The sequence below is a fragment of the Physella acuta genome, unplaced genomic scaffold, assembly GCF_028476545.2.
Source record: "Physella acuta isolate Inbredline_101_S28 unplaced genomic scaffold, ASM2847654v3 ptg000224l, whole genome shotgun sequence".
NCBI classification, from domain to species: domain Eukaryota; kingdom Metazoa; phylum Mollusca; class Gastropoda; family Physidae; genus Physella; species Physella acuta.
Window position 1 is genome coordinate 65,216 of NW_026731743.1, and position 144,179 is coordinate 209,394.

Below are 144,179 nucleotides of genomic sequence, written 5' to 3' on the forward strand. Positions count from 1 at the left end.
ACTGTAGAGATTAAAAAAAAGAAGTAATTAGTTATCAGAAATTCTAATAAAGCAATTAATTTTTCTACTTTACTAAGTGAAAAAGGTTTAAATGTGACTAGAGTCTTTATGTGTGATGGTGTAGTAGAGCAGATGACTAATAACTTGCAGAGTTTGTATTCAATTTCAGACATTCTTCTTCTTCTTTTTCATTAGTAATTGTAATGCTAGACTGAATTTCCTTCAACACAGTTCAGAATTACGTGTGAACATTATCTGTCATTTAGTCTGCTTTTCTGTTTACATTTGCTTCAACAGCTTTTATCTATGCAAAAACAAACTACAAGGCATCAGTTGTTTCAGAGTTTTCTCACCTGGGTGAATTGCAGTCTCCAGCTATTAAGCCTCATGTGCCTTGGGCTTTTCGGTTTAGCCACCATTAGATTTACCTGCCTGACCACACCATCCCCTCAGACATTCTAAAGACAAGACAGCTCTAAGAAAACTCCAAAATCAAACAACTGCTGCCTTGTAGTTTGTTCTTGGATGGACAAAGGCTTTGAAAGCAAATCCAAATAGAAAAGCAGGCTGAAATAGGAATCAATGGCCTATACGGTGTATAACTGATTTACACGCATACTTAAACCTATTTTTTACTTAAGGAAAGATGATGGCAGTAAAAAACTAACAAATAATTGAAAGTGTTTTGGTAAGCCTGATATAGGCAACAAAAAAATGACAATATTTTATAGTTTTTCAAGGCATTTTAACCATAATAATCTAGGACTATAAAGGTTCAAGAACAATAACTGAGCTGTGGTTCACACCAAATGTTTACAATTGTAGAGCTGGGTCAAATTAGTGACGTTTGCTTTCACGGGGGCAGGGGAAGGGAAGGGAGGATAATCGTCCTTCATGAGCTACTGATAGTGTTTTAAAGCAAAATATTGTCAAATTAACAAATTACGAATTACTGAAAATTAGAAAAATAAAAAAAATAAATAATGGCATATGCTACGTTTCAAGTCGGCTTGTAGGTTTTTAATTACTTTTCAGCACTTGCCTATACGGTTTTTTCCATGCATTTTGGCTCTGTTGATAAGCGAATGTTCACAATGAACATATTAGTTTAGTCATCTAATTTCAAATTTTTATCTGAAATTTTTAAATTATATTCTAAACATTTTCTTTTCCCCAAAAATGAGGTAAAAAATCTGGGTTAAAAAGAATCATAAATGAGAAAAATTATCAGTTAATCTCTGTTTAATAAACTTAACTACAAATACTTATAATAATAGTATTATGCAATATTTTTTTTTTACTTTTGATGGGTTACTTACAATTTTACCAAAATTTGTTTTAATTATTAAATGTAATTAAACCAAAATAATAACTAACCATAAACTGTGGGTAACTGTTTCATACAAGTAGCTTTAGCATTTGTTAAATTGTTTACCCACTGCCCCTGAATTTCATAATCCCTCAGCGCTAAAGTTTCTGTCACATTTATGACATAACTATCAACATCACCAGCTTTACAATCACAATAATCTACTTTTTAAAGATAAACTGTACCCAATGGTTTTAATATTTATATCACATGACTTAACTTACTTGACTTAGTCCTCTTTGCACCTCGTGGAACATAGGGCCTTGACCATACCCTTCCCAGCTATTAATTTTGTAATCTCCCACTACATCCTTGCTGACACCAGTTCTTTAAAAAGACTCCACCTCCAGGTCTGTCTTGGGCACCCTCTTGTCCACTTTCCCTGAATGTTCAACTCCAGTGCCAGCAATGTCACATTAGAGTGAACTTTCACAGGGTGTGTCCCATCCAGCGCCACTTCCTCCTTCTTATTGTGCACTATCATAGGCTCCTACCTTGTCCTTTTCCAAAATTCTATGTTCGTCACTTTGTCCTGCCTCCTTATAATCAACATTTATTCATGAAGGTCTGTATCTTCTCTGTGCTTGCCTTGGAGACTCTCTCGGCTTATACAGCAAAACTGCCTTGACATTTGAATTCAATATTTTAAATTTTGGTTGTGTATATCACATAGCTGAAAATAAAAAATACATTGAAAATTTAAAAGTACCCAACAGTGAGATATCACTGAAGAAACTACTACATTATACTCATGATACATACATTTTTAAGCTAAGAAGACATATCTCAGGTTTATACAATGTGGTAAACAAACCTTAGCAGAACTATAAATAAAATATCACCTTGTAACAAAAACAAAGATGAGTGGCCAATCACTTGGATCTGTGCCAGTAGCATCTATTTGTCCTGTCAGTATGAAGCTATCATTGACAGCCAAACCCTCTATGCATGACATTATTGATTTAGATTGATCATTGTTGTCAGGTGTTCTTCTTGCTGAGAGAATCTGCAAAACAAATGACAGTTTAAGTCATGTATGTTAAACCACTTATATCATCGTAGGACCTTTTACAATCCTACTATTTTCATGTCCTCACTGCAGCTATCATTTTTATAAGAACAATGACCATATTTTTAAAATTGTGAAATACAAATATTACATTAGTGAAGTGTTGCTATAATTAATTTGATACCTATAACTCAAAGTGATCTCCTTTAAATTAAAAATCAAGTAATGTGTAAGCTTTGTCAAATGACATTATCCTTTACATTAATAAATATCTGCAATAAGTATCTTCATCCATCTTACTTATTTAATCCTCATCACTCCCTGTGGAGCATAGGGCAGCAACAAATCTCCGCCATTCCACCCTGTCCTGGGCGAGCCACTTTAGTTCATGCCAGGTCTTGCCAGTAGCCTGTACTTCTTCTTCCATCTCTCTCCTCCATGTTCCCAGTGGTCTTCCTCCCTTTCTCTTTCGGGTGGGTTCCACTTTAGCACCATGTTGGGGAGTCTTTATATATCTTCATCCATCACAAATGATTAAAATTATTTTTCTCTAAAAAACAGCTTATAATACAAAATCTAACATCTAGTGTAAAACTGCTGATTGTGTTAAAAGCTAATACTGAACACTATACAGTTTATGAATGTGTGTTAGCCCACTTTACCTTTGAAATAAATCTGTGAGATGATCAGGAAAAATTTGATGTTTCATGCCGTAAGGAGCAGGTAAAAAGTAAAGAATCCTCTTTAGACCTAGCGATCCATTGGGTTGATGAAGCTGAGCTCATATGTATCTTGACCTCTGCACATGAAGGGAAGGTGTGGTCAGCACTTTGGTCAGCAGCAAGCAGTGTTTCTTCCAGACTTTTTTCTCCGGGGGGGCACTTGAAATCTTTGGGGGGGCGGTAAACTTTCTTCGGGGGGGGGGGGGGGGGGGGGGGGCGGACACTGTTAAAAGTATATATTTTCTATATAAATTTCATTTTGTTCGGGGGGGCGGTAAAAAATTTTCGGGGGCCCCGAAGAGATGCCTGGAAGAAACTCTGGCAGCAAGAAGGTATACATCTGTAAATTATTAACATTTATAGTTGTGTGAACCAAAAGTCTATATGTGGGGTCCAGGGTTTTTAACAAAACATAAATATAGTATGAAACACAACCACTAGTAGTGAGGTCTACATATTGGATATTGATTATTAATTCTGCAAGCAGAATTTTTCCTTTCAGAGATTGTGCATAGATGTATATTTGTAATTAAAATATTTTTTTTTTTACCCCCTCCCCTATTTGTAACTAGGCCTAAGTATAATATGCCCAGAGACCATCCACCTGATAAGACATTAGTTAAGTCATCTCTTCTCTATATGGAGCATATGGCCCTAACCATAATCTTCTGCTTTGTGATAAGACATTAGTAGTAAGAAAGTGTTGTTAGATGAAATTTTATTAATTATCTTCTACTGTCAAAAGCTGTTATCAAATGTTCATTACTGGGATGAAACTGTAAAAGTAAATCACACATTACAATGCATAGGTACTGAAACAAAATTAGATCTTTAATCAGAATTTTAGTAGTGTTAGGGTTATATTTTAATGTGTTAATTAGTTAAGTACTAACTTATGGTATTTTATATTGCTCCTGTAAATTTTTATATAAAAGTACAAAATGTCTGAGTGGTAGAGAATGTCTTCTTATCTCTACTAGGGTAGATGGCAAGCAATATTTTGAGCATGCACACTGACCTCGTGCATGTCTGCCACAATAGACTCTAATCTTCTTTGAATTTATATACACATTTGAAGATTAAACCTTTGGTTGAGCAGTTTGACTTTGGGAGATTCATTTATAGGTGTGATTTCAACTGTAGTTGGAAACTTTTTACATTTTAAACTTTTAAAATCAAAATGTGTTTTAGTAATTGGTTTTTCATTTCTCAATTACATAGGCAAGTATTAATAATTGTTATTAATGTATGTATTATGTAAGTCTAATAGTTCTAAAAAAAAGTTCTTCAAAGATTAACCATGAGTTGTTTAATTATTATACTTAGATAGTCTGTAAGTAAGTGTAACACAAACCGTGGTTACCAGTCAGGGGGGATAATTTATAATTTATTTGTTTGCGGCTCCTGAGGGACCGCAACTATTGATGTATTTTTTTATGCTCTTCTGTGAGCAATATTCCCAGTGTTCCCATGTCATGTGACCTCTGGGACTCTGGGTATTTGTATCGGTGTCTGTGTCATTCAATCCCAAGGCTGATGTTGACACGTACGGTGCAGTTGATTAGGTTAACTTGGTTATGTATACCTAATGAAGGTATTGTACATTATATTTTATATTACTGTTTTTTTATCATACTAGTGCTACATGTTGCGGACTAGGTATATAATGTATCTTACTTAGATTACTTTTCTGTATTATTCCTACTAGTGACGCATGTTGCGGACTAGTTAGGTGAAGTATTTATAATTATAATACTTGTCGGCAGTATTGTACACTGGCCGTACCCTATTGTATGACAGCCTTGTGTTTATGTTAGCCTACAAGTGGTAGTGTATTTAACAATGAACCTATTGTTGTTTACATTTGTTTTAGGGCTATGGCTTTTGTTATGATGTATGTTTTGACTAGACAAATTGGTGCGCATGAATGCTGGTGCGAAGCGATAATATTGAACAAGTGAAAGTGTGACGCGGTACGCAAGAAAGTGACGTTTTAGTGTGAGTTCGTTGTTGCCGGGGAAGAAGTTGGAATTAGTCTTGTTCGTGTTATGTTAGGGTTAGGTTGTCCAGTCTTAGTATCGTTTGTTCAAGTTGCCCGATGTCTACTTCTTATGGTGCAATAAATAGAATTAGTAAACAATGTTATTCTGTCAAATCATTTGTAAGCGTTGAAGTCGTCGTGTCTCAAGATGCACTATTGCACGCGAGACATAATCAAATGGTAGTGGTATTGAAATATAATATCGGATCAAGTAGTTCTACCCTCTCACTGCATAGCTGCAGGACACATATAGAACCACAGTTATAACATGGTGGGGCAGCATAACAACGTGAAGCAGCTGGAACAGCCTTAAGCAGTATAACAAGGTGAAGTAGCTTGAAAGCACTTAGAAGCTAGTCGGCGGATAAAACATCTAGTCAGAAAACGATATCACTGTTTAATCAGTCTGTAATATAGTGAGACTTGTGAAGTCAAGGGAACTCACTCTTCTTGTATTAGTATTATATTCATACTGTTATCTTGAGTGATGTCCCTTACATGTATATATATCTTTGTCTCTCGTCACTTCCATCCTCTCTCGTTACCATCATGTAGTTGAAGGCCAATAAACGTTTTATATACAACCACATGCTTCTATCGTCAATCCATTACATCTGGCGACGAGGATAAATAATCCACTAGAAAGAGCACCTACTTACTCAAAAAGAGGTTTGCTAGAGCATATTGGCTAAGTATTTCTAGGATAATGGCGCTATATGGCCAAATAAAAGAATTTGATTCGAATGATGAAACCATTCATGATTATCTAGATAGGTTAAGCTTTTACCTTGAAGCTAACGACGTGACGATAGAAGCCAAAAAGAGAGCTGTTTTGTTAACAGTCATAGGGCCTCAACAATTTAGGCTACTAAAGGACTTATGCGCACCAGCTAGTCTAACTACCAAGAGCTTTAACGAGCTGAGCAAATTGCTAACAGACCACCATGCGCCTACCCCATCAAAGTTTCTATGTAGAGCCAGATTTGACGGTAGGACTCGTCAACCAAACGAGTCAATATCAGAATACGTTGCTGCTTTACGTCATTTAAGTGAATTTTGTGAATTCGGAAACACGCTGTCTGACAGACTATGTGAAAAGTTTGTGACAGGTGTAAACAGCCCTGATATTCAAAGAAAGTTGCTTCTCGAGTCAGATCTAACATTAGAAAAAGCAATACAACTAGCAACTTCATTCCAGCAGTCATCCGATGCGGCGAGATCTCTAGCACCTTCAGAGATCCATGCAGTAAACAGCAGGTTAGTCAACAAACACCAACCCCATCAGAGCATTCCAACTTATGCTAAACAGCCTGCACGTTCAAAGCCTAGATCTAAATCTAGTAATAATTATCAAAAATGTCATCGATGCAAAGGTCCCCATGCATCTCATCGATGCAAGTTCAAGTTAGCAACTTGTTACAAATGCAGTAAGCAAGGTCACATTGCCAAGGTCTGCTTTGCAAAGTCTTCGTCTGTTGCTAAATCTAGCCAGTCAAGACAGTACCGCAACCAAAGGCAGCACTATGTTAACTCTCACCAAGACTACCTAACCCAACCAATGAACCACTCTACCTGTGAAAATGCTCAAACTGATTCGCAGCCGGATTTCAACCTGTTCTCTGTGAAATCAATAAGTCATGCTCCCATCAATGTACTAGTTTATATCAACGGTAAGAGCATCAGCTTCCAACTTGACACTGGAGCATCTCTAACAGTCATCACAAAGAAGGACTTTGACGCTGTCACAGGAGGATCAGTGCCTTTACAACCATGTCACAAGTGTCTAACAACATACACTGGTGACAATGTTCCGGTAATAGGAGAGTGTATGGTTCATGTAAGTTATAATGGTCAAAGTGTTAAACTTCCTCTTCTTGTGGTTGAAGGAAATGGACCACCATTACTAGGTAGGAACTGGTTAGTTGATCTTAAGTTAGATTGGAAGAGTATATTTTCAGTGATCAATGCAAGAGAATCTAGTCTTACTTCAATAGATAAAGTTATATCTGAAAATAAAGGTGTTTTTGGTAATTCAGGATTACTAAATGATAGAACAGTGAAGATAAGCATTAAAGACACAAATCCAAGATACTGCAAAGCTAGAGTTCCACCTTATGCAATGAGGAATAAAATTGAAAATGAGCTAAGTAGATTGGAATCTAATGGCATTATAAAGAAGGTAGACTATTCCGATTGGGCAACGCCCATTGTGCCAGTGTTAAAGAAGGATGGTTCTGTAAGAATTTGTGGAGACTATAAAGCTACACTGAATAAGCAAATAGAGCTAAATAGGTTCCCTATTCCTAACATTGAGGAAATTTCTTTGAATTTGGCAGGAGGAGACAAATTCACTGAATTAGACTTTAGTCATGCTTACACTCAACTAGAACTGCATCCAGATTCAAAAGTCTATACGACAATAAACACTCATAAAGGACTCTACCAATATGAAAGACTATGTTTTGGCATATCATCCAGCCCTGGAATTTTCCAAGCTGTCATGGACAGTATTTTTAAGGATATTCCAAATGTTTGTGTTTACTTTGACAATGTGTACATAACTGGTAAGAATGACACTGAACATCTTAAAACACTTGATAAAGTCTTGAAAATAGTTGGTGAAAAAGGTTTAAAGATAAACAAAGATAAATGTCAATTCATGCTGACAGAAATTAGTTTTCTTGGATATATATTAAGCAAGCAAGGTATCAGACCTCAACCTGAGAAAACAAAAGCCATTAAAGAAGCACCCAAACCTGAAAATACCCAACAACTAAGAGCTTTTTTGGGCTTGATAAATTACTATGCAAAGTTCATAGGGAATCTGTCTGGTAAACTATCACCACTGTACAAGCTGCTACAGAAAAATGCAACTTGGCACTGGGGTGAACAACAAGAAGCTGCTTTTAATACAGCAAAAGAAGCTTTGTCTTCTGACACCTTACTAACTCACTATGACCCAGGGAAAAGACTTATCTTAACATGTGATGCTTCACCAGATGGTGTAGGAGCAGTCTTGTCCCACATGGATGAAAAGGGTGACAGACCCATTGCTTTTGCCAGTAGATCTTTGAACCAGGCTGAGAAAAATTATTCTCAGTTAGATAGGGAAGGCTTAGGCATCATTTTTGGTGTTAAGAAATTTCATAAGTTTCTGTTTGGTAAAGAATTCACCATCTTTACAGATCATAAACCATTGCTAGGTTTATTTGGAGAAAACAAAACCCTACCTGAGCATGCCTCACCAAGAATTCAAAGATGGGCTATCACACTAACTGCATACAATTATGAATTGAGATACAAACCTGGATCTGAGAATAGTGCAGATAGTCTTAGTAGATTACCTTTAAAAAACCAAAGCCTAAGCTATGTACCAGAAGATGTATTTGTTCTCTTCACTATCATGGATAACTTCAATATAAATGTGAATGATATTAAAAGAGAAACACAAAAAGATGAGTGCTTAATAAAAGTATATGAGTACTGTAAGAATGGTTGGCCTGAAGAGTCTGTGAATGATGACTTAAGGCCATATAAAATAAGAAATAAAAACCTTTGTGAAGATAATATAAAAGATGGAGAAGATGCAGTCCATTATCAGTCAGAGTTGCCTAAACAAAGTATTTGTAACTTAATAAATGATTATGGTGATATGGCAATTTCAAATGTTTTAAAGAAAATACATTAGTAAGAAGGAATGTGATCATCAAACAACCTTGCTAACATCATTAGCACTTACAGAAACTAAAAGGGTAACATCAAAAGAAGAAAAAGATTTTTGCCATTTAATACACCCACTTCAAATACTGGATCACAGTTGCAAAGTGATATGGTCCAGGATATTACTTTTAAACAGTATTTTTGGGTTACCAGGAAAGCACTATCAGATTACCTGAGAAAATTGATCAATCAAAGAAATCTATGTCAGTCAAGGATCTGAATAACAGCATAATACTTCCAGATGCCAATTCAAAAATAGTTCCATTAAATCATGACAAAACATGCATTGAAAGAGAATTTGGTGTTAATGAGAATGTGTATCTGAGAAATTATGGGAGAAAGGAAAAATGGATACCAGGTCAAATTGTTCAATGTACAGGACCTGTGTCTTATAAAGTAAAAACAAATGATGGACTTATTGTCCGTAGACATGCAGACCAGTTAAAAATAACTTGTGCAGATAATAAGTGTGAATCTGTCAATCCCACCAAATCTGAACAGTTCACACCGACTCAGTTTGTTCCACAACCAAGTTCTGTTGATATGAGTGAACCAAGTAGTCTGGAGTCAGAAAATGTAAATTCTGGAATTAATTATTTAAATCCTAGACTTCCTGAGATAGAGAATCCATATGGTCAGAATATTGAGTCACCAAATCAAAAGCCACTGAGAAGGTCAAGCAGGACAATCAAAGTCCCAAATAAGTTAGACCTATGATTTTAAAGGTCAAAAGGACTTTGACATCATTGTTTTGTATTTCAATTATGTTGTAACATATTGTGCATTGTTTGTAAGGATGTAATCTACCATAGTGTTCATGTTACAATATAATTGGTGATTTTAGGATACTGCAAATTGTTCTATTGAGAGATGTGTTGTGTTTACTAAGGGTAAAGGGATGTAATATAGTGAGACTTGTGAAGTCAAGGGAACTCACTCTTCTTGTATTAGTATTATATTCATACTGTTATCTTGAGTGATGTCCCTTACATGTATATATATCTTTGTCTCTCGTCACTTCCATCCTCTCTCGTTACCATCATGTAGTTGAAGGCCAATAAACGTTTTATATACAACCACATGCTTCTATCGTCAATCCATTACACAGTCAAGTTTCATCAATATAATTTTCGTATGGACTATGTCTCTGTGATATATGGACTGTTATTGTGAAAACCGTGTGTGAAGATCCCAGCGTGAAAACCTGTGTTGAAGACTCGTGTGTGAAGACCCGTGCTCAGAAGACCCGTGCTCAGAAGACCCGTGCTGAGAAGACTCATGTGTGAAGACCCGTGCTAAGAAGACCCGTGTTTGAAGACAAGACCAGTTCTAAGAAAACCCGTGCTCTGATGACCTATGCCGTTATGACCTGTGCTGTGAGAAACCGTGTTGGGAGGACCCATGCCATGAAGAAACGTGTGGGGAGAACATGTGATGACCATGCTGTGAGGACATTGACGTGAAGACCGTGCTGGGAGGACCTGTGTTGTGAAGGACAAGGGGACCTGTGTGGGAAGTGTGTTGTGTGATGAAGCTGATGATGATGCCCAAGTTCTACAAATTAGATGAGTAGTACCTCTTCATATATTTTTAAGTAGATCTAGTAGGCATAGGCATGTACATGAAATTTTTTTTTCTATTACGTCTTAGTGGAACAAAAATTGTAGTGATTAAGCAGGGGCTGTAGATATTATGAGCCCATTGCTGTGTTATGCTGATGAGGGTTGTTGTATGATAAGTAAGACATCAATATTAGAGATAATTGATATTGTTATAGTTCATGTGGACACGCCGGTTTGAGGGCGGTGTTATATTGTTGACAAGATGATGTCACTATGATCTGGATTTGATTAGTTATAACGATATGATTTTCAATTTATGATATGTGATGATATGTTATCCTATGAGGTTTGTTTTCTTAGCGTAAGGAACCAAGTAGATTAGGATAATGCTGTTTTATGGTAATTTGGTGTCGTCACCCGGCCAGCAGGGGGATAGTTCGTTGGTGGGTTGCTTCATCGGTAGTTAGTTGATTTTAAGACTGATGATGCAGTCAGATTTTTTTGTGGGTAGCTCGAGGATGTCCGAGTACCTGGTCATGGATTTAAGGGTTCTAGGGAAAATATTCCTCTATGTGATATCGTATTTGGTTATTGAAGATGTTAAGAATTATTATTGGTACATGTCATTGTAACATGAGATGAATATATGCAGGTGATATAGTGAGTTATGAAATTTGATGTGGTTAATTAATTACTTAGTACTAAATTAACAAGTGAGATGTGATTTATTGTATAAATAATGTAGCGTAATTAAAAGAAGAGGTACTACATTAGATTAAGTCTAATACATTAGGTTAGAGAGACTATGTTAGATAATGATAACCGATTAGTAGTGACATGTTGTTTTCCCCTAGAAATAATTTCTTTTCAGTGGAACTGATGTGATGTTTAAGGTCTCTGATGTAATCAACATTGTATGAAATCCTGGCCTTTACGTGAAGTGTGATTGTAAGATGTATACCCAACTGGTGATCTGAGATGCATACTTTGCAGAATCGGCAAAATATGGTTGTGCGCGCGGAGACATGAACTAAACAGAAACTTCAAGAAATTGTGAAAATTGTTTAGCCTTTAAGGTCTATGTGTGAATGCTACCATAGTTGCTATTGTTAGGTAAAACAGAATGTTGTATTATTGATGTAATTAATAAAGCTAATGTGATTAGCTTGAAGGGAAAGGGGGGTAATGTTATGATGTATGTTTGACTGGATAAATTGATGCGCATGAATGCTGTTGCGAAGCGATAATATTGAACGAGTGAAAGTGTGACGTTTTAGTGTTAGTTCGTTGTTGCCGGGGAAGAAGTTGGAATTAGTCTTGTTCGTGTTATGTTAGGGTTAGGTTGTCCAGTCTTAGTATCGTTTGTTCAAGTTGCCCGATGTCTACTTCTTATAGTGCAATAAATAGAATTAGTAAACAATGTTATTCTGTCAAATCATTTGTAAGCGTTGAAGTCGTCGTGTCTCAAGATGCACTATTGCACGCGAGACATAATCAAATGGTAGTGGTATTGAAATATAATATCGGATCAAGTAGTTCTACCCTCTCACTGCATAGCTGCGGGACACCTATAGAACCCAGTTATAACAGCTTTGATGTTCATGAACTAGCCATATACAGATTGGCAATAATGCCAGGATCTAACAACATAAGCATCATTTCGTCATGTTATATCTCAGGGTCAGCCCATTTAAACACTACACCTCAGTGGGTGATATCATTCCCATTGAGGCAGTGTTACATAAGTATAGTAGGACCTATAATATTTTTAACCCAATGGAATAAGCCAGCTGGTTTGTTGAGGCCATGCAGGGGGTTTGTTCTGCCAGGAATTTAAAAGGTTGATTCTAAATATTATCTTTATTAATTTTATTATCTAAACTAGTCTATTATTAGTTTAATGGTAAGATTAAGCTTATAGAATCTACTATAGATACATTAGTAATCATTAGTACATTAGTAATCAGGCCCTATATTAAAATAATTTTCATATTTCACTACAGTATAGTTAAGTAGAGGATACGTAATTGGAGTAGGAAAATATTATTGTAGTCAACTTTGGCAATCTCACATTACAGCTTAGGTAATTATTCCAGAATGTATTAGCAGTAAAAACACTAAAACAATGTTTGTCAAACCATTCCGGGATCCACATGACATAGGCCAACTGAAAACAATATTTTATTTGATACCATATTTATTTTAATACAGGACATTAAAAAATTTAGATAGATTGATTTTAGTTGCATTTTTAAATACTGTTTTGCTAATCAACTATTTCTGCTGCTAAAAATTGTTCTAGTCTTTTTTACTATTTAGTAGATCTACGGCTTAATAATTTTAATTTTTACCAGGAATACCCCTAGAATATAGATATAGTTATTGCTATTCTTCTGCAAATTGCAAGTTTTTATAATATTTCTGTTTTCCTTTAAAAAAAGATAAGCCATTAATTACTACACTTGACTTTATTATTTAATAATATTTAAAGGCATAATTGCAAGTATTTAGCATTTTGTTATTCAGATCTAGATCTACAAATAACTAGATCTAAATGTTGCTATTTTTCAGTCATTTAAATTTAAAATTAAGATAAAACATGAATTTAGTAACTGCAAAATTACTGTATATTTTGACAGAAAAAACAAAAAACACTACAGAATAATTTTTGGTATTGCTCGCTAACCAAGAGGCAGGACCAGTTGCTAACAACAATATGGCATCCACACCAAACGCATGACTTTCAATGATTTTTCCTCTTAGTTCCAGTGACCTTCTTAGAATTGGCATGTTTTTTGCAATATAAAAACATAGTATATGTTGCAGGGCTATATAGAATCTGTGCCAGAATAGCATTTTAAATGGAGGCGACCAAGTTAACGAGAATCCTTCCATCATATTGTTGACATGGATTAAAAACTTGCTTTTTAGACTTTGCAATCAAAGCAACTAAAAAAAAAAAAAATTCCATCTTGCTATTGAAAATGCTTACTTTTTACATATCTATTACATCCGGTGTGGTTGAGTCAACAGTGAACCAGCTGTAGACTGTAGCTCATACTATTTTTTTTTCATATTGAAAATATGACATAGACTATGACTAGTTTTTTTTTTTAAATAAAATTTCCAAACATTGTCACTGGCATGATTGCTTGCTTGCCTTACGTTTACTATCCAGTGAGTGGAAAATCCCACCACGGCCTATGGTCGTAAAGCATACGACATAGAATGAACACAAGTTCACGAGATCGTCTGTCTTCACTTCTCTCTTCCTTCCCCCTCCCCCCTCAAGCAAATTGAAATTTTTTTTAAGTTCACATAGGATAAATAATATAGACTTAGATCTATTATCACGCATGCTAGACAGCTAGGCCTTAAGGTTAAAGGACAGTTTGATTTAGCTAGATCTAGATTGCTGCTAGATCTAGGACTATCATCTGACCCACTGATTGACACTACACTCAGTACATTGTACTGTTTTTTTTTACAAGTACTAGACTCTTAAGTGTTGAAATAATATATTAAATACACTTAAACTTGATCTAGATCTATGTCAACACTAAATTGTTACCACGAAAAAAAAATACTGGGCAGTCCTGATATCTGTTTTTGTAGATCGTGTTCCACCTAGGGTAAAGTTTAAGCGTAACGAGGAGCGAACCCCGCAAAGGCGGCCTTTAATTAATTGGTAATCTATTGTTTTAGGTACGTAAAATCGCCGCAACTAGTAATGTGAAAAACAGGTGACTCCTTAAATTTTAATAATTATTTCACATTTTGAGGAGGATTTATGTTTTGAAAAATCCAAAAATGTTTCCTTGTTTCATTTATGTATATGTTTTTAAACAACTGAGTTAAAACTTTTCAGTAATAAATGAAGACTAGCTATGTTTCCAACAGATGCAACCATGCTCATTTACTATAGCAGCCATCTTGTTTATTTTTTTTATTGTTAACTTATAGCGCAGGATTTTGGGGAAGCTACTCTAACTTACAGATGGCCGCTTTTTATACAGCAAAGCCTACTCGCAAACACTGCTGTTTAAAGTTAATTTCTTGCCTATATACTATGACTATATAATTAATATACTATATTGATATATTTAGTTATAGTTATTTTACTATTTAGCCATTGATTTAGGTTTATTATTCATTTATCTATAATATTTGACACAAATATATCACAACTTTTTCGTACATTACTAGTCGCAGGCGATTTTACGTACCTAAAAAAACGATAGATTACCAATTAATTTTACTGAAACTGAAACATTCCTGAGGATGATTTCCAACGCCACTAGACTCTAGACTAGAGTCTATATAGATCTACTATATATAGGCCTAACTATATAACTTTTTTAGTTAGTTAATATTAATAATAATAGGGCCTATTATATAAATAAAAAATTATATTAGATTAGGCCCACTTAGGGCCTTAGGGGGCCTACATATCGTGAAATTAGCCAATATTTTGCTTTAAGCTAGATCTAAATAATAAAGGCCAAGGCTATACCCAGCCGGTTGGGAATAGCTGTATTGGGGCTATTCCCAGCCGACTGTGAATAGCCCCAATACGGGTATTCACAGTCGGCTGTCATTTCATGCAAGATACGACTGTGAATAATATCTTAAAATAATAAAAGCATTTATTGTGACTGGGGAATGAGGTATAGATTAAGAGAGCAGTGCTATTTTTATTTTGTTATAAAAAATTATTACAATTAAAGTTTAGTTTAGCTTTTAGGCTCATATCAGACATATCTGCTACAGGCTACGTAGGTCATAGATGATCAATTATTAGTTAATCTCCTTACCAAAACCGGAAGTCAGAGCCTGACCCTGAAACGTCATGCTCTTTTGGTTTTCGCATTTTAAGTGTTTTTGGGGGGGTCCTATATACAAAAATGAAAAAACTGCTAATCTAGCAATATCTCATCATTATTTTAATGCAAAATGCTAAGGAAATGGACACTATGGCTTAAATGCCAGAAAAATTTGCGAGATATGTAGTTATAATTAATACAAGCATTGCTTGTTGAGCACTCTCAGGAGAAATTACCATGATTAATTACATTGATGATGTTTCCCCTTTCCAAAATCTAATTCACCATAGAAATACCATGCCTCTGCTATTTTTAGTAACGTTACGTCATTGTTACGCTAGTTGTCAGATAGAAACAACTAATTTTTGTTTTTTGCGGAATGCACTGTTAAGTCTAGTATTTTAATTATAATTCAGTTGTAGCGTGTGTAGAAATTGTGGACATTATTATTGTATTAAAGTATTAGTAATTTTATAAGTATATTGATTTTTTTTCTTCACTGCAAGCCAAGTAGGCCGACTGCACTGTTAGTTTTATTGAACATAAATCGTGACCGGTCGTTAACCTTGTAAATACTAGATCTAAATACTTCGTGGCCTACCCGACTGCATAATTTATATGAAATTATATGTGGTTTTTAATTAGGCCTTAGTATTGTATTTTAAACAATGCTCATTCCGAGCCTTTTTACTTTCTCGTATATACGAAGTATAGAGAAAGTCTTGTTGCTAAGGAAATGGATATATGGCTTAAATGCCAGAAAAATTTGCGGGATATGTAGTTATAATTAATACAAGCATTGCTTGTTGAGCACTCTCAGGAGAAATTACCATGATTAATTACATTGATGATGTTTCCCCTTTCCAAAATCTAATTCACCATAGAAATACCTTTTTACTTTCTCGTATATACGAAGTATAGAGAAAGTCTTGTAATCGTGCAAAAAAAAAAAATCGAGATTTTTGCAAATCTCGACGTTTTACACCTCACTGATACGGAAAAACATAATTTTGCAATCTTTTCCGTATGTCTGTGTGTCTGTCTGTCTGTGTGTAAACACGATAACTTGAGTACCGTTACAGCTAGGTTGATGAAATTTCATATATAAGTATTTTATCAAAATCGTAGATCCGTATCAACTTTTTAGCGATTTTCGATAACCGGAAGTGGTACTTTTTCTACTTTGAATTTTTCAAAAGCCTATAACTTGAGTACTATTTCAGATAGATAAATGAAATTTCACATGTAAGTAATAGATCTAATTCTCTACCTTCTATCAAATTTTGAGTAATTTTCGTTGACCGGAAGTACTAATTTACGCTATTTCCGATTTCTCAAAAAACGCAAGTAAATTTATAAAGTACTAATAATATTGCGCACTATTATGCACATTTTGTTTCGGCGTTTGTTTGGTGTGCAATGTTTTTTCTATGAGATTCTATTCTATTTTTAAAAGTTTAAGTAATTAAAAATCATGTCTACATTCCAAGTTATATAAGAATATTCGAGAAAGTTTAGGGGAGATCACTCCCGGTTTATTTGTGATAAATCTTATTAGGCCTACTGGCAATTTTTTTTTATTTTTAGACTTGGTCAACCTCGTTAATGCTGTTGTGTTAGTTAAACATATAGGAATTGTGTGTAAAATTTACGCAGTTACTCAGTTACTACGTAGTACGATATCAATAAATAAAGTAGTATTTATTTCCTTTTAGCAATCTTTTGATACAAAATGTCTAATATTTTATTTTCCAATACATCGTGGTGTGTGGCAGAGTAAACAGAACGGTGCGGTAGGTGACCTAGAATCTCCGAGTTCGAATCCGAAGTAAATCAGTTGTGCTTTATTTTATTGTTTCACATAGGAAATGCCAAGAGCGGCTTTATTTTCTTTCTTTTTTAAAAATATTTTTTTGATCGAAATAATATTTTATAAAATAATTATTCAAGATTTTCCAAACATCGTCGCTCGCATCGCTCGCGAGATCGACTGCTTACATTTTCTTGTCTGCGGGAGAAAAATTTTGACACGGTCGAGGGTTCACAGTGAGTTCAGCAGGCCTACCATACATACGTCACAGCATTAACGATTGCTGTTAGAGATCGTCGGTGGGCAATCCCACCCCTCCCCTCATAAACCAAGCAAATTGTAAAACAACTTAGGGTCATTTTAAGTTCATGCAAGCTTACAGGACTATAGATTTACTACGCATAGCTGGTTTAAAAAAAAAAAAAACTTCGCCTAACCTAATGCTACTACAGAAGAGAAAAATAATTATAGAGCATTTATTTTAAAGTTTTAAAAAAAGTTGATTTATCATCTTACCTAATACTGTATTGTCTTTACAGTTAGAATGCATAGATCTAGATTTCTGTCAGATCTATTTTTAGTTTTGGATATTAATTTTATTATCATCTTCATGGGTATTGATTGTTCAATTCCTCATGGAAGGCCTAATGTCTTAAATTGTACATTATACATAGAATTTATAATAAATATGTCTGATATTTCTTTAATAAACATAATGGATATAAAGTTTTATTTCCAACAAAATGTTTTGGTTTTTTTTTGGTAACTAAAATACCCAATGTTGTCGTAATTGCTATGACATCATGCTACGAATGGAAAACACAAACCAACGTAACTTTTTGAGCTTTTTTGATGGCAAAAAAGAGTTTCGCATTTTAAGAAGTTAATTGGTCATTTTGTTTTTGTTTGTTTTCTTTGCCCCTAATTAAGCTAGACCATTAAATTTGGTCTCAAATTAACCAGTAAGTGATATAGTTTGTAATGATATATCATAAGTGACAGACAATTTTAATTAAAGAATTTAATAAGAAAACCTATCAATTATGCTAGGGATTTTGGTAAAAAAACACTAATCATAATATAAAAATAAAAATTACATATTCTTGTAGAGCTCAACTATATGAATACAAAACAAAAAAGATTTTCTGTCTAGCTCAAATAGTTTTTTTTTAGCGAATTTTTTTGTGAGGGGTGGAATCCCCTTGCTTTTGCATTGGCCAATTGTGACAAGTGATGGTATACCTGAATAAATTGAGAATAGTTATTTTACTTGCAGTTGTATTTTGTTCATATTTGCAGAGTTTAACTAGAATGATATATAGAACTTGTAAATGCTATTGAAATGAATAAAAATAATAGGAACTTATATTTTTGTGTTGGCTTCCTCCCATAACCCCAAAAAACTGTGTGCTGCGCAAATATGAAAATGTTTCTAAAGCCATATTTTATATAAATACAGCAAATGAAAGAACTACAAAGTTAGAAATCTAAAGTAATTTACTTGAACACTGTTATGTGCATATAATTGCCTCATTATTTTGGGCAGGTGAAGTAGAGTCCATCTTTAAGCCCTTTTGTTATAAAACTGCTGCGCAAATATGAAAATGTTTCTAAAGCCATATTTTATATAAATACAGCAAATGAAAGAACTACAAAGTTAGAAATCTAAAGTAAATGACTTGAACACTGTTATGTGCATATAATTGCCTCATTATTTTGGGCAGGTGAAGTAGAGTCCATATAAAAGCCATTTTGTAATAAAATTTGAAGTTATCAGATCAATGTTTTTATGTGTGAATTGTGTATGGATTCTTATTTTCAGCATATAACTATATCTAAGGGTAAGTAGAACTTGAATACTTAAAATTACAGTTAGCACAATGCCAGTGTATAGCAACATAAAATATGGCTTTAGAAACATGTTCATATTTGCGCAGCACACAGTTTTTTGGGGTTATGGGAGGAAGCCAACACAAAAATATAAGTTCTGTATTATTTTTATTCATTTCAACAACATTTACAAATTCTATATATCATTCTAGCTAAACTCTGCAAATATGAACAAAATACAACTGCAATTAAAATAACTATGCTCAATTTATTCAGGTATACCATGACTTGTCACAATTGGCCAATGCAAAAACAAGGGGATTCCACCCCTCACAAAAAAATTCGCAAAAATAAAACTATTTGAGCTAGACAGAAAATCTTTTTTGTTTTGTTTTCATTTTGTTGAGCTCTACAAGAATATGTAATTTTTATTTTTATATGAAGATTAGTGCTTTTTTACCAAAATCCCTATTAAATCTATCAAAAACGGTCACGTGAATACGAATAGCCAATATCATAATATGCCGAATATGGCAATGAATACGGCTATTCACAGTCGACTGTGAATAGACACTTCGATTAATAAAAGTCTAACATTAATATATCTAGATCTAGATCTGATATCTTTAGATTCTAGATCTAGAAATCTATATAAAATTCTAGATTTAAGTGACCTACTTACTTTCAAGCTTACTTTATCTGATTAAAAATTAAACTCATGTAGCTAAGCAAACCAAAAATCAAAACAAAGATATAATCTAGATCTAGTTCTAGCAGTTTGCTTTCTGACAAATATGTAAAATGTGGGGTAAAATGCAGGAAGCGAAATTAATGTCGAGGCTATTTTGCAAGAAGAAAATGCGGAATTACGTAATAAAGCGAGACATTTTTTTTTGTGTGCGCGACTTGGTTGAAAAAAGTATTTTTGTGATATGAACAATGAGTGTTTTATTTCTTACTTTTTAACCGTCTTTGAATATCTGAAAAGATACATATCTTGACCTCATTAGAACCTAATGTACTTAATGTAGGATATTATTGTTATGATTTTGTATATAAAATTAGAGAGCTGCATTAGATTTGAGTTTTAATAAGCTTAATAATTTATCACTTTCTAAAAATAATTTTGATAACATAAATATATAAACTAAAAGAAAGTCTTTGTGGAGCGTACTGTTTTTAAGATGTGTTTAGAGAAACACAATATCTAGTATTTCTTCAGAAAAAACAACCAATTAATTTATTTTTGGAGTGCCTGCTTTTTAGGTAATGACACATTATTATTGGGGGTCGAGGCATAAATCAGCGCTTAATATCATATGTAAAAGTTAACAAAATAAACATTTAAGCACTATGTTTTATTAAGAACTAGACCTAAAGCTGTAGGTATAGTTCTCAACCCTCAACACAGCTTAATTTAGCAAGGTATTTAAAAAAATTGATCCTTTTTAGGTTAATAAGTTATCACAAAAAACTCCACTTTGTCTCACTCCCGATAGCAACTAATTTCATAACTTCTAGACACAATATAGATCTAGAAGTTGAAATAGTTTGGAAAAAAAATAATCGCAAACAATTACTTAAACAAACATTTGTATCAAAAAGTTTCCTGATGTTTTAATGTATGCATTTTATAGACTACTATATGATTAGTTTATTATTAGTATACATATTTTGGAGACTGACAGAAGAGTGAGGAGGAAGAAATCAACCCTGGACCGAGTGGACGGACGTTTGACGGCACTTGTTTGCGGCCGATGTCCTAGTTGTCCGGCAGCTATCAGAAATATTGTGCGCAAAATTACTGGTAATGCTCTTACAATAGAACCAAAACTATATCCGTGCATCATACTATCTGGAATCTGGACTATTGTGGTAGGACATGTTAGAATAGTCTAGAAGTATGTGAATTTAGTATAAACCCGTGTGTTTATGAATGGTACACCAAGATCTTATGCGTGTATAAAAGCGGTGTGAACGATTGTGAGGGAGTTTTTGTTTTTTTTTTGTTTTTTTTTCGCGTTAGACAACATGTAGTCTGTTACTTGTGGTAAACGTGAATTTAAATAAAACGACTTAAAAACTGTTTACAATTGTGTCGAATTGAATGAAAGCGAGTCTTAACAAAAGGTCCGTTTATATTAATGGTCTTCTTAATTGTATTTGCTTTTCTTAAGGGTAAATGCAATTTCAAAATACATTTTGAGACGAAAACATAAAAATATCGACAACGTAGATTTTAATACCCGGGTCAGCTTGCACATACGATCAGATAAATAACTTAATAACCCCCACAAAGTAGCACATTATTTTATATAAATAACGTTTTCCTAGTAAAGTAACGATATGTCAAAGTGTGTCGAAATCATATCATAATAGGATGGAACCTCATACAAACTTTAAATATGGACCTATATTTAATTATAACGGTGCTAACAATTTTTTAAAACTAGATAATGTAACTATTAGAATTTGTTTTTTTGTTTTTGTTTTAAATAACATAAAATATTAGACTTCTATTCATATTTGTAAACTTTTATTTGTGTTGCATATTATACTTCAATTTTAGAGATATGGGGGAGGGGAGAATTATTTTTTTAGATATTTGTTATATTGTTTGTGATCAATGTAGCTAACTCTAGTAAACTGGGTGTCAGAAAATTACGCAAGAAACACCCTTTCAACAATTAGTGCATTTCAACACACAGCCGCACTACACACATCAGTCACAACTAAACCAGACTTGGGTCTCTTTACTAATAACCCTACACATCTCGACCCACACTTAAATTTGTTACCTGGATTTTTTTTAAAATGTTGGTTTAGCAGCTGCCGTTTCAAACTTCTTAGAGGGCTGACATTTTTATGTAGTTTATTGTGACATTAGCCAATTTGACGAAATTAAATACTTCCTCATTTATTTAATGACTGCCACAAAATATAGTAAACTATAGCATGATATTAATGGTTCTTACATATTTTGTTCTACATTTTCCTTAAATAAATCAAACCATTGGTTGTATGACCAAATTTAAATGGTTTAAGCTGGATCTTACAGATAAAAAGACCAACTGTGCTGTTGTTTTGTTCATTGCATATTAAAGGGGTGTAGGACAAAAGGCCGACATCCAAAAGGCCGACATGGACAAAAGGCCGACAGCCAAAAGGCCGACAGGACATAAGGCCGACAGCCATAGGGCCGGTAGACCATAAGGCTAAAAACCAAAAAGTAAGCTGTGCCTTACATTGAAGAAAAAATTAATAAGAACTTTAGAAAAAAAAAACATTCAACATACTTTATTATAAATGCAACGTTAACAGTCCTGCCAACGCAAAAATGGAAAATAAATTATCTGAATAAGAGATTCTAAAATCATACGCAATCATTGAATTTGAAAATTGATATCGCCAACATTCCAATGAAATGTAAATCAGGGGTGCGTTGACTATTGCGCAAATGTCACCTTTCGTTAACCGGGATGTGATTACACAACAGCGGTGGGGACTTTAGAAATCAAACAGCACAGGAGAACATACAAGTAAAGATATTTTGTTGCTACTTAGTTCAAATGGAGGTTTTAATATTTTTTATTTGTAAGTATAAACTTTTTCAAACGCTTTATTGCGATCTTAGACATTAATTTTTTGCCAATATCAGTTATTAATTCAACCAAACGAACTGCTCTGTTGCATACACAGACATAGATACACAGAATCACACACAATGTGTTTACCAGACTTCCCCCCCCCCACCCGGGGAGGGATCACTTAAAATTTTCGGAGGGTGTGAAGGAACACTGGTAAAAGTATATATTTTCTATATAAGTTCGATTTCGTTCGGGGTGGGGGGGGGGGGGGCGGGGGGCGGTAGACGTATTTCGGAGGAGCCCTTTCCCCCCCCCCATAGATTCCTGGAAGATACTTTGCACACACATATATCTGTGGGTGTCTGTGTATGTAGAGGAGAAGCATGTATGACATATTTTTCTATCTAGTGCCTCGTCAGATTTCTCTTATCTTACAATCGCCTTGTCAAACTCTTATCTTCACCATATGACCTGGTCCTCAGTCAATCTGACATCTGAGGTAAAATGAGTAGGAACGTATCTAATATTTTCCATAAGCCGTCTATTTCTCTATATGTCTGTCAAGAACGCTTTGCTATCACAAAAAAAAAACAACAAAAAACAACCTCATACAATAGGAGAAAATCTCATCAAATACTGCATGTTGATGATGGTGAAAATATTTTTTTGGGGATTCCAGTATAATAAAGATATATGCTTGGATCAGAATCGGGCTTTCAGAAAAAAGTAAAAGATTTAGCTCTACAATCTAGGGAATCCATCGATATGCCCTCGCCAGCTAGACTCTTCCGACTCCTTTGCTTAAGACACTTAATTCGATAATAAAAATCGCAAATTATATTAAATCTGGAGCCCTAAACACCCGTCTGTTTAAAGAACTGTGCAAGACATGAATTCTGATCACGAGGTTCTCCTTTTCTACACTACATTATGCTGGCTGTCAAAAGGAAATGTGAATACAAACCAATCATCAAGGCAAAAAATGCTCGAAAATAAAATTTAAAAAATATTAATTATGGTCGGCTGTGGGACCCCTAAAAAGCCAAGCAAATCGAAAAGATTGTCCCCGGGCGCCGGGAAGGGTCGGTAGGCCTCTGCTTTGTGCTGCGTAATAAAACAAAATTTCTTTGCAATAATACATGTTTGTGGCGGCAGGCGGCCTCGGTGTTACATACAAAAGAAATAAGTTGAACTATCGTCTGCTGTATTATAGGTGGTTTTGAGCAAGGTGGTATTTTAAGTTGACACAAAAGATAGTGAAGTTTACAGATCATCAGAATGTCTGGTGATGGAAAAATCGGAAGTTTTAACAATGCAAAAATCTTTGAAGTCTGCATTAAATATCACTGTTAATCGGTTGCGGTCAAATTTTCGCAGACAGCGTAAGTATCGGGTAGTGGTAAAATGCGAGGCAATAATGTCACATGACCGATAATTTTTTGCGCAATTCTCGCAGTTTACCGCTTTGACATTTTGCAATTTCCCGACACCCTTGTCTTAAAAATAATCTGAGTAGGCCCTAATAAATATCTAATACTAATGAATGACTGAATGACTAAAAAAATAAAATAAAAATATTAGGCCTAATGTCTAATATTAATATTAATTAATCCAACGCTATGACGTGAGATTACCAAATATAATTAATATAATACTTAATTAATTCTTTAACTTTATATTTATAGGTCTAGATTCGCTATTTACCTGAAGATTTGGTAATCTATCGTTTTAGGTACGTAAAATCGCCCGCGGCTAGTAATGTACGAAAAAGTTACCTCATTGTCAAGGCTTTAATAGAAGTAGGGCCTTATGTGATATATTTGTGTCAATTATTATAGATAAATGAGTAATAAACCTAAATCAATGGCTATTTAATAAATATATCAATATAGGCAAGAAATTAACTTTAAACAGTAGTGTTTGCGAGCAGGATTTGCATTTTTTTTTTATTAAAAAGCGTCCATCTGTAAGTTAGAGTGGCTTCTCCTGAATCTTGCGATATAAATTTACAATAAAACAAAATAAACAAGATGGCTGCTATAGTAAATGAGCATGGTTGCATCTGTTGGAAACATCGCTAGTGTCTATTTAATACTGAAAAGTTTTAATTCAGTTGTTTAAAAACAAGTACATAAATGAAACAAGGAAACTTTTTTGTATTTTCTCAAAACAAATCATGAAATCCTCCTCCAAATGTGAAATAATTTTTAAAATTTAAGAGTCACCTGTTTTTCACTTTACTAGTCGTGGGCGATTTTACGTACCTAAAACGATAGAATACCGAAGATTTACCTGAAGATTTAGATTTTTACAAAATCTCCATTTCTTTCATTCTAGTAGTTGAAGCAAACAAAATAAACCGGGTAAACTAGGCATTGCCAAAATCTAAATATAGCCTAATTCTAGCAGTCTGCTTTCTAACAATATTTTATTTGCGTTATTTCCCTTATCTAATCGTGTTTATTTTAAAACGGCCAATTTGAAATAATTATCATTAATTTTTAAAAAAAAAACCCCACGTTTTCTGATAAGCCAGAAGAGGGAAAGTACCGAACTTTGTTTTTATCAAATTACATTTACTAGGTTATGTCCCTTTTTGTACAAATCAATAGGAGTCTAAAATGATCAATAAAATTTTTCCATGGATCAATTTAGTAATAATAATAATAGACTATTGTATTGTCATTGGAAACAAAGCTTCCCTGAAAATTTCAGCGCGCTAGCTAACTGGGAAGTGCCCGAAATTTCGATCGCAAGATTTGATGGAAAGACAAACAAACAGACGCGAAAGCAAGTTAAAGAAAACGTAGGTAAAAAAGGCCTCCGTGCCCAGAGTCTCGTCCAGGCATCTCTTCGGGGGGGGGGGGGGGAGGGGGGGCTTCGTCTTACCCCCCCCTGTATAATACACATGTGGGCGATCTATTTATAGACTTAGGTAACATGGAAGGTAACCTTCAGATCGTAAGACCATTGGTTGAGGTGGTCATCTGGTCTGAAACAATCAATCATCTCTCGATGGAAAATTTCTGAGTCTAAGATTCTCTAGTAAGACAGCGGAAAAAAACCGGTTGTTGCACCACCAACCATATATGGTATTATAACAAAACTAAAAATAAAACATTACTAGACCTAAGTAGGTCACAGTGTTATAATAATTGTTTTAAAATAAAAAAGGATGATTTAGTCATTTATCATTTGACCAATTTAAGACATTAACAATGTTTTTTTAAAGACAAATAAAAAAAAAATCTCAGTCAGTTGTTATAACTAATGTAAAGTAAAGTAAGTAAAAATCTCTTGCACACTTGATGGTCTACGGGGCAAGTGAAGTAGAGTTCACTTGTTTCTGTGACCTAGGCATATGAAGAGATATTATGGTCAGCACTTTTCCAGCAGCATTTACTTACTCTAAAGTGAGTTAGGTACCCATCAGAGTTGGGTGGACTCAGCGACGGTCTACTGAGACTTACGGGTTAGCAGTCCAGCTCTCTACCGCTAGGCCACTTCATCACATTTATAATTAATGTATTATGAATTAATTGAAAAAAAAAGACCAACATCAAAACACAACTATCTAACATCACACCATACCACGTAAATATCCACATTAAGTGAATGTCATTATTGCTAAAACGGGGCAGCAGTCGCTATTTTAGCTAAAGTGACATAAGAAGTGTAGAACTAGAACGTGTATATATATATATATATATATATATATATATATATATATATATATATATATATATATATGTATATATGTGTGTACATAAGGTAGCCGAAGCGGTAAGGCGTGTGTGTGTAATGTGCTATTCAGTAAATACACTTCCTAGGATAAAATCGGTGCACGTTGGAGATACCCGTCTACCTTTATCAAGGAACAGGTGATTATAGTTTCGCACGGTAAGCAGTTTAAAATACTTTTTATTTACACAGACAGAACATTTAGTAAAATCGTAAGTTATAATTAAATCATAAAGCTCTCGTTTTACCTTCAGAAAGAATGGTATTATGTTCTATTACAGCTAACATTCCATTTGTTTATCCATTAAAATCCAATGCTGTGTATAATGATGTGTTACGGATATCCATTATAAACTTGCCTACAGCGATAAAGGACTCAGTTTTCTGCTACACTGTATGAATACAGTTCAAGATTGTATCAAACAAACAATGCTTCCTTTAAATACGGCTGTGTTCCCTAAATAATGAAAACATGTTTAAAAGCCTATTGATTACTGTATTGGGTAAGATTTAACAGCTTGAAGTTAATTAATACATTTGTTTTTTATTGTAAATTATGAAACTTTTCTTTCTAAAAGGATTTAAGGAGAAAGAAAACTCATTACTTATGTTAATATGGAATACAAATACCTTTCAAATCTGTTTAACTACAAAAAAATGAATCACCGAATGTAGCCTAGTCAGTTTATTAGGTCGCTCTATGAGTGAGAACTGTTCGGATATCAGGATGCTATATTATATAATCCTGCATAACACATTCATAAATTTCGTTTGATTAGAACTCGAATAATTTTACAATTCTTATATATTAGTAGGTAGCGTGGGGAGGGGGAGGGGTGCAATTAAAATTAAAACAAATAAAGCCAGAACCTTCGCGTGAATATATCGAAATGTAGCCAGTTGAGAAATGGTAGAGTAATGTATAAAATATAAACAGACACACATACGTTCATGCATGTCTATACACATAGGTAAGCATTTGACTTTCTCGTTGTATAACAGAACACTAGTGTGTAGATACTAGCTATCTCTTGCGCTGGTAATACTAGCTAGGGGAATCCCCATTAATAGGTGTACTTCCTAGTTTTTTTACTAAGATAAAATTCATTTGAGTTGAAGCTTATCATTATTATTTCCTTATATGAACCTCAGTCGGGAGGTTATTATCGAGGGGGGGGGGGTGAGGTATGTCACGGGTGTTTCTTTCTCAGGGGGTTGGGTTAATTTCGAGTTGGGGGGATTATGTCCAGGGATTTTTTTTTTTACCGCAGCCCTCCCCACACACTACTTAAAGTGCTCACAAGTAATGTTAAATACTTCAAAGTTATTTTAATTGGGCATTTACTGGAGTTTAGTTTTCTTTTTACAAGAAATGTAACATTTCACTTTCGTTGCAGCATTTTCGTGTGCAATTTCCTTGGATGTGACTGGAACATTTTCTCCATCTACCAGTGTGGTTAAAGACACCAATGTCAGCTTACAGTGTAGTTGGAGGCCTGGGTCCGGAGAAGTAGCTTTAAGCCTAACAGTTAATTTCAACTCTGGATCGGGTTTGAAAGCTTTTTACTCCTATGTAATTAATAGAAATGTTTCAGAACTCGCTGATCGTCACAGTCGCCTATCTGAAGACACATCTGCACGTACTTCCATACGTTTTACTATGCTAATTCAAAATACGCAATGTATGGATGAAGGAAGCTATTTCTGCAGCATTTCATATCTAAATATTGACACAGGCTCTACGAGTGCTAAAACTAATTCTCCAGTTTTGTACATCAAAGGTAACCTTTTCGCTAGATAAATATGTTACTATTGTTATACAAATTTAGTTAATACATGTGAATCTCATAGGGTACATATTTTTTTTTTGCTCAAAATTTTTTTTTTAAAGAACTGAGGTAAAGAGGCTGACCTTTATATTTACCTCATTCTTCATGAATCTTTAATGTTAATTTGCCGAACTTCGGAAAACAAAATTAGTTTTTAATGTTTATTTATTTTTAATTATAATTTTCTGCATTTTACAGTTAATAAATAAAGTAAATTTTGAACGATAATTAAAACTGGATTAATGTTTTAAACAGAATAATATAGAAATCCAGCCAGGCATAAAAAGGGATAGTAACTACGTTTCTTTCACACAAAGTAATAAGACTTGCAAATGTTTTTTTTAATCGTAAAAAATGATAATGATAGACTACAAGATGTAGGCTAGCTTAAAGAAAAGCATAGCCTACGGGATATTGTTTTTTTTTTCAAAGAAGCAAACAGTTTGTTATTAGTTATTCGAATCTGTAGCAATTTGTCCTAAACGTAGTTACAATATTATAATATAATATTATTAATAGCAGAAATACTACTACATTTAAAAAAAAAATCTATTTAAAATTTTATATTCAGAAAAGCTTCTTGCAAATACATTAGTTCCCAACCGTATTGTTTTATTTAAGGAACTCTTGGTGATTTTATTACCTCGAAGTGAGGCCTAGAAAAAAAAAGCCATGTTTTTTTTAAAAATGGGGATCATGATTCCCATAATTAATTTGGCTCGGAAATGTATATCCCTTACTGGCTTTCGAGATTTCGAATTTTACTTGCGGAGACTGAGACTTACAAGACCTGTACCAATGGTAATTACTGTCTCGTATATACAGAGTATAGAGAAAGTTTTGTAATCGTGCAGAAATAAAAATCGAGATTTTGGCAAATCTCGACGTTTTACACCTTCCTGAGTCGGAAAAGCATACTTTTGCAATCTTGTCCGTATGTCTGTGTGTGTGTGTGTGTGTGTATATGTGTGTGTATGTATGTGTGTCTGTAAACACGATAACTTGAGTACCGTTACAGCTAGGTTGATGAAATTTCATATATAAGTATTATAACAAATTTGTAGATCAGTATTAACCTTACAGCGATTTTCGATAACTGTGGAACTTTTTCTACTTTCAATTTATTTTTAAAAGCCTATAACTTGAGAACTATTTCAGATAGATAAATGAAATTTCACATATATGTAAAAGATATAATGTTATGCCTTCTAACAAATTTTGAGTAATTTCCGTTGATCAGAAGTAGTAATTTACGCTATTTTCGATTTCTCAAAAAAAAAAACGCATGTGAATTTATAAAGTACAAATAATAGTCCGCACTATTATGCACATTTTGTTTGGTGTTCACTTGGTGTGCAATTCTTTTTTCTACGAGATTCTGTTCTATTATAAAAACTTGCAGTAATAAAAAATGGATTTAAAATATTGTCTATATCCCAAGTTGCCATCCCCCGTAGTGTTATAAAAGAATATTGAAGAAAGTTTAGGAGAGATCACTCCCCATTTATTTTTTATAGCATCACATTTGTATAATTTTTAATCTAATTTGAGCACGTATCACTTGTAAGAGTTACTTATTATATTATTACCGTACGATCTCCTAAAACATGTTATAAGATTAGGTAGTTAAAATACTGTTTGTTCTTTATTTCTTTTAATCGATCAAAGTCATTTTTGATATCATCAAATTATAAACTTTGTAGTTTTTCACTTTCAAAAACATATGGTACACAGGAAACATAATTTATCTTGGATAATTTGTTCCAAACTCATTTTTTTTGGTCCTCTTCAGTTGACAAAACAAGTTCTTTCACCAAATCAATTAGCAACCATCTTTTTGAGAAATAATCTCAATATGGCTTCTAGGTTAAGGAATTATATTCGGAGAACAAGATAGTTAAAGATTCCCCATAACCTAAAGTTTCAGGCTAACGTGTTCAGCTAAAAAATAGTATTGGCTAGTTCTAACACATAGATGAAAATGCTTGACTTATAAATATTTCATGTCCACATCTTCAAGGCATTTTGGAATAAAGCACCAACACCTTAACAAATGTTCTCTTTGGAGCTTCCAATTTAGTTATGAACGAAAACATTTTTATATCGAGACCATAGGGAACAATAGTGGACCCATCGCAAATATATATATATATGTATATATATATATATATATATATATATATATATATATATATATATATATATATATATATATATATATATATATATTTTTTTTTTTTTTTTTCTTGGTTCTTAATTTTTAATATTGGAAGGAATTCCCTCCAACACAAATTTGTTACGCAACATGGGCCGTTGACTCTGAATTCACCCTGCTTTTCTTTTTGGATGTGCTTCCATAGTTTTGTCAAGCCCATAACAAACTACAAGGCAGCAGTTGTTTGATTTTGGAGTTGTCTCTCCTAGAAGAGTTGCTATCACATCCAACCGAGTCTCATCTGCCCGGGGATTCGAACTCACGACGTTTCGGTTTAGCAACCATGAGCTTCACCGACTCGATCACGATAAATGTTTTGATTTTGAAAATGTCTTTTGGCTCAAAGTTCTTTAAAAGCACCTTCTTTATCATTAATATGCCTCCTTCTTTTCTGATTTTTTATTGCTAACTGTTTAGAGCGCAAAACGTAACAAAATAGGTATGGTTATTTATAAAGGATTTGGGAACTTCTTTTTCAATATGAAGGTGATTGTGGTCTATACAAATGTAATGTAAGTTGTTTAAATGTCACGTTTATTTTGCTAATGTGTACATTAAAAATTACACACGCATGCACACACAACACTTATATAGGTATAGCATATGTGTGTGTGTGTGTGTGTTTATGTGTATCATTTTTTAAAACTCGCCATTTCTGTCTCTTAGATAGTTATTAGACTTGACGATATAACTATCACAACTATTACAAACTGTATGACAAGACTAAAATATATAAGTTCAAGGTTGATGTGCAATTTATGTACTGATATGGTACCAAACTAAACGTATTGTATACAAAACTTAAATCATTTTAACGATTATATTACAATAAATAAAGCAATAATTAAATGCTAAAACAAATATTAAAAAAAACAACTGTATAATAAAAAAAAAAAATATACCTGCACAGAAAAAAAATAAAACATAAACAAACCTGCTTTGTTTTGAAAAAGCATCAGCTGCTAATATAGTATCGTACACACTTAACCGCTAAAAGTTTTTGTCTAATTAAAAGCAAGTTAGCCTTTCCATTTTCAGTGCATTTGAAATCTTACGATTATAAAACAAACTGCTTTTATCTTCTGCTTTTTTGTTATAACGAAATACATTTAAATAGTAAGTCGACATTTAAAGTTTTATAAGCAATTATTACTTTAATTTAAAAATAATTAAAATTTCGTTTATTTTTATTGAAATACGTATATGACCAATTTGTGTGTGTGTGTGCGCGCGCGTCGGTTGTGTGTGTGCGCGTGTGTCTGTGTGTATGTGTGTGTGTGTGTTTGCGTGTGTGTGTGTGTATGTGTATGTGAGTGTGTGTGTGTGTGTTTGCGAGTGTGTGTGTGTGTGTTTGTGTGTGTGTGTTTGTGTGTGTTTAAAACGCTGATCAGTAGCTACGATCCGTTCTTCTTCGTCGGCTTTCAGGTTAAAAAATAATGTCTAAATATTCTAAATATCTATCACGAACCGACCACGGCGTAACATACGCCGCTATTTAGTTGTTTTATTTTCTACTTTTCAGTAATTCATAATTTGTGAATTCGACAGTATTAATGCTGCCACTAAAATTATTTGCTTAAAACACTATCAGTTAGTCGTTAAGGACGATAACCCCCCCACCCTCTTTCCCCCAACCCCTAACCCCCCCCCCGTGAAAGCAGCTTCCTCTTAGCTACCTCCCCTAAGTTTAAAATCGTTTTAAACTAAATTATCTGCCCCTAATAGCCGTCACTGAATCCGGCTCTACGATTGTAAACATTTAGCGTGAACCACAGCTTACCAGACTTCCTAGAGAGGAAGAGAGGGGAATGCAAGGCGCGCTTACAGCTTGTTTTCTAACGTCTCCAATAAGAGAATTATATATATATATATATATATATATATATATATATATATATATATATATATATATATATATATATATATATATATATATATATATGTATATATATAGATGCTGTCTCTACATCTCTCCCCACCCCACCACTCCACCATTCTTACTACCCCACTGGTAACCGTACACCCCTGGATATTGAGTCCAGTACTGTTGCGCTGACCTGGCTCCGATCTCGGACTGCGGTTATGAAGGCGGAGTCAGTCATGTGACCTGTAGGGTATGGATACAGCTATCCCTTCACTCTACCTTCTATTCTCTCTGGAAGTACTCGCTTTTTGGTGCTACGGCATATTCCAAAAAAATATAAGCAAACATATTCTTGTGCTACTTCACTTATTCCCCACGGAGAAAGCTATTGTTATAACTTTGCACCGTATGTAGAGATAAGGACTGTGTGGCTTCCTTGTGAAGGTATTTGAAATCTTTTTTATTTAATTGTACAGTTAAATGATAATGTCTACTTTAGTATGGCAAATGTATTATAATTGTAATAGTATAATAAAAAATATTTATTATATGCAGTAAATGTATAATATAACTGTAGCATTGTATGTGTCTGAATGAATGTGTCATATCACTCAGATCTGAGGAAGTTTGTGAATTGTATTTTACAGCCGACCAGCCTGTGGATAAATAAAACAACTAGATAAGATAACGTTGCGATTTCGTAAGTTCTTAATGGAACACGCCAGGCCAAGGGGCCACATTGTGGACCCAGTATCATTACGGGCAGCTGTAATAATTATTGCTATTAAAAATATCTTTTTAACTATCCATTGCATTCGTTTAATGATGCATAAAGTCAGTTATTACAAAAAAACGAACACAATATTAAGGGACCTTGTGTCTTACGAGACATACCAAAAACCATAAATTCTGTAGCTACAACTACATAAATGTGCTGCTTGACTCAAAGAGCATTTTTGCCACACAAAAAAGTGTACCTTAATGCACGCTTCAGCTGTGTATTCGATCAAGTCCCATGTCCTAGCACAAATCAACAGTCTTTTCTAAATAAGCATTCAATATACAACACAAAATCCAGGACACTCTTTCTTTTTTTTCTTATAGTACCACCTAAGTCTCCAGCCTTTACAAGTGTAATGCCACAGAATGGAATCGTTGAAGGATCTTCTATAAATGTCACTTGCAATGCTAATTTGGGACGGCCAGGGAAAGGTTCCATACAATGGAAGTATTACAGTAATGGAGTTGATATCACCACAGCCATTAACCAACAAGTTACTACTAAATCGCGTAAGATATTTAATATGGATAGTCACTTACCATTAGGTGCTTAATTTTATTTTGCTATTAATGAAATATTTTAGAAATCGAATTCTTGTTGAATTTATTTGTTTTCTTTTCGTTAAACTTAAGTAACACTGCATACAATAGACCAATGTAAAAGGTAATAATATATTTTTTTAATAGAAGCGCTTTGTTTGATATAATATTTAATAAATGTGTGAGTGGTTATTAATTTATTTCATCCTTATTTACTTGTTTAGTCTGATCTATCCATGTTTATTTTAATTTTAGTCTAGTAAAATGTGTTTATATTTCATTGTTTTGTCTAGTTAACTTTTAATTGTTTCAATAACTTCCTTTGTCTAGTAGCCCTCCAGCCAGGAGATGACTCCTGTACAGAACGCTGGGAGAGTAGAACAAGTCTAGTGGCCGACAGAACCTTCCAGAACCTAAGCCTGGCCTGCTATGTAGTAAACACAGACTTCCCAGTGTCACAAACTGAATGTTCAAGTCTTAACTTGTGTAGTCAGACTGATACTATCTCCATACTGTGTAAGAATGTTTGTAATCAGAAAAGTATTGTCGACATACTAAACATGAATGCAATCAGATACCTAACTTTTTGTTTAATGAATACTGTCATAACGCTACTAAATGGTAAGCACTGCGTTTGTGGGTTCTTTGTAGAAACATTACAGAAAATCTTTCTCGTTGATCTTTTAATTTCCTTTACAATTATATATGCAAAAATTAATTATCGAGGATGAAACAATTAATAAAACATCCATTATTGAAAAAAGTACCAAAAAAAAAACCGGAATACCGGTGTTTGTGTAAATTTGTTGTTTGTTCACAACGCGGATCAAACCTTTTTTTACAAGCTTTTTACTTGTTTCCTGTCTAGATCGAAACGTCGGAGCGAACATTCGGACACTTCTAACTGACATATACGGTTCGTAATTGGTACGTGGGTCAAGACATGAAGACAATGCATTATGACCTTAAATTTGACTTAATTGGATGCCTAATTAATTTTTTATGAATTAGTCAAAATTTGGACCAAATTAGTATGCAGATCTATCCACACGCGTCATAATGGTCATGTTGGGCGTGCAGCGAGGGAGGGCTCTACGTCACAAGCGCGTCATCATATAATCATAATCAAATAATGAATACGTTGTCAAATATGGACACGCCTTTACGGGTAATCCAGTGCGACGGGCAAAACATAAAAAACACACTAAAAGGTTAATAAAACAAAAGATCGTTACAACAGTAAATACCAAAAGGTTAATGCCAATCTACACTATCAATACAACCCCAGTCTATTCTAAACAAATAACATAGAAGTAAAACATAAATGTTATACTATAGAACGTTCTATATATTAATATAATCCGAAAGTCATATTTCAACGCCAAGGTTAGACAAAGGTACAGAATATTGTCCGAGTGAAGACAGAGCTGTTTTAACCAGTTTCTTCCAGGCATCTCTTCGGCGGGGGAGAGGGATTTATATAGAATATATATACTTTTAACAGTGTTCGCCCCCCTTCCCCCCGAAAATTTTACTCCGCCCCCCCCCCCCCAACACTTCAAGGCCCCCCCCCCCCCCCCCGGAGAAAGAAATCTGGAAGAAACACTGGTTTTAACCAGAATATAGTTCAAGTAAAGACATGCTTATTATACACAGAACCAAACTACACTTAACTGAAGAATGGACGTACTAAACTGACGCCCCGATCCACGCTGTCACTCATATTTATACAAAAACAAGTACAAACCGTAAAGAGATAACGTCACGACACAGCTCAAACCACGAAGAGTAAACATTAGAACTCGGGACAGGTTACTGCGTTAAAACAACATTCATCCATTCAGCCAATCACTTCTTCGCTCTAGAGTATGTAATATTATAGTTCATTGTTAATATCGCATTTCCCCCTAATTACCCCTTCTTCTTCTTCTTCTCTGATTATCTTACATTTTTTGACTTTGTAATTTAAATAGCAGAAATCTCTATATTGTTCAATAACAGAAACATTTTTAGCGCAATTTCCATACTGGACAATTGCGATTATTAACTCGTCATTTCTGGATCTATGAATGAATGGATGGATGTGTGTCCGCAGCTTTAAGTCGTATCTCCTCCTCAACGAAGCAATATCGAGGACTAGTTCCAAAGCAAATATGTTAAGCAAGTTCCGAGGATGATTGTGGGCCAAAAAAAAAAATCCCGGAATTCCTTCGTGGATTTCCCGGAAAAGCCAAAAAACCTCGAAAAAAAGGCAGTTTTTGGCTCATATCTCGGCAACCAGACCACTTAGCGACTTGAAACATTTACCAATCGATTCCTGCCATAATTTAGAGCAATATTGCCGAAGAAAGTTTTCAAAAATATCATTTCGTTCGGTCACAAAAAATATTTACTACTTTTTTAAACTGAGCATCGTGTAGGCATAGGAAGAACATTTAAACTTAGCATCGTATAGGCCTAGGATGAGGTGCGCGGACCTTTGACCACAGGTGCTTTGACCATAGGGGCTTTGATCATAGGGGGTTTGACCACAGGTGTTTTCTCAGCAGAGGGTCTTTGATCACAGGTGGTCTATCAACGGGTCTTTGATCACAAGCGCTGTGTCCGGCTTTGATCATAAGTGTTTTGTCCACATAGGGTCTTTGATCTCAGGTGTTTTGTCCAGTGCTGTCCATATGTTGTAAGGATCATTTTAAAAGTTGCTAAATTATATTTTAAATTTCGACATGATGTAATAATATGGTCAAACAGATGTACTGACATATTTGCGTACTATAGCACATCTGTCATTTAGTTAACCATTTTATGTATTACATCTTTGACTATATTGTTGGCAAGTCTTGTATCATTTTTTATCCTTTATATATGCTATGTATTTTCAAGTACTTCTACATTATTTATTTGTGAAACTTGTTATATGTCGCATTATTTGTGTTTCATTTATATTTAAAATAAATCTATGAGGTCTAGCACCAGCCTTTATGTGGAGACTAAAATATAGTTCTTGGCTTTTTTAAATACATGTTAATTTCTATTAACGTACTCTCAAGAAACATGTATAAAATCGTGTTAAATGTATCACACCTATGATCAAAGCCGGACACAGCGCTTGTGATCAAACACCCGTTGATAGACCACCTGTGATCAAAGAACCTCTGCTGAGAAAACACCTGTGGTCAAACCCCCTATGGTCAAACCCCCTATGCTCAAACCCCCTATGGTCAAAGCACCGCTATGGTCAAAGGCCCGCTGTGGTCAAACCCCCTATGGTCAAACCCCCTATGGTCAAAGCTCCGCTGTGGTCAAACTCCCTATGGTCAAAGCTCCTATGGTCAAAGCACCTGTGTTAAAGGTCCTAGGACCTAGGATGCTATTTACTACTTTTTTTAACTGAGCATCGTGTAGGCCTTCTCGTTAAAATAAAACTATTTCCGTTGATATAGGTTAATATAGTTGTCTTTTTTTTTAACGCAAAAAAATATCCTTTCGTTCGGTCACAAAAAATTTAAAATTGTTATGGATAACATAAGGAAATTGCGCTTAAATTGTCACTTAACTTTTTATTAACTTGTTTTAAAAAGCGTGCTGACAATTAAGTTTCTTCAAATTCATTTTAATTTTACAGACGGTGTGTCTGGTATTACAGTCAACAGTGTACCCCAGTCTATGAACTATGAAGGTGGTACAACAACACTCACCTGTTATGCTGATGGTAATCCTAAACCCAGCTACACCTGGACTAAAGAGGATGACGTCAACAGGACATTAACTGGCATACAGGATGGAGATGTCTCTAAAATTGTTCTGGCTAATCTCAGACTTGACCTGGATGATGGCACATACAAGTAAGTTAAGTAAATTTTCTTTCCAGATGATAAGTCCAAAGAGAAAATAGTATTTTTTTCTCTATCGTACAGTATGACTTCGTATAAAGGCATCGTTAAAAAACGTTTTATTTTTTTTTACTGTCGTGTTGAGTTATTTAGTTTAATCGAACTCCCTCCCTCAAACAACTACCTACATAATTATTTTATTCCTTAGCTGCACAGCTTCGAATGTTGTATTGGGTGTATTATACACAATAAGCAGAGAAGTTAATGTGAATGTTGGTAAGTGTGAATATATGTACATTGATTGCTTTAAAAATTAACAAAAAGCAATAAATTTACTATTTGATTGCTGTTTTCGTTCCGCAATTTCTATTCCTCCGCAAGTCATGTTGGTACATGTATTAGTAAATACGTACATAATAATATAATTAAAATCATAGTCACACTTGGTTGTTTTTTTTTTAATTTGTCTAGTGGCTACGACTACAACTTATCGTACAACAAAAACATCAACAACCTCATGTTTTTCCACCAATGTGACCAAAGCTGTGATAGCTGATACCAGTCAAACAAGTGAGTACATTTCTGTATTATTAGAAGCACTAAAAGTTTTTGTAGTTTAGGAAACAGTGATTGCAATATGCCAAGGAAAGTTTAAGCTTGTTTTGTAGAATATTACAAACGGAACAAGAATTTCAGACAGACCTATACGTCAAGTTTAAATATATGTGGTTTATATAACCATTTATACTAAATCATTTCTAGATTGAAAGCTTGTATTTTAAAATTTGCTATCATTAAAATATTGGATGTTGAGTTTTTTTTATTCGCTGTTGGTAATAGCTAAGCATAATTTTAAAGGTAATTATATTTCTCCAGAGTTCTAAAAATGCATACAAATTTTCAAGAAGATATTTTTTTCCTTTAAATATATAGAGTACTAATGTATATGTACTAATATATATGTACTACTTTTTTAATATTTAAAACTAAACGTGGGCATTGAGAACATTTACTCGAATTTAAGAAGCGGCGCATGTTTTTAATTTAAGTTATTTAAAAAGTAGTTCATTATTATATATTTAAGGAAAAATCATTTATTTTCTTCTTTTTAGTGGATTATTACATAAAGGCATGTTATTAAAACGTTTTTTATGCATTTTTTAACTACTTCAAAATTGTTAATACAATATAATTATGGGACTAAAAAAACAAATGCCCACTTAATGTTAGGTGGGGGACAGACAACTCCAAAATCAAACAACTGCTGCCTTGAAGTTTTTATTAGTTGGACAAATCCAAAAAAAAAAAGCGAGCTGAAATCGAAGTCAGTGGCGCTTAAACAGTTGGCACGTGTTGGAGGGGATCACTTCCAACACTATGAACGAAGAAGAAGAACTCAGACTGCATTGTCATCTGGTCTTGATCCACGTGCCACGTTTGAAACGAATAGGTCAAATAGAAATGGTTGAAATTTTGCTCAGCACTTTCGATCGATAACAAAGCTCTAAGCACAACAGATAGAGGAAGAGAGTTGAATAAAACTTGTAAAAAGCAAAGAAGATGAATTAGGGAGCATTAGCTTTAAAGTGCAGATATCAAAACTGTCCAAGGTGATTCTTTAATAAAAACGTTTTGAATATTATTTTTTGACTTAGGTGATGTACAAATCGGCATCATCATTGCTGGCACTATAGCTGTTGTATTAGTGATTGTTTTAGTCTCAGTTATTTCTTGGTACTGCTTTAAAAAGAAAGGTTAGTAACTAGCTACAAGATGTGTCTTTTTTCAAATATGAGCACTCTTGAATATACACCAACGAAAACTGTATCCATGTCATTTTTGTTGTGCAAATGTCTGTCTACTTCTAAATATAGGATTAATTAAGGTGTACATTATTCCAATTAATTTAACAGTAGGCTAATCGTCCACCAAATAAAGAAAAAAATATATTTGATAAATCATGCTCAGAAGGACCTGGTTGGCTCCCTATGTCCTTGTTAGCCGGCGTTTATTATATGTAGTGTGAGAGGCTAGTAGCAGGGCTATATTTAGGATGTAAGCTATTTGAGATATGGGACCTCACTATGAGCCCAAACAGTATATACGTTACCAAAGCAGTATATTTAACTATGTCATATATATTGCTAATTAGTAAAATAAATTAGGAAACGCTATAGTTTATTTAGCTTATACGTAAATCAAGCACTGACAGGGGGTTCTAGTTCTTTTACAAATATGTACGTTTAACACCATACTGAGTCGAAAAAATCCAATTATTTTAACAATCTTGTCAATATAAAAAATCTGTGTGCGTGTGTGTGTGTGTCTGTCTGTAAAAAAACGAAAACGTGAATACTGTTTCAGTTAGATGTAGGAAATTCCATAATTATTTATTATTTGCAATTTCTAGTTTTTTAGAACAAGTTATCGATTTACTGTAATCGGTTGTGGTACTTACTCTATTTCCGGTTTCTCATAAGCTGATTACTTGAGCAGTGCTCAATTACTTGGACGAAATGGCGTTAGCCGCGGCCTAATTATGTATTAACTCCAAATTTAGATTTATTTTTAACTTTTTTACTTTTGATTTTTTAAATCCTTTTTTCGGGTGGGGGTGGTGGGGTGGGGGTGAGGGTTGTGGCTCCAGTGTATTTTATTATTGTATTATGTATTTTTTATTTGTGTTTCAGGTAAATGCGTTATCAGAATATATTTCATACCAAGACAACCAAAAAGAGACAACGCAGTTTTAAATACCCCAAGACCACCACAAAGCAACAACGCAGTTTTAAACTCCCAGGTGGGTTTGAACTATGCGGTCGAGGACCATTACGACTATCCGGAAATAAACTCAACCTACGATCAGATAGAGATCCCAACAAATGAGACATCCACGTACAACGGAACATTTTATATCGAATGACATGACTAAACTTCATTCTAATGTCATTTACCGTTTTGTATTATTTAATTGTAGTAACTATTACGTTGTAAATAAATAATTTGAACACCTACTGTTTCACTTCCTTTATTCAAATTTTCTTTTAGGCATACCTTTGTCCGGGGTGACGGTGGATGGGGAGAATGGCATAGCTCCACCCCCTCCCCAAACAAAAACAATTGATTTAGACATTTTATACATAAAACAGCCCCGCCCCCCCACACACACTCGAAATATATGTACGCCCACCCCGATAAAAAGAAAAACTTCTTTCATCACAAACTGAGAAGCCGAGAGAGAATACAACCTTGTACAGCACAAAAACGTTGTTTTGTTTCTCTTTACATTATTTAACGATAAAACACATACCAGCAGAAACTGATATGTTAAAATTAGACGCAGTTTTGAATGGAAAATCTAATACACGCATAATTTAATGTATGAACGACCTCGAACTTTTCTTGTAAGACAGAATCACTAATGTTAAATTAAGTTAGTATTGGTGTCTCTATATTTAGTCCCTGTAAACTCTGCTACTCTGTATAACGATGTGTGATATTGCTGTTGGATTATAAATATAAAAATCTTGATAGTTAGTCTAGTACTTGCCATAATTGCTCTTATACTCAAAAGAGGATAATAGGTTTCAAGAAAAAGTAAGCAGAGGTAGATTAGGTGCATAAAAATATACTTTCTTTCAGGCATCTCTTCGGGGGGGGGGGGGGGCAGAGCCTACCGCCCTCCCCCATCCCCCCCCCTCCCGAACAAGATGGAATTTATATAGTAAACATATACTTTTACTAGTGTCCGCCCCACCGGAAAATGTTGACCGCCCCCCCCCCCCCCCGAAAATATTAAGTGCCCCCCCGGAGAAAAAAGTCTGAAAGAAACACTGTTTACAAAGAACACGAGTGAGTCAAATCAGTTAATAAATGTATATTTTAGACATTGTAATGGTATTATGTTGGTTGGGAGACCGGTTTTTCCCCTGAAGACACTTGCCAATGCCGTTTGCCCGAAGGTTGTTTTCCCAAATGGACACTTGCCCGTCACTTCCTACTCGGTTATACTTAGGTAAAGTGAGATCTTACTGAGTATTTACAGCAAATAGAGTGGAAAGTCGGGGATAGTTTAAGAAAACATCATCAAGCATATATATGTGTATTTATTCGAACAAAAATAAATCCATTTTCTGTAGCGATTAACTCTTTTTAATAAAACTAGTGAACGTGGGCTAAGGGATAAGCCTGCTTAAATTGTTTGACTGTATTTATAAACATTCCCAAAATACCCATATATATCTAAATATTCAAAACTGGAGCCTTAGTTCCCAGCGTACGAGAGATATGTCTAAATTTAATAGGGTGTTTGGTAGAAAAACACATAGATATACAGTACATTGTTTAACCTAAGAGAAACTGAACGTACAACTTCTTCAACTTACAAAAATTGAAATATTTTCAACTTAAATTGAATATTAAAATATAGTTTATCAAACCAACATCGTGGATTATATGAACACTAGGCATGCTGCCCAGCTTCGCTTAGGCTTTCGAAAACATTGAGAATTTGCATGCTTAATTAATTCGCCCGAGGGTCGGTCTACGACCTCAAGAGTTATGAAGAGGTTCCTCCGTGGACATTTTTTTTCGATTTATAGCTCATATAAGGTACCGGTCAGTCGAGGTCAGTTTTGACCCCCTCATCGTAGACTTTTCGGCCAACCGGCCCCCGTGTTCTGTCGCCCCAAGGCAAGATCCTGCCAAATTTGAAGCGCCTGCGGCGCCGGGAAGTGCCCTATCGGACACCCGACAATCTAGATCTAGATTCCTAAAAGAATTTTTTTTTTTAAGTTTAGCCCGAGCATAATAAAAAAAAATATATGAACCAAGTTGACTTGGTGTGTCTCGAACCCGCACAACCTGCGTGGTTTATAGTACACTAACATCTCCGCTATTTAGGCACCTTATAAATTACGGAGAATGAAACACGTATTTTAAAATCTTAACTTACGCGAATGTGCCTATTCTTTCAAATTAAATTTTTTATCCCAAATTAGCCAGTTCCAAACAAAGATTTTGTATAAAATAAATAAGTCTTGAAATAGTTTAGTCCTAATATAGAAATTTATTTTTGGAATTGATTTTAGAGAAGTTAGAGTCTAAATCTAGATCTTAGCGTCTACGTCTAGATCTAGTTATTGCGTAGATTTAGATTTAGATTTAGTCTAGATCTAGAATCTCTAGATCTAGAATCCAAATACGTAAAATAAATTTTATGAGTTTAGGCCGGAAAAATTGTATTGTATACATTTCATAGTGTACGTAGATCTAAATCAAATTTGAATGAAATAGTTCATTTCTTTTTATTCAAAACACGGCAGATGACGTCATTAGTTAATGTATAAGCAATAGTGACGTCACAGTTTTATGCGTTCTTTTTCACATTTATTAATGCTTTTCCGGTTGCATAAATAATACTGTTTCTCTACATTCGAATACGCCTTTAATTTTTATTTTTCTTCTTTAACTAAAATTGTGGTTATACATTTAAAACATCTAACATATTATTTTCAACAAAAGTCCGTAAAAAGTTCTCCATATATCGCTGCCGATTCTGACGTGATGTCCGGCGAAAATTTTTTGCGGACAGAGAAAGAGAGAGAGATAGAGATGTGCGAACGTGGGGATTTATATATTAGGATGTTTCTGTAATACAATTTTCCATTTTTTTTTAAAAATTCTAACCTGATATTAATGGCCACAATAAGCGTTTGTTCTGATTCGTTTATGTAATAGCCATTTAACTATTTCATTTGTATTTCTTTATATAAAAAATGTTCAAATAAAATACAATACTCAAACCTTTTAATGTAAAGTACTCAGCTTGCATTACCGTGTAAGGTAGAGGTGGGAAATCCGTACTGGTTTGAAATTCGTGCCATCCTCATTTCGCTAAACTAGACCAATAAAAAATCGCGGAAACACGTTAATTTTATTTTTGATGATGAATTGCATGCGCTAACAAAAACAATAAAAATATTGTGGAATTAATCATAAAAGAGTCAATTGTAGTGTTTTGTCACTGTTCGATGTAAGGTTATAATACCTTCTAACTGTGCTATGCTGTGGAAGATCCGAGCATTTTGTTTTAAATACCTTAAGGTGCTGAAGAAATCACTCTCTTTAAATAATAGATCTACGTTTTGTATGGTAAACTTCATCCATTACATTATTTATTTGTTTTATTTTCCACTTTTCAGTAATTCATAATTTGTGAATTCGACAGTAACAAGGCTGCATCTGAAAATATTTGCCTTAAAACACGATCAGTAGCTCGTTAAGGACGATAACCCCCCCCCCCTCTTTTCCCGCAACCCCCTACCCTACATCCCCCCCCCCCCCGTGAAAGCAGCCTCCTCTTAGTTACCTCCTCTAAGTTTAAAATAGTTTCAAACTAAATTATCTGCCCCTAGTAGCCGTCAATAAACCCGGCTCTACGACTGTAAACATTTAGCGTGAACCACAGCTCACCAGACCATTTGGGAGTGGGGGTGGTAGGGATATGCCTAGAGAGGAAGAGAGAGAGGGCTGCTAGGAGCGCTTACAGCTTGGTGTTTATTACGGTCTCCATGAAGAGAAATATATATATAGATAGAGTGTTTACTTTTAAAAATAGTATTTTATAATTATTTATCGTATATTTTGTTCTCATGCTGATCCGCTGAAACACTTAAAAAATATTAAAAAAAAAAAAATTCAAATCTCAATTATTGCTTTAACAAATCGGATAAATTCATCGTTTGTGAAAATTTGAAAAAAAAATACAATTTCATTAATAACGAGCTGTTTATTTTTATTTGTTTTCGAACGTTAATGAAGTTTATTAACGAGGATATAGAATAAAAACTAGGCAGCTCTGTCAAACATAGGTGTCGCTGCACTATAAGTGCATTAAATAAGACAATCAATAAAATAACGTAAGGAATGTAATGAAGGTATTGGTAAACTTATTTTTCTTTTTAATTACAACAAGAATAATATATTGTTTAATCCGGCTCTTACTTCAGTAAATGATAATAAAAAAAAAAATTCTTCGTTAGACATTGTGACCCCACTAAACGTTGCACAAGTTGGGTAGGTAACTTTAGACTATTTATTTTTTGTCCAAATTGCAGCGACTTTGAGCAATATTCTGGCACATTTTACACCACCTACATTAAAGTTTCACAAGTTTTTATAATATTCACTCAGATATTATGTGGTTTTAAAATTAAACATTTTAGAGATCATCCGAATTTATAAAAAAAAATAATACACCTTTCCTGCAATTCCAATGACACATATGTGCCCTAAATTAATTCATTTCTATACATGTTAACAATATAACCATATGATCAACTAGATGTACATAAGGTAATTGAGCCAGCGATTAAAAAGAGCATATTACACAAGAAATCAGTTTTGTAAATTTATAGATACATATCTTTAAAAGCAATATTTTAATGTATACATTTTTCTTTACGATCTACATGTAAAAGTCATTCATTCTAAGGCAAAAAAAAAAAAAACGTTAAACATTAATAGTCTAGGCTTGCTGCTATCTTAAGTTGTCATTATGAACATGTTTTTTGGAGGCTATGTATTCAAATCCGATTCAGAAACGTTCCCCTATAAACAGATGTCTTGTTTGACTTTCTATCTTGTCACGTTTTGTTCTTTAAAGGATAATAGTAATAATCCTTAATCGTTAACGGTTTTTGTGTGTTCTTGGTTGGAAATTATTCTTTTATTCTATTACCTAAAATATAAAACAAAGGTAAGAAAATAAGTAAATTAAAAATGGAAGTGTGTTTCTCTAAATCAAAAGTTGGCATAAATCGAAGTCAAAGTTATTTAAGAACTTTACGTCCACCGAAATGAAATGATGCAAAAGTTATCGGAAATAGAGTCTTTGAAAAAAAATTATTAGTGGCGTATATGTGTAAAAGCAATTGAAATATCTTTTAGCCAGCTACCTACCTTTCTTTTTTAATGCAATACCACACAGTAAATAAGACTAAAACAATCACAAAAAGTGCCGCTATAGTGCCTATTATTATGCCGATTTCTTCATCACCTGAGACAAATATAATGTTCAAAAAGTTTAATAAAAGATTCACATTTAACAATTTTTTATCAACACTTTTAAACCAAAATACACTAACTAATCTCCATTCCTTTTTAGAGCGGTCGTTAGTTTATTTTTAAGATATGCGTATTTATCAAACCACAAACACCATAGAATAACTTTAAAATTTACAAGACATTATACATTAATTAAAATCGATATTTTTATGATAAAACATTTTTCTATGTTTTACTCTTAACAAAGCTAAACAATCTAATAGTGTTATTTTCATATTGCAGTCAATGTTTCCTAAACTACCAAAACATTTAGTAACACTAACAATACAGAAAAGTACTCACTGATTTGACTGATATCAGTATCAGCTATCACATATGAGGTGACATTAGTTGAGTTCCCTGAGGCTGTAGTCGTAGCCACTAGAAAAGTTATAAAAACACAACCACGTATTACTAGAAATTTAACGTTTAATATTATGTAAGTGTTTACTATAACATGTAGGCCTACCAACATGACTCAAAAAACTTTTAGTACTTCTAACAATACAGAAATGTACTCGCTTGTTTGACTGGTATCAGCTATCACAGCTTTGGTCACATTGGTGGAAAAACCTGAGGTTGTTGATGTTTTTGTTGTACGATAAGTTGTAGTCGTAGCCACTAGACAAATTAAAAAAAAACCAAGTGTGACTATGATTTTAATTATATTATTATGTAAGTATTTACTAATGCATGTACAAACACGACTTGCGGCAGAATAGAAATGGTGGAACGAAAACAACAATCACATTGAAAATTCATTGCGTTTTGCTAATTTTTAAAGCAATCAATGTAAATATATTCATGCTTACCAACATTCACATTAACCTCCCGGCTTATTGTGTATAGTGTACCCACTACAACATTCGAAGCTGTGCAGCTAATGAATAGAATATGTAGATATTAGGTTGAGGGAGGGAGTTAGATTAAACTAAATAATTCAACTTGACAATAAAAAATATAACTGTTGATCTTGCCTTAATACAAGGTCATGCTGCACCATACAATAAAATAATTACTATTTTCTTTTTGGACTTACCATATGGAAGAAAATTTACTTAACTTACTTGTATGTGCCATCATCCAGGTCACTTCTAAAATTAGCCAGAACAATTTTAGAGACATCTCCATCCTGTATGCCAGTTAATGTCCTGTTGACGTCATCCTCTTTAGTCCAGGTGTAGCTGGGTTTAGGATTACCATCAGCATAACAGGTGAGTGTTGTTGTACCACCTTCAGAGTTCATAGACTGGGGAGCACTGTTGACTGTAATGCCAGACACACCGTCTGTACAATTAAAATAAATTACAGGAGAGAAGATAGCCATTTTAATGTTTGAGCCAAATAGTGATATTTGTAGTTTAAAGTTTAAATTAACAAAAGGATGTAATCAATTCTTTTTTTAGAAAAATTCTTTTTATTTCAAAATCGATTTTGAACTAAATAGAAATGCCTGCTACTTCAACTTGAAAAAAAAAATCAGTTTTATTCGCTAAAATAAAAGATGTGATATTGACAACAATAAACAGCAATAAACTGCCGTTTACTGACTTATTTTTAACGAACACAACAGTGGCAACAGATTTATAATTTATACAAATACAAATTCTTCAAGAAACTCCCATCAGACTTCGAGTAGTCGTGTTAGGCATTGCGGAAACATCGACATGCCAGCGGCTGACTTAGAAAAAAGTACACGTTTAATCAACTTTGTGAACAAACGACTTTATACAATCATGGCAGTTTCAAGATAAAGGGAGGTATTGTTGTAGTAAGAGGTTTGTTTTACTTAAGGTACTTAGCAAATGACCTCATCCCAGTCGGAAAATGTTTTGTAGTATATTTTCTCACCAAGTTGTGTAAACTGGCAGCACAAGATCGTCTTACGTTAGCAATTATATATATATATATATATATATATATATATATATATATATATATATATATATATATATATATATATATTAAATTGTGTGAATACAAACTCACAGTAATCGAGCAATTATAGGTGGATTCACTTAAAACTTATTAAGTCAGAACGAGTTGTTATAAGGGTCATAACTTGAATGCAGTGTTTCTTCCAGACTTTTTTCTCCGGGGGGGGGGGGGGGGCACTTGAAATCTTCGGGGGGGGGGGGCGGTAAACTTTCTTCGGGGGGGGTCGGACACTGTTTGAAGTATATATTTTCTATATAAATTATATAAATTTCATTTTGCTCGGGGGGGGGGGGGGCGGTAAAAATTTTTCGGGGGGGGGGGGGCTTCGTCCCCCCGAAGAGATGCCTGGAAGAAACTCTGCTTGAATGCATTTAATATGTGCTCATCACATCACCCAGCGCATCGGCGCACGTGGCATCAACTAGTAATCGCCATTACATCGTTTCTCAGTTTAAACTCAGCCTGTTAGAACATAAGCCACGCCCTTTTACCTATAATAGTTACTTGTAATCCATACCGTTACATGATTGTATTGTGTTTGTATTTATTCGTCTGGTTACACATTTCCTCAAATAGTTTTAGCATGGTATCTGATTACACAAAGTCTTACATATTATATTGATGAAATTGTTTGTTAAAAAAATTCTTACACAATATGGAGATGGGACCTGTCTCAATACACAAGTTATCACTGTTACATCCAGGTTGTGTCACGGGGAAGTCTGTGTTCACTACATAGCAGGCCAGGCTTAGGTTCTGGAAGGTTCTGTCGGCCTCTAGACTTATTCTACTGTCCCAGCGTTCTGTACAGGGGTCATCACCTGACACCAGGGTCGCTAGACAAAAAAGGGATGATTTGGCAAATCAAACACATCAACATGGTTAATTATACCAAATAAGTTAATTAAAAAAGTCTAGTGACATTTGTGCGCAATTTCCTTATGTTATCTAAAAATAGCTCTGACGTATAATGTTGGGGTGCATTCAAGCTAGAAGAACGATCGGTTTGTAGGTGTTTATGTAATTTTAAAATTTGTGACCGAACGAGAGGATATTTTTGAAAACTTTCTTCGGCAATATTGTTCTAAATTATGACAGGAATCGATTCGTACATGTTTCAAGTCGCTAAGTAGTCTGGTTGCCGAGATATGGGCCAAAAACTGATTTTTTTCTAGTTTTTTTTGGCTTTTCCGGGAAATCCGTGAAAGAAACCCGGATTTTTTTTGGCCTATGCTCATTCTCGTACCTTGTTTAACATAATTGCTTTTGGAACTAGTCATCGATATTGCTTCGTTGAGGAGGAGATACGACTTAAAGCCCGGACACACATTCATCCATACATTCATTCATCCATCCATTCCCAGAAATGACGAGTTAATAAACGCAATTCTCCAGAATGGAAATTGCGCTAAAAAATATGGCTGAATCAAAATAAGCAATTAAACAAGTAAATATGGATGCAATCGATCTTTAACCAAGTACTTATCTATTAGAGATTGTATACAACGAAGCAAATATATTCAGAAGATATAAATTATCTCTTTAAACACGCATCAGTGTTTGCAATGTTACTAAAGTTAACGAAAAAAATACATTTAACGAGTTTTCTACTTCTGAAAGCTTTCATCAAAACCAAAATAAAACCATACACTAAATGTTAAGCAACAATTAGTATTCAAGTATAACATACACTGAGTATCTGTAACTTGTGCATTTACGATTGTGGTAGTCTCAGCTCCATTACTGTAATACCTCCACTGTATCGAACCCTTGCCTGGCCGACCAACATTAGCATTGCACTTGACATTTATAAAAGATCCTTCAGGGAATTCATTCTGTGGTACTGTAGTAAAGGCTGGAGACCTTGGTGGAACTATAAAGAAAATATAATAATGTGTCCTGATTATAATGTGTTCTGTATTGAATGTTGATGTGTCAGGACATTTGCTTTGTTCTGTAACATCGTTCGTTGGTGAAATATCGAGGCTTGTACGAGAAGATGTTTGGGAATAAACAGGTGAAGCCATCTGAACTGTTGAGAAATTATTTGCGAGCCTGAAAGCCGACGAAGAACTGCAAGATGGGACAGGTCGTACAGTATAGACCAGTGTTTTAAACAAATATTTTAGAAGAACATGGTGTTGTGTTAATAAGAATAAAGAAATATTTTTAAAACATTGTACTAATAGTTTTAAAACAAATTATAATTTAAATTTTTTAAACACTAAAATGCATATATATATATATATATATATATATATATATATATATATATATATATATATATATACAATTATACATACATATATATATATATATATATATATATATATATATATATATATATATATATAAATATATATATATATATATATATATATATATGTGTGTGTGTGTGTGTATGTGTGTGTGTGTATATATTATAGACCTAGCCTTCGACTCGGATGCGAACTCGAATAACTTTTTAAAAAACCGACCATTTAATTATTTATTTTTATCATTTAAATTATATATTTTTTAGTCTCAAAAATGACTCTTACGTGTGATACCTTAGTTATTGATATGCCTTGCATTTCTTTACAAGTGCTACCCAAATTATATTTAATAAAATTTACGGCAGGGATCCTATAGGAAAAAATTCCAAGGTGTTGGAAAAAATCAAAGCATACGTTTGGGAGAAGAATATTAGTGCGAAAGTGGATTTTTTTTTATGCCAGGCTGGATTTCGGTATTACACTGTTTAAATTATTTTTCATAACCCATATATTTTATTTAGAAACAGTGAAATAAAGATAATATTATTTAAAAGTGAAAATGTATTTAAAACAAATTTTTGTTTTTTTAACATTTGTAAAATTAACATTAAACACGTAAGCTGATTGATGCAAACATAAGGTCAGCTCTTTCGATCCATTTCTTGTTCATGACCTTTTTTAAGGAAAATAAATTGTTACATATATGATCCACCTACATTGAACAAGAGCTAAATAAAATCAATAGAAGTTACCTTTAATGTAGAGAACTTGAGCATTATCTTTAGCACTCCTCATGCTTGTGTCAGTATTGAGGTAAACAATTTTGCAGCCATAGTTTCCCTCATCCATACACTGTGTATTGTGAATAATCATCGTCATACTAGTTAAATTACGTGCAGATGTGTCTTCTGATATACGGCTGTGTAGACCAGGAAGTAAATACATATCGCCGTTTATTAAGGAGTAGGAGTACAAAGACTTATAACCCAATCCAGAATTAAAATCAATTACTAGCGTTGAAGCTATTTCCATGGCACCAGCCCTACAACTACACTGTAAGCTGACATTACTGTCTTTAACCACACTGGCAGATGGAGAGAATGTTGCAAACACATCCAAAGCAATTACACGCGAAACAGCTGCAACATATTTAAACGTAAATCAGAAAGAAAGAGAAGACATTAAGATGCAACAATAATCAAAATGTAAATGAAGCGATCTTACATTATATAAAATAAATTTCTGTCGCTTTTAGTGTTTGTGAGGAGTGCTAGTGTAATAAATTCTTATACTAAAATAGTGAATATATTGACCAGATAGAGAAAATAGGTGTGGTGAATGTACACATTATATCAGCTTTACTTTAGTATATACGTGTACAAAGCTTACATACAAGGCTACAAAATGATAGTGATTGTTAAAGTAAAAGAACGGTGTCTGTCGAAATATTCCCCAAAGCACCTAGAAGCAACATTTCTAGCTTTATTAACTTAGGTAAGCATGCACATAATTTGTTCAATGAGATAAAAATTATCCCAAATAAATGTTGTCATAGTGAAACAAAAATCAATTGGGAAGTAATCAGCAGTTCACAGAGATTACCTAGTTTTACCCATGAAAGGGCTCAATACGTATCTTCTTTCTTCTTCTTTGTTCTTAATTAAGTATATGGTGGAGATACCCATGTTTTCGATAAAAGTTTAATTTTGCTCCCCAAAATTTTTATTTCTTAATTCGGTACTAATACCTTTTATCTATCTAACCCGAACATTTCGGACTTCTACAGCTTACGGTTATCCGTTTATTGCGATGTGAAACACGGTACCCCCCGGCAAGTTTTCACACTACTACGCGGACAGCGGCTATCTTCGAGCGGGTATTACATCATTTATTGCCCGCGAGGCACCATAAACTTTACAGCAATCTAAGGGCCAAGCACTCGTGTACCCGCTGGTGTAGTGACCTTTTCTTTTGTTCTAAAAATAAGTGGGATAGAAGTTGTTTTCTACAAAGTAAAATTTTATATCAAACTCCATATAAGGGCATGCGCGTAAAAATTATGAATGGGAAGAGATTCATTGATACGCTTGACCAATCATATTATAGTACTTAAAATAAAAATAATTCACGATAGGCTGCAACTAACCACGTGTGCTAGGCAGCCATCTTGTTTCTATATAAACAAAACAATCGCCTGTCTTAGTTTGTTTACTTTATTTGCATATACTCTTCTATTTGTTGTTTTAAAGTTATACAACAACATTAAGTTTAATAAGTGAAACTTTGCCTAGAAATGTGCTGTTGATTATCACTGGAACAATATCAAACACTCTTTCGTACGTTTTATACTAAGTTGAAACAATGCGTCATGGACATGACTATTAGTTTGATGAAGAATGTGCTGTCCATCCCCCTTATCCCCCTCATTCCCTTCTCGCCATTCAACCAACGGCCGGTTTATAATCTTGTTACAGCATGCTGTGATATGCTTGAACGCGTTCATCAGGTTTTACACCGGACTGTATACGACACGTGTGTTAATGTGTATGCCTATCTCTCCGTATAGGGTTTGCTAGCAACGAATGTAAATACTAGATATGATAGCTGAGAAGCTTTCACTTAGGGCCTGTACTTGACCCAATCTACACAGATTCGCGGTTGAATGAACATTGGTAATCTATGGCTCATCGGTTCCTCACGCACTATCCAGCGGTGGGGTGGGGTGGAGGGGCGTGTCTAGCCTCAAGCGTTGTACCCAGTGTTGTGTTGTAGGCTATTATCATAAGGCAATAAACTTGTGTAAGCTACAATTTGAGTAGAGAAAGACATTGTTTTGAAGTGAGAAGACCGGCTAACAATCAAAACTTGATCTGGTTTGATGATAGCTGTTCTGAGAATACCGCTCGATTGATAGGATGTGTAATACTTTATAGTCATAAATTCATTACCTGTTGTATACATATTTTCTGCTTACATAGAAAAAAATGTGTCTAAAACTTACAACATAAATCAAAGCGTATTTTATTAGACAAATGGTTCTCCCACATATAACAAGACGTTTTTTTCTGTTTTCTATAAGAGAAAACGTACCGTGCCATTTCCCGCTCTTCTTTTCACGTTTTCTCAACTTTGCATTTTTACTCAAAATTCAACATTGAAATCGCTAAGGCTTTGGAACCCTTTGTCATACAAGAATAAAACATTCCACGTGCATTCAGCATTATACCAACTACAAAACTACGTTTGTACATTAAGTTTACTACAATACTTTAGGAAATATTGATATTTATGTAACACCACCCCCTAATTTTTGCACATAAATTTACGTAAAAATTTGTATTAAAAATTGAGTACAAGCTATCGCAATGAGTAAACGGAGAAATGTATAGTTTGGTTTGAGAAATCTAAATCTTTCATCCGCTTTTTAAAATCTCTTATGGGAACAAAGCCTTAGCGATTTGAAAAGGTGTTAGTTTTCACACCTTTTCGCGTTTTCCATGGCAACAAGTACTGCTATTGACGGCTATATATTATTTTTGTCTATAGATTAACAACTATAATTATATGAACTTATTAAACAACCAGAAATGTGTTAAATAAATTTTTTTTTATCCGTGGTGCCTATCCTTAAACAACAATACGTATCTATCTACACACTAATTTTAAATTTTACAACAAGGGAGTGAATGCTTACTTATTTTTATAGACTTCTTCTTCTTCTTCTTCGTTCTTAATTATTAGTCTTGAAGGGGATCGAGATTTATCTGCCAGTGGGTTTGAACTCGAGACTTTGTTCGAATTTATCAACCATGAGCTTTTTGCCGACTCGACCACGCCTCCAACACAATTAAGCGGTACGTGTCAACTGGTTATGCGCCATTGAGGCCATTGACTCCGATTTCAGCCTGCTTTTCTTTTTGGATTTGCTTCCATAGCCTTTGTCCAACCAAGAACAAACTACAAGGCAGCAGTTATTTAATTTTGGAGTTGTCTCTCCTAGATGAGTGGCTGTCCCCAGCTAACGAGCCTCATCTGCCCGAAGGTTCGAACTCGAGACTTTTCGGTTTAGCAACCATGAGCTTTACCGACTCGACCACGCCGGACCCTATTTTTATAGACAAAAATGAATGTCTATGTGTCTGTTTACCATATACACAATTTATTCAATCGCAATTAAAATTCAGCAAATTTACGCAAATGTTTCTGGCACATTAAAATAAAAAAATATTGGTGAGTATGGCCCTTACAGCGTGTTTGGTTGGATTCACCAGCTGCCAATATCTAAGATCCAAGAAAATAATTTAGTACCGACATTGTTTACATTTAATCGAGTTCTAATCAACCAAAAATTCTAAATTTAGTATCTATGAATAGCCAAAAGCGCAATCAGATTCTTTGAACAGGCACTGGCTCATACTTACGGTGTGACGCGAAGGTAATCTATCGTTTTATGTACGTAAAATCGCCCGCGGCTAGTAATGTACGAAAACGTTACCTCATTGTCAAGGCTTTAATAGAAGTATAGTGTGACATATTTGTGTCAAATATTATAGATAACTGAATAATAAACCAAAATCAATGGCTAAATATATCAATATAGGCAGGAAATTAACTTTCAACAGCAGTGTTTGCGAGCTAGATTTGCTATATAAACATCAGCCATTTGTAAAATAGAGTGGTTTCGCCTGAACCTTCCGCTATAACTTTAACAAAATAAAACTTCAACAAGATGGCTGCTATAGTAAATGAGCTTGGTTGCATCTGATGAAAACATCGCTAGTCTTCATTTATTACTGAAAAGTTTTTATTCAGTTGTTTAAAAATAGATTCATAAATGAAACAAGGAAACGTTTTTGTATTTTTCAAAACTTTAATCCTCCTCAAAATGTGAAATAATTATTAAAATTTAAGGAGTCACCGGTTTTTCACATTACCAGTCGCGGGTGATTTTACGTACCTAAAACGATAGATTATCCTACCTTTAAATCATTTATGAGTTATCTTTTTTGTCCTATCGTAGCAACAAGCAACAAGTAAGCTAGTTAATTTTCTAACATTCTACTGTTATTTTATTTGAAACAAAATTGTAATAACTTACAATATAAAAACAAATGCTTTGATTAGTTTTAATTTATAAAACCTTACCCAATAATGTAACTAATAGGCTTGCAACCGTTTTCGCCATATTTAGAAAACACAATGTTTCCGTGATACAATCTTAAACATCATACATAAGAAAACTGCATCGTAGAGAAGTTAATAATAGCTTTCTTGGTGCGCAATTATTTTTTCTGCGAAATTTCATTCTATTTTAAAAAATTTAAGTAATTAAAAATCATGTCTATATCCTGAGTTGCTATCTAAGAATATTCGAGAAAGTTTAGGGGAGATCACTCACGATTTATTTTGGTCGGAGCTGAGCCCCTAAACGTCCTGCTTTTCTCCCCCCCCCCCCCACCCCTTCCCCGTATTGAGGGGTCTGCCGCATGGTAGTTCCGTTCCGGTAAAGCATACATTTTTAAAACAATTTTTTAAAAGAGGAAAGTTAAATTTGGTTAGACACATATGTGTTTTTATAAAAAAAAGTGGAATTCATGACGACTACAGAGGGAAGACTGACTTAGAGCAGTTATCTTGGTTTTGAAGTCTTGTTGATTTGTCATTGAAACCTTTAAACGCCTTGTATTTGTCGTATGCATTCATTCGTTAGTTAACACTTACAATAGTTATGGACACATCTGGTTTTAAGTCAGTATACAATATACAACAAGGTTGGCTTTTAATCTTTAAAGAAAAAAAATATTGTTCTAAGGCTTCAATACTCTGGGCCAATATGAGGTGGTTAAGCATTGACGATGAAAAAAAGAACAATATGCATTTTTTAAGGACAAAAGATATAATTTTTTTTTTTTTTTTTTGAAAAGGCATTTGAGAATGTATACTACATTTTTCAAGAAAAAGCTTACAATAAGAAGTTTTCAAAAGCATATCGTCCCTATCTCACCAGTTTTTTTATTTAATATTAAAATATGCACGACACGCAATGGTAAGCAATGCTGTTTTCTACGAGTTTCTTTTCTATGTAAAAAATGTTTAAGTAATTAAAAATTTAAAAAATCATGTCTATATCTCGAGTTGCCACCCCGTAGTATTACATAAGAATATTCAAGAAAGTTTAGGGAAAATCAATGCCACTTTATTTTTTAATTTGAGATAGAAGTTTTGCTTTTATGCGATCGAAATTTATAGACTTTCTAAAGGAACTAGAACATTGAAAAAATATTATCTTTTCTGATGTTGGAAATTCTACAATTAAACTACTCGTCTAAACGATGTATTCTTTAATCTAATAGATCGAGATCTATAATAGATGACATATTTTTAATTTGAATGCGTATTATTAATTTGATATTTATCTTTTTTCCTTTTTTAATTTCTACTTGATATATCTGCTTGATGAACTCTATATATATATAGCACTGTGCTTTTAGAAGAAATAAAAGCATTAAACTTTGATTTTTTGAATGTTTAAAACCAGATGTGTCTACTCATTTTAAGAATACATTTTATATTAGCCATTTTCTATTTTTCCTTTGACAATAAATATTGATCTGTTAATACATTTTAATGAAAAAAAGCCTATATTTTGCACAACTTCTTTTTCACTATATTTGATTATAACTTGCATTAACTAAATTTCATTAAACATTTAACACCGTTTTTTTCAAGAGTTAGGATCAGCTACAAATGAACTCGAAACTAGTGAGACGACTGCTGTCAATGTTGGATTAGATCTTCGGGTCCTTGTTCTACGTATTCTAATTATTGTAATTGTTAGCAGTATTATGTATACATATTGTCATGAACCAATTGTGTAATAAACCGGGAGTGATCTCCCCTAAACTTTCTCGGATATTCTAATATAAAACAACGAGGGATGGCAACTCAGGACATGGACAATATTTGTAATCAATTTTTAATTACTAACACTTTTTATAATAGAATGGAATCTCGTAAAAAAAAAAGAATTGCACACTAAGTGAACGCCTAATAAAATGTGCATAATAGTGCGCGATATTATTAGTACTTTATAAATTTACGTGCGTTTTTTGAGAAATCGGAAATAGCGTAAATTAGTACTTCCGGTCAACGGAAATTACTCAAAATTTGACAGAAGGTAGATAATTAGATCTTTTACTTACATGTGAAATTTCGTTTATCTATCTTAAATATTACTCAAGTTATAGGCTTTTGAAAAATTCAAAGTAGAAAAAGTACCACTTTCGGTTATCGGAAATCGCTCAAAAGTTGATACGGATCTACGATTTTGATAACATACTTATATATGAAATTTCATCAACTTAGCTGTAACGGTACTCAAGTAATCGTGTTTACACACAGACACACACACAGACACACAGACATACAGACAAGATTGCAAAATTATGTTTTTTCGTATCAGTGAGGTGTAAAACGTCGAGATTTGTAAAAATCTCGATTTTTTTTGCACGATTACAATACTTTCTCTATACTTCGTATATACGAGAAAGAAAATAGCGCTGCAGAACAGCGTAAAATAATTTGTATTACATCAAATATAAAATCAATACTTTTAGGAGAGAAAAAACGAACATCCAACAGTAGTTTTACTGCAAATTTAATTCTGCAAATGAAACACTACTATATTTGTTTGAATCAGTATTACGTTTTTGTTCAATGTATCTTCCAGACTTGGGGGGGGGGGGGGGAGACACTTGATAATTTTTTTTGGGGGTGGGGGTGGACCAAATTTTCCGGGGAGGGGGGGGACACAGATAAAAGTATATAATTTCTATATAAATTTCCATTTCCATCCGAAATTGTGCCTGGAAGAAACGCTGATATATATATATATATATATATATATATATATATATATATATATATATATATATATATATATATATATATATATATATATATATATGTGTGTGTGTGTGTGTGTGTGTGTTTATGTGTGTATATAGGCCTACACATTTTCAGGCTTAGAGGGGTAGAAACAGAAATCCAGATACTCAAAACAGACAGCTACAAAATGAGTCGCTTCTTAATAACAATATTTGAATTACTACATTCATATTTTTGTTTTTAATTGGTATAATTTTGGAAAATAATTATTTTTAAGGAAACTAAATTTGCTCATATCAAGATAAATTTTTTAAATCTTGATTTTTCGTTTTGTGTATATGTGACTGTATTAACAATTGCACATATTTTAAACTAAACTAATCTGATACTTGAAGTATATTCTGGAATTTTATTAAAATATATAAATGCAGAATACCTCTTTTACAGCATATAAATTTAAGTCACATATTGTTGTCCAGAATCGGAATTTTGCTTATATATATATATATATATATATATATATATATATATATATATATATATATATATATATATATATATGTATATATATATATATATTTATATATATATAATTTATTAATACATAGATCTATACGTTCCTATTTATTGTACATCGTATAGAAGTATCGCAAATATAAAGCCATGTTAATGCATCGTTAGCAGGTGCACATTTTCAGCCTTGATCAAACCTACACAAAATAGAAAATGAACAGTATGAATTGGTTAGACACAAAACATCATTAATGCTGACACATCTACTTCCTATTTACAATTGTAAACCTGCTAAAAATGAATGTTAAGTGTAGTTCATGTCAAATGATGATCTTAGCTGTAAACAAAAAAAATGTTTTGTCAGATTTATAGTGCCCAAATACTAAGTACAGCATAATCTCAGTCAGCAGATGATTGTAAAACTAATGATTTATTTACATCTAGCACGAGGAAGAAAATCGAAATGTCTACATTTTTCCGTTGGCCTGGAATCCCCAGGGAAAAAGGAGGGTGGACCGGCCAAGGAAGACATGGAGAAGAACGGTTGAAGAAGAGGCGAAAAAAGCTGGGCTCACATGGGCACAGATTAGAGGAGCAGCCCAAAACCGTGTCCGATGGAGATGTGTGGTTGCAGCCCTTTGCTTCCCAGGGGCCACACAGGAATGATGATGACATTTTTCCGTACATTGACCCACACCTACTGATTGTTCGCAAACTGTCCAAATACGGCTAATATTAATCGATTATTCACATACGGGCATTTGCCGCATTAGAGCAAGTGTCCACTCAGAAAACGGCCTTCTGGCACGTGTCTTACGGTAAACAGTCAGATTCCCCTAATCAGTGTTTCTTCCAGACTTTTTTCTCGGGGGGGGGGGGGCACTTGAAATTTTCGGGGGGGGGGGGGGGTAGACTTTCTTCGGGGGAAAGGGGGGCGGACACTGTTAAAAGTATATATTTTCTATTTAAAATATATAAATTTCATTTCGGGGAGGAGGGGGTAGAATTTTTTCCGGGGGGGTGGGGGGGGGGGAGTGGGGGCTAAGCCCCCAGAAGAGATGCCTGGAAGAAACTCTGCCCTTAATTTCACAAGGCGTCGTGTAGGTATTTATGTTTGCTAAAAAGCGATGATAAAATTTAGTACTAGTAGTTGTCAAGGAGGGGTAGTTGCAAACGCTTGTCTGTTTAGACCGGGGGGGGGGGTGCAAATCGAAAGTCTGAGAGGGGGGTGCAAATCGAAAATTTTGTCCCAGGGTGACGGGAGGGTCGCTACGCCTCTGGAAGGAGTTTGTCGATTTAAAATAGGTGGTGCCCGCCACCCTACCGATATTTTAGAATGTGCTCTAGAGTAAAAAAAAACGTTGGGAACCCCTGGTTTAGACAAATAGACCTACGCTGGGTTGAATTAATCCAGAGTTTCTTCCAGGCATCTCTTTGTTGGGGGGGGGGGGTTAGTTTGACACAAGTTGTAAAGGGCTGTTGTTCGCCGTTGTGAAGGGTTTGTGGTGCCATGTTGGTGTATAAAGGTGTGTCAGTGGTGTATGTCATAGTCATTTATCATGGTGGGTTATGTCGTGTCATTGTCTGTGTCATAGAGGTGTATGTGTGTGTGTCATAGTGTTGTTGCGTAATGGTGATATTATGGTGTCATAAAAGTGTGTGTAGGTGTCTTGTTTATCTGTGTCATGTTGGCATATAACGTGCCAATATTTCAAGGTAGTTTGTGTGTGTCATAATACCAAATTCTGTTGATTTTAAGAATAAGGGGTCTGTTTTAATATAAAATAACGTTTCAATGGCGCAATAATATAAAGGACATTTCTTGTTCTCACCTGTTCTGGTCTGTGACTTTATGTTCTATATTTAGTCAATTTTAAGATAACATTTATAACGTGTATTATCCCAAGCAATCACTCTAAGCATAAACGTTTACATATTAAAATATGATGCATGACCCAGTACTAATACAGACGGTATTGATTCACAAATATCTTACAGGTCTAACATAGCCCACCATGTCTAATTACGAGACTGTAATATATTAGCAATTTAATCGGATTATAAAACACAACTGGTCTCATAAGAAGGGGATTACATTACATTACCCCAGTTAACAACCATCTCGTGGAACAAAATTTCCGGAAAACGCCGCGAGTTTGCGAAATGGCTCTTAAAAAAGAACACGTTTAATAGAACAACCCGCTCATTGGAGCGTAATAAAACATAAAGATGAGGGTGATGATGAAACTATATGGAAAACGTGGGGAAAAACATGGCCAATAACTGTTTATTTAGATTACCATACAGCTATATTTTTAAAACTTTTTGAAAATGATTTGAGGAAAAGACGCGTTGTTTGAACATAATGCAATGCAAAATAAATGTCATCCCAGTTTTATCAAGGCTAGCTTATTTAAGGCCAGCTTATCCAACTTTGACTAACCGAACAATGCTTATATACAGTGTGCCGATCTCCAATTCGTAACAACAAAATCTCATTAACTCATTAGCTTGATTTTAAATGCCGTATATCAGTCAGTAATATTGTCTCACATACCTAGCAGTGCACTGACTTTTTCCTTTCCGATTTTGTGACATTTATTACGTGGTGTCATTAGCAATTATTCGATGTCCCATATGTGTGTAAGAACTCGTGCTGCGTCTCGTTAATATACGTGTATTGGCTTGCCGCCCTCTGAAATGTGTGGACCTACGAAGCTGCGTAGTTTTAACGCGTCAGGCTACGCTGTATAGTGTATTTAGCCTTATGCATATCCCACTCAAGTTTACACTGGAAAAAATGTCTTACTGCTCATGCGCCAATCGACATCTCTAGCCAGTTTGAACTGACGACAGTTGGTCTAACATTTGTAGAAGTGTTAATACATACAATTATGGAAGATCCTTATAGATGGAACTCGGTGAGAATGTTTACTTATATTAATACTAGGCATACTGCCTAGCTTCGATTAGGTTTTCAAAAAACATTTGAGAGTTTGAATGCTAAATGATTTAGTGATTGGCTGATATGGAGAGCCTAAGATTAAACAGTAACAGTAATTTTATAGAAATGCTGGAATGTTCGCAATTTTTTACTTGAAACGTAATTAGAACTACAAACGCTCTCAGAATAGTATAACTCATAAGTTATATTATATTGACTTTTAAAATTAACTACATCAAGCTAATTAGGATAAATACTTGAATACGTAACACAAATTATACTCAAATGAATGCTATACTTCGTCATTGTCTGCTGTGTTTAAAATAGTATAACATTATTTGAAAATATTTATTTTAAAAAGTTACCTCCCTTGTAAATTGACCGAATGACGTAGTCTTTCTTTACTTTCTTTTCACAAACAGTTGCTATACTTATATAAGAAAATACGGCAACTGGACAAATTTAACGACCGTAATGGTTTTGTCCGATTAATTCAAATTTAATGTCAATGTTGCATTGTCTTCATGTCTTGACCCACGTACCAACTACGAACGTATCTCTTAGTTAGAAGTGTCCGTAATTTCGTTGTGGCGTTTCGATCTAGACTTACAGACTGACGACTGAAGACAGAGTGCCGAGGAAGTGAGTTAAATAAAATCTTGTAGAAAAGCAGTAAAAGTCGCCTTTATATCTGGAGGCCTCTCTCGCAATGGACTTAACGTCTGTTGATAAAAAAATAACGCAAAATATATTTAAATGAAACAATTGCCATTTATGAACATAAAACTACATTTTCGATGAATGATGATCTATTAAATCATATGACAAATAAATGTATGAATTATATTTTAACATGATGAAATCTACAATCTTTATTTTAGTTTTGTTGAAGATAATATGTCAAAACATTGTGTTGCGGTTTTTTTTTAACAGGAGGTATCTAGGAGATCTTGGATAGCTTCGGCGACCACAAAATTATGGCAAGTGGGGAACACACAGAAGAATATTTAATTGGTAATGTCAATATATTAGTTTTTATTTTGAGAAAAAAAAAACAATATCGTCAATGTGGTTTTTGATTTGAGTGAGGCGAGACAGTCCAGCTGTAGGTTGTGGTTTGATGATGATAAAAGTAAAGTGGTCGTCAACATTTATGGGTGGAAGGTGGGTAGGACAGACACATATAGAGACACTTGTTGGTTGTATTGTGTGACACATAACTCAGACGTTGCTGAACGTTTAGAAAAGATGGTGGGGCGGTTCGATCGTCTATGTATTAAAGTAAGGGACACATACAAAAGTCGTAGAGATGTGGATAAGCTTGCTATTATAGTGTCACATCCTCATGTCTGTTCTAAGCAGGTCTCTATAGGTCACTGGGTACTCAGGCAGATGGAGAGTGACTTAACCAGGTACAGGTACGCAAGTTTTACCTTCGCATGTAGCAGTGAGGCAATGGTCTACAGACTGGTGTGTGGCTTGTCCACCCATCACCACAGTGGCGCTAACCCTAATGCATTAAATTACAGTGGATAGTACGGGGACTTAAGCACGTAGGTTTCTTTACTTGGTATGTTGATTAATATCTTTTAATCGTTATAACCAAAAGAAGCGACTTAGAATGTAAAGCCACATATCAAACCACGCTTCACCCAATGTAAACGACTTTTTAAATGCCACAACCATCTTTAACACTTCTAATCAATACGTTACAAGAACCATGTAGGCCTACCCAAAATTCAACACTGAACCAAACATAGTGTTTAAATAAAAAAAATCAATGTGGCGTTCTTTAATATTGCTTTAAAAAGTACAAAAATATCATTAAGAAATACATTTAACTTAATCATAACACGGGACTTAACTTGCACATAGATGTGTAGTTTCGCCATGTCTTGAATTTAACATGTATCAACCACTAGTCAACGTTACTGTCAGTTGTTAGCTACAAAAATATCAACACAGCTAACGCAATATTGGATCAATGTCTCAGGTACAGGCGTGTTGCAGTTGTCAATGGTGCAGGGCTATTTTAGTTTGTTACGCTACTCCTCCATTTAAAACATTTTAATGCCCCATACATAACAACGGTAAAAGCGATTCGAGTCTTTCCAAATGTTAAAAAATCAACACAAGACATTTGAATATTTTTTACCGTTTTGCTGACTCCATACATTAAATGTTTTAAAATGTTGCACGTAAGCTGTCCTTAAAATGCCTCACATATCGCCTATAGCTCTTTTGTACCTAAAAAACACTTGGTGTCCCGGGCAAGCTCTGCATTGGCGCAATAAACCTACCTCTAAACCAAGCCCTAGCCACAACCTACCACAACCACAACAACAACCCCAAATATAAACGAACATCGACATAGACATTAAATCCATTCTTTTCCTCTGAATTCTACGTCTAATAAAACAACATCATAATCACAAATATATTCACACGCATAAACACAAACATAAATATTACAAGCCTTTACCCCTAATCGCATCATCAACATCAACCACAAACATAAAGCGTGAGTGACCTCCTCTAAACTTTCTCGAATATACTTATAAAACAGTAGGAAGGATATCAACTCGGGATAAGGACACGATTTTTTTTTAATTAGTTACTCTTTGTAAAATAAAATAGAATCTCGTAGAAAAACATTTGCGCACCAAGTGAACAGCAAACATACATTGTGTATATAACAGAGCGGAACTTGTGCCCTTGTTTGTAAATTAATCTGAATTAATCAAACCCCCCCCCCCTCGTCCCGCCTCCAAAAAGTAATTTTATTTTGTAAAATTGGACTTACATTACTTGAATAGACACAGTTATTTCAGTTAACACTAGTACTTTATTACTGTATACACGAGATCAGACAACACGACGTCCTGGCTCTGACTCTACCTTTCGTTAACTGACTAACAGGTACATTCAGCTACACACAACCGAAGACACAGTCAACACTCAAGGGACGTAACCTTGATATACATAATAAAAGGGACTTAAAAATCACCAACAAGACATAACTGTTATAAAAAGTGAAGATATTATTGAGAAGATAAAATGTGGGAAAACGTAGGAAGGGTCGGTAGGGCTGGTGCTCCATATATTTTTAGTTTAAAAATATGGTACCAGAAATTAATTAAAAAACGACTAGTTCTGAAGTAAAGGGGATTGATTTACAGCATCATTTTTGGTATGCTCTTTTTAGACTCTACCGACACTCCTGCACGAAGTTCTTGTACAAATTAAAAAAAAAATTACATCAGATCTGGAGCATTTAACAACCGTCTGTTTAAAACACACAGTGCAAATACATGGATACTGATCAGGAGTTGTTTTTTTTTCTATACTCCAGTACCCTGGTTGTCAAAAAGAAATGTTATGAGAAGTGGCTTTGAATGGAAAGATGAAATCCGGATGTTGCTGGAAGGGCAAGTGAAACTTAAATTTTTGATGTACTTAAAGAACGAAACTTGAATTAGCAGAGTAGAATATCAAGCAAATATATTAGAACAGCAAAATAGGCTTAGCCTGAAACTTCAAGGAAAAAAACTAATAATATCGCACTTCATGATAATGTACGGTAGTTTTTATCCCTACTGCAAAATTGGCGAAAAAAAATAAATGTTTTAAACTTTCTATGTTTTAGAAACGCGGCATTGTGATAGATAAATATGAAGGTTACATAACTTAAAACTAACGCAAAGTCTACTTTACTGAGTTGTAAAAATTAAAAAAAACTATAATAGATTACATTTACAAGTAATCTATTATCTTCATTCCTCGATAAAGCAAGCATTGCCATTACATTTTATGAAATATTTGGTGAACTCTTAGCTTTACAGTATGATTTCCATTTTAAAAAAACAATCCTAAACAATAGTTTTCAATGCTTGTAGAAAGATATCACATCCTAATAACTTTAATATCGACCATGGTGACAAAGAGCTCCTTATATAATCTTTATTCACAACTCAAAATAGAAAAACTTAATTCTTTAAAAATTACGAATTTGTTTTCACTTTTCTGTTGTATAAGATGTAGGTGGGTATTGAAGACAAACAGGTTAACCATTTATATTTTAAAGTTTATTAGTGCTTAGTTTACCGTGATCATTAGATCTATACATTTCTCCTGTGATTTACATGTAGTATGCACGAACTGCATTCCATAGTCGAGAAGTTTAACGCGATCCAAGGTCCAGATCCACATCTGTGCTAGCCTACACATCACCTGCCATTCATCAATATCACGGTTCGTTAAACAAGCATAATAAGCATCAGAATCAAGCAAGTCATCAGAAAAATGTTAAACAACAACCCATATGATGCAATTAAAATATAGGCCTACAAAAATAAAATGTCGGTATAATTCCAAGAAAATGTACATAGATTTTTACATCGTAATAACAAATAAAGCGGGAGTGATCTCCCCTAAACTTTCTCGAATATTCTTAAACGAGCCGGCCCGCGGCATAACATACGCCGCAATTTAGTTGTTTTTTTCTACTTTTCAGTAATTCAAAATTTGTGAATTCGACAGTACCAACGCTGACACTGAAAATATTTCTTTAAAACACTATAAGTAGCTCGTTAAGGACCATAACCCCCCCCCCCCCTTTCCTTCCCCCCCTCCCCCACTACGTTTAAAATCGTTGGCTCTGCTTGTAAACATTTAGAGTGAACACAGCTCACTAAAACCATGTAGGGGTGGGGAGGTAGGGAGCGCGTTTACAGCTTGTTTTCTAGGCGCGTTTGCAGCTTGTTTTTTAGCGGCTCCCAGAAGAGAATTATATATATAGATAATAATACGGAAATGGCAACTCTGGATACAGACATGCTTATTTATCAATTTTTAATTACTGAAACTTTTTAAAAATAGAATACAATCTCATAGAAAAAAGAATTTTCATGAATACATTATTTATTGTCGGCAGTGGCAGTAAATCATCGGAATTTGAACGTGTTATCAATTGGTTTAACTTTAATTAAAGTTTAACTCGAAATGTATTTTAGTTTACTGCTTTATATTATTATAGTACATACTATTTATTTTCTCAATTAAGTGTATATTTTGAACCTTTAATAAAACTTTTAAAAATCACTATCATGTGTATGCAGAGCTTATCTATTCAAATAAGTTTTGCGGTTTGGTAATGGTTTGTACCTGCCACATATCTTTGTTGATTTGTATATGAAAAAAAGTGTTTTCTTTAAACCGAACATAAGAAGCGACTCATCTATATAGGCAATTTTTTTTTAGCCAGCCTACTCACACAAATTTCTAGACTAACTAAAGCTGCGTATATATTGTAAAACGCAAGACGAAAACCAGACCGCATCAAACTAAGTACAGCACAAGTTACAATTCGATATACTCTTTCATACAGTGTCAATATAGTTTATATTATTTACCCTTTTGAGTTCGGAACGCAGGGGAGGGTGGGTGGGGCGGCCAACCCGCAGGCGCCAAACAGGGAAGTAAAAACAACATAAAGCTATTTCTGAGCTGCCTTATAGAATTACGCTCAGTCAAAGTTAAGAATCTAGACTACTACTAAGCTTTACATACTGTTTTTCTACATTGATAGGGCCTTTTTAAAAAATCTAATGAATAGAGGTGAATCGATTTTTACATTGATCCCGTTCGATTGCTGAACTGAATTAAAACCAGTCAGCCGTATATCGATTTTCCCAGCGATTCTATCATGAATATTGATCATTCGATACGTCCACTAACTCTCGTGAGAGGAGACAGCTACACACGTCTATATGCAAACAGTTACACGGGAAAAATTTGAGTCATCTTCAAAACAACGCTCAGTATAGCACAAGATCTATTGTTAACACCAAAAATGCTGGCTTTGACAAAAAGTTTCTTTATGTTTATTCTGTGTACATCAGCAAACGCAGGTATATATGTATACTATTACTTAAATTAGATTCTTATACAAATAAGTTAAACAATTTAAAGTGGATAATAGAAATAGTTATTATAAAAAGTTTACATAGTTATGATAAAGCATGAATTTCAAGCATTAAAATTGCTTATGCCGGCTAAAGATTGCGTGTCCTTGTTGGAGATCATCGGTGCTACATATAAGCTTAGTATCGAATTATTTAAAAGTAAATACATACACATTTATAAGATATGCTTTAGAATGGTTATTATATTTTAAATATCTTAGAAAAAGAAAAATAACTAATGCCCGTTAGAATTACAACCTAGTTTAGTCACCGCTTAAAGCGTGCGTAGCTTGATTTGGCACGCAATGCAAAGTGTGCAACAGTATACTTTAAAGAAAAATAACAGGTAAGTACCGGCAGATAGCGTGAATAATACACGATGCATTGGTGGGCGTGGTCATATGAAATAAACTAAGTTAATTAGTTATTCAGTTATTTCGCAGGTTAATGAACCTCTTGATTTCTTATCTATCCATGGTTTTGTAATCTTCTTTCTTCTTCGTTCTTAATTTTTAGTGTTGGAAGGGATAGAGCCTCATCTGCCAAAGGGTTTGAGTTCAAGGCTTTTTTCGAATTTAACAACCATGAGTTTTGCCAACTTGAATGCGCTTCCAACACTGATGTCAACTGCTTATGCGCTATTGAGGCCTTTGACTCCGATTTCAGCCTGCTTTGCTTTTTGAATTTGCTTCCATAGCTTTTGTCCAACCAAGAACAAACTACAAGGCAACAGTTGTTTGATTTTGGAGTTGTCTCTCCTAGAAGAGTGGCTGCCCCCAGCTAACGAGCTTCCCGAGGGTTCGAACTCAAGCTTTTCGGTTTAGCAACCATGAGCTTAACCGACTCGACCACTCCGACCCCTGGTTATGTAATGAATTTCAGCAGTTTTCTTCTTCTTTTTCGTTCTGAATTTAGTATATGCTTAATCAGCAGTTTTGATTTATATTTATTACTGTATTGGTCCATGTTCCAGGTTTTTATAAATATAACAACTTTTTATTAAGAATGATCTCTTTAACATTACGTTTTTCTAACATTTTAATCACAATCATTTAACCAATATTTTTCATATCAACAAACTATAGGAAATTATGTGTTTACTGTTTTAACGAACTCACCCTCTCACTGTAGCTGTCTGTTGATTTCACATGTATATTTCAGTTTGTAGAAGACAATACATCTATTCAGTTTACATGTCAAGATACGAGGAGAGACAAATTCCCTGTGATTTTTGTCTTAACGCTATCTAACGGCAGAAATAAGGAATACGCTAATTTTACACAAGACTCATGTTTACCTCTACAAAACCAAGTCAAGTGCTTCAACAAGGTCCACAACTACACAATACAGATACCCTTAAACCAGCGAGCCATGAATGTAACAGGGTTCTTCTGCTTCAGAAATGAAAAACATGCAGTAAAGATCGAGGGTAATTAAAATTTATTATCCTTTACTTAATAGTTATTTTAATTTCAGCGTCTAAATAAGTCATACACAATAAGAATACTAAATAAATTATTTAACCTTAAAGTATTCGTTAATCGTTAAATTGACTTATTGTATGTGCATTTATTTCCAAGCTGTTAAGAATGCTACTTGTATAGGCCCAGTGGTTAATGAACAAGCAAATCAAATTTCTATTTCTTGTAAAGTGGAACAAGTTTTAACAAATCTCGTATGTTTATTTTACGATCATCAAAACGTAAGTATACCAGTCACACACATTAATAAAATATTATGGATTATGTAAATGCTAACTCGAACATATCTTGGATTTATAAGTACATTTTTAAAATTACCAAAAAATAGCAGTTACTTGACGCAAAGAGCACAACTTATACCATCCGAGAAATAGTGAACGAAACAAGTTATACAGCAGGAGAATGCAAGCACACAGAATCTATAACAAAAGCTGGAGTAGGGGAACACACATTTTCTGTACTGCTGTATCCAAATATTAAAAAGGGGGAGTCATATGGAGAGAAGATTTACTTACAAGACAGTGTGATATATTGTAAGCAACAGCCTTAATTCTTCTTTTTTTTTTTTGTTTTTATACTACTTTAAATGTTCACTTGAAACCCTGTAATGTTAATAATATAGACTGTTGCGTGGCTGTTGATTAAATGGGTTGAGGCCGGTGTGGGAGGGGGGGGGGGGTAACCAATTTTCTGTATCCCAATGTTTAGATATTGGACATGCTGTTACAAAATTAAAATAGTTCCACTACTGGCTTAAAAGTACATCTGTTAAGTAGGATATATTTTCTAAAAAAAATGGGTAAGCGTGCTATATCATTTTAGACTTAAACCATTTAAAGAAGAACAATATCAGTATTTGTTTAATAGAATTAAAACTAACACAAATTATTCACAATCAGTTTTAGTTAAGGAACAAAATTTACTAGTACATTATATGGATAGAGTTTGAACACACTTAAATTTCTACAACGACCCCGCCCCTCCATTATTTTGACCATACAAAAGACAATGATTGTTTGAGTATGTTAATTACCATATACTTATATAATCTAAACCATCTCTGCATTTTAGTATTTAGTTTTATAGTTTGAAAAATGAATAGAATAAACATTCCATCCATATTTATTACAATATATCGGTAGAAACATAACATTGCAAAATATTTTTTTAAAATATTTCTTTAGTGCTAATTAACATCATTATAAAATGTTAGCGTATTGTATTTTGCATTTTAAATGAGATTACATACCGTAATTTAATATTTTAAATTAATGTTATTAATGTATTAAGGAGTAGCCTATATAAATTATTCTATTAAAAAATTAACTTATCAGCAATCCCAAAAGCCACGATAGATAGTAGCTGTCCAGAAGGTGCTGATGCTAAGGATGGTTATATCAAAAGTGAAGGGACATTTTCCTGCCTATGTAAGAGGACCGATAACGGGAGTATTGGCTATGTCAATTGGTTTGACACAAACGGCAAGGAAATTGCAGAGAAAGGGCAAAATGAAAGCGTTTTGTTTATTAAAAATATCAGAGGTAAGTACTTGTTCATTGTTTGTAGTTATTCAAGAATACTTTCTTGGACTCTCACCATTATAATCATCGATCTATTAATGGATGTGTTACCTTTAACAACAATTTTTTTTACCTGATGAAATGTAACCCAGCGGAAAAATACCTTTGGTAAGCACAAATATTACTCTCAGTAAGATCGACGTAAATTCTATGAATATAAATATGATAACTTTTCTCTAATTCTTAGGGTAACATTTGAGTTAGTAGGCCTATTTAATCAAATAATAATAATTTTGATAATGTACAGTACTCGAACCCTGGCTTACATTTGAATATTTAAATTACTGCTAACAACAATCAAATTTAAAAAATCTGACACATTTTTTTTACAGCAAGCTGATAAAGCGAAGGATATTTCTTAAAATCGTTACTTTATTTTAATTTCGAGTCGCTTAAAACATTATTATTTGCCCCTAATAGCCTTCACTAGATGGACCGGCACTACGTTTGTAAACATTCCAGTGAAGCAGAAAAATGAAGATGTAAAAGATCTCATGAGCGACCAAAGCTTTTATTTTTAAGAAAGCAAATACATTTTATTTTCTTTTTTTTTCTGTGCATTTAAAAGCTTGGTGCTGCATAGGTTTTTTTAATATTTGTTTTATTTTCCACTTGTTAGTGATTCCTAATTTATGAAGTCGACACCACTGAAAATATTTGCATTAAACACCATAAGCAGTTCGCGATCTAAGAGAGACAATTATTTGTTCCGTGAAAGCAGCCGTTCGTTACCACAGTTTACAAATATTAGCAAGTTTTAAATAATTTAAAAGTATGTTATCTCCCATAATAGCCTTCACCAGATCAACCGGCTCTACGATTGTAAAAATCAAGCAAACAAACAAACAAACAAATATTTTTACGTACATTCATATATAGCAGTAAAGGGGATGGCACTTTCATGCAGTCCTGATATAGACATGTTATTAATGGATTTTTTTTAGTACATACATTTTTCTTTCTCGTATACAGACTATAGAGGAAGTATTGTAATCGGGCAAAAAATCGAAATCGACATTTTCACAAATCTCGACGTTTTATACCTTCATGAGTCGGAAAAACTTTGTTTTGCAATTTCGTCTGTATGTCCGTTTTTCTCTCTGGGTGTGTCTGTCTGTCTGTGTGTCTGTCTGGAACATGTTAGTTGAGTACCGTTAGAGCGAGGTTAACAAAATTTCATATAAAAGTATTTTCCGACTCGATGGCATGTAAAACACCTAGATTTTTTTTTTATAGAACTGGATATGAAATTTTAGCCCGAATAAAATAAGTATATGATCACGTACTGAGGTGACAAACGGCTAAAACTGTCATAATTTAGTGTTATTTTTGTGCACGATTACAATACTTGCTCTATATAAAAACACAGCTCACTAACTGACAAATGTCGTTTCTATTTCTAGCAAATAATGTTAATATATATGTATATGTATAATAACCCATTTACACAAAAATAAAATATTGTTTGGTTAGATCTAGGCCAGTCTTACGTTTGCAAGGGAGTTTCTGTTTATGGGACTCAAGAAATAGGGGAACTGTTTAGACCACAATTAGCATGCAAGTACTTTTCGATTACTTTATCCGATGAGAAATGAACATTTCATCAAAATATACACTGATGTAGATTCAATTTTATTTTTAAAAATATGGAAAAATTTATTAACGGTTGCTAAGAATACATCGCCCTTTATGAAACGAATAAAAAGATACAAGATTATAACAAAAATAAAACTATTTTGTATTCGTAATGTTAGAAAGAAATTAAATACCATAAACATTATCCTTAGAAATTAAATTTTAAATTAGATAATTAATTATTGTATATTTTAACATTTTATTAAAATTATTTCACGAATTTATATTCACAGATGGGCCAGGAAGCGTGTTTGTTAATACTAGTGGTATTAATAGTGGCAACATAAGGTGTACAACACAACTCACTTGCTCTGTCGACAGTCGGTCAGCTTTCCCCGGTGTTGAGTTCACTTTACTTGTAAACGGAGAACTACAAAATCAAACCAAAGAAAATCACACTTATGTCAATGATTATATGGCAAAAATTAGAATAAAAAACAACTGTCAACCATTTGTATTTATTTGTAAAGCCAACAATCTAATTTTTAAAGAACTATCTGACAGTGCGACTTTAAATTTCGAGCAACCTTTAAGTAAGTAATTATAATAAAAGCTCATCAAATACACGCACACACACACACACACAAGCACATAGATAAGTGGAGATAAGTTCAATTATGATTATTTTTTTCAATATAAGCCCCGCCACTAATGCAAAAAGTGCAGGGGAAGAAAGTTAAGCCACGCCACATTTCGCCAGCATGCAAACAATATTGACCTTTTTCTGATGTCTAAATATTTGAATATTTAAACGCACGCCGTAAAACAACTCCTTATTCGCCTCTACAGTTAGAGTTGGAGTTGTTTAGGATTAGGGTTAAAAATTAAAAGTACAAATTTCAGACGCTTCTTTAATATATATATATTTTTTTATGATGGCGGGGGATAAATTTTTGATCCGTAAAATATGCTACGAACTTTGAGTTCTGTTCACTAACGAAAAAAACCGCATATACAACTCTTCGAAGATCGCCGTGTAACAAATAAAAGATAAATAATACTTTTTGCACCATTTTTTTCGTAAGTGAAATAAGTTGTTGGCTAAATGCATATATAATTTATAAATATAATTATATAGTGATTTCACTTTTTATGTGATGGTTAACGACCCGTATAGGATTATAAATAAACACAGTAGAGTTAATAGTCTTTTTACACACACATTTGCTACAGTTGTCTGATCAATTTGTTGTAATGTGTTAATACATAGGCTACGGAATTTGAAAATCCCATTTGAAAACATTGTAAGTTATAATAAAAATTGACCTCCAGTTTCGTTAATTTTGAATTTTAAAATTCCTGCTATTTATAATGATTTGATGAATAATAGAATAGGCTATCAAAACTAGCCTTCAAATTGTTGCTAATTTTAAAATTAAAAATTTTAGTTTATGGATTATAAAATGACATAGTGGTGGTGGGGATGCTTCGTAGAAACTATTTGAACTGTTATAACACAATCTAACATTTTGAAATCTATTTTTCATAGTGAAATCGGACAATGACGACATGAAAGAAACATATTTGATATTTGGAATATGCTCTCCTCTGGGTGCAATAATTATCTTAATATCAATGTGCATATTTCTGTATATCTACTTTGTCCGAAATAGTAAGTTTTATCTTTTATATATTTATATATAGGCCTACATCATGTATATATATATATATATATATATATATATATATATATATATATATATATATATTTTTTTTTTTTTTTTTTTCTCTTCAAAGTTCAAATGGGATACTTTTAGTATGTGCTAGTAAAGATTTATTTTTCATCAACTGAAGCACAAACAATTAACAACTCATCAAATTTTTCTTCAAGAATGCAATTCTTATATGAAAATAATACTTTAGAACTAAAAGGTCTAGTAGGCCTACATAAGCCTATGTTTGCGTTAATCAATTGTAAATTATATTGTAAAGCTTGTGTTGTGTAAATATCTACTTTGGATCTGCTAGCTGTGATAATTATAAGGTTGCCATGGATAAAAATTAATATTTTACGTAAGTTAGATTTTGAAAAATTGGGAAAAAATATTGTTGACCTTATGAGTTAACATATATATATATACTTGTCATATTTATGTCTAAGTCTATAGGATTATCATTATCAAAACATAATTTGAAATATATCATTTTTATATGTACTGCAAAATAAAAGCATCAATTATTACTTAATACTTCTATGTACCCAAATATAGAGAACAAAACTCGTTATCCAACAGAGTACCACTGGCTTTTTTCACTGCTTTTTTTAAAAAAGAATTTAAAAAAAAAATAGCTGAATTATTTCAAACACACACAGATAATATGAAGGCTTATAGCCTATATAATTTTCTGGGTCTTTAAAGATAAAACGTATTATACTAGTTAAAGAAAATATCCTTTTCATATGTAGCATATATACTAAAAAAAATGAGATTTGTTTTCTTTTAATCAGAAAAACGCTTTCTTAATTTACAGTGACTTCTGTATTTCAGCAAGTTTAAGCAGCAAGGACACATACATTTATATTGTCCAATTTTTGTTTAGATTTTCATTCTGTCATCGTCAACGATTCAGTGGTATTTACATCTCCATATCATCATTCACCTTGCTTAAGCTCAGGTAAATTTATAATTATATATATATATATATATATATATATATATATATATATATATATATATATATATATATATATATATATATATATGTTACTTAGTGTATTACTCGCAACGCCAACTGTTACCGAGTGTATTTACTTGTGCTATCTTTGACCGGCACACAACATTAATCACAATACAGATACTCTGAAGTGCAGGTTTACATTTATCTCTTTATTAATTGAATCAATAGAAAAGTTCCACATAGCAATGCATCAATGTTCCACAAGAATACAATGAACCAACTGACCCCCACTGTCCTCACTAGTTCTCACACATCAGAATACACGTGTCCATGGTTCAGGCTTCCGATCTTATTCTCACAAATTAAAACACGTATCTACAGTTCAGGCTTCAACTTCTGTTCTCTCCACTTCTGTCGTGCAGTCCTATTATCTCGCCTCCCAACTACGCAGTCGTCTTGTACTAGTTATTATTAGACTTTTGTTTCTATTTCTGTCACACCACCTGCATCCGTTGCATCAGTTCAGTTTGGCCTTGGTCATGTCTTAGTTGACAGACTGTATTGCGTTCTTATCAATCGTCTTTAGTAACTACACTAGTTACATATATATATATATATATATATATATATATATATATATATATATATATATATATATATATATATATATATATATATATATATATATATATATATATATATATATATATATATATATATATATATATATATATAAAAGTATACACATATTAAAAAAATAATTTTGAATTACCAACAGGGCACCCTTTAAAATTGATTCCATTTTAAAAAATTAATTTTAATTGTTTCTAAGATCAAAATACATTTAGGGTCACTTTCAGCGCAAGGCGATTGTGTGTTGTTTTTATAGATTTGGCATAAATTCGTAATATTATGTTAAGTAACTGATTCTTAATAACAAAAGTGTTTGAGATACTAGAAATATCAAAGAAATTATTACATAACTTAAAATGTTGTTAGTTAAATTTAAATAATGAACATTCGTGCTCAATATGTATATGTTCAGTGAAACAATAAAATTAAGCTTGTTTTTATATTCGTAGTCTTCATAATCATATTTCATTGATAGTCTGCCGTGTGTACCAGGGGCATGGGGACCAATCTTTGTCAACACTTATTTAAGTTTTATATTGTTAACTGTTTTTCCCCGGCGAACGGAAACTGTATCAGGTCATTATGACCACAAACAACATATCTGCATGACTGTTGTGTTTTTTGTAAGCACTGGGGTCGCTAGGTAGGGTATCACCCGGTGCGGCACCTCAAGGTGTCACTCCCCCCCCCCCCCCCCTAGAAAAAAATGATTATATATATATATATATATATATATATATATATATATATATATATATATATATATATATATATATATATATATATATATATATATATATATATATATATATATATATATATAAGGTCTACATATGCCTATATATCGTTGGAATTTATGTCTCCCCCTAATGAAGTTAATTTGGTCGCACATTATATTAATCCACCAATTAATTCACGTGGAAAAAAGCATCGTTTTTTTTCGTAAGTTATTATGTTTTCTTGACAACCCCTCCCCAGGCTCCAGTCCTCTCTAAATTTTATAGTTGATGTGTTATACTCTCCCCCCCCCCCCTCGGGTGATAGTTTTAAATTATGCAAAGTTAATTGGAAAGATGTTCATCTGTTGTTATTTATTAATATAGGTGGATTAACTCAAATAAACTGGCAAAAAGGCATATTTCTTATATATACTTGTGTAACTTTTCACCATGGTGACAACCCCCTAAATGGCGTCACCCGGTAAGGCCCGCATTCCCCCCCCCCCCCCCCCCCTCAGTGCCTCTTTTTAACTTTGAAAGGACTATTGTTAAATTACTGTTTTATAATTAATATAGCTCTTACTTTTATATAAATATGAGTTACTTTATTAGGTTTTTGACTACATACTATGCTTTGTCCTCGGTGTTTTATACATAGAAAAAAAATACCTTTTACCCTTATATTTTTCAATCTTGTGGTAATTTTGCAAACATTTTGTTTTCAGTTGGAGTATCAAGCGACATTGGTACGTTCTATGATAGTGTGAGAAACCCATCTGAATATGGTAAGCAATGCCGTGTTTCATTTTGTTATGATAAGTTAGAGTAATAGCTTTAGAAACAAAATATTGTGCTATAATAACGTAAATAGACGCATTTGCTTTCTGTGCTTTTAAGAGTATAAGCTATTTAACTTATAATCATTATTATCTAAACATTGTTTCTAAATCTTAAAATTAAAATGTATAGTTTATTACAAAAATGTCAGCTATTATATACATAATTTTATTTTAAAAAACATTTTACTGAGATAACATAGTGATGCAATATGTTGTTATAAATACTTGCAGAGATAGACATTGGAAATGAAAATAATAGTTCAACAAAAGCACAAGTGGAACACGACGGTCATATTTCCCTACCTACAATCTAACACGTTCGAAATTACTAACTCGAAAAACTGTATATATTAAAAAAAGAAAGATTTTTTGTTATTATATGTGCATTATTTTTCTAAATATTTGATAATACAACAATATAGTGTAATCATACATTTTTATTTTGTCAGTAGAAACGCACTCTGGGTTTTTACATTTAATGGCTCACAAACACCTCTAGCTTCTAGTCCGCGATTTTCTTCAGTTTTTACACAATATTTACACTTAATATTTATATATAGAATAAAGTATCTTTGTCGCAAACAGCGGATGTTCAGACAATTCTTTTAACATATATGTATTGTTTGCTACACATGATTTGTTGAATAGAGTGTTTGTATTAAATTTATTTGTAAATTGTACATTAGTTTAAAAAACGTTCAGAAATAGAGATGCTTTTGTGTTCCATATTGAATAACACTCTTAAATATTATTAGTTTTGTAAATGTGTGTTATACTAGTCGTACACTGAGAGTGTAACATATTTTCAACATTCTTACCTGCTCACATTTTTCCTATTAAGACACAAGTTTGAAAGAAAGATGAATGTTAAATATATTTAGGTTCTATCCACAAACAAAATTAAACAGAGTTTTTAAAAAAAATTGAAACTAAAACAAAATATTTTGAGGCTTTGTTTACAAATTATGTTAAATAAAATTACAAACAATTGTTCAAGAAACTATGTTAAAAAAATAAAGCGGAAGTGAACAGCAGATATGACTGGAGGCTTTGCAGTGTTGTATACTCATTTTAGTTAAAGGTGTTTATTTCCTCCTGGGCAACAGTAATATCATGTAATGTTCTGTCAATATACAAAACATAATAATAAAGAAATGTGAAGATAGTATTAACTGATTTCTGCAAAAGTTATTACAATTGTCAATGGAAATTTACAAATGAATTAATCAATTTTGAAATTTTTTAATTGATTTTATGCAAGCGCTAATTATTTCATGGCAATTATATTTTTAGCATTATTGAGTTCTTGGAAAATAACTCTACAATATATTCTTACCCGTGAAGATGAATAGGTGCTTTGTCAATAGTCAGATCATCATTAGGAAACGGCTCCTCTTCTTCTGGGGTGACCCTTTGTGTCCCGACGATAAACTTAATCACAACATCATAACTTGTTCCTTGTGCAGGAACATCTTTTCCTTCGGTTGAAATTAAAAGACAATTATTATGTATTAGATCATTGAACTAAATGATCTAGACTGTAGAGATAAAAACTGGATCAGCTACCATCTTAGCCTGCCAGTGTTCGGATGCAACCATAATGACAAGAGCACGTTTGTTGAAGGCATGGAGAATCTTGTTAATTTTGAACCGACTTCTAAAAGATTTTTAAAAATTCAAACAAGTATTGTATAAATCCATAGATGCTTGCATAGTATATTTAATTAACCTAATACATTGAAATTAAATGAAGGTCAAAATCATAAAGATATATTTACTAGCATGTAGCATCATCTACTTTTGTTACATGAATGTATTATTTACTGTTAATGTCTGTTATATTGAAGCTCAGACAATGTTGTTATTCATGTAACCATTAGCATCATCACCTTTTCCTGCTCGTGCCCAAGACACATTGGGCAGATGAAGTAGAGTTCATGTGCTTCAATGACCTCGGCATAATTATGAAAGGATAGTGTGGTCAGCACTATTCCAGCAGCCCTTTTTTCTCTAACGTGAGTTAGGTACCCATCAGAGCTGTGAGGACTCATGGGCATTTTACTGACTTGAAACTTGATTACCTAATGTACTACCTATTCTTCTTACTAAAAGGCATCGCTTATTATTATATAGCATTATAAATTTAAATAGTTTATTTAGTGTAATTGATAATGGTTTTAGTTTTGGTAGGTTTTATTTTGACTTTATTTAAATATTTCAACATGATGTCCAATACAAAATGATCAAGACAATTTTGTTTAATTACTATTAAAAAAAAACAACAAGTGACAGAGGTCACCTTACATAGCGTAGCTAAGAAAGAGAGGGAGAGAGGTAAAAGAAGAAATAGGGAAAACACAAAAACCTTGATACAAATGATATAATATATTATAAGAAAAGCACACGAGCTGTGTTACATTGTAAATTAAATAAACCGGGAGTGATCTCCCCTAAACTTTCTCGAATATTCTTATAAAAAACAACAGGGGATGGGAACTCGGGCTATAGACATGATTTTTAATCAATTTTAAATACTTAAAGTTTTAAAAATAGAATAAAATCTCGTAGACAAATGAATTGCACACCAAGTGAACGCTAAATAAAAAAGTGTTTAATAGTGCGCAATATTATTAGTACTTTAAAAATTTACATTAGTTTTTTGAGAAATCGGAAGTAGCGTAAACTACTACTTCCGGTCAACGGAAATTACTCAAAATTTAACAGAAGGTAGAGAATTAGATCTTTTACTTATGTGTGAAATTTCATTTATCTATGTGAAATAATACTCAAGTTATAGGCTTTTTAAAAATTCAAAGTAGAAAAAGTACCACTTCCGGTTCTCGGAAATCGCTCAAAAGTTGATACGGATCTACGATTTTGATAAAATACTTATATATGAAATTTCATCAACCTAGCTGTAACGGTACTCAAGTAATCGTGTTTACACACGGACAGACACACAGACACACACACACACAGACATACGGACAGAGTTGCAAAGCCCAGTTTTTCAGACTGGATTACACACAAAACCTCTTAATTTTGATACATCTGGATTGATAATTTTTGCCCGATTAAAATAAGTCCTCCATACTTCGTATGTGATGAAGGACTGAGGTGTAATACGGTGAAAATTGTTAAAATTTCAAGTGATTTTTGTGCACGATTACAATACTTTCTCTATACTTCGTATATACGAGAAAGTAAAAAGAAAGGGTCGTTTACAGCTACAGTGTAATATTCAATGTTACAAATTGTTAATGTAAAATACAGTACTGAACCAAATAACCAAATAACCTTTGTTTTCCCTAACGTGAGCTAACTACCCATCAGAGCTGAATTGAACCTGGATAAGAAGTCAAGACTTGTGGGTTCGAAGTCTAGCTTTCTACAGCTACACCACACAGTCCCCAAAACAATTGACATCATATACTTTAAAATAGCAAGGTGTCAACTAACTGCAGCACAAATAATAACTATGATAGAGCTTGCTACATAAAGCAATTGGCACTTGAATTTTAGTAGTACATTTCTGCTGCTCTAAAATTGATAAGAAATGTAGAACTAATTAGTAATTACAGTACATTAATAATGTTGGGTCTATATTTTTACACTATCTCATTATATAAACTAAGTTTATCAACTAAAAATTAGACTATAATAAGCAACATGGATTTTATTTCAAAAAGTAAAACAAAGTATATTTCATCATTATTAATTATTATTCAACATATTCAATTAATTGACATTTTTATTTTATAATGGTAAAAAATGTCACAAAGTTAATCAGAAGAATTAGATGATACTTTATTAAAGATCACCATGCTCACATTTAAATGGTTTGTAATTGTATTCATTATTAGTCAATCACCCAAGATGCATATTATATAAAACTGAGTAACAGTCATAAATAACAAATTAAAGAGTCAAGAAAATATTAAGTTACTAGGTGAGCTTTTAAACAGAAAATCCTAAGAAAATATAAATACAAAGTTGTTTTCAAAAATCATATTGATAAAATTTAACCAGATTTAAGTAGAATGTTTTACAGAAATATAATCTTGAAGAAAATTATAGACTTAATTTTTTTTTAAGGTTTTATAATGTCTATTTCATTAATGACTTGGCGTAGCTGAGCTATTAGTCTATGGTTTGGTTTTCTTCAAACTGTTGGCGTGCCAATAATTGTCTTGGTTTTGAATGCCTTGTGCTTGATTACCATTTGACTGTTCACCCTGATTGAAAATAAAAAGTGAAAAAGAACTGATTTGTAAGGTAGTAATAAATATTGTACTGTATTGAAAAGATGTAAGAGAACAACTCCCATAAACCATGTGTGTGGTAAGTGCAGATACAGGATACCTGTAGATCTACATATGGACATGTTGGGATACAAAAATAACAAATTGTAATCCATGACCTGCAAATCAATAACAATTTTGTTCTTTATTTGGCACATACACATGACATGGCATAAAGATGATAGTCTACCAATGTTCCCCATTCCACCCATTACATTACTAAATGTATACTATACTTTTTATGCACATCCAAACAAACGTGTTACTTACTGCTTATTTCTTTTTGCTACATTACACACTTTATAAAAATTATGATTTATAAATGAGTCTTTCTAGTCAAGGTATCTTATTAAATCTTATTTAATCAAATGTATAGTCATAAGATAAATTCAACAAACTGACTCATTTATTAAAGTGGCCTTTCATAAGGCCTTACATAAGTTATTTCAATAAAGCTTGCATTTTGAACATTTTAAATTATATATACATATATATATATAATTATATTTCAAATTGTTTTGGAGTTAGAACATCAAAATGAATTACTCAAAAAAAATTTGTTAAGAAGAAAATAAAATAAATGTAATTGCTATATTTTTATACCATCAACCAAACATCTCCTAACATTCCTTTTTTTAATAGGCTTTTTTAAATCTAAATTTAAAGGTAGCATTTGAAAAATAACATACCTTTACTTGAGCAATAGTTGTAGAGACACTTAGATCTTTAATATCCATCTTTTCACAATGCATTGGTTCTAAAAGTTTTGTTTTTAGGGGTGAATTAATTTGATCTGTCCAAGTACAATGTAACAAAGATGTCTGGCTCTTGCTGCTAGTATCATGACCCACAAACAAGTTTTCTAATAAACTGACAATGTTATGAAAATTTCTTGCTGTTTTCATATTTTCTATCAAGAACTGCAGATGTCTAGGTGTGTTTGAAGTTGCTCTCACCTGCAAATATTTTATGTATACAATATTTTTAACTTCACATTTAACAAGCACTACATAATGATGTAGTAAAACTGTTTATAACTCATAATCCCAACCAAAACTCTAACCCAGATTTAAATAACTAGTCAAATAGATTTTACATAATTATTACCTCATTATCACTCTTTTATTTTTAACAAATTTTCCAGCACAAATATTTTTTTTAAATTGTGTAAAAATGTTTTTTTTTTAAATGTAATTTTGTCTTACTTTTTGGCATACAGTTTGAATTTGCACTTCTAAGTGTTCAGGCACAGCATGCCTTGGAGTGTTGAGCAAAATAACAAGCATTAGTATTAAAATTCTTTCTGCTCCCAAAAACTGTTTTTCCTCACAAAGTGATGGTATTCTATTAATAAGACTGTAAAGTTGAAAAAAAGAAATATAAAATATGTAGAGCAATATATATTTATTAAGTTTGGGAAAATTATTTAGACCAACTCGTATAGATATCAGAGCTAAAACATTTAGCAAAATATATTTTGTAAAATATTCATAATTTAAATTTATTTTTAAATCTTTAAACAATTGAGGTGCAGGTCTGAAAATGTGGGTTTTTTTATGTTAAAGGCATGAGTAAATTAGCTGAAGTATCATAACAAATTTATGTTGGTAAGAATTTCAATTGTATTTATTCAATTTGATCTTTTAATTCTAATATTTTTTGGACTCTGGGGTTGTCCATAAATGACGTCAAACTCATATGGAGGAGGGGGGGGGGTTCTGTAATTTTGTGATGGTGTGTGATTAGGGGGAGTAGGGGAGGGGGTTACATGGTGTGATGTCACACTTGTGCATTATAAAAAGCAATGTCAGAAAATGAGTTTTTGCATTTTAGTAAACTGTTTTAATAAATTGTAATAGGAATTGATTTAATTAAATACTTTACACTGTTCAGACTAGATTTTGGAAAAAATATGGAGGTTTTCAGAAAATTTCATCTGCAATTTTGATGGGGGTTGTAGACTGAGGTAAGATGTCATTTTAGTTTAGGACCGGGGGTCTGGCTTTTTGTGACAATGTGTGATGGAGGTGAGGGTGGGGGAAATTGTCCAAAATAGCGTGACATCATTTATGGATGACCCCTTTAAGAAGATCCACATTTCAGTGACCATTCTATGGTTTGACAAAGAGATTTCTATTTATACTAAAATATATTAGTAAAATATAATCAAAAAATTATAAAAACTACCTTGTTGGATTTTTTCCAATCACTATAACAGTTATGCGGCTTAGAAAATTAGATACCATATCCTTATCTGCACAGCTGTTAAAAACCATTTCTTCAACAGAGTTTTGACTATTGCTTTTCTTTCTTTTGGGTAGGCAAGAATTTAAAAGAAAAATGTTGGTCATAAAAGATTTTGGTAAGTAGAATTGACTTTCTGAATACTTAGCCCTTGTTATCTGAAAAATAGATTTAGTGAAAAAAAAATCAAAGAGCTATAAAATTCTTAATTTCAGAAATTAGTACGATGTAAGTAATTAGGTATTTGATAACATTAACAATCTTTATTAATGAAAAAACAAGGGATTTATAAAAGTAAATATTAATTTATATTAAGATTTATAAATGCATATTAGTAAAGATGTCTCATTTCCATTCATTAATTCAGTAAAATAGTATTTGTGTTTGCTCCATTATTTTACATTACCATGTGGTTTATTGTCCAATTACTATTTCAGTTAATCTATATAAGAAGTGTTTAGATAATTGTTTATTCAAAAATAGTTAAATAAATTATTTTTTTAACCTGAAAAATAGACTACTAATTAGCTAATGATGATTTTATAAAAACATTACTTTACTCTTAATTTGAAACATTTTTGTTACTTTCCTGGTTACAAGTCATTATTATATATTTGTTTATATAGCCTATATGTATGCCATATACACTATATTTATTAAAATAAGGCACCTATTATTAACTATTGTAATGTAGTTCTTACATTGGCTCTAGAAAACAAAACCAAACAAAAGTGAACTTCCATCCAAAACATGATCAAATTTAACTCTGGCATTGCAATTTGGCTTTCCTTTGCATTAATTTCCATCAGCTTAACAAAGGACTCAGTGGCACCTAAAGGATTATTGAAATTTTGAATTTTGTCGATGGTGTTTAAACTGCACATCATTGCTGCTGATTTTTCCTGTAAGTAAATATTGTTTTGAAATTAAACAAGTCAGTGACAGATATTTTTTATAATAAACTTAAATATAAAAATAGGTATGGAATTAATAAAACTTGTAATGACTAAAATTAATTTTACTATAAACAAATATAAACGTCTGGATTTATTTATAGCATGGATTTAATATGTTTCTCAATTACATTTAGCCTATACATTTAAAGAATTAGGAATAAACAAAAGAAAATGACTTCTTAATAACTAATGATGGTAGGATTTTGATCTATGTCAATTTTAAGTTTCATTTTTTTAAAATAATAATTTAAAAAAAAAAAAATTAACATAACCCTATGATACAATTAGTAAAAATAAAACTCTACCTTAAAACTCTGAACATCATGTTTTACAACAAACAGTTGCAATTTAAATAATGAAGAAAAGAAAGAGGCTTCAATAATCCATTTTGCAGTTAGCTGGAAGCCACTCTGATCTGATGTATCTCCTCTTGTTTCAAGAAAATAGCTAAAAAAAGATTGAAATTTAAAAAATGCCTTTTTAGGCATTAATGTTTAAAAAACAAGTGTTGCCAAAATAAAAGTATTTATACATTTTTATGAAAATTTCAAAGAACTTTTTTTCCAAGTTTTGTTTAAAAGATTTATGATAAGGGTTTCTAAATTTAATTGTCATAATCTGATTTTAAAAGTATCTAAAGTATGTTTACCGTTCGACTTGTCTTAGTCCAGACATAGTTCTGGCTTCTGATAAAATATTTTGAATAATGTCTGTAGTTTCTGTTCTATTAGCTGACATCTTAATAGGCAACACAAACTCTAAAAATTCTTGCACTGAATTCCAATCTCTTTCCTCCAAGATAGAGGAAGCCAATTTGTGTTTCTTTAGCACTTTAAGCTTTTCAGCTCCAGCATGGATTTCTAAATCTAAAGTCAGCTGTAAAAAAAGATCATATACAAGTTAATTTACTGTCAGGGCAAGATAAACATCTTTAAGAAACACAACAGTTTTAGTTGTCTGTCAAACATACCTATAAATTAATAAAAATGTTAAACATTTTGTATGGTTTTTTCTTGATATTAATTAACTTTTCCCTTTAGTTGATACATTTATTAAGCTATCTTTTATCTCACCCCTCTACCCTGTACAGCCCCCATCCCTGTTCATAGCCCAATCGACAATTGACATGCTTCATTTAATTTGAATATCATGGCATTTTGACAAGACATGTTTTGGCTGTCTAGTGACAATTCCAAAATAATGTTACTGTTTTTCTTTTTTGTCTAGTCTTTAACCACACTTTTGTGTGCTGATGAATACATTGGCATGAAAGGTTTTTGTGAGGATACTAATACTATCAGTTTTATTACTATTGACATTGTACTCTACAGTCTTTTCTCATTAGTTCCCAAGACACACAGTGTTGATTGAAGTAGACTTCATCTGTTTCAATGATCTTGGCATACATTAATCTTATTTGCGTATTGTCAGTAAAGCAATAGAAAAAATTATCTGTTTTAAGCAGTTTAAGGACTATAAATGATTTAACTGTGATTGATTTTTCTGGATCAACTTATATGCCAGCCAAGCATTAATGAGAACTAGGGTGGCTGGGAATAATGTTGACCACACCCATCCCCATATGATTTAGACTCCTGTTAATATTTTTTAGAATAGATATTTTATGCATCTTATTAAAGATGTTGTTGTTTTACTCAAAGGTTAACCCATCTTTTGTTGCTGTAAATATTAACAAAATAGCCACCCTTCTCAATCAGGTTTATCTGTCTGTTTTTTTCTAAGTTTTAAAAATGTTATAATTTGTTGGTTTCTCAAGTTATGCTTTCCATTACTTTCCATAGTATCAGAATAAACAAAAAATAAGTTATGATTTTTTTCAGCTAAAAACCTGGATAAGTATGCTGGTAAATTTTTTATTCATTTGATTATGCCATTGCCATTAAAAGCTTAATGTAATAAAATAAAATAGAGAAACTATTATATTTAAAAAAAGAAATCTAAAATTACCGATAAATTAAGAAGTTTTAATATTGCTAATTCATCATTTAAACTGGGATTGATATTGTGTTGACAATTTTGAATTTGACACTTTATGCCTTCCAGATTATTCTTGCAAACTTTTTTCTTTTGGATGGCAGTTATTAATGATTTTTTCATCTTCTTTATCCATTCTTTTATTTTGTTGATGATTAGTGTCTGCAAGTTAGCGGCTGCCTATAACATACAAACATTAAAAATTATTATTTTATATATATATATATATATATATATATATATATATATATATATATATATATATATATATATATATATATATAAACTAGAATATTAGGAAGCAATGATTAATTATAGTATATACATTAGTAAGAGATTATAATAGTAATGCCTGCGTAAAAATACTCCTCACACTCCTGGTTCTTACTGTAAATTATGACATGTGATTTTTCAATAGAGCGGCGTAATATTATAATGTTTATTTTAAAATACATTATGCAACAAATGTTACCTTCTTTAAGCTAATGAGTTGAAATTTCATCTCTTGCGTGTCCTTGCCTTGTGAAATTTTGTCCAGCAAAGGGTTATTTTTGGAGAAACAAATCATATTTTCAGTTATTGAATCAACTTCTAATCCAAACACACTAAGATAGAGAAAAATGAGTTCCTTGTCTACTTTACTGGATTCATCCAATCTTTGTATAATCTGTTCAAAATAAATTTAAAAAACCTGTGAACAAATATGTATTGCCTATAAATTTTGAAAATTACTCTTTTTGACCACCCACAAATGAATTGGAGACTAAAATCAGCAAAATAAGTAAATAAATATAAATTATAGAAGTTTCTGAAGTAGGCTTTACCCAGCTATTTTTTTCATAAACTAAAAATTGTTTGATTGTTAAAAAAATAGCAATTTTGTTTTCACATTAATAAGATCAATGTTTATGCAAACCACTGAGTGGATGAATTTAATGAAATGTTTATCACTGGTAATACCATATTCTCACATTAAATCCTTTTTTTAAAACACTGAATAAATCACTTGGATAATCTGCTGTAGACAATTGAACTGGCACATCCAATAAAGTAAGGCATATAAATTTGCCTGCATCATTATATGGTTTTGTTTGACTGAAATGTTTGTATGCTGAAAAATTCAAAACAAAAAAAATATGGATTCTGTTATTTAAAAAAAAACAATTTTTAAAAGTAATGCATATACAAATTGATTTAATTTAAACATGTTGAAAGATAATTAACAATAAAGGCTTCTAAACATTGTACATCAAAATCTTACTGTTTACACACAATTAAATACCATGAGCTATCGTTGATTTAAAAATATGGATTTTATATTAAGTAATATATACATTATCAGTGGTCGGGTGTCACCTGGTGCGGCACCTGATGGCGTCACCCTCTCCGTAAAATAAATAAATGAATGAATGAATGAGTGAATGAATGAGTGAATGAGTGAGTGAGTGAGTGAGTGAGTAAGTGAGTGAGTGAGTATATATATATATATATATATATATATATATATATATATATATATATATATATATATATATATATATATATATATATATATATATATATATTCCATATAAACTTGTAAGTATGTGTATACACATGTGTATATGTATTCAAATATTTGTTTTCTGCTGGATGTATTTAATTTTTTTACCCCCCCCCCCCCATACATGGATTTACATATAGCTTATTACGATTCACAAGCAAACTGTTTTCGGCAGGCATATATATTGCAAAGTTGAGTTGATGTATCTCTCCCCCCCCCTGTATATATTTTGATATTTTATGCCTTGGATGTCACCCCCCTAAATGGTTTCACCTGGTGCAGTCTGCAACTCCCGCCCCCCCCCCCCTTGCTATGCCACTGTACCTTATAGCCTATATCATTGTCTATTAAAAATATATTCATAGTATTCTGTTATAAAATAGTCTATTGACAAGTCTATGAAATATATATATATATATATATATATATATATATATATATATATATATATATATATATATATTCCATATAAACTTGTAAGTATGTGTATACACATGTGTATATGTATTCAAATATTTGTTTTCTGCTGGATGTATTTAATTTTTTTACCCCCCCCCCCCCCATACATGGATTTACATATAGCTTATTACGATTCACAAGCAAACTGTTTTCGGCAGGCATATATATTGCAAAGTTGAGTTGATGTATCTCTCCCCCCCCTGTATATATTTTGATATTTTATGCCTTGGATGTCACCCCCCTAAATGGTTTCACCTGGTGCAGTCTGCAACTCCCGCCCCCCCCCCCCCCCCCTTGCTATGCCACTGTACCTTATAGCCTATATCATTGTCTATTAAAAATATATTCATAGTATTCTGTTATAAAATAGTCTATTGACAAGTCTATGAAATATATATATATATATATATATATATATATATATATATATATATATATATAAAAGACTACTTTATCCTTGAAAAACAATAGATATGCCTGAACAGAAGAATTAGCATGTTTTTTTATTCTTTATGAAGATACAGTTTGGTTTATACAATAGATTTTGGTCTCCATATTCTTGAAATTATTTCAGTTATTCTTCAAAGCTAGATTAAGCTTTTCAAAGCTAGATTAAGCTTAACTTTTGTGTGTTTACAATCAAGTAATCTTTCCATTGAATTTGCATCCCCAACTTTTAGCTATTGCAAAATCCAGCATAATCGTTTTGATTTTAAAAGGATGTAAATTAAATTTGAAAATGTTTCACTCAAATTACTAATGTTTGTATGGTATAGCTAATCTGTCTTTACAATTCAAAAGTATTAAAACAGAATTTCAGTCAATTTAAAAGGAAATCATTAATTTAAAAAGAAAAAACTGTTTTTCAAAATAGTTACCCATATTTATTTTCTTTTCATCATGATGGTACTCCCCTTGCATTAATTTTACAATAGCTTGTCCATTGTAGTCACATATTTCTTTGTAATTTTCCAGTGCTTCATTGGTAAGTTCATTAAATTTGACCTATTAAAAATATAGAATAAGCCTTATTTTCAAATCTTTAAAAAAAATATGAATAATATGTAAGAACAATTAAAAAAAAAATGATCCTGGGCTTGAGTCTGTATGATGTCCTTGATTCAACCCATGTCTGATGGGTACCTATATCACGTTAGGTAGACAAAAATGGCTGGCCATAGTGCTAACATACTGTATTATTGTAATGCAGAGGTCAGTAAAAGTGTTGAACTCTACTTCATTTGCCTTATGTATCTTGGGCGAGAATTGGAAAAGAAGATGATTTTAAAAAATCCTTACTTTGTCTTGTGCAGCAATCAACAAAATTATTTTGGCAGCCAAAGCTTTATGGGATCCACTTTTAGCACATTCTAATGCTTCTTTGAAGTTGCCACATCTTAGCATAAAATATGCTGCTTGCTCAGTTTCACCTTTTTAAAAGTTTAAAAAATATCTTTAAAAATAATTGGCAACAAAATATCTTATTTATTTTGACTGAATGATCCCATACTAAAAACTAATTTACTGAAAAAGAAATAAAACGGAAGATTTTAAAAATAAAAGTACATTTTATATAATTTAAATTAGGATAAAAGTTTTCATCTATCAAATATTGCTATTACACACATTAATGAGATTCTTTATATTTTTTCACTAATTTTTAAACATCCAGATTTTTAAAAAATATTGTAATGCACAAGTGGCTTTACAGAAAGGTAACTATTTTTCAGAAAGTATTGCAATGGGGTTGATGTACATCATAAAACAATTTAATTTGTAAAAATAATGGCAATTTTAATGCAAATAAAATCTGTACTTAAATGTAGCTTGCAATTAAATAACATATTATCAATATCAGAAAATGTAATCTATACCATCCAGTTTTAAAATTTCTGCAGCTTTTAGCCACATTTCCCTCTTAATGTAGAAGGCTAGTTTTTCCTTATTGTCTGTCACTTCATCCAATACTTCTTCAACCATTTCAAAATTTTGTTGAGAGTATAAATGTTCAGCTTTTCTGATAATACCAAATAGATAAAAAATATACAATCTTTCTGTATTAACACAAACTGCTAAAATAGTGTAGCATATATATTCAAGTTTACAGAAAATTACGTATCTCTGATTAATGAAATAGGTTTATAAAGTAACTGTGATTAGTTTTTATTGTTACCTGATAATTACATTTAAGATAAAAAATAAATCTAAAAGCTTACTTTATGAGAATCTTATTCACTGTGTAATCAACTGCAGGTTTATTTTGTCTCAGTATTTGTAGTCCATAGATGTCATCGGTTCTTTTAAGATCCTTTAAAGTAAAAAAATGTTGAGTCTTAAAAAGTAAAAAAAATTAAGCAGTAGGCATACACATTAAAAATAATATTAAAAAGGATCAACAATCAATATAGTTTCTCATTTACCTTCATCTTTTATTTTTTTTAAAAATCAACTGATTCTGATATTTAATTTTCATAATGTTCTTATTAAGCTAGTTTGTGGTATCACAATTTTTTTCTTTACCTTTAACAATTTAGTATATCTATGATGACACTCTATAGCCTCATCAAAACACTTTTGCTCACAAAGGAAATGAACAGCTTCTCCATAATAACCAAGCTGTTCCAGGCAAGCAGATGCTTTGTCAAAACTTTTGTTTAATTTATACTGAGAACTTGCTTCAATGAACTGTAATACATAAAATATTTTGTTTTGTTTATAAAGATGTCTAAGTACAGTCAACTCGATTACTTCTGTTCATTCTTGCAATTCAGAAAGTTTAACAATTTTTAAAGTTGAATGCAACAATAAAATAAATGTATACATATATGTCTGTATATATATATGTATGTATATATATGTCTGTATATATATATTTATAATATATACATTTTTGTATACATATATATATATATATATATATATATATATATATATATATATATATATATATATATATATATATATATATATATTTAATTATTTATTTATTTATACACCCATTTGTTCTTACTATTTTCAGCAAATTAGGACAAGCTATGACTTTGAATGTTAAAAATGCTAACCTTTCCACATTTTTCAAAAGCACTAGCAGCCAGTAAATATTCCTGTGCATTTTGAAAACATCGAGCAGCTGAAGTTACAAATTTGCAAAGAGCAAACTGTAATCCTGCCATAAGATACTGTTGTTTTTTCAAACTGCTGTTGGTCTCTACTGAAGCCTCAGCAGCTTTACAATGAGCCATGGCAATTTTTTTTCGTCCAGGCTTATTGGCATATCTGTAAGTAAATTAAAATATAGTATTGTAAATAATAACAAAAATCTCATAATAGTTGGCTAAATAAAAATTTGAATATATTGTTTCTTAAATATATTTTTTTAACGGAAACTAATCTATATTTAAATGAAAAAAGTAATAAAGAACATAACCTGTAGCATTTAACAGCTTCTGAAAATATTTTTCTCTCCATAAATTGATTTCCTCTAATAAGCCAATCTTTAGCATTTGAAGTTTCTATTCCTATTAACAAAAAATATCTATATTAATGTTTAACAAAAAAATCAAGAAAAATTTTGTTTTTTCATATATAATACAGCTTGATCTTCAAAGTTATATTATTGTTCAGCAACTGGATGGTTATATAATTGTATAATTTACTTAATTTAGGATTTTTCGTACTGACTATTATATTCAAAACAATTTATTATCTTCGAAAAATCTCTTTCACCTAATAAATCTAAATATAAATGTGTTGCCAATGCAATGCATAATGCTCCCTGTAAGTAACTCATACAATTTTGGGATAAAATACTCAAAAATCCATTTCCTGGCTGCCACTTATTTCTAGGGAATATAATAATATGCTTATGTATTTTTTTTATTGAAAGCTAATTAGGTCCATGTTTTAGTATATTGGCACAAGTATTTACTAAATAGTTTTTTAAGTCACTATCCTAATCATTTGAAAAATGAACTGTCTTTATATGTTTGATATATATATATATATATATATATATATATATATATATATATATATATATATATATATATATATATATATATATATATATATATATATATATATATATATAATAAAAATAAATGTAATAAACTGTTTGATTAAAAGCCCTTTACCTTTTATGAATGATTCTTGTGTCTTTAGTTCATGAGTTGCAAGGTTCAGAGTTTTGAAAAAATGAAACATTGGATTTCTTTTCTCAGCGCACTCATCAAAAATCCAGACATTAACTCGAGCTCGTGTGACTGCAGTGTAAAGCTGCTTTAGCTCTGTCTCAAGAAGTTGGTGCTGGTTTTTATCAAACTGCAAACCTTTTGGTGCATCCTTGTGAAGGTAAACTGAACAAGATTTGTTACTTTAAATTATATTAATATGGTGTAGTAATAAGATTTTAATGTTGATTTTGTATTAAAATTTGTTATATATCCACATATTAAACAAACAAAACATAAAACGCTATTAGTTTGAAACAAATAAAATAAAAAGTGCAAATACCAATATCAGATTTTTCCCTTTGAGCTTGCATCATTCTTGTTTTATCAGTAAAAATCCATAAGAGCCCAGTGACAACTCTCCATTCTTTTTCAGCCTTCATTATAAAAAAATGTAGCTAAACATACCATAACATATGTAACAATTAAAGCATTTTATATACTAATTAATATGTTTAATGTATTAGATGTGTATATGTATTATTTTGTGTCTGTATGCACTTATGTTGATATGTGTGTGTGTGTGTGTGTGTGTGTGTGTGTGTGTGTGTGTGTGTGTGATATATGGTTCCATTTTTCCTCTGAAGATAATGGATGCATCCAGAGAATTCAATTCTGAGGGAAATTACTAGGGCATGAGATTCCCATGCATTGTGATTCTTTTCTCGAACTTTGGGAGTATAGTTCAAATGAATTCTAAGCAATACATTTGGTACAGGCTTTAGTTGTTCAAGATGACAAAACAAAAACCGACTGTGTATTCCTATCACTTAAGGGGCTCCACTCATGTTTGATTTTGGAATAATCTCCTATATGACTATATGGGTTGCTGTTTCTAGCTGTTGTACATCATGTGCCATTTGTGTGGATATATGTATGTGTATATAAAAATGTATGTGTATATATTTAAAGGTATGTGTATATGTTATAAATATATATTCATACCTGGGAATCTTTAAAAAAGTTGTAAATTAGGATATCATCAAATTCAAGACCCTTGGACTCAAAAATAGTCAAAACAATTCCTTTTTTTAACTCTTCAGGAAGAAGATTTTTGGCTTGCTCATTCATAACAATAATTGCCTGGTGTGCACCAAATTCAATATGTGAGGTTTCTCTCTGATTGCCTGTCAAGAGTTCAGCCAGCTCAGCTGAAATGAGTATTGCATTTTGTTAAGATTATCTGAGGATTCTTTTTTCTAAATAGTTTATTTGATTTTTGTTTACATTCATTAAACAAAATTTAATTTAATTTAAAACATGTTGATGAGGTTAAGCTGTAAACAAAACAATTGTTAAAAATGTGGATTTGAAACCTATTATTTAATTTTACTGAAACAAAAACAAATTTCACATTTTTCAATAATTTCATTTGAAAGTCAATTATCGGGTTATATTGATAACCTAGAAATACTTTTAAAAAATGGTTTTATTTAGAAAGGTAATCGTGTAAAACTTCTGTTTCTTATCGTTAAGCTATAATTACTTTTTTTCCCTTTTTTGACATACCCTAGAAATGTAGCACACACAACCCCTAATTTTGACCCACAGCAGACTATTGAACGTAATTAGGTCTGCCACCATATAGTTGAAATAATAGGTTAGAGATTTTGTTTTCAATACTAAGTAACCTAGTTAATAAAGTAATCTTAGTTCAATTAGAATAATCATATAGTTATTGCAAAAGCAATAATGCTATGTATATAAACTTTTACATTTGATTTTTAACCTATATTCTTCTCATTGACCCAATATAACAATATAATAATACAACAAGTAAATTGATGTTTTAAAACACACAATGTGTCATGTTAGTGAAAGCCTAGTCAGTGTTGCTGCAAAGTTTGGAAATATAAGTAATAAATCTATGTATTTTTTAAATGACTATAAAAAAGTAAATAAATGAGACAGTTTCTTGGCCAACGTTGGCAGTCATCATAACCATATTTACTATAAAGAAATGTAGAACATTGATTGTTTTACACCTTTCTTTGATGTTATTGTAATTTTTAATTTATAGATTTCAAAATTTTAATTATTTTTAAAAATATTTTATCCTGAATTAAATAATTTAAAATAAAAATATCAGCCATATTATTTACCTGCTTCACAAGTTTCTATTAGAACTGGCTTGGGACCATCAAGCATTCCCTGATCTTTCACAACGCAGTCAATAGTCTCAGGAAAAAGTTCCTCCAGTAAAGTGAGAATTGAAGAAGCAAGAGAGAGGATGCCTGCATGCGACCGGTAGTTGATTGTTAAATGTTCAAGCTGTAGTTATTAAGTAAGAAGATACATTATTGTTTGTTACTAAAATGTACTTATTGTAAATAGAGCTTTAGTAATGTTTAAATAACTTAAATAAAATACTTTTGAGTTAAAAATATAAATATTAAACTTAAAAAATATACATGACCAACACACAATAATTAGATGTAACTATATTATTTAAATCGTTTCTTAAAATTCTTATTTTTTCATTAATTGTCAATTAGGTTTTGAGTAGGGTAAAACATAAAATTGGATGTTGGATTCAGCAATTTTAATTAGCTATTTTCTATTTTCTTCTATTTAGCCATATTTCAAATTACCTCAATTTGGGAAGATTTATTTTTCTTCCTATGTCGAGATTGATCGACAAAATAGAACAATGACTTGAGATCACAGAAACGGAAAGAAATTCCCCGCATAATACACTGTGCAGTATCCCCAGCAAGGAACATGTTATTTGGGTTATGACATAAAGTGACAAGCAGAGCCAGCTCACACTGTGAAAAGTCTTGGGTCTCATCTACATAGATCTCATGAAATGTCCAAGGAACGTTCTGCATCTAAAGTGTTCACATGACAAAATTATTGAATTAAATTTGAGAATGATATATACATTTAATTTATATATTTTAACCATCAATTATTTAAAAATGATACTTTATCAAGTAAAATTGTACTTTATTTTTTAAAAATAACTTTTAACTCAAGAGTTAAATATTTCAAATAATAAAATTCAAGACAAATTTGAAGTAAATATCACAACCTAAAATGTAGTTAGAAACAATTATTTACTGAACTTACTAATTATATGGTCATTCATAAAAGTTTAAACCAAAAATTTCAACAAATGTTTAAAAAATTTGTTTCATATGGGTTTTCTCCATAGTTATTTGACTTACATGTTTTAACCTGTGATAAATATTAGAAACCACATCAATTTCATCAAACATGTTATTGTTTTTTATATATGAGTTGTAGAGCTGGAAAATTTCATATATTTCAGAGCGATCAGCAGTGAAGTTAGGTGCTTTCTTCTGTCCAACAGATTGGTACTGACGTTCTGATAAGAATCCTTGCTCAGAGGAGAGTGACTCGTATGAACCTTTGATGAAGGACATGATTTCAGTCCACACGAGGGAAGGGTGGAACTTTTTTGTCTGAAATAGGTGAAATTTGAGGAAATTTTAATTATAATCATAGTCTATGTATGTTAGCATTTATAATAATGAACTTTTATACATAACTAAAATTATTAAAAAAGTTAACAATTATACACTTTTACTTATGTTACCATAAATAAAGAGTTTGCATTAATTTGTTATTTATTTTAATAAAGTAGTAACTTGCAGGCCCCTGTCAAAATTATTTTATTATATTATATTAAGCACAACACAGCCATTGCTCAAAGTTTAAAGTAGATACTTTAATAGTTAAATACTCATCTATGACTATTTTTATACTTATTACATTTTTTCTTTTAGTACTCTATTAATTAAACCTGTTGACTATGTGACTATTGATTTCACAAATGAGTTTCTAAACTTGAGCCACATGTGTGGATTGTTTATCTTAAGAAAATGAAATCAATTTTATTTAATGTTTGTAAAAATATTCCAGTTAAAAATTATGTTTTAAAAAAAGTTTCAAAAAAGTCAATTACCTTTTTTTTGTCAAATTTAGGCCATATTTCTGTTGAAAATACATCATAAGTACATTCTTTAAGTGATTTCTTAATTTTTTTGGCTCTCCGATTATTGGGAGTGGATTCTTTATTTGTTTTCCTTGTAGCTGTTAAAAAATATACTTTGAATGGAATGGAATATTTTATATTTTAAAATCAGTTATAGCAGTCAAAATTTTTAATTGAAAGCAGAAAAGAAACAACTAAAGAAATATAAACTATATATATATATATATATATATATATATATATATATATATATATATATATATATATATATATATATATATATATATATATATATATATATATATATATATATATCATTTATATATTTATATATAAATATATAAAAAAATTCTTTAAAATTGAAAATGGCTTTACCATCTAAAACATTTTTTGCCAGCATAGTGTTCAGATTTCCCTCAAGCAATTCCCAGCCTGGCATTGGTGTGAGTTTTTCATCTCTTGGGAAAAATGGTTGGCCATCTACAGAGGCATCCAAAATAAGAAGTAATTGCTTTGATGTAAAAAATAATGGGTAGTCTCTGTCCTCTAAATTCTGAAACTAAAAAATAATTAGAACACGTTTTGTTAAATGCTTCTTTTTAAAAAATACATGTAGCTGAAATATGATATGAGTTTTCATGATTGCTTGTAAAAAAAATTATCTCCTTTTTTCTAAGTTTTTCTGAATAAATCATAAAAATATTTCTGAAGTAGGTCTGCTTTTTCAAATGATTTCTATTCTTCATTACAATTAATAAAAACAATTAATAAAACGCCTTATCTTATATTTACCTATTACTAAATTACAAGATAATCAATTTGTTTAACTTTTAATGTCAATTGATTTTTAAATGTAACTACATTTTTAAAATGCTGTACCATTAGAAGTAATTAATTTTAAATACATTTTTATATTAAAACTCTTATTATAGCATACCTGTAAATTATGTGGTATTTCATCATCTTTTTCTGCTACTTTAGATGATTTACATAATTTTTGGAATTTGTTTTTGACCTCTGCACACAGTACATAACTTTTAGTTATGAACACCTAGAATTTGAAAAAAACAATATTTTAATCTAATATTGTTTTAGCATTTGTTAAACAATGAATACGGCAATTGCTGACATCATTGACACTCATAAAGAATGTCAATAATCTAAAATGAAAAAGCACCTACTTTCTTTTCCATTCCGATTAATGTTACCAACAAACTTTTTTTAATAAAAAAAAAAAAATTATTTCTAGTGTCATTACTTGATGGAGATACTCATAATCATCAACATCCTCATCCTCTTTCTCGTCCATAAATTCATTTTGATCAGATCCACCAGATGGTAAAAAACCTTCAAAAATAATTTTAAAGTTTACTAGATAAAATATTTCTTTTAAAACTCCTACAATCACATATAATCAAATATATGAAATATATTTTACTAAACACATACGTTAAAAATTAGAGGTAAGAATATAACTATATTAACCCTTTGAGCCCACCAGGCCGGTAAACCGGCTTCAACATTAGGTGTATATTTCTGAAAAGCCGATTTTCCAGCCCGATGATCTAGTGTCATATTCCGAGCAGCCAGTATACCATCTAATTAAATATTATTAGCGGAAGACTGACTAAAACTGCTCTTATGTCTTTTAAGTGTGGGATTATTATTCTAAAAATAGATTTTAGGAAAAGTGAAAGTGCTTACATTTCGTAGCAATGCTGCCGAAACGAAAAGCTGAGCCACAGCCATCGACTTCAGCACATAAAGTTGGTGCAAAAGATGAAGCAAAAGACCGAAATATGAACAAAAGAAGTAGAATGACTGTATCTCAGGCAATACAACTACTTATTGATTCTGATGAAGAAGATAATATTCCTGGTCTATATTGTGATGATTTTGACGTTGAATTTGAGACTGAACACAGTGACATTGACATGAAACTGTTCAAGCATGTTCTGATGCATGTGGTGCTGTAAAACTTCAGTCTCCTTGGTGTTGATAATAATTATGTGTTCGTTTTAATTACATTGTTCTGTTCATACATTGTGAAAAAATAAAGAATTTCAGAATCTTGCTGCATTATTGGATACCAAATTTGGCTTGATTATCTCAAACGGTTCAAAAGTTATAGGCAAAGTTAGAAGCAGATAAGTGAAAATTGGTTTGGCCCTGGGAGCTCAGGAAATGGGAGAAATTAGGCCAGGGAGGCCAGGGATCAAAGGGTTAAAATATTCTTGCTATGAATATATGAGTGAATTTCTTACTTTCCATGTAATATTCTTCAGGCAATACTTTGGGCTTCAGCTGTTGACTTTGCATTCTGTCATTTAAATACCTTGCCCACAGTCGATAAAGGCAACATGTGGTCTTGCCTGTTCCACTACGACCAAGTAAAAGAATAGGTGAATTATGCTCCAAATGTATGATGCTGTGTTCAATGTCAGTCACTTGAAAAGGGAGGTCAATCTATATATTTTAAATAAAATGAATGAAAACAAACAGGTCAACAGAATAACAAATTAAGCATTAAATAATGAATGAATTCAAAATATCAAACATAATAAGTTAGAAGTAAGGTCTGATCATGGTATATATATATATATATATATATATATATATATATATATATATATATATATATATATATATATATATATATATATATATATATATATAATATGTTTAGAAATAGGCCCTACTTGTTATAAAGTTAAAGCAGTGTGTTGTTTAGGTAGGTAGGAGAGTAATTGTTTAGCTGTAAATTTTGTGTCAAAAGTATGGTAGGTAGGTAAGTTGATGATAGAAGGAAGTACATAAGGTTTTGTGAGCCTTGTTTTTTGTCGAAGAAGAAGGTTGTATTTATGTCCTCCTAGAGTTTTTATCTTGCATAATTGTAGTCAGAGTAGAAGTGTGCACTTGAGACTAGAGGGTTTTCATCTGTAATATACATTTCCTATGTGTTTAATGGTACAGGCTATTTGTTTAAAAAATGTTCTCTGTTAACTAACAGCTATCCTAAAAACATGAGCTGAGCATATCCTTTCAACTGAATTTCAGCCCACAACATTTGGGTTGGGGAACCTGCAAATCTTACTACTCTACTTTATGATATTATTATGAAGCAGTTATTTAAATATACATTTTCCTACCTCTGAATCACTATTTCTCATGATTGCTTCTGCCATTAAAGAGTTTAAAGGGTAGAACTTTAACATTGTGTATTCTTTTAAATGAGAGCTTGCAGGAAGGTAGAAATTGACATATTTTTTTCCATCAATTTTTTCTGGAGCCAAATCACATTCAGTATAAGTTAACGGTAGATGCTTTGTATCTGTGTTAGATTTATTTCTACTTTTGTAGATCTGTGTTTTAAGAATTTTCTGAAAAATATAAATAAAATATTTAAAAAAAAAAACTAATAGAGCTCATTCTAGTCTATTTTTATTGAATATTCAAAAGGTAAAATTATGTTATACATAATTGTAAATAATTATTATCTTTTAAAAAAATGTTCTTGTTCCTTCTTTTTTCCACATAATTATATTTTTTATAACAATAGGAAAAGTATGGTTTAGGATGTTTAAAAAAATAATTGTTTTTATTTTTTTAAATATTTTATTTTTACCTGTGCTTTGCTGGCTAGACTTTTTTGGTGTGAGATAATAACTTTCTCAATAGCAGCTGGTAGGTCAGAACTTTCAAAAACAATATCTCTGATAAGAATGTGTTGAGAGAATATCTTTCCATTTGTTGGAGCATTGGAAGATGAGTTTTTCATAGTGAATGTATGGCTAAGTCTGGGTGAAAAAGCAATAATGCATTCCCACAATATACAAGCATCCATTGGTAGAGGAAGGCTATACAACAGCAGTGTGGAAGGGACATCATCAATCTAGAAACAAATTTTAAAGTAGTTTTAGCATTTGAGTTTTTTTATTTTCATATCACTTTATATTTTTTGCATTTATGAACTGCTTCTGTTATGAAAATAATCTAAGTAGAAGTCTAAAGTTTTTAAAAAATATTTAATAAGCACATTCTTTGACCCTATCAACCCTTCAGATGACTTTGATAATATTATATGTATTGGGTATACTACTAGATAAAAGTATTTTAAATTGTCTTAACTAAACAATTTGTATAATTTAAATGCTGGAATTTTCCTGTTAAAACCTATTGCTTCTTAACTTAAACATTAATCTTTTTTAATCACTGACATTAGGTATACTTATATTTTTATGCAGATTTATTATTTTTAATCTACTATTAATTTGCAATAGATTTACATACCACTAGCTTCCATTATTTACCATATTTTTAGAATTTTTCTCATTTTCAAGAGTTGAAATAATAATATACAATCAAGTTATTTGCATTATAAAATTATAACACTTGTTAGATATTTGTGATTTTTTAACTGTAAAATTCTCCTACCTCTTAGGGGTCATCCATAAATGACGTCACACTTTTTGGATGATTTTTACCCCCCCCCCCCCTAAAATGACGTCACACCTCAGCCTACAACCCCCCCCCTCAAAATTGCAGCTGAATTTTTCTTAAAATATCGATATTTTTCCAAAATCTTGTCTGAACTCTGTCAAAATAGAGTACTTTAATCAATTCCTATTGCAATTTATTAAAACAGTTTTCTATAACGTAAAATAACGTCTAAAATTCATTTTCTAACGTTGCTTTTTTATGATGCAAAAGTGTGATGTCGCACCATCTGAAACCACACTCCCCCTTCATCACACTCCGTCACAAAATTATGTACCCCCCACCCCCCTATGTGTGTGACATCATTTATGGATGACCCCTTAGATTGTCATGTAAATTAAGGGTTTTAATATAAGCTAACATAAGGAATCAAAATTATTTTCCATTTCAAAATATAAACGACAAAAGTGGAAAATTAATTAGTAGGCTATATTATTTCTGATTGTTGTAATTTAAACATTGGAGCTTTAATAATTGAAAACATTTCAAATATTGAATGTCTTCAAGGTTTCCTAACAACCTCAAGAATCTTTGATTTGGTGTTTAGTACTTGTTTTGATATAGCAAAGTTGGTTACAGATTTTTTAAAAGCATATGTTGTTACATTTAAAATTAGAAAAAAATGAACAATTTTAATTTCACAATGCAAATACAAATTTTTTATAAATTATCTGTCTACAGGACATTACCCCCCCCCCCCTGTCAATTACCCCCTTCAAGTTAGAATCAAAACTCTAACTCAAACTCTACACCCATATATTATCTTTAATCTAACCTTAAGAAAAAGACCAAAACCGAATCATTCACCTCAGCCTAAAACTTAACACACAACCAAAACCATCTCTAGACATTAGTTTAAGCCTAACCTTGACCATAATACTAATCCTAATCCTAGCCCTAACCCTAACCCTGACCATAACACTAAACCTGAACCTAAACCTAACCCTAGCCCAAGCCCAAATCCTAATCCCAACCCTAACCATAGCCATTGCCCTAACCCTAAACCTAGTTGTACATTATACATGTTCATGGGGGGATCAGGGTATTGTCCTACTGGGTGTGGGGGGGGGGGGGATAATTGACAGGGGGTAATTATTCTGGGGGGGGGGGGGAGTGTCCAGGGGTAATTGCCAAGGGGGGGTAATGCCCTGTTCCCAAATTATCTTAACAAACAAAAAACATCTTTAAAAAGCACCCCTTCCCTAAAAAAGAAAAACACAAACAAATAATCAGTGTATTTATTGTCTAATTAAGAAAATAATATGCTTAGTATATCTCAGATATAAGAAACTCAATTAATATACTTTTAAAGTTTGTGTGCAAGATATTGAAATAAGCTACAATTAATTACTATAAGTGTTGTCTTTTCTAGTAAGACAAAATTTAAATATAAGGTTATTATTTTGCCAAATTGCATTTACATAACACATTATGATCCTAGTTAAACTATAAACTTTGGGCAACTGTTTATAATAAAACTCTAATTTATATACCTTTTTACAAGCTGCCCAGTCACCAATACATAAGTCTTTAATTTTTAACATGATCAAATTTTTCATGGCTTGTGGAAGATTAATTCTGGGTGTCTTTCTGGAAGTACTTTCATCAGAAGAAACCCTATTTCTCTTTTCTTGGTTTTCTGAGGTAGATTTTAATAAATTCCACACTAGCTCTGAAAAAAAAAATGTTACATACTTTATTTAATTAGTGTCCTATATTTATCAGAAAAATAAATTATTTCAGAATATTGATAACATTTGTACAAACCAGTGCAATCAACATCCCACTCCATTGAATCAAATTGTATTGGATCAATCATCGCATCTTCATAAGCAGATAAACCTTCAAGAGGCATTTCTTCTTGTGTTGCTTCTAATTTTAGATTCATATATATATTTATTATTTACATCAAAAGGTTTATAATATCATATGTTTCAGAACAGTTTGAATAAAATAAGAATCTCACAAATTGAAATCTTTAAATAAACAATCAATACTTTTTTTAATGCTATGTAATAGACTACTAAAATTATAATAGTAAATATATCAAATTATTGTGAATTCATTTTTTTTTATGTTTTGTATCAGGCTTGAGATATATTTTAGCTTTTTTCAAAGAAAAATGTCTAGTATTTTTCAGTTATTAAACATGAGGAAAAATAATACCTTCACTGATATTGCAATTTGTATATTTTTCTTCCTCTTTATCTAAATCTTGAAAATTCTCTAAATATTCATTTGTACTGCCTTTTGGTGTAAGAAAACCTCTAAAATCCTCCATTTTTTCCAAAACAGTAATTGCCTTTTTTCTATATATCTATCAAAAATTACAAAAAAAAACAACTGAGATTTCACACTAAAGTATGATATAAAAATATTTATTTAAAACTATCTAAGAAATCACAACTATTTGTTAAAATGTATTTTAAAAAATGAATTTTTAAAAGAGTACCTCAATTTTGGAATATATTTTGTCATTTTCTTGTGCTTCTGAAAAAAACAAAATCATAAAACAGAAAGTCCAATTTTAATTCCAAACTTACACAAATTTTACTTTTCTAAAAAAAATAATTAAATGCCTAGTCCAACCTAAAACATGTTTAGCATGGATCACTTACCTTTATTGTCTACAAAATCAGGTAAAGATTTTAGACATGTGTATCTTTTATCTTTTTCTGTCAAATAGAAACCTGGCAACTTCCCAGTAGCATCTTTTACATTGTATTTTACTTTCCACTCACATAAGAGTTTAACTGCACTAAGTGAATGTTTATTCCGATGTGCCTTAGACATTAAACATATTAGATAATGAATTGCAATAAAAATTGACATGAATTTAACTAGAACTTAAATTCTGAATAAAATTTGTTAAGCCCGGTGTATGTAGTTTATCATCAATGTTATTAATGTGTTAATTTTTTAGATGCAGACATCATAATTTCCTATCAATAAGGGTATAAACCATATAACTAATAAATTTATATAAAGAATTTCAAACAGAATATTATTGTATATACATAAAAGGATAACATGAATATCAAATAGATAGGCAGTATTTAATTAACTTTCTTTCTACGAAGTTTTATATTAAAAAAAAACATTTTACTAGCTTTCCTAAAGACAATTCATTATTTTATTCAGCTCTTTTAAAGATGCCTATAAAATACAAATAATGTTTGTACTCTTCCAAAAAAACCATTGCTAAATGTCATGACTGAATTTAATTTTTATATACCTTACTAGCTAGATGGAAAACTGTATTCCCTGCTTTATCAACTTTTGATAGGTTAAGAACTTTATTTAAGTTTTTGTTTTCTTGGTATAATCTTCTCAATGTCTTTAAGATAGAAAAATCACCTGCAATAAGTTAATTTTAAATTATTTTAGTAGAACACAAAGATAACAAAATAATTCTTAACTAAATGGTAGTGAATTTGGTTAATTTGACAGTGGAATTAGTTTGTGTGATAAATTAAATGATCTGTATATTAACATCAATGTTCATGTTGTTATTCTTTGAGTCCACAGAAATTAGATATGATAAAAATCCCTTTAACATACTTCAAGATAGTCTTAGATTTTGTTGCATATAGATATACTTAGCCAACCCCATAACAATCACCCAATAGAAAAGTCAGTGACTTGCTAAACATTATAAACTTAAAATAGTTTGTTTATGTAGCTAATACCTTGGGTTTTATACAGGCCTATGTTTAATGCTGCATGGTTTGGTGTGTCCCCATCTGTTAGTGATAGCTTTCTAGGATCAGCTCCCAGATCTAATAGAGTATTTGCTAGCTGGATAATTTAAAAAAAAAAAACCATTAATATCACCTACATTAAGCACTATGTCATACTCTTAAGTACCATACTTTAAATTAATTATGTCAAAAACGCAATAACAGGAAATTAGATCTACCTGCCATTCTTTATTTTCTAAGCAAGCTAGCAGCATTGATGGTTCAATTAAAACTGCTTTAACTGCAGCAAGATGTTTCACAAGATCAATCTTTATAGATTCAGGACAAACTTGTTTAGCTTCTTTGATAGGGTTTAAAATAGAAATGCCTTTAGCAAGGTATCCAAACTTTTCAGCATTTCCCATTTTAATCCTCTCTTTAAATAAAGTTAAGACCATTGTCCAACTTTTTGATGTGGCCAACCATGTCAACAATTTTAAATAGGCTTGATCATTTAAACAGAGCAGTTCTGGCAAAGTGGCTGGAGATTTTTTACAAATTTAAATCAATGTTGTAAACTTTTGTTAAAGGAAATAATCAAATTCAGAATCAATTCAAATATAATATTATGTTTTCTTACTTTTTCTATATTTTGGAAAAAATAATATGAAAATTAATTTATAAAAATGGGATTTAATATTTGTTTTTTTAATTGTCTGTTGTTAAAATTTAGTGTAGGCTCCTACCTTGTGGAGAAGCAGATGAAATGATATTAATTAAATCATTAAATTTTGAGTTGTCCTTTGTATCTGTTTCTTGTTGGTTTAAGTTGTAATTACTATTTATCATGGTGATCAACCTTTTTGCATCTGTATGAAATAACAAACAGAACATTTTAAAATTACCATTACAAGCTTTCATTGTTAATAATTGTAAAAACAATTATATTTGCTAAAGGAGATATTATACAAGTAGAAGTTTCTGGCAGATTTAGTTCTACTGTTTGGCTGCATTATATCTTATACTGCATGTTTACCCTGAATTATCTTGCAAATTTGGAGACATAGTTAATAAAGATATGACACTCACTTTCTCTCAATAAAATTTTTGAAAAATCTGGCTCTGTGGCAATTTGTAAAGCTGTTTTCATTTCATTGTTTTTCTTCTCAATATCAAAGCCTTTGTCAAGTAGATGAATCAAAACATTTTCAGCTGACGGGTGGCGCTTTATAAATGTTGATACAGATGAAATATTTAGATATAAAAATAGAAAATTAAAACCTGAAATTAATTATCGTCACGTTAAGTCAAATTTGTCACATGGAAGAATGGATTATATGTTTTTATTAGACAAACTAAAAGAACACTTTGGGACTTGAATGCTTATGTAATATATTTGTTGAAATAACATTGTATAGAAAATATACAAACCTATTGTCAGAGTTAATTACTTAATGTATAGTTGTGTTATATCTGTTTCACTACCATCTTTAAAAATAGAATTTAAAAAGTTATGTACAACATTTCTATAACAAGCAGAGATATTGTAACAAGGATATTGTTTAGTAACCTTTGAATTCCACCCACTGCGATGGTATAAAATCACTCATTTCAACCAGCTGTTTTCAAAATTAGCAATGGTAACAGAATGAATACCCCTTGAACTCTATCTCCATCTAGTTTAAACAAATGATGGCACACAGTATGGATTATAAGAGTTCATGTAACAACAGAATGAGAACCCTTGAAATCTACTTACATATAGTGTAACCAAATGGTGCAACACAGAGTGGATTAAAACAGTTCAAGTAATATGGAAGCAACAGAATGAGAACCCTTGAAATCTACCTACATCTAGTGTTATCAAATGATGGTACAGAGTTTGGTTTATAACAGTTCAAGTAATATGGCAATAACAGAATGAGAACCCTTGAAATCTACCTACATCTAGTGTTATCAAATGATGGTACAGAGTGTGAATTATAACAGTTTAAGTTATATGGCTAAATAGGGTAATGACAGAATGAGAACCCTTGAAATCTACCTACATCTAGTGTTATCAAATGGCAGTACAGAGTTTGGCTTATAACAGTTCAAGTAATATGGCAAGAACAGAATGAGAACCCTTGAAATCTACCTACATCTAGTGTTATCAAATGATGGTACAGAGTGTGAATTATAACAGTTTAAGTTATATGGCTAAATATGTTAAATACAGAATGAGAACCCTTGAAATCTGCCTACATCTAGTGTAGCCAAATGGTGCAACACAGTGTTGCCTTTATCATCTACAATGTTTTCTTCCTTGTTGACCAGGACAATGTTCTCCACTACATGCTGAAGCAGGCTCATGACTTCCATGGTAAGAGTCTCGGCTGTTAACACAACAATTGTGACTGTAGCATGGAAGTAGGTGTCTCCAGGGTGAAACTTGAGTTGTAAGTGATCACAGCCTGATTGTAAGTACCATAGCAACAGACGACACACCCATCTACATGAAAAAATTATTAGCATGGGGACAAAGTTTAAATCTTTAAAAATACTTACATTTTAAAAAGCATTTATATAGTATTTTTAACTTAGCATTAAACATTGTTCATTATGTTTATATTAAAAAAAACTGTAATTAAAAAAAATATACATTTTGAAAATTATTTAATGGAAAGCTGCAAAATTAGGTAGATATAAACTTTTCAAAATTTTTAGAAAATTAATCTAAAACTAATTTTTTAAAAGTAAAATAACTTGGTATAGATGAAATTTTAGTAGACATAATATATTATGGTTATAGTATAAATTTAACTCACTGTGTTTTTGTACTTAGCTGATCATATTTACAAAACTGGCCTAAATCAACATCAAATTTTAAGGGCTGTATATCACTAGCGGAACAAGTTTCAATTTTCCAAGCCTTGTTCACAATAAACTCAGCAACTCTCCAATCTTGGAATTTACTGTCAATGTACAAGTAGATGACCTGAGACCATAAAGATGCTGGGACACTTTTTATCAGATCTTCAGAGATTTGGTTTTCTTTAGGAAAAAAAATATGTTCAATTTTCATCAACAAAACTCAAAGACCTTTTTGTTCAACAACTTAGTTTTTCTTATGAACTTCACTTCTTTATTGTTATAATTAATAATTCATGTGATTAATTTTTTTTGGAGAAGTATGATTTAAAATTAACTTTGGTGTTACACTATTTAAGTAAACAGCTTTTAGATAAAAATCTAATTTTACTTGCATTTAATTAACTTACAATCTGTATAATAAATATAATCACTACTATCGATATATATATATATATATATATATATATATATATATATATATATATATATAGGCCTATATATATATATATATATATATATATATATATATATATATATATATATATATATATATATATATATATATATATATATATATATATATATATAATGCAAAAATAAATGTATATTTTGTCAAACCTTTATTTCAATGGCCAAATTTAAACTGCGCACAAAATTTTACTGTGAATTTGAACATAAAACTAACCGACATGTTGTCCTGTTTCCACCAGCTCGTGGAGAATTTGACGTCTAATAGTGTCGTCATCATGTGACGTCAGCACCCTGTAGCCGTTTTCTAAAGCTAGGACAGCTTTCTGCAGACTCCCACGTTGTGCGTAAGCCCTGGCCACCCTCAAATGTCCCTAACGACGGATAAGGGACATTTGTTGAATGTAAAGTGTATGTGATTCAACAAGACAAAACATTTGTTTAAATTTAGGTATTTATGACTAGAATACCACCGTGGTATTAACGAAGACGGTAAGAAGATACGTAAAAATAAAAGATTCAGATTCCATATCTACTGCAGACCCATTACTATGCAAAAATATGGACGCCACGTTCATCCCCGCCCTCCACTGCTTAATTAATCGCTCTTCCTCCAACGTCATAAAAGTCCAACTTCAGTTCGCCGCTACCATCATGAATGCGGTATTATTTTCAAACCACGCATATACCTGTAAATTAAGCTACATTTTTATCTAATGAACCTTCTTTAGGTTACTGTCCAATTAACTTGTACCGTACATTTTGTCACTTGCGTACACCACGAGTGCACATTATATTTGTTGTGTTAGTATTGTTTGTTGATACATTTTGGAGAGGATCTTACCCTCGGCGATATATAACATAAATAAAAGTAAATTCAGTTTTTTCGAACCTGACGGTTAGCAGTCTAAAAAATAACATTAAAGGACAGGTTAAACATCATGGATCATCTAATAATATTAATTAATGTCTACCCCTCCCCACTCACCCTTACGGGCAATGAACTAAATATATTTTGTTTTACTTTTATTTTTCGCATCATTTTTCTAAAAAAAAATAATTCAATAAATCTAGACATTGTTCAAACGAAAGCAGGCATACATATTTGTAAATTGCAGATTCGATAGGAGATAACAGTAAGTAAATTAAATCCGGACCAGTCAGGAAAGTCAAATAAATTCAGTGAGAGATATGCAGATATAAATACCTTGTAGGCCTACCAGTCGGGGCGCAAGTTTGCGCATTTCTTAGCGTCTAGCAAGGATTTGTTTACGTCCCTTAACTTGTTCCAGCATTGGGCTCGGTTACCGTAAAGAACACTGAGGCAAACATTGGCTTGTACTGGGGAGTAAATGTTAGAAGGTAGTGATACAATGGGGTGGATACTCAACGGTTACCGTACAGAACACTGAAGCAAGCATTGGCTTGTACTGGGGAGTAAAATTAATGTTAGAAAGTAGTAATACAATGGGGTGGGTACTCAACGGTTGCCGTACAGGCAAGCAATGGCTTGTACTGGGGAGTAAATGTTAGAAGGTAGTGATATAATGGGGTGGGTACTCAACGGTTACCGTACAGGCAAACATTGGCTTGTACTGGGGAGTAAATGTTAGAAGGTAGTGATACAATGGGGTGGGTACTCAACGGTTACCGTACAGAACACTGAGGCAAGCATTGGCTTGTACTGGGGAGTAAAATGTAAGAAGGTAGTGATACAATGGGGTGGGTACTCAACGGTTACCGTACAGGCAAACATTGGCTTGTACTGGGGAGTAAATGTTAGAAGGTAGTGATACAATGGGGTGGGTACTCAACGGTTACCGTACAGGCAAACATTGGCTTGTACTGGGGAGTAAAATGTTAGAAGGTAGTGATACAATGGGGTGGGTACTCAACGGTTACCGTACAGAACACTGAGGCAAGCATTGGCTTGTACTGGGGAGTAAATGTAAGAAGGTAGTGATACAATGGGGTGGGTACTCAACGGTTACCGTACAGGCAAACATTGGCTTGAACTGGGGAGTAAATGTTAGAAGGTAGTGATACAATGGGGTGGGTACTCAACGGTTACCGTACAGGCAAACATTGGCTTGTACTGGGGAGTAAATGTTAGAAGGTAGTGATACAATGGGGTGGGTACTCAACGGTTACCGTACAGGCAAACATTGGCTTGAACTGGGGAGTAAATGTTAGAAGGTAGTGATACAATGGGGTGGGTACTCAACGGTTACCGTACAGAACACTGAGGCAAACATTGGATTGAACTGGGAAGTAAATGTTAGAAGGTAGTGATACAATGGGGTGGGTACTCAACGGTTACCGTACAGAACACTGAGGCAAACATTGGCTTGTACTGGGGAGTAAATGTTAGAAGTAGCGATACAATGGGGTGGGTACTCAACGGTTACCGTACAGGCAAACATTGGCTTGTACTGGGGAGTAAATGTTAGAAGGTAGCGATACAATGGGGTGGGTACTCAACGGTTACCGTACAGAACACTGAGGCAAGCATTGGCTTGTACTGGGGAGTGATGTTTAGAATTTAGCCATACAATTGCTTTTGTACTGCATAATACGTTTTTAAAACTAATTGAGCTAGCTATACAAGCTATTGATTTGCCGATCTCGTTTGTCAATGGGTAGAAATAAAAGAGGCGTGTTGTTGGGAGGGGGGAGGGGGGAGATTGGGATTAGATGCGTATGCAAGGGTGGGTAAGGTGAGGTCAGACCCCCAACCCATATCCAAATTAAAATTGTCTAGTTCCAGATATTGGAAAAATTGCGCTCATGGCGCTTTATGACAGCATTTAAAATGTTGAATGCATAAAAACAACAAATAAACGGTATAAAAATCGTATATTCTTCTTAAAAAAACCCTTACACAAGTTCCTGCATACTGCACTGGTTGGGATGTAAATTAAACGAGGTAGCACCTTAATCCTACTTTGTGATTATATTTTTTATGGCTATTTGATTGCTATGGAAAAGAATAAATGTTTCAATATTGAGATTTAGCTTAAAAAAACTCTTTTTAAAAAGCTAGGTTATATGACAAATCATTCCAGACAAAATATCTCACGCACGTAATATCTCAAGAGAAAGATCATTACATAATAAGTATTTCTCCCGACACATTTAAATGTGACCGGAAAATACCTTTGAGAAAGTATTTACAACATCCTATATGATGATTACTGGTTATTAACATATTTACGATATGTCGACACATAAGCCTTTCACAACCTTTGAAATCTGAAGAAAACCGTCATAATTGTAATAGAACATCAGCAACTTACCTGTGTTGATACTGACCACATGGACCTCAGCGCTAGCTTCTAAAGCAGTAATAGCCTGAGTATAAAGGTCACAAGCAGCGAGGTAACTCCCCTCTCTGTACGCTAACTTGGCTCGGCGCTTAATCTCCAGCCATGGATGTAGTGGGTTCACTTGATTTGTTGATACATTGAGGGAGGGGGGATGAAAGAACATCCAACACTTTAAACAAACTCGAAACAATAAGCACGTATACTCATTCAATCAATTGTTTAATCTGATCTAGTGATGAACTCATGCGGAAAAAATAGTTAACCGTAATAGACTATTCAGTGGCTACAGTTATAGAAGCTCTAAATATTGGGATCCGGACAAAAGGCCGAAAAGACAAAAGGCCGAAATGACAAACGGCCACGTGGTGTGGAGAGTTAAGACTCACATAAGCCTAAAACATTAGCCCGCCAAAGGTTATAGAAACATTTTTTTTAGACTTTTGGACAATAATACAAAGTAATGAGTTGTGTTTAAACGGATTTTGTTTTCGGAACAATTTTTTTTCAAATAATGCTTTTTGTTTTGCTGTGTAAAGATATCATCCATCTCTAACAGACTATGAATGCATGATTACATTTAAACCAATGTATTAAAAAACGCATTGTCTCCTTGAAAAGTTTGTTAATTTCGAATTATATAATCTACCGCTGTGAAGGGCACCTGAGAAAATTGAGGAATAATACATGCGGATTACCATCGTGCTGATAAATCGATAACTTCCCAATATGTAGATGATGCAGAAAGAACGATTTTACAACATATACGTTAGAAGCACCCAATTTAGACGAATTTAAAGTGATCTATTACCTCACCCGGGACGGAGTGGTCTAGCGGTAGAGAGCTGGGCTGCTAACCCGTAAGTCTCGAGTTCGAATCCGGGTTCAAGCCAGTAGACCGTCCCTGAGTCTACCCAACTCTGATGGGTACCTAACTCACGTTAGGGAGAGTAAAGGCGGCTGGGCATAGTGCTGACCACACTATCTCTTCATATGCCGAGGTCACAGAAACAAGTGAACTCTACTTCACTTGCCCCATAGACCGTCAGGTTTGAAAGGGAAACTTTACTTTTTTATTACCTCACCCCGCTTTAATTTCTAGATTTTAATAATTTAGGGAATGTTTCCTTTTCATCAATATGCAAACACTAAACAATATTTTTAAAAATTACACGGAAGATACTTACAGTTTTGTGACATGCTGTAATAACTGTTTCTTTTTAAGCCAAGTATCTTCACTTAGTCGTTTAACCGTAAGCTTATAACTGCAGCTTTTTATTGTTTTTCAGAATCATGTAAAACCGCCTAGCCTGGTCAAGTATACATTCTTGTTGGTATCAGATATACAATGTAATGCATGACAAAATCCATGATGTGGGTATATTACAGCTAAGTCGGCCAGCAATCAACTCATCGTGCAAGATTTTTTTTTATTTACTAGGCTCGTTGAAACGCAAAGAATTTTTTTTACCAAAATATAAACACATGTGTTCGGTGTTAAAATAAGAAGTAGACCACACCAATTATAAATTAACTAATGAAACAAAATATAAGTAAACCTGAAATTGGGATATTTACCTCAACAGGCGCATCGTCACAGCAGTCTGCACTGATCAACAGACACGATATTCATTAAGGAAGATTGAAAAAAAAAACATACTAGAAATAAGGCAGAAAATCAATGCATCAAACAATAAACTCAATAAATATTCAGTAATCAATAACCGTCACACGGGACCTACAGCAAGACTAATCGATCATGCTCTACTTGTTCAACACCACGGAACTAAGAAGTCAATATTAGCCCTACTAGTTTACCTTGTGCTATACCGGGTTGAGTGGTTCTAATGTTGTATTTGTTTTAGAAAAACATCATTCAATACTTAACTCACGTTTCCTGTCAGAAGTAGCACGAGAATTTGTGTGTGTAAAAGATCAAACTCTCCAAACTTATTTAACGGTCACAAATTTGTGCAGGGTGAGGGGGGGGGGCGTGGAGTTCAGCATAGGGGTTGGACATGTTATAGTATACTAGGTGTGGAAGTGTAAGGATATTTATATGCCTATATGCTTAATATGTGTACGATCAGTTTTAATTTTTTTTGCAAAGATCACAGTTTAACAAGTGATATAAGATATTACACAGGCTGGGAGGAAATAATTGTTAGAAAACTACAAAAGCAGTATAAGTAGATTAAGCAAGTATACTATACTATTTTATTTTATACTAATTCATTTTTTCTTTGTTTTGCCATCGGTGTGATCAAAGGGTGGGTGAGAGGGGGGGACTCCTAACATGACAGATAACTCTAATTAAATGTTGCGACTTTTGGCATGGGGCTCTTGTATCGCCTTCAATATTCACAATTTTAAATTTGTTGAATTAATCCTTGTGAAATATACAAACATACATAAATACACACACGCACATGCATGCACACAGGCATACACACACGCACATGCAAAAACACACACACATACACAGTTTGAAACCCACACCGCCCCCCTTTCCTCCACAGAATAAACCCGCAAATTAACGGTTTCAAGCATCGCTTTTTAAACAGCACATGTGTGTCAACACACTTTCTAGCCCTCCTTTACCCACCCTACGTTAAACGACGCTAGAACGACGTTACACACTGTCGCAAACAAAAACCAATATAAAAATAGTTTAACTGTGTTCCCGAATTTTAAAATCAGTTTCGTTTTTAATACAGGCAAATAAAATACTCGATTTAAAAAATCAACATGAATGGTTGCATTGAATAATATTAATTGTATACATGAAATATTTGATTATAATGATAAGGGGTGGGGGAGGGGTCGGTGGGGGGGGGGGGGGGCTTGAAACATTTAAGGGGGGGTGACTAAATTTTCCTGGGAGGTGGACGTGGAGGCGGACACTGGTAAATATTCGTTGGGGGGGGTAGCCATTCTTCGGGAAAGCTAAGCGCCCCCCCCCCAATCCACCTCCACCCTCCGAAAGAGATGCCTGAAAGAAAATGCTTCCTAGATTTACTTCCCACTAACTTTAAAGGTAAATCACCGTGAAATGTAACAGAAATCTAAATCGTGGAGTTGTTTCTTTCCAGGAAGAGAAAAGGCTAGCAGACGTTCGGAATTAGGTTACGAAGTAAAAAGTGAAGGGTAGTGTCAATAGAGTGAGGTCAAGATTCTGTGTTTGACAAATGTTTTTACACTAAAATTTATCAGATATAACAAAACCTTTTGTTTGTGTAATTTTTTTTATTCACGAGAAATGAATACCCCCCTCCCAGGCTCACCCCCCCCCCCCAAAAAAAATTTAAAAAATAAAAAATAAACGCAGCTTAAGTTAAAACTTTTGAAGCAGATTTAGTTCGGGTGAGTTATTATAATAATACAATAATCAAGACAAACGTACTTTTAAACAACATTTTTATATTTATTGTAGTTTATTTTATTTTAAGTGACATATTTCAAACTCGGCATCATCACCCTCATATGGGCAGTCAAAATATTTTCTAAAGCTGTGGAAAATTTTAATTATTTCTGTATCCAATAGCAATAGCGCAATACTAAATTCTCTGCTGCGTTAGAGAGTTAAACCAGATCTATTTGCCCGCAAGCGACATATCAGTTTGCTGTTTGGAAGGCAAAACAAAAGAGAACTAAGAAAGACTTTCTTTTGGGCACATTGTATAAAACAGCTACTTCAGTACACTGGCACTGAATTTGAAATCTCAAAAAACAAATGAACAATCGGCATAAACAATAGCACAGCAAGGAAATACGAGGATGCCACACAGGCAAAAAAAAGAACTTTTCACCGTGAATACAATCGTTAAAATATCCAAGAATTATCAAATGTGTGGCTAGTGGTCTAGCCGAGACAAATAGAATGCGAAGTACAACATAAACAGTAGGTTATAATATACGAAAAGTGAACATACAACACGGGGACATTGCGCCTAGTTGTTAGATGACGTTTCACTGGCGGCGAGAAAGGAAAATCAATACACGCCATGAGCCATATGATATTAGGTCACTCGTTGGAATAAAAATTGCATGAATTATGTATCAAAGAGTATAATGATTGTTGTTGTAAGCTTGTTGTACCACCATATGTATGACAGACAGTATCATGTGTATGACAGACAGTATCAGGTGTATGACAGACAGTATCAGGTGTATGACAGACAGTATCACTGCATGACAGACAAAATCAGGTGGATGAATGACATTATCATGTGTATGACAAAAAAGTAGTATGCATGTGACAGACAGTAACATGCATATGCCATACACAATCAGATGTTTAACAGACGTATCACGTTTTTAACAAATAGTATAATGTGTATGACAGACAGTAACATGCGTATGACAGAGAGTAGCATGCGTATGACAGACCATAGTATGTGTATGACAGACAGGCGTGTTGGGCGGCGTCGCGGGTATTACACAGACAATTAAACCACATCTAAATCACGCTACTCATTAATTGCAGTCACTAAATAAAATATGAACACCCTATGTGATATTTGATCGCCTCAAACGGTAGTGTTGCACTATTTATCCCACCCTTTCAAATTTTTTGCTGTGACGGCTGTACTGTAACAGAACACACTTTATATACTTAGGAATCTGGTCGATCTACTACTTATCTCGAATAACAGAATAATTATAGTAAGTAAATCAAATTAAGTTTTGCATGTGACCACGTTTGCAATTGTTTTATTAAAATTATATTGAGTGCACAAATTATAGAAAGGGGATCTGCTATGTAACATAATCAGTGTGTATGTCATAGACACTTGTGGCAGACGAAGTAGAGTTTATGTGTTTTAATGACCTCGTAAAACAGGTGGGTAATGTGGTAAGCACAAAGCCCAGCTTCTTTTGTAAGGCAGGTACCCAACAGAGCTGGGTTTACTCACGAATGTTCTATAGATTCGAGCCCATAGCAGTAGCCATAGGAGCCGTATTTGTAGCCATAGCCACAGCCACATCCTTATCGTGATCTATGTCGACGTCCCCTTTCACGCCCCCTTTCACGTACCCTTTCACGCCCCCTTTCACGCCCCCTTTCACGCCCCCTTTCACGCCCCCTTTCACGCCCCCTTTCACGCCCCATTTCACGCCCCCTTTCACGCCCCCTTTCACGCCCCCTTTCACGTCCCCATTCACGCCCACTTTCACGCCCCTTTTTACGCCCCTTTCACATCCACTTTCACGCCCCCTTTCACGCCCAATTTCACGCCTCCTTTCACGTACCCTTTCACGCCCCCTTTCAAGCCCCCTTTCACATCCACTTTCACGCCCCCTTGCACGCCCCCTTTCTCATTCACTTTCACGCCTCCTTTCACATCCACTTTCACGCCCCTTTTCACGCCCCCTTTCACGCCCCCTTTTACATCCACTTTCACGCCCCCTTTCACGCCCCATTTCACGTTTCCTTTCACGTACCCTTTCACGCCCCCTTTTACTCCCCTTTCACGTACCCTTTCACGCCCCCTTTCACGTACCCTTTCACGCCCCCTTTCACGCCCCCTTTCACATCCACTTTCACGCCCCCTTTCACGCCCCCTTTCACGCCCCCTTTCTCATTCACTTTCACGCCCCCTTTCACATCCACTTTCACGCCCCATTTCACACCCCATTTCACGATTCCTTTCACGTACCCTTTCACGCCCCCTTTCACGTCCACTTTCACGCCCCTTTGCATTCCCCCTTTCACGCCCCCTTTCACATCCACTTTCACGCCCCCTTGCACGCCCCCTTTCTCATTCACTTTCACGCATCCTTTCACATCCACTTTCACGCCCCCTTTCTCATTCACTTTCACGCCTCCTTTCACATACACTTTCATGCCCCCTTTCACGCCCCATTTCATGCCTCCTTTCACGTCCACTTTCACGTCCACTTTCACGTCCACTTTCACGTCCACTTTCACGTCCACTTTCACGTCCGCTTTCACGTCCACTTTCACGTCCACTTTCACGTCCACTTTCACGTCCACTTTCACGTCCACTTTCACGTCCACTTTCACGTCCACTTTCACGTCCACTTTCACGTCCACTTTCACGTCCACTATCACGTCCACTTTCACGTCCAATTTCACGTCCACTTTCACGTCCACGTTTACGTTCTCATTCAAATCCAAAACTTTATTCATGGATAAACTTCTCCGAAATTTATCAAAAACACATCAATATAGGCCTACTTCTTTTTTGCTTTCACGCCCCCTTTCACGCCCCCTTTCACGCCCCCTTTCACGCCCCCTTTCACGCCCCATTTCACGCCCCTTTTCACGCCCCCTTTTACGCCCCCTTTCACGTCCCCATTCACGCCCCCTTTCACGCCCCTTTTTATGCCCCTTTCACATCCACTTTCACGCCCCCTTTCACGCCCCATTTCACGCCTCCTTTCACGTACCCTTCACGCCCACTTTCACGCCCCCTTTCAAGCCCCCTTTCACATCCACTTTCACGCCTCCTTGCACGCCCCCTTTCTCATTCACTTTCACGCCTCCTTTAACATCCACTTTCACGCCCCTTTTCACGCCCCCTTTCACGCCCCCTTTTACATCCACTTTCACGCCCCCTTTCACGCCCCATTTCACGCTTCCTTTCACGTACCCTTTCACGCCCCCTTTTACGCCCCTTTCACGTACCCTTTCACGCCCCCTTTCACGTTCCCTTTCACGCCCCCTTTTACGTCCACTTTCACGCCCCCTTGCATTCCCCCTTTCACGCCCCCTTTCACATCCACTTTCACGCCCCCTTGCATTCCCCCTTTCACGCCCCCTTTCACATCCACTTTCACGCCCCCTTGCACGCCCCCTTTCTCATTCACTTTCACGCCTCCTTTCACATCCACTTTCACGCCCCCTTTCTCATTCACTTTCACGCCTCCTTTCACATCCACTTTCACGCCCCCTTTCACGTCCACTTTCACGTCCACTTTCACGTCCACTTTCACGTCCACTTTCACGTCTACTTTCACGTCCACTTTCACGTCCACTTTCACGTCCACTTTCACGTCCACTTTCACGTCCAATTTCACGTCCACTTTCACGTCCACGTTTACGTTCTCATTCAAATCCAAAACTTTATTCATGGATAAACTTCTCCGAAATTTATCAAAAACACATCAATATAAGCCTACTTCTTTTTTCCTTTCACGCCCCCTTTCACGCACCCTTTCACGCCCCTATTCACGCCCCCTTTCACGTCCCCATTCACGCCCCCTTTCACGCCCCTTTTTACGCCCCTTTCACATCAACTTTCACGCCCCCTTTCACGCCCCATTTCACGCCTCCTTTCACGTACCCTTTCACGCCCCCTTTCACGCCCCATTTCATGCCTCCTTTCACGTCCACTTTCACGTCCACTTTCACGTCCACTTTCACGTCCACTTTCACGTCCACTTTCACGTCCACTTTCACGTCCACTTTCACGTCCACTTTCACGTCCACTTTCACGTCTACTTTCACGTCCACTTTCACGTCCACATTCACGTCCACTTTCACGTCCACTTTCACGTCCACTTTCACGTCCAATTTCACGTCCACTTTCACGTCCACGTTTACGTTCTCATTCAAATCCAAAACTTTATTCATGGATAAACTTCTCCGAAATTTATCAAAAACACATCAATATAAGCCTACTTCTTTTTTCCTTTCACGCCCCCTTTCACGCCCCCTTTCACGCCCCCTTTCACGCCCCCTTTCACGCCCCATTTCACGCCCCCTTTCACGCCCCCTTTCACGTCCCCATTCACGCCCCCTTTCACGCCCCTTTTTACGCCCCTTTCACATCCACTTTCACGCCCCCTTTCACGCCCCATTTCACGCCTCCTTTCACGTACCCTTTCTCATTCACTTTCACGCCTCCTTTCACATCCACTTTCACGCCCCCTTTCACATCCACTTTCACGCCCCCTTGCACGCCCCCTTTCTCATTCACTTTCACGCCTCCTTTCACATCCACTTTCACGCCCCTTTTCACGCCCCCTTTCACGCCCCCTTTTACATCCACTTTCACGCCCCTTTTCACGCCCCCTTTCACGCCCCCTTTCTCATTCACTTTCACGCCTCCTTTCACATCCACTTTCACGCCCCTTTTCACGCCCCCTTTCACGCCCCCTTTTACATCCACTTTCACGCCCCCTTTCACGCCCCATTTCACGCTTCCTTTCACGTACCCTTTCACGCCCCCTTTTACGCCCCTTTCACGTACCCTTTCACGCCCCCTTTCACGTACCCTTTCACGCCCCCTTTCACGCCCCCTTTCACGCCCCCTTTCACATCCACTTTCACGCCCCCTTTCACGCCCACTTTCACGCCCCCTTTCTCATTCACTTTCACGCCCCCTTTCACATCCACTTTCACGCCCCATTTCACGCCCCATTTCACGATTCCTTTCACGTACCCTTTCACGCCCCCTTTCACGTCCACTTTCACGCCCCCTTGCATTCCCCCTTTCACGCCCCCTTTCACATCCACTTTCACGCCCCCTTGCATTCCCCCTTTCTCGCCCCCTTTCACATCCACTTTCACGCCCCCTTGCACGCCCCCTTTCTCATTCACTTTCACGCCTCCTTTCACATCCACTTTCACGCCCCCTTTCTCATTCACTTTCACGCCTCCTTTCACATCCACTTTCACGCCCCCTTTCACGCCCCATTTCATGCCTCCTTTCACGTCCACTTTCACGTCCACTTTCACGTCCACTTTCACGTCCACTTTCACGTCCACTTTCACGTCCACTTTCACGTCCACTTTCACGTCCACTTTCACGTCCACTTTCACGTCCAATTTCACGTCCACTTTTACGTCCACGTTTACGTTCTCATTTAAATCCAAAACTTTATTCATGGATAAACTTCTCCGAAATTTATCAAAAACACATCAATATAGGCCTACTTCTTTTTTATATTCCCGCTTTCAGCATTTCCTTCTACACTTATTAAATGCTTCACTTACTAGATAGTCTGTGAAGGGTTAGGTCATCTTACAAAAGTAGCTGATAATTTGAAATTTCAGTAAGCAATACTACCAAGTTTGGATGTAACAATGTTACAGTTTTGTTGCAAGAGGAGTATAAGGCAAAGGCCAAACTGTCAGATAAAAAAATTGTTATACATTGAGTATTTTTGGTCTCTCTCTCGGTCGATCACTGACCCTGCAGTAATTTATCAAAAACACATCAATATAAGCCTACTTCTTTTTGCAAATGTCATAGGAACAGTTGACGTGAGTAGGGGTCATGGGATGGGGATGAATACTAAAACGAATCGTTCGAAATCAATCACTCGTTGCTAATCATGTTTCTTCTTCTTCTTCGTTCTTAATTATTAGTGTTGAAGGGGATCGAGATTTATCTGCCAGTGGGTTTGAAAATCGAGACTTTGTTCGAATTTATCAACCATGAGCTTTTTGCCGACTCGACCACGCCTCCAACACAATTAAGCGTTACGTGTCAATTGGTTATGCGTCATTGAGGCCATTGACTCCGATTTCAGCCTGCTTTTCTTTTTGGATTTGCTTCCATAGCCTTTGTCCAACCAAGAACAAACTACAAAGCAGCAGTTGTTTAATTTTGGAGTTGTCTCTCCTAGAAGAGTTGCTGTCCCCAGCTAACGAACCTCATCTGCCCGAGGGTTCGAACTCGAGACTTTTCGGTTTAGCAACCATGAGCTTTACCGACTCGACCACGCCGACCCCTCGCTAATCATGTAATTGCTTAGTAAAAACGTTAATCAGGTAAATGTGTGGCAACAAATTGAGTCGTACGGATCAGGGAAAAAAAAGACAAAATAAACTTCTTAATAAATTTTTTTTTTTTAAAATTTGCGTGTATAAATGTTAAGATTCTTAAGAGAAAATATTATCATGCATCAGGGACTCTTTTGAAAATATAATTGCCATTGCAATGGCGTCTATCTTGAAAAAAACTAACTTTTTTCCAAGTCTGAATATAAAAACAAATTGTATTGATAACATAATCATTGATCCTTCTTTTACTAACTCTAATATAGTCCGCTGGCTAGTTGTTGTGACATCAAACATTCTAGAAAGTTTTGTTTCAAATTTTCAAAATGTGTAAGATGAAATGCAATTAAATTTAGCAATTAGTTTTTAAATGGTATTTCACCACCACTGATCATGATATATGAGATCGCCAACAAAAATCAAATGCTCCCTAAAGTGACGTTACCATTGAGCCTTCTCTGCTCTTTAGAAAATATTCTACAGTGATAAAATCTTTAATTAATCACTTTGTTGTACTTAAGTGTTTAGCAAGTCCGGTTCAAGTGGAAACAATATAATTTCAATTACTACTTGCAATAAAATATCTAAAAATTAAAAAAAAAAAAAAAAAAAAAAAAAAAACTAGTAAAATAAATTTAAAAATCGATTTTTAAACTGCAAGAGAAAGGTTTCTCACTTATTACCCTAACCTGAATACTCTTTTCCGACCTCTACAATTTCTCATAGTTTTGACGTGTTATTTTTTTGAATAAGCAAATAATTTTTCAAGGGATTGATTGTCATACACGAGATATGAGTCAGGTGTAACAAAAGTAAATCTGGATTTTTTTTTTAACAAGACTCTTATAATATAATACACATCATTTTTAGTTACTTTCACGCATCTAGTAATTGATAGCTAATGAACTTATGAAATTAAAGTGTTGACTAAATCTCTCAAAACAAACTTATGTAACAGTAAACAGGAACATTGCTATTGAAATTCATCGATCTCAACTAGGGTTGAAAGCTACAACCCAGACGGCAATTGTAAGTATTCTGTGAATGTTTTTTCAGACACTGATTAAATAAATTTGATTCTACTGTATCCAGAGGCGTAGGCATATGTCCGCGGGCGCCGACCTTAGGGGGCGCCAAAATCGGTTGAAAAAACAAATTGAAAGTTTGAGGGGGGTTGCAAATCAAAAGTTTGAGAGGGGGGGGGGTGCAAATCGAAAGTTTGCCCCGGGCGCCGGGCAGGGTCGCTACGCCTCTGAAAGCGCTTGTTATTAAACGCAGGCATTGGACGAACCGCCTGTGATCAAATAAAACCTTTGATCAAAGATCCTACATGGACAAAACACCTGTGGTCAAAGCCGGACACGGCACTTTTGATCAAACACCCGATGACAAACCACCTGTGATCAAAGACCCACTGCTGAGAAAACACCTGTGGTCAAACCCCATATGGTCAAACCCCCTATGGTCAAAGCCCCGTTATGGTCAAAGCCCCGCTGTGGTCGAAATCCCTATGGTCAAACCCATATGGTCAAAGCACCTGTGGTCAAAGGTCAGCGCACCCATTAGCGCAATATAATAAATTCAGATAACTGGGTTAGAAAGTTAAATTAGATATATTGACCTGCAAGCGACTCGTTATTTTCCTGTTACAAAGGAAATACAAATGCGAATTAACAAAGAGTTTCTTTGGATAACACTGTACAAAACATTACATTACGTCATTAGACTGGCTCTGAACTTAAAATACCTAAAAATAAAGTGCAATTGTTGTACAGAATATCACAGCATCATAGCAATGAAACAAGGCTGACACACTAGCAAAAAGAAAAACAAACAAAAAAGAAACACTACAAATCAGCTAGATAAAATATTAAAGAACAATTAAAATGTTTAGCTGGAGGTCCATCCCAAACAAATAGAACGTGAAATGAAAAAAATAAGTAGGATTTATGAAAAGTTAATAAACAGTATTTGAACTAGTTGTTTGACGTCGATTCACTTGTGCAGAGAAGTGAAAATCAATACATGCCAGTAGCCGTATAATATTGGGTCATTAAATTAAAAAAAATAATTGCATACATTATGTATCACATAATAGAATGTTTGTTGTTGTAATTTTTGTAAGCTTGTTGTACTACCTTGTGTATGACAGACAGTAGGATTTGTTTGACACATATTATAATGTGTATGACCGACATAAGAATGTGTACGACAGACATTAGAATGTATATGACAGACATTATAATGTGTGTGGCAGACATTAAAATGTATATGACAGACATTAGAATGTGTATGGCAGATACTAGAATGTGTATGGCAGACGTTAAAATGTGTATGGCAGATATTAGAATATGTATGACAGACTTTAAAATATGTATGGCAGACGTTAAAATGTGTATGACATACATTAAAATGTGTATGACCGACATTAGAATGTGTATGGCAGATATTAACATGTGTATGGCAGACATTAAAATGTGTATGACAGACATTAAAAGTGATGGCAGACATAAAAAAATGTGTATGACAGACTTCATCACGATGTATGACAGACAGTAGTGTGTGTATGGCGGGTATGACAGGCGACATCGCGGGTATGAGAATAGAACCAAATCACGCCACTCATTAACTGCATTCATTAAATAAATTATGAACACCCGATGTGATATTTCATGCTCTCAAACAGTAGTGTCGCCCGAATTGCCACACCCTTTCTAATTTTTCACCACGACGGCAGTACTATAACAGAAAACAGATTTTTGAGTTAGTGATCTGGTCGATCTTCTACTTATGACGAAATAGTTATTGTAAGATAATCAGATAGTCAGGTAGGCCCTGTGTGAAATTTTTAGTAATTGTTACAGAAATTTCCAGAAAATTACAAAATTACAGAAACTGGATCTGGTAAGTAGTATAAGTCTTCTTCTTCTTCTTCTTTCTCGAGACTATTTCGAATTTATCCAACATGAGCTTTTGCCGACTTGACCACGCCTCCCTCACAGTTAAGGATACGTGTCAACTGGTTATGCGCCATTAAGGCCATTGACTCCGCTTTCCTTTTTGGATTTGATTCCATAGCCTTTGTCCAACAAAGAACAAACTACAAGGCAGCAGTTGTTTGATTTTGGAGTTGTCTCTCCTAGAAGAGTTGCTGTCTCCAACTAACGAGCCTCATCTGCCCGAGGGTTCGAACTCGAGACCTTTTTGGTTTAGCAACCATGAGCTTTACCGACTCGCCCACGCCGACCCCTAGTAGTATAAGTAATATGCACGTAATTTAGAATTAGATTCGCGTCCTAGACACACGTGGCAGACGAAGTAGAGTTTATCTTTTTAAAAAACAGGTGGATAATGTGGTCAGCACTATGCCCAGTTGTGTTTGTGAGTCAGTTACCGGACAGAGGTGGGTTAACTCACCGGTTGTTCAACAGGTTCGAGCCATAGCCATAGCCATAGCCATAGCCATAGCCATAGCCATAGCCATAGCCATAGCCATAGCCATAGCCATAGCCATAGCCATAGCCATAGCCATAGCCATAGCCATAGCCATAGCCATAGCCATAGCCATAGCCATAGCCATAGCCATAGCCATAGCCATAGCCATAGCCATAGCCATAGCCATAGCCATAGCCATAGCCATAGCCATAGCCATAGCCATAGCCATAGCCATAGCCATAGCCATAGCCATAGCCATAGCCATAGCCATAGCCATAGCCATAGCCATAGCCATAGCCATAGCCATAGCCATAGCCATAGCCATAGCCATAGCCATAGCCCTAGCCCTAGCCCTAGCCCTAGCCCTAGCCCTAGCCCTAGCCCTAGCCCTAGCCCTAGCCCTAGCCCTAGCCCTAGCCATAGCCATAGCCATAGCCATAGCCATAGCCATAGCCATAGCCATAGCCATAGCCATAGCCATAGCCATAGCCATAGCCATAGCCATAGCCATAGCCATAGCCATAGCCATAGCCATAGCCATAGCCATAGCCATAGCCATAGCCATAGCCATAGCCATAGCCATAGCCATAGCCATAGCCATAGCCATAGCCATAGCCCTAGCCCTAGCCCTAGCCCTAGCCCTAGCCCTAGCCCTAGCCCTAGCCCTAGCCCTAGCCCTAGCCCTAGCCCTAGCCCTAGCCCTAGCCCTAGCCCTAGCCCTAGCCCTAGCCCTAGCCCTAGCCCTAGCCCTAGCCCTAGCCCTAGCCCTAGCCCTAGCCCTAGCCCTAGCCCTAGCCCTAGCCCTAGCCCTAGCCCTAGCCCTAGCCCTAGCCCTAGCCCTAGCCCTAGCCCTAGCCCTAGCCATAGCCATAGCCATAGCCATAGCCATAGCCATAGCCATAGCCATAGCCATAGCCATAGCCATAGCCATAGCCATAGCCATAGCCATAGCCATAGCCATAGCCATAGCCATAGCCATAGCCATAGCCATAGCCATAGCCATAGCCATAGCCATAGCCATAGCCATAGCCATAGCCATAGCCATAGCCATAGCCATAGCCATAGCCATAGCCATAGCCATAGCCATAGCCATAGCCACAGCCACAGCCACAGCCACAGCCACAGCCATAGTTTCCACTTCCACATCCACCTCTGAAGTTTGTTCAGCCAGTGGCACAGTATTTAGTACGAGCTGACCCTCGACATAGCATACGCCGCTATTTAGTTTAATTTCTTTTTTTTAATAATTAATAATTTGCAAATTCGACACTACCAATGCTGTGACTGAAAATATTTTGCTTTAAAACATTTTAATATAACACGGTAATTTGTGATGTTTTGAAAATGGAATATTTAGAGAATGAGAGGCTGAATTGTAATTTCACGTTAAAGTAACGTAAGTAAACTTGCCTTTCAACAATGACGGACTACGGGGCAGGTGAAGGACGACTATCCTCACACTCACTTTCAACTCCTCTCTCTCTCTCTCCCCTCACCTTCTTCCCCCCCCCCCCCACCGACTCCGTGAAAGCAGCCGTCTGTGACGAAAGTTTACATACGACAATGAAAAGAGCTAGCATAATATGTTATTACCTCCCCTTAATTTCAAATTGTTTAATAACTGAATTATCTGCCCCTAACAGCCGTCACTACACAGCTCACCACACTGGTAGGGGTGGGGTGGTAGCGACATGGTCTGTTTAGCTTACGTCTTGGTGGAGTCTTGCATGGTCCCCACGTAGAGAATTATATACAAACGACCCGACCCGCGAAGTAGCATGCGCCGCCATCTAGTTGTTTTATTTTCTGCTTATCAGCAATTAATAATTTTTTAATTCAACACTACCCCCCCCCACCCCCTACCGCCCCCTCCCCCTTCCCGTCCCGCCCAGTGAAAGCAGCCGTTTAGTGTTACAGACAACAAAAAGATCAATCAGAAATTGTTACCTCCCCTTCGTTCCAAATCGTTTAATACTAAATTATATGCCCCTAACAGCCGTCATTAACCCGGCTGTACGATTGTAAACATTCGTCGTGAACCAAACCTCACCAGATTGGTGGGGATAGTAGCGATTTGCCTTGAGAGCGGGGGAGTAACTGCGTGCGTCTACGTCTTGTCCTGCATGGTCCCCATGAAGAGAAGTATATATATTTATAGATAAATGAATGGGGGGCGGTAGAGCCTACATGTCGGTAATTATTAAAGGGTGTGATAAAGTCCTGCAAAATTTATTATTTAAAGCAATATAATTTTTTTGCAGTATTAGCTTCCATTTCAAAACTTTTAAATTGTGTCATCTACTGGATAAAATGTCGAACATAGTTAAACTTCTCACAACCGAGAATTTGTATTTCTTTCATCCGAGTTTTTATATACGGCATGGTACCCGACGCAACCAAATATAGACATGCAAACTTTCCCTAATGTTTTGTAAGACCCGTATAGAGCAACTATCAAAGTGTGACACGTGTCATAAATTGAGTATTTTTGGTCACAATCACGGTCGGCCTGACCCAGCAGTGAGTGAAATGTCACTGTGACGGCGAGCGTGAGTGGGGGAAGGGAGAGAACTAACGTCCTAAAACCAGCACTCGCTTCCTTTTACGTAGACCTACTTGTTTTAATAAATTTTTGATTAATTAGATGAATATGTTACACCAATATGTCGTACACTGACGTACACACATTAGCTCATATATAGATATATGCCGACACGCCCCTCCCGTTGTTTCATACATTCTCTAAAAATCCGACACTCCCTAAAAGGGAAATTACATTTCAGCCTCCATTCTGTACTGTCAATATTACATTTTCAAAACATCACAATTTTTGTGTTCTGCTAAAATGTTCAGTAATTCGGGCTCAAGCAGATCAAAGTGCTAAACTTTTTTGTACTTAAAATTATTTATTCTAAAAATTAAATGATACAATGAAGTTGCTAGGGAATGATATCACACCTCAGCCTACAACCCCCCCCCCCTCAAAATTGATGTTGAATTTTCCTTAAAACATCGATATTTTTCCAAAATCTTGTCAGAACTCTGTCAACGTAGAGTATTTTGATGAATTCCTTTTACAATTTATTAAAACAATTTGCTAAAACGCAAAATAACGGCTAAAACTTATTTTCTAACATTGCTTTGTTATAATGCAAAAAGTGACGTCACACCATCTGAACCCCCTCCCCCCTTCCCCTCACCACACACCGTCAAATAATTACGGACCCTCCCTCCCCCTACGAGTGTGACGCCTTTATGGACGACCCCTTACATAAGATATGAGAATAGTGTAAAAAATCTAAATCTGCATTTTTTTCACAATTCTAATACTGTGTAACAAATCCAATTCTTGATTATTTATAACAACTCATTTTAAACGTCCACGCTAATGAGGTTATGAGCTTACTCCATGGGCCAAATCTCTAAAATAATTGTGTTTAGCAAGTATGATAACATTTCTATACAAATTCGTTAATCTCAGTACTTAATACAGTTGAAATCTAGTACCTAGACAGCACATAGATCGTATGTAAATATTGTGTGAATTTGTATTCAGCCTCGGATAGAATAAATTATTTTTTATGTGTAAACATATTTGTCCCCGTGAGTTGGAGGTATACAATACAGTAGTTATTATAAGTTTAAAACAATAATTTAGTGTTTTTGACTTTTTTTTCTCCGGGGGGGGGGGGGTGGCACTTTAAATTTTCGGGGGGAGGGAGGGGGGCGGTAGACTTTTTTTTGGGATGGGGGGGGGGGCTTAGCCTGGAAGAAACTCTGCATGTATACACATTCGAAAATGTGTTTCTTCTGTGTTAGTAATTATATTTTTATTGGATGGTATTTCCGCCAACACAATATGGCTTGTAAGTAGGTCATCAACTTCTTATCATACTACCCAGCTAGTATTTTCCAAACCAATTGTGAATATATTCATTAAATCGGTAAAAAAAGAAATAAAAGTTACTTACGCTATTGTTAAATTATTTAAAACCGTAAAAACTGATAATTATACTTTGATAATTCAACTGACCCTGGCTAACGAGATTTAAAATTTTAAGTAAGATAAGTAAAGAGACTTACAAGCCCTATTTAATATTACGTGTTAACATGTTTAGCTCTATATGGCACTTTGACCTAAATCTCAGTATTTGTATAGTTCTGGATACAAAGATTTTATTTTTATTTTGAAGTTTTCTACTAGACGGGTTTAATTCCTAAGTTTTCAAGTCTCATCTGCATCGGAATTCTAAATCGGAACGGTGATCTTCACCAACAGTGTTTCTTCCAGACTTTTTTCTCCGGGGGGGCACTTGAAATCTTCGGGGGGGGGGGGGCGGTAAACTTTCTTCGGGGGGGGGGGGGGCGGACACTGTTAAAAGTATATATTTTCTATATAAATTATATAAATTTCATATCGTTCGGGGGGGGGGGGGGGCGGTAAAAAATTTTCGGGGGGGCTTTGCCCCCCCGAAGAGATGCCTGGAAGAAACTCTGTTTACCAACCAGACCCTATCGACCCCTTACATTATGTTTAATTTCAGTCATTGGAAGAAATACACTCTTGCTATCTGAATTTTTACAGCACATTAGTAAAAAACAATTAAATTAAAATAGTCAGATAACATACAAATTATTATACACAATGGTGCTTTCTTTATACGTGGATTTGGCTGATTAAAAAGAACAGAAATGAATATTTGATAGGTTGTAGCAGTGGCGGAACTAGAAAAAAAGGGCCACCCCGCAAAATTTTTTTTAGGCCACCCCCCCATATATATATATATATATATATATATATATATATATATATATATATATATATATATATATAAATATATATATATATATATATATATGTATATGTATATATATATATATATATATATATATATATATATATATATATATATATATATATATATATATATATATATATATATATATATATATATATATATATATATATATATATATATATATATATATATATATATATACAAACACAAAATGCGAACATAGTATACTCATTGCTGACCTGTTCGGATTTTGTGAAAAAAAATGTTTTTCAATTAATACAGATTACAACACCATGTCATGTGTGGAACTGCATTAGTGTGTTTTGTAAAAATCCGTTTTATTTTATTTCGGCTATAAGACCTGACCGCTGTTCAGTCAAAAGAATATAAAACAAGAAAGCTTTGTATAAGTAATGGTGTCTCGTGTTATGTTTATTTTTATGTTTTTTTTTTTTTAAATTTATATTATTAATTTTAAATACATTTCCTTTTTGTACAATGTCAGTCATTCTTTGGTAAGTATTTTATTTAAAAAAAAAACAATAATTAAGAGAAGTAATTGCTTTTTAATTTGTTTAGTACAAATCTATTAAAAGGAGCTTATGAACAACTCTATTTGACTATTTAAAAAGGGACATAAGTCATGGAAGCGGTTTGAACGTTTGCTTATCTGTGATAAGTTTGATTGTAGAAGAAAGACGTCTCGACTTTCACAGTGGTTTAAAAAAAAAGGGGAAAAAGAATATACAAGAGCGTGGGGTGGTGTCTATAGAATAAAGATAATCCAACCGCATCTACGGTAATCTTTTTACAAAACAACCATCAAGTCAAAAATGCAAGAAAATTAATTATTTTTCAACTATAAATTTTTTAATTATGGTAGACTGCGGGCCCCTAAATGGCGTGCACCCCCCCCCCCCCCCGCATTGCGGGGTCTGACGGCACTGTAGTTCCACCCCTGGGTTGTAGTTATTTTAAGTTTAATTAATTGAGAAAGTTTATTGAGCTTCGTAGTTACAAAAAATGATTTAATGTTTTTAATCTTAAGTAAATGATGTAGATCTCTCTTCCGATTTCTTAGATTTAAAAACAAACGGTTGTTTTAGCTACAAAACCAAACATCGTCTCCAGCTACAAAAACAACAAAGATCTTCTCCAACTGCTAAAACAAACATCGTCTCCAGCTGTGAAGACTAACCATTGACGTTCTGTTGCACTCTGTGAAGTTAAAAGATATTTAACAGTAACAATACTTATTGTTAACCAAGAAATATTAAATTGTAAGTATACGTCACCGTATTCCTCTTGTTAGCATATTTTTTATTATTTTGTCAATAGTTGCAAACGTATTTTCTTACATAGCAATTCTTAGATTAGATGACGGAGAGTTCTTCTGTTTATGCGATATGGACATATAAAGGAATAGTATAGTCAGCAACATGCCCAGGTAACGTTACTGCCCTTAACGTGATTCTGCTACTTATAAGACTTCCGTTTATGTTTGATTCTACGTTTACTGCTATGTCTATTAATGTTTAATACTAAGTCTCATGACACATGTGTATCCCATATCTATTACAATATCTACGTGCATGCTACCAAATTAATTAAGGGTTAGTATTCCATGTGAGTTCTTGTGAGGATACGTTTTGGTTAGTACTCTGGATTTTTAAGAGTTGGAGTGGCCTACTGGTATATCGCAAGCCTGCCAACCTGTAAGGTTCGAGTTTGAATCCGCCACCTTCCACTTCGGAAGAAAGTCTACCCCGCCCCCCGAACGAAATGGAATTTATATAGAAAATATATACATATATACTTTTAACGGTGTCCACACTCTCCCCCGGAAATGTTAGTCCCCCCCCCTTCACAGAACATTTCAAGATACACTGATACGTTAAGCTCAATATTTGGAACTTCTAGATAATTTAATTAAGGCATACACAACGTGAGACTTCAAACTGAGTAGCTGACATAAGAAAAGATTATGATATGTTATGTTTTACAATAAAAAAAATAGTAACTACATATTTTATACTAAAATATTAATATTTAAAATGTAAGAGGACTTTTAAAAGGGTATCTTTGCTTCCTTTACTTAATATGCTGAAATTTCTTTCTTAAGATATTTTTTTAAGAATTATCATTGATGTTTTGATTTAATTGAATTGAATGTATTCTTGCTATAATAAATATTTTTTGGTTTCTTATTGTTTTCAAAGGACGCATACAATGGATGTGTACATGGAAGAATTTCTAAACAACATTACAGATTTCGTAGACTTGGACACGCTTAAGGAATGTTTATCTAAACAAAACGTGTCTTTGTAAGTAAATAGTGCTATTTCATGTTACCCTTTTTTTGTCATTTTATATAAGTGTACCTGTATTACTTCCCCCTTAATTGAATTGAATGTATTCTTGCTATCATAATATTTTTTTGGTTTCTTATTGTTTTTAAAGGACGCACACATCTGATGTGGAATTTCAACGCAACATTATAAATTGCTTAGATGTTGACACTCTGTTGGAACAGTTTGAGAAATTTTTATCTAAAAAAATGTAAGTAAATAGTGCAATTTTATTTTACCGTTTTTTTATTGTTTATTATTTTATGAATGTGTATCTGTACTAGAATATTATTACACACAATATCTTATATGGGTCTCGAGTTAAGACCATAGTGGATGACGTTAGTTAACTCGGGACAGAAACCCTCCTAGGCGATCGAGAAAATTCCAAAATTTAGAAAAAAATATTTTATTTGTTCTTGGGTGGAAAAAAGTTCTTTTTTAAAATCAGAAAGTAATGCAAGCTAAAATCGCATTCAACGAGCCTGATTATTATTGTAACATATAATACTTTATTGTGTTGGAACAAATTTCCTCCACTATTACAATTAAGCACGAAAAAAAATAATGAGTAGTCTTTTCTTTCTTGAGTCTTTAAGCTCTTGTTCCCTAATCGTATTTGTATAAAATTTGTAGTATCAGTACTATGCACATTTCTATGTCATTTCACAATTATGAAAGATTTGCTTTAAACATGATAATATTGTTTCATTCTATTCGTAGTTTAGGCCTTCGTGCTGAGAATTTATATGTATTATTTTACAGAAAAAGAAATAAAATCAAAATAATCTTGCAATTAAGAGATAACCGAAACATATTAGAGAATTAGGTCTTATTTAATATCAAAATATTGCCAAAACTTCTTGTTATATTGTTCACTTTTTTCTTTAGTCAACCACAAGTTATTTCAACTAAGTTTTATTTCTCTATACTAAGTCGTGAGGAGTATTACTCAGAAGAACAATTTCCTATCTCCGACACCGTCCATGCTGCCATCGGTGTACCTGCAAACATTTTGATCATCGTCACTTTATGGACTCTAAGAGCCAAAAACCCAGGGACCTTGTTTGTGTTGGCTCTTGCTGGCTCTGACGGGATGGCGTTGCTGTGTGCTCTACTTGGTAGCATATGTAAATTTTATTTTAAGAGTTCCGACTATTTGGATCCTTATAAATTAATACTTACCGGCGGCAAGGTATTCTTTATCGTCTTTTCAAACTGGATAACAGTTTTGATTTGCTTCGATCGGTTCCTAGCGGTGTGGTTCCCCATTAAAAAATCAATCATCTTGTCTATCAGGCGATGTCTAATCTTGCTTTGTATTGTTTGTGTGGCTGATATTGTGATTTGCGTGCCCTTCAAAGTAGGCATGGGTATAGTTGCGGCGACAAAGTTGTTGATTTTTTCAGTTTTCTACATTATAATTCCATTTATTGTATCTTTTGTGTTAACAATTGCCGTTGCCATTAAACTTTGCATTTACAAAAAAAGAAAAGAATTGATTTTTAAAGACACTCGGACAAAGCAGAATGAAATGATGTTGACTTACCTTATGATGTCTGTTGTGATTGTCTTTTTCATAATATATTCACCTTTACTAATACTCTTATTACTTTCACATACACCTTGCATAGGTTGTAGTGTATCATTTATAAAATTGCTAGTAGACATTTCTCTTAATACCTTACTCAGCAATCACGTTCTCAACTGTGTTATGTATTTTTTATTGATAAAACAATTCAGAGTTCGACTTTTAAACGTTGTGATGTGCAGAGGAAATAATTAAAACAGCTTCATTACTGAAGTCCGCCGTCTTTGTTTAATGAACACAAGTCATAACTAGCTAACTATAAAAGACTAAACAATGTTGGTATATTGCACAAATAACACATTATTCAATATTGACTCCAAGACATGCCATAACTTTACACCTTCACTTGGCAAAGCGTGTTCGGCATCATCGTGATCGTGCTCAATTTTATTTCAAGTATTCTAAATACATTTTTATTATTTCAACGCATTATTTTTAATATTATGAGCTACGTAGCCTCCTATAAACTGTCTCAAAGGCTACTTCACTTGCTTGTTTTTAATGTTATGATTAAATGTTATTTTTACAAGAATACAAAACATTTTAAATTTTAATAAACTAGAAAAAAAGAATATTTAGCACGTTCTATTTATTGTATAAATGTTTAGATATTTATGTGTGATCTGCACCTAGACGTAAACATACCTTACCCATAGGATAGTCATGTACCGTTCACACCGATTGTATAGGACTAACAGATATTTGTCCATGTATTATTTTGTATTGATATCTACCAGCCTACAAGTCCATGTATGCACCGTGTCCACAATAACCTTTATAATATATATCACGCTTTAATTTGTAGCTGTACTGTGATGTTTCAATGGATTTTAGAGATGAGCTATAACACACAATAATTATCGATTTATAAACCTCAATGAACTTACCACTCATTATATGTGATTTGTGTAATGTATCTTAATGGCTATCTTGTTATTTTGTTTAGTTATATATATATATATATATATATATATATATATATATATATATATATATATATATATATATATATATATATATATATATAAATTTAATATCACAAAAATAAGTAAATAAATAGCTAAATATTTTCATTTTTAAAACATTTCTACCCAATACATTTGATATTTGTAACTAATATATTACTGTTTTACGTAATGACTGTATGAGTAAAATACTTCACGTTTTATGTGAAAAATCACTAGATATTTTTTTAAAAATCTGTTCTAATTTGTTAATTGTCATACTATACAGATTTGTAATATGCATGTATTTGGGTAATGATCACACATTGCGCCTTTTTAAATGCAATACCTTATTTTTGTGTGTGCAAAAATTACTAAACCCTTTTCATCTTTTTTCACCATTTTATCTAAACGGATCAATGTAACATTTATTGTGTGTATGGTGTGACAATAAAAGTAACTTTATAAACATTCGTTCTCTTTATGATATAATTTGTATGTTATGGGTAGTTATGTTGTTGACTTATTAATGTGCTCCTTAGCGTAAGACGCTTCAAATATAAACAATTGTATTTGCCTATAAGATAAATTTAGGAATACACCATTAATAGGTTCCCTTAAAAAAGGAATATTTAAATAAAATACTACGCTAGCGTGGAAGAAGAATACATTTTTGTGTTTACCATTAGCATTAGGCCAACGTCGAATTTTCCTAGCTGTAGAGAGCTACATTGCATATCCAAAAGCCTGGAGTTTGAATCCGGGTTCAAGTCACGACCGTCCCTGTCTCTACCCGGCTCTGACACACGTTAGCGAAAGTAAAGACCGCTTGGCATAATATGCTGAGGTGACAAAAACAGGTGAACTCTACTTCACTTGCCACATCGAGCTTCAAGTTTTTAAGGGAAATTTACGTTAGGCAAAATATTGAACAACTAAAATATCGTGTGCAGTGAATGTCGGCGTGGTGGAGTCGGTAAAGCTCATGGTTGCTGAACATACAAGTCTTGAGTTCGAACCCTCGGGCAGTTGAGGCTCGATTGCTAAAGACAGCAACTTTCTCTGCGAGAGACAACTCCAAAATAAACAACTTCTGCCTTGTAGTTTGTACAGACTCAAGTTGGGGATTCAAACTTGAAACTTTGAGTGTTAGGTGACTTCTACAAACCGACCACTCCACCTGTATGGAGCAGTGGACCGATAATCAGTTTGAAAATGATTCAAAATAAAGACTTGATCAGTGTAATATAGCACATGTGTCGTATAAATACACAATTACAAACATGTATATTCGCATTGAATAGGTAATTTGACTTAAATATTTTTTACTTCGGTAAAGCTCTTAATCAGGACAACTAAAAATGTCGCCCCTATTTATGATGAAATGTTTTGTCGATTTATTGTTTTTTGTATCACATTTTTAAAATGTCAATCTGCTCTGTAGGTGACAAAGACAAGCTACAATAAATTAATGTGTCAGCGTGCCCTAATCGGCGAAACCTTTCAGTCGGTTAGTCGTATCAAACACGTTTATGAATTATAAACAACAGCTACAGACACGATTGGACGTCGAATTGTTAACTCAATTCTAAAATGTCATGAGCTGTAGAACTATCAAAACATTCAGCCTTCACATTTTATTTAAGTCTGTTATTGTTGCGAGCTCAATTTGCCATTATGGCTGACCTATTACTATTCAACCATCCCCCCTTTTTTTTACACATCACACAATAACAAGACAGAAAATTCATGACTTCGTTAAATTTTTTCCATCTTTAAGTCTCGCGTCATTTAGACCTGCAAGAAATGAATCCTGTAAGACTATAACAGTGTAAAGTGTGTTTATACAGTAACAGTTATGTTATACCGGGTTAATAACATAAATCGCCAGGTAACAGACTTGTCTTTACATTAAAACATAACATGTGTTGAACAACTGCAGTTATCAAATAAATACACCGTTAGCCTCTCTATCCCAATATTTCCTCACACCCGTGACAGTATTTAAGTTTGAGCGCATTCACATTCAATCACATAGCAAACTTGAACGTCATTGTTTCAAGATTTCAAAAAAAAAGTTTGTACATAGCGCGTAGGCCTACTTGTATTTCTCAGTTTTCATTTTGCTAGTTTCATGTAGTGAAATCTGCAATTAGATATAAAACACACCGACATAACAGAATAAATAACAAATATGTCATCTCGAAAAACCATGTTTCACACACCAGTGTAAATAACAAATATGTCATCTAGACAAACCCATGTTTCAGATGTCATATCGTAATCTAGCGGTCGTTGTAAATGTCAGTTGTTGACGCAGGAGAGTGACATTTTGGAGTTTGTTGTCCACAAACTAGGGCACGGTGTCCAACGGTTACCTCATTAAATATTTACACCGCTAAACAACACCGTAAAGTTACAAAAATGCAAGGGTTAAACATTATTATGATCCTTTGTGAATCAGTTTATTATCCATCGAAATATGATTTAGTTCATGATTTTATACTTGAGTTGCCACGGCTGGGAAATGGTGGTGGGGGGGGGGGGGTGGGGAAGAGGGGTGTGGTGTCGGGGCCGGCTAAAAAATCGACAGCAATGATTTATTTTGAATGTAACGACAGGGTTTTAGGCCTTAGGAGGGGGGGGGTAGCTAACAGAGTAATGCTAACAAAACGAAACAAAAAGGAGACAGATATTACCATCTTACCAACAACATGAATACATTCTAATGAGTATTTACTCAGATTATGATTTTTTTTATACATGCACTGTGGCACAGCTTCGATACTAAGCTATCCAAGACAATTTTAAACTTTTGACTACTAATTATTACATCATCATCATCTTTTACCATTCGTACAGAAGGCGCATGGAGAGATGAAGTAGAGTTTATCTGTTGTAATAACCAATCAGTGATATAGTATGGTTGTTACTAAGCCCAACCACCTTAGTTTTCTTAATATCATACAGGTAATCACTGCAGCTGGGTAGTCTCAGGTACGTTCTACAAACTTGAGTCTGGGATCCGAACTCGAGACTTCTGGAATAGCAGTCGTAAACTCTACCGTTAGACCACGCCTTCCAACATTTATTACCTGGTGAAGGCAATGACTGTGTTGAGGTAATGAGCTTGTGGAGGTAATGAGCTTGTGGAGATAATGAGCTTGTGGAGGTAATGAGCTTGTGGAGATAATGAGCTTGTGGAGATAATGTGCTTGTGGAGGTAATGAGCTTGTGGAGGTAATGAGCTTGTGGAGGTAATGAGCTTGTGGAGGTAATGAGCTTGTGGAGATAATGAGCTTGTGGAGGTAATGAGCTTCTGGAGATAATGAGCTTGTTGAGATAATGAGCTTGTGGAGGTAATGAGCTTGTGGAGGTAATGAGCTTGTGGAGGTAATGAGCTTGTGAAGGTGTTAACCTGGGAAAGGAAATAAGCTGTTTGACAGTGTTTCTTCCAAGAAAGTTCCCCCCCCCTGAACAAAATGGATTTTATGTAGGATTTATATAGTTTTGACAGTGTCCGCCCCAACCCCCCCCCCCGGGAAATTTTATTCCCCCCGAACAAGTGATAATCCGGGGGATGTAATAACCTATGGGAGGTAATGACATGGGTGAGGTAATGACATCGGGGAGATAATGACATGGGTGAGGTAATGACATCGGGGAGATAATGACATGGGGAGGATAATGACATCGGGGAGATAATGACATGGGGAGGATAATGACATCGGGGAGATAATGACATGGGGAGATAATGACATCGGGGAGATAATGACATGGGGGAGATGACATCGGGAAGTTATTGACATGGCGAAAGGTAACTGGGTGAAGGTAATTGACATAATGTTGTTGTCCGATACCCAATCGAGATCTTTATTCTCCTCTTCCAAGACCAACGAATTCAGTTAAACCCTTATTTATGTTTCTGACCTAGTTTTTTGCATAAGTCACTATACAATTTATTAGATAAGGGAGAAAACTTTTATGAAAGAAAGTCCTAATTATTATGACATATATACAAGGTATAGTTCACTCCCGATATCTTCATTCATAGTAGCATTCTGCATCCTGTGAAAAATACATTACATACAATAAATTTAGATTTTAAATGTGTATGTATCTCTCACGTTAATACTCTTAAATAAGTAATACAACGTACACAAACAAGGGTTATATACTTCAAGATAAGCTTACAAGTTACTTTATTCATTGGATATTTATTTAATTTAAAAGTTAATTTTATAGATCAATATTTGCAAGAGAATTAACTTAAACAGTGTTTGGAAAAAAATGTTAGTATTATCGTTATTATCTCAAAAGTTTACAATTTTGTGACGCCTTATTTGTTTAATTGTTCAAGGGAACTAACTATGTCTGTCATGAGCTCTTGAATTTTTCAAGTAGCTCCCCCTTTTGTTTTGTTCTTATTTTAGCAACTTAGTGAACACACTTAGATACAAAGCTTTGAATAGAAAATAAAAGTTCATTTAGAGCTGTATTACTATTAAATAAAATCGAAGTTTAAAAAATAGGCTGCTATTTAGGTTTACTGACATTTAATTTTTCATAAAATCTTATGGGACTTTGTCCTGTAAAAAAAAAAGCGATTCCGACCATTCAAAATTAGGACTGTTGTCTTTTTCGACAAATTTAATAACTTTATATAGGTCATAATTGGCAGGGGAGAGGGGGGGGGGGGGGACGAAATTGATAGTTCGCCCCAAATGCCGGAATAGGTCGCTACGCCTCATATGAGAAAGTCCCAAAAAAAATACTAGGCATTTTAACTTTTGTGCATCTGGATCTTGATAAAAAAAATTACAACAGCTGTCATTTTTATTCTATTATTTTTATTCTATAATTAGTAGCCCACTATGACACCTGTATTCAACACGACACTAAATTGCAAAGAGGAAAGAAGGAAATACAGTTATTTTGTTGTTTAAAGTTAGGGTTTCTGTCGTAAAAGACTGGAGTTACAGCCGTGTAAGGCTAGGGTAATAGCTGTGTAATGCTTGGGTTATAGCTGTGTGTTTACAGCCGCCTAAGGCTGGGGTTACAGCCGTGTAAGGGTGGGGTTACAGCCGTTTAAGGCTGGGGTTACAGCTGGACAGGGCTGTGTATGGGTGGGATTGAAAATGCCATCATCCATCAGTTTAATTTTCTCATATAAAGTTCGCGATCTACTCTAAAATATGTATTATCGTTCAAGTTCAAGGTTTGGCTCATAGGATGGTTGACCGTATGATGGTCACGCTGACACAAAACTACACGTGCATCACATACAAGGTCATGGTCATCTAGATGAGCGTGATATTTAATTCAATGGGTGGGTGTGGCTGGTGAGCTAATTCGAAAAGCAGAGCAGAAATGTGTGAGCTATGATTTAGGTCCATGTACAGAAGTGATCGTGTCATTTGGTGTAAAACGTGTGATCTCTCGTTGTGTGCTGATATTTGAGACGGTCACTTGGATTAGTTCAACTAACATTAGGACAGGTTTCAGGAAAACTTGATAGTTTATTTTACGTAATAATTAATGTCTGTGCTCTAAATGTAAAACGATTATTATAAGAAGTTATTAATAAGCAAAATTTCATCACAATAATGGTGAACTATTATTGAAAACGCAATGTTTTTATAGAATACGCATTTGATTTTAATCTAATTAAATTAGATTATATTTATAATTAAAGTAATACATACTTTCTAAAGTATATTACGTTCAATTGCATTTTATTTTGGAAAATATAACTAATCATTAGTGTTTATTTATTTTTTACACAGAGGCCTAAATGTTTTTAATTTTGTCTTAATTTATTCAGTAATTCTATTTATTATAATTTATGACAAAGATAATTTACAATGGAAGGAAACTTCACCTTTGGAGATGGAATGAACCTAACAGTAGACATGGACACGGCTGATAAAGATCTGATTATTGATGACAACTCAACCAGCAATTATACAGAGTAGGTTAAACTTTGATATGACTGTAGATATCACAGTTGCTCTTGCTATCTTGCTCTATTCTGTGTAAAAGCCTGCAAAGCTAGCTCGTCGGATATAATAAAAAGATATTTGTTGCTGGATAAGTGTAAAACCGACAATTTAATGAATACTTAGGCAATATATACAATGCGTTGTCAAAGTATAAAATAAATCAATATTTCATTTTCTTTAGAAAATGTATTTACAAAACATTAAAACAGAATATAAATTCATTACGCTTACAAAATATATTTAAAAAATACTTTAAGGGATACTTCTGACTTTAAAATATAAGTAAGCTTGGCAGTTACATACCTAAGTGTGTGTTAAACTACTTTTATAAACAATAAAACTGTTGCTAACATAAAGCTCCACCCTTCACATAGTGACTTATCCATCCGTCTTCACTGTAATGTTGGACAGGAATTCCCCAACACAATTAAGTATTACGTTTCAATATGTTATGTTCCATATTGACTCCAATTTCAACTTGCTTTTCTTTCTGGATTTGATTCCATAGCGATTTCCAGCAAAGAAAAAATTACCAGGTAATAATTGATTGATTTTGGAGTTGTCTCTCCTAGATGGGTTGCTGTGCCCAGCTATCAAGTCTCATCTACCTGGGATTTGAGCTCGAGACTTTTTGGTTTAGGAGTCATGAGTATTAACGGCCACTCCCCCCCCCCCATAAACGACATATTTAAATAATTTAATATAAAATGATTACAAATAAAAACATAGCCGCTCATTATAAAAAATATATTTCCTTTTATAATATAAGACCAATGATCAATGTTCATCATTAAGCAACCAAGCTTTCATTTTTTCCTTCATGTTCTTTTTTTGACATTGAGAATATAATAAAAGAGTTTACCCTTAATATTTTTATTTTCACGTGAGATTTACATTTTACTCTATGTGATCACAGAAAAACAGGTCTGTTTAATGACCGACTTACTGTCTCTGCAATCGTTCTCGCTGCCATCGGTGTACCTGCCAACATTTTGATCATCGTCACTTTATGGACTCTAAGAGCCAAAAACCCAGGGACCTTGTTTGTGTTGGCTCTTGCTGGCTCTGACGGGATGGCGCTGATCTCTAAACTATTGGAGCGGTTATTATTATTTTTTTTCTATCATCACAAATGGCACAGAATTTCTTCCATAATCACTTCTTTAGCGATATATGTTTTTCCGGTTCTTTCTAACTGGATAACTGTATTGATTTGTTTCGATCGATTGATAGCAGTGTGGTTTCCTTTAAAAAAATCTATCATCTTGACATATCGGCGTAGTTGTGTCATTCTATGTATAATATGTGTTGTGATTGTTGTCATTTTTACCGCAATTGAAATAGGTAATATGATTTGCTTTTGTTTTGGTAGTTCACCTGGTTGGATTTACTTACTATTCTTTATTATAATTCCATTTATTTTGTCTCTTGTTTTAACTATAGCCGTTGTTGTGAAACTTTACATACACAAAAGAAGAAAGGAATGGGTGTTCAAAGACACTGTAGTTAGGAGAAGAAAACAAACAGAGATGATGTTAACTTATCTAATGATCGGTGTTGTCGTTCTGTCAGTGATACTATATTTTCCTTTTTTAATTGCGGTTGTGCTCCTAATGATAGATATGACATATTTTGATGATGAAAGTAATTTCTTTTTTCTTGAAATTGCATTTATTTTTGTAGATATAAATCATGTTTTTAATTTCATTACTTATTTTGTAATGATAAAACAATTTAGGGCTCGGTTTATAAAAACAGTACTGTGTAAAAATAAATGGTAAAAATACAATTTTACAGAAGTGCCTTTCACACTAAAGTATATGATACCTTGACTGAAAGCTTCCATGTGTTAATTAGACATATACGCACAAGTTCAATATTAAATAACAATAAAAATAAACCTAGTTATACAGAACTTGTTTTAAAAATAAATATTGATGAACTGTTTGTATTTTTTGTATGTACGTAAAAACTCTAGTCGAATTGATAGCGTTAAGCTGACTAAGACGAATTCTGATTCATTACTTCTTGTTTATTTATTTGCTTAGTAGAACATCTATTTAAAAATAATAAAATTACGAGCCCATTTATCCACAAGGTAGCAATCTAAGACAGGCATATGGCAAATGCTAAAAGAGACGGCTGGCGGCAGATTTATGAACTCTTCTCTCTTTCCATCAGTCCCTAAGTCACAGATGTCATTTTTATCCTCTTCCTTCATTCTTCTATGTTTTGTCTCACCAGCAGTGCCTTTCACACATATATTTTATTATTTTATCTTGCCATCTTTACTTTTATTTATACAATCACATTATATTTTTCAACAATACTGAAAGAAAATGCGATTAACAATATTTGAATTTTACTTGAATTGCAATTCATGATACGAATACAGTTCAATGATAGCAGTGCAAGTTGTACAAGATGCATACACACAGACAGAAACAAAACACAAACACACACACACACACACATATGTGCTAAACGTAATCTTTTTTTATGTAAATCTGTAGTATTGCTTTTTAGATTAAATATACATAAATTAAAGTAAATAACCAAGATTTACGTAATTAGAGTAACTGCCAAGTTTTTAACAGCAAATGCACCTTACATTTTGGAAATTTTAATATTTATAATTGTAATTGTTTTACTTATCTACAATCTGATCTATCACATCTGATCTAAGTTATTAAAAAAAACACTTTGAAATGTGAATATGATATATTTAAAATATTTATTGTTTTCATATAGCATGAAGTATTAGCACGTAAAAGCGAATACATTTTTGTATTAAATCTTTTAATCTTTCCATAGAAATCAAAGAATAGTAGACCATTTTTTTTGCGGATGATATTTTCAAATTTTTCGACCAGAATTGTATTGAAAATTATTTGTATTTTTACACTATTGAAGATCATTTTTATCCTACTGATCATTTGACTATCTGTCAAAAAATTTCTTGACCCAGAAAAAACTGATGAGTCAGCCATAAAATTCTGATAAACAAAGTGAAAACCTTTTCACATGACATTAGCACAAAATATGACACAATATATATTTTTTAGCGCAATTTCCATTCTGGAGAATTGCGTTTATTAACCCGTCATTTCTGGATGTATGAATATATGAATGAATGGATGGATGGATGGATGGATGTGTGTCCGCAGCTTTAAGTCGTATCTCCTCCTCAACGAAGCAATATCGATGACTAGTTCCAAAAGCAATTATGTATAGCAAGTTACGAGGATGAACATAGGCCATAAAAATTCCGGGTTTCTTTCATGTATTTCCCGGAAAAGCCAAAAAACCTCGGAAAAAATCAGTTTTTGGCCCATATCTCGGCAACCAGACCACTTAGCGACTTGAAACATGTACCAATCGATTCCTGCCATAATTTAGAACAATATTGCCGAAGAAAGTTTTCAAAAATATCCTTTCGTTCGGTCACACAAATTTTTTTGAATTAATTAAAATTTGGACCGAATTAATAGGCATATTTATCCAACCACACCACACGCGTCATCAAGTTCAATAGCTGCGCCATCACGTTCAATGGCTGCGTCATCACGTTCAATGGCTGCGACATTAGGCGCGCAATGGTTTTTTAAGTCTACGTTTGTTTGTTATTCAAAAGTATTTTGAAAAGGTTGATAAATAACCAGAAATCTCTATAACATAAGTTGTCAATGTATACATAATTGTCATGCATTTTAAAATATTATCTTGAAAATTGATCTTTGTAACACTTTTAAATATTTGTATATTTTAACTTGCTTGTCACTCACAATAAATAATAGCCATATGATTCACTATTTTGTCATTTATGAAATTATACTTTGATGTCACATATAAAAATATCAGTTAGAATTAGCAAAACTTATTGATTGAAAACGTTATATCTATACACTTTTATTGCTCCTAGCATTATACAGTTATTAAAGGAGAAGAACTTGTTATATGCACATTCCGTAACAGACCAAATAAGATTTACCTCGCAGTTATACACGTAAATTGCAACGTCAATGCATCTTTTTCGCTACTACGACACTTGGGCAGACGAAGTAGAGTTCACCTGTTTCAATTTTTTTTCAGTTATCTCCGCATGCATGAACTAGTAGGCCCAGCCTTCGGTAAAATAAATCGGGTAGTCAACAGAGTTGGGTTGATAATGGGCATCCCACTTGGGTTCGATATATATATATATATATATATATATATATATATACATATATATATATATATATATATATATATATATATATATATATATATATATATATATATATATATATATATATATATATATATATAAATATATGAGTGCGTGAGTGAGTGTTAGGATGGGTGTGTGTGTTCAATTAATTTAAGAATAATCGTGGCATGCGATTTCGATTTGTTACCCACCCAAGG

The 144,179-nt window shown here is 33.5% G+C and overlaps 4 protein-coding genes, 3 long non-coding RNA genes and 1 pseudogene across 7 annotated transcripts; 2 read left to right on the top strand and 6 right to left on the bottom strand.

Moving 5' to 3' along the window:
- The first annotated feature begins 37,727 nt into the window (after positions 1–37,727).
- On the top strand, positions 37,728–40,278 carry LOC131937887 (uncharacterized). The gene is made up of 3 exons (XR_009386260.1): positions 37,728–37,845; positions 38,931–39,029; positions 39,966–40,278. It is a non-coding gene; the product is annotated as an uncharacterized LOC131937887 (long non-coding RNA).
- Positions 40,279–45,859: 5,581 nt separating this feature from the next.
- LOC131937861 (cell adhesion molecule 2-like) lies at positions 45,860–50,519 on the bottom strand. Its single transcript, XM_059295556.1, has 6 exons — positions 50,327–50,519; positions 49,010–49,192; positions 47,970–48,155; positions 46,449–46,668; positions 46,194–46,261; positions 45,860–46,002 (listed from the first exon to the last, which is right to left on the bottom strand). The coding sequence occupies exons 1-6, from the start codon at positions 50,517–50,519 to the stop codon at positions 45,860–45,862; spliced, it is 993 nt and encodes a 330-aa protein (XP_059151539.1).
- A 17,945-nt stretch (positions 50,520–68,464) lies between these two features.
- LOC131937859 (uncharacterized) lies at positions 68,465–71,499 on the top strand. Its single transcript, XR_009386257.1, has 4 exons — positions 68,465–68,583; positions 68,691–68,895; positions 69,697–69,903; positions 71,416–71,499. It is a non-coding gene; the product is annotated as an uncharacterized LOC131937859 (long non-coding RNA).
- An 8,110-nt stretch (positions 71,500–79,609) lies between these two features.
- Positions 79,610–84,985, bottom strand: LOC131937863 (uncharacterized). The gene is made up of 8 exons (XM_059295557.1): positions 84,962–84,985; positions 84,538–84,764; positions 84,194–84,335; positions 83,634–83,834; positions 82,876–83,090; positions 81,894–82,044; positions 81,378–81,644; positions 79,610–80,622 (listed from the first exon to the last, which is right to left on the bottom strand). The coding sequence occupies exons 1-8, from the start codon at positions 84,983–84,985 to the stop codon at positions 80,533–80,535; spliced, it is 1,317 nt and encodes a 438-aa protein (XP_059151540.1). The 3' UTR covers positions 79,610–80,532.
- Positions 84,986–85,862: 877 nt separating this feature from the next.
- On the bottom strand, positions 85,863–86,984 carry LOC131937860 (uncharacterized). Its single transcript, XR_009386258.1, has 3 exons — positions 86,855–86,984; positions 86,356–86,550; positions 85,863–86,063 (listed from the first exon to the last, which is right to left on the bottom strand). It is a non-coding gene; the product is annotated as an uncharacterized LOC131937860 (long non-coding RNA).
- A 4,109-nt stretch (positions 86,985–91,093) lies between these two features.
- LOC131937864 (TPR and ankyrin repeat-containing protein 1) lies at positions 91,094–108,196 on the bottom strand. The gene is made up of 29 exons (XM_059295558.1): positions 108,110–108,196; positions 107,791–107,947; positions 107,060–107,285; positions 106,497–106,743; positions 105,342–105,477; positions 104,999–105,121; positions 104,492–104,793; positions 104,262–104,370; positions 103,808–103,929; positions 103,191–103,356; positions 103,025–103,062; positions 102,739–102,889; positions 102,340–102,444; positions 102,066–102,244; positions 99,701–99,967; positions 99,225–99,455; positions 98,340–98,541; positions 97,334–97,422; positions 97,013–97,126; positions 96,451–96,634; positions 96,046–96,173; positions 95,285–95,542; positions 94,706–94,945; positions 94,217–94,385; positions 93,135–93,265; positions 92,398–92,491; positions 92,019–92,240; positions 91,308–91,403; positions 91,094–91,161 (listed from the first exon to the last, which is right to left on the bottom strand). Exons 1-29 carry the CDS (start codon positions 108,194–108,196, stop codon positions 91,094–91,096), a joined length of 4,641 nt encoding a protein of 1,546 aa, XP_059151541.1.
- An 8,161-nt stretch (positions 108,197–116,357) lies between these two features.
- LOC131937865 (vesicle-associated protein-like) lies at positions 116,358–117,050 on the bottom strand. Its single transcript, XM_059295559.1, has one exon. It carries the CDS (start codon positions 117,048–117,050, stop codon positions 116,358–116,360), a length of 693 nt encoding a protein of 230 aa, XP_059151542.1.
- Positions 117,051–118,087: 1,037 nt separating this feature from the next.
- On the bottom strand, positions 118,088–119,753 carry LOC131937866 (putative transmembrane protein DDB_G0289901; annotated as a pseudogene).
- Between the last annotated feature and the right edge of the window lie 24,426 nt (positions 119,754–144,179).

Excerpts from the sequence above, each read along its gene's own strand:
- LOC131937861 (XM_059295556.1), bottom strand. The coding sequence starts at position 50,519 with ATGTATTTACTTCCTGGTCTACACAGCCGTATATCAGAAGACACATCT. Across the intron at positions 48,156-49,009 it reads ACAAGTTACAGATACTCAGT|CGACCCTGGTGTCAGGTGAT; the intron begins GTATGTTATACT and ends TTTTTTGTCTAG. Across the intron at positions 46,669-47,969 it reads AGGTCCCATCTCCATATTGT|ACGGTGTGTCTGGCATTACA; the intron begins GTAAGAATTTTT and ends TTAATTGTACAG.
- LOC131937863 (XM_059295557.1), bottom strand. The coding sequence starts at position 84,985 with ATGGGGGCTGTACAGGGTAGAGGG. Across the intron at positions 84,336-84,537 it reads GGACTAAGACAAGTCGAACG|CTATTTTCTTGAAACAAGAG; the intron begins GTAAACATACTT and ends ATCTTTTTTTAG. Across the intron at positions 82,045-82,875 it reads ATTGGAAAAAATCCAACAAG|TCTTATTAATAGAATACCAT; the intron begins GTAGTTTTTATA and ends TCAACTTTACAG.
- LOC131937864 (XM_059295558.1), bottom strand. The coding sequence starts at position 108,196 with ATGACGTTGGAGGAAGAGCGATTAATTAAGCAGTGGAGGGCGGGGATG. Across the intron at positions 104,794-104,998 it reads TTCATCTGCTTCTCCACAAG|CCACTTTGCCAGAACTGCTC; the intron begins GTAGGAGCCTAC and ends AAAAATCTCCAG. Across the intron at positions 92,241-92,397 it reads AAGGGAAAAATCTGATATTG|TTTACCTTCACAAGGATGCA; the intron begins GTATTTGCACTT and ends AATCTTGTTCAG.
- LOC131937865 (XM_059295559.1), bottom strand. The coding sequence starts at position 117,050 with ATGAATAAAGTTTTGGATTTGAATGAGAACGTAAACGTGGACGTGAAA.